At 31.9% G+C, this 144,179-nt stretch overlaps 2 protein-coding genes and 1 long non-coding RNA gene across 3 annotated transcripts; 2 read left to right on the forward strand and 1 right to left on the reverse strand.

The window, feature by feature from the left end:
* The first annotated feature begins 19,667 nt into the window (after window positions 1-19,667).
* On the forward strand, window positions 19,668-74,135 carry LOC145324429 (muscle calcium channel subunit alpha-1-like). The gene is made up of 57 exons (XM_080167018.1): window positions 19,668-19,682; window positions 20,263-20,369; window positions 23,074-23,158; window positions 24,348-24,443; window positions 24,995-25,134; window positions 25,362-25,468; window positions 26,116-26,268; window positions 26,816-26,895; window positions 27,606-27,666; window positions 28,330-28,385; window positions 28,837-28,925; window positions 29,601-29,712; window positions 30,572-30,637; window positions 32,533-32,596; window positions 33,540-33,642; window positions 34,172-34,248; window positions 34,573-34,640; window positions 35,141-35,215; window positions 35,664-35,742; window positions 35,994-36,066; window positions 36,351-36,482; window positions 38,331-38,397; window positions 39,002-39,067; window positions 39,394-39,559; window positions 40,545-40,656; window positions 41,199-41,304; window positions 41,639-41,776; window positions 42,220-42,310; window positions 45,003-45,147; window positions 45,583-45,706; window positions 48,988-49,069; window positions 53,437-53,554; window positions 53,872-53,931; window positions 54,296-54,426; window positions 56,300-56,379; window positions 56,633-56,826; window positions 57,415-57,549; window positions 58,125-58,203; window positions 58,573-58,662; window positions 59,154-59,221; window positions 59,484-59,534; window positions 59,827-59,988; window positions 62,309-62,387; window positions 62,767-62,862; window positions 63,103-63,260; window positions 63,932-64,005; window positions 64,449-64,512; window positions 66,106-66,172; window positions 66,532-66,630; window positions 67,518-67,654; window positions 68,078-68,128; window positions 68,474-68,537; window positions 69,010-69,068; window positions 70,093-70,196; window positions 70,489-70,599; window positions 71,405-71,486; window positions 72,535-74,135. The coding sequence occupies exons 1-57, from the start codon at window positions 19,668-19,670 to the stop codon at window positions 72,626-72,628; spliced, it is 5,442 nt and encodes a 1,813-aa protein (XP_080023144.1). The 3' UTR covers window positions 72,629-74,135.
* A 2,695-nt stretch (window positions 74,136-76,830) lies between these two features.
* LOC145324431 (uncharacterized) lies at window positions 76,831-90,540 on the reverse strand. Its single transcript, XR_013881277.1, has 7 exons — window positions 90,537-90,540; window positions 90,333-90,404; window positions 80,931-80,991; window positions 79,440-79,476; window positions 79,047-79,118; window positions 78,101-78,156; window positions 76,831-77,457 (listed from the first exon to the last, which is right to left on the reverse strand). It is a non-coding gene; the product is annotated as an uncharacterized LOC145324431 (long non-coding RNA).
* A 28,070-nt stretch (window positions 90,541-118,610) lies between these two features.
* On the forward strand, window positions 118,611-125,061 carry LOC145324432 (uncharacterized). Its single transcript, XM_080167019.1, has 5 exons — window positions 118,611-119,261; window positions 119,520-120,195; window positions 120,538-122,102; window positions 122,464-122,531; window positions 123,189-125,061. The coding sequence occupies exons 1-5, from the start codon at window positions 118,611-118,613 to the stop codon at window positions 125,059-125,061; spliced, it is 4,833 nt and encodes a 1,610-aa protein (XP_080023145.1).
* The last annotated feature ends 19,118 nt before the right edge of the window (window positions 125,062-144,179 follow it).

Raw genomic sequence — 144,179 nt, forward strand, 5'->3', positions numbered from 1 at the left:
TTTCAGAAATGTCATAGCTGCCATATTATTAACATGTTTTTTTTCTCAATGATTTGCTTTTTTGCTTTTCCTAATATATGTAGGACAAGGTAATACACATAGCTAGTCTAATAATGAAAATATGGAGAGGGAACAAAACACCTAATTTTAAAATGCCTAATTTTATAAAAGTCTAAAGTGACAAATAATTTTTTTTTCTATTTAAAACTAAAATCAAAAAGTGGGGGTGGTGGAGTAAACCCCTCTTCAAAATAAAAATCCCCCTAGATTTTTTTACTTTTTCTTCTTAACTCTAAAATACAAAATAAATGGGTTGATCAAACCCAATTCATTACCTCTTGGATCATCCCCTAGAGGCTAGGGGCGAAGCCATTAGTACATATATATTATCTATCAGCAACTCCCCCTAATTGCCTCTAGTGGCACTTTAGGTTGGGAGGAAGAGGGGTACATTTTTTTCTTGACAGTGTGGTGGTAACCTCCTAAATGAGTTATAAACCTCCCATGAACCTATGAAAAGTTATATGGGAAAGGAGAACCATATTAGCTCATTTTTAAAAGTCAGACTAAAAACGCTAAAGATATGGGGGTAAATGTGAAAAATATAAGAATAGCCAAAATTCTGCTATGGATGTTTTGTTTTATAGTTATTGATGCTCCATAATAATGGGAATGGTGAAGAGAAGTTTTAGCCTTTTATCTTAAATAGTAGCCGATAAAATTAAGTTTTCTCCACTTCTTCTCTTACAAAGAGATGGACAGATAGTCAGATGGACAATTGGAATTACAGAGTAGCTTTGCTACTAAAAACAAAAACTTATTTAAGACCCTTTTAGGTATATTAGTGAAAAAGTATGATAGTTTAGAATTAGGTATTTTTTAATTAGGCATTTAGATATTTTAGTTAGGCATTTTTAAATTAGGTGTTTTGTCTCCACTTTGAAAATGTGACTATAAAATTATTAATATATAGAAGAACATGATCTCTGTTTTTCTTTCCGTCAGGAAGGATTTCGCTAACTACAGAACATAAGTTTTAAAATTAGTTTAAACCGACCATAGTACTAAAAAAAGCTTTACTGTAAAAGGAAAATAATATCGGTTCATCAGTTATCGAGTTCCTACGCTACACACAGACAGATAAATATACAAGATATCATTATACTTGTAATTTGCTTCCATATCCCTACTAAATGTCATGGAAAGAAAAAATTTAAAAAACATTATTTAAAATCACCCTGTAAAATTTTATCATATTGCAATATTTGAAAAGAAAGTGTTTATCAGCAAATTTAAATTGACCTTACTTTCATGCAATTATTTATCAAATACATATGTAATATATGCATGTACATTTCTAGGGTTGACGGAATATATCAATATCTAAAACAATTTTTGAATTTTCATTTTAAACTGTTTTTTTAGACACGTTTTAATGAAATATAACAGTTTCTGTCAGGCGAGTCCCCTCAAATTTACCAAGTCAACCACAAATAATCCCGCCCCCAACTTATTTTCGTTTGTTTGTGTCAGGTTAGGTATGTTACATAGTGTAGCCCACATGATTAGGGCAACACATACACAGGTAATTCAGGGCTAGGGCTCCCCGACAGGTTTAAGCAAAAGGAAAAAACTACTTCGCCCATTATTTCCAATAAAGGGATGCTCAGCTGCACAATATTTACTTTTACGGTGGCTGCGGATTCTCGTATATTGGGCGGGCGGCTGTAACTAGCTTTAAATGTAACTGCATTTCCCAAAATCACTTTTAAAGAAACATTTATTTTTATTTGCAAGAATAGTTTTTTTTATGCAATATCTTAGTCAGATATTTGATTATTTTTTTTTAACAAACATACTCTCTTAATCCCTGGAAATATCAGGTGTATACATGCAATTAACACAAATCTGTCCTACTTAGGGTTACAGGGATAAGGCAATAGGAGTCAAACAATTTTGCTCCTATAATTTTTACAATTTTTGTCTAATATGTTTAATGTTTTCCTTTTTTATATGGTAAATTTTTACATGGCTGTAAATAATTTTTTTACTGGAGCCTATAACCCCTGGTGCTGTTGCATTGCTTTTAGTGTACTTTTATAAATTCCCTAAAAGATTTATTATTTAGAGTAATACAGAACTACTAAGTTTCTATATATTTGTGAAGTAAGTTATTTTTTTCCTAATGCTATACTAATCTAAGTAGACGTCTACTACTCCCTAAACAGAAATCTTTATAAAAAAGTAGAATGATATGTGTATATGTATACAAAAAAAATGTTGGGGATTAGGTTGACTCCCCATAGCCATTTTTAGAGCTAAACCCCTTTATGGCTAGAGCGAAGCCACTAGTAGTAATATAAAATCTATTTCAGTGGGGCTTCTCGAAACTGAATAATATCCGCTGGGTTAGAACCGGCTAGAACTGTACAATCGTGTATATCATCGTATTATAGACAATTTTCTATGAATAATATATTAATACAAGCTTAAAACATATAATTTTTCGTTTTAATACCTGCGTAAAACTGTCTATAATAGCGAGAAAATAACTATTATTTTATTATTGAATAGTGTTATTCCTAAAGTCATACAATTTAAATTTTAGAGAAGCTACTCTAAAACCTAAGTAATGAAGTGAAGGTCAAGCTAGGCCTACCATAATAATGCTGTGCATGTCTCAAGGTGTTTATACCAAAAGTTTGAGGGCTTAAATACTTCAAAACAAGTTAAAGTTTGATATTCTATTTGATGAATAAACAAGGATTATGATCCTAAAGCAGGAAAGCACCAAAACATCATGGAAGGATAAATGGACAAAGTGAGTTATACACCAGATAATCAGTGGTATTTTGTAACATATTCGAGTAAAACATTAGAGGGAGAAAGGGTTAAATAACTGTATTTCTCTATCGCAAGGAACTTGTGCCGACTTTTAATTGGAACTTTGAAAATCAACCAATAAGAATGGGAAAATTAACACAGCCATTTGGCAGAAACAATTTGCTAGCAGACGAAAAAGGTTATTGAAAAAAGGGCGAAGGTAGCTATCTGTAGTGTATATACATCTACACTATAGATCTATTTGTAGCATGACCGACAGTCAGACGGACAGATTAAGTTGTATGCTGAATCTAGGTTTTATAATATTTTGTTAGCATAACTATGACAAAAGTAATTTTTAGAAAACTATATCTATATCTATAGGTTTATCATTATTTTTTTGAAACTTTTAAGTAATTAATCCGTAGTAAATTAGAGGTAAAATTATGTGTATACATTCCTTTAAATGAATTAGGTCATGAGTAAATTTTTAGGAAGGGAGGGGACAACGGACTTTAAATTATACTTGTACCCAAAGATTTATAAACTAATTGATGTCCAAACTTCCTAACCAATAATTTTATCTATTGAAGGATATTTTATTAATTTTTATTGGGTATGCCAATCCATTGTCCTATCCCTTAATATCCCTGATATATTTTACACATACATACAACAACCTACTGCTGCTTGCTGTTGCACTTGATTTTCAAAATCTGTAATTAAAGGGCGAGCAAAAAAAATGTGGACATTTTTAAAATTCTAATGGCGCGGCTTGTCAAGTTTTAACTCAGTTGGGACATTTTACCACGTAGCTCCCTAACAATACGTAGCATAGGAACCGTTCTTATATTTCCAAAAAATAGAGTTCATTGCAGTTCTAACGCTATGCGTAGTATTTTTCTGATATTAACACAAGCCGCGCAATTTGAATTGTTTTTTTTGCTCACTCGTTAATACACTTTCTAAAGCAATGCTTTTCTGTAACTATGATCGATCTTTCCGTCCGTTCGTAACGACCAACTATAGTTGGTAATTAGAAAATATGAGAAGCATCTTAATAATATTAAAATTAACATGATGATTCTTGTGATAGTTAGGTGCAATTTGTAAATTAGATGAGTATTGCCAGAAAATTCGTAAGATTATTCAGAAACGTTGATTTTTAGAAATTATGAATTTGACATATATTTTTTGCATAATAAAATTATTTTTTTTTGGTATGGTGATTCCTGGTAAAATAAGGTACAAATATGTCAGTAGCGAAAAATATATGATAAAAACTCAAAATTTAAGCATCCTTATTCAATTATTTTGACAAATCTATTTATTAAAACTTAATTAATTTTAAATCTTTTCTCAATATTATATATTTATATAAATGTTAGTTTGTCCGTATTAAAAAGCCACCCTAAAAATGTAGGTCTTTATTTTGTTGTTCTATTACTGAATGTTAGCTGGTAACAAAATAAAAGTAAAAATAAAACATCTTTTTACAATTTAAAATCACAAAACCTATACCTTTACTTTTACAATTTTATCTAAAAATTTGTTTCGTTAAAAAATTATTAGGAATCAACAGCCGCGCATAAGCCGCCAAGCAAATTAACTTTTTATATTTAAAAACTTTGTTTAAGTATAAACCTGGCCCAAATATGACAATCCCTAATTTAAAAAAAAATTAAGCATCTATACGGGGTTAAATTTGAGGCTTAGTCGCGGCTGCCTATCCCTGATATTTATAATTAATTATATCTTATTGTCTTATGTAAATATGCTTTAAAATCTAAAAAAAAATGTAAAATCTTTTTGTTTAAAGTCCTCATTTATTAAACAAAATTAAAATGGGCAAATAAAAAGCATTTAATTTAAATACATTTTTTGTCCATTTTCCACATTAGGCCAATTACTTCCACATTGCTTTAATTCATGTTCTGTATATTTGTTAATCAAAACCTACCTATTGTCTCACGCGTGGACTAAAAATTCTAACCCCCCCCCCCCCCACCCTCCAAACGCACACATACCTCTCCCTGGCCTTTTTAGGTGCAAAGCTCCTCTACCTATTGGGTGTGTACTTTAGTTGACTCTTATCGGATAGCTTTGTCTGAAAGTCAAGGAATGTAAGGCATGAACGTCCAAGCTTTTTTATGGAGTTTAATGAGGGGTTCCATAGGTTTGAGGGGGTATTAAATGTTTTTTTTTAAATTTATAGTATGAACATAGCAACTATATAATCATCTCTTTACAGTATTTTCGATCAATTAAACTCGTTAAGCCGTTTTATATCATATGAACTTGTATTTTTTGTGCATGGTGATTCTTTTGCAATTAGGCAGATAGCTTGAAACGGACTATTTCTGTAAGTAGATTACATTTGTAAATATGTATAATGTATATTTACATTTTAACCCATCCTGTGTTTTGATAATTTTTCTTGGGTTTGTCTTGGAAATTTAGTTTGTTCTTTGAATAATATACTGTTAATTTTGTCTATTATCTTTTTCGATTTGTTGATCTTTGCGTTTATGGATATTTCCATGCTTGGTGAGTCTCTAAATATTTTCTCTCCCCTAGCCTCCATTCTAAAAGCTTCCCTCTGTGAAATTTTAAAAGATTACAATAGCCTCTTACATCCCCCTAAATTCTTTTCTTTCCTCTCCTTTCCTTATTACACCTGATAGTAAGGTGTACACCCACTCACACACAATTCTCCGCCCCTCTCTCCATTCTGTTGTTGTTTGACCGGCTCTCTCGTTGCGCACACCTCACTGCCCTTTTCCCCATCTCTTTTTTTCTTAACCTCCCCCCCTCCCCATTCCTCTCTCCACATGTACTTTCTCCCTAAAATTGAACTTGTCCTCTAACAACCACCCTCTCCTCCTCCGCCCCCCACATAGGACACATTCAGTGTTGAATCAAGGCTTTCCAGGATATAGGAGGCCGGTTTGCCCCCGCCCCCTTCCCCTGTCCAGGGGTTTCTACTTATAATTTCTTTAAAAAGACTTTCCCTAAGAAAAATTACCACGATCTTTCAATATCATAAAAATTGATAAAATCAAAAACACTTATAATTATTATTAATATATAAAAATTCTTTTAAAATCTATATAAGTAAAATTAAAATGTGTTTTAATCTTTCAATTATTTATTTTTTTAACTCATCCTTAATTAACACAATTTTATGAGGTTCGTTAAGTATCTACATAAATTTTTAGAGTACAGTCCTTTTTAGGTAAAGAATTCCTTATTAGCCACTCTTTCTCTCTCTCCTGTCCCTCTTTTTAATTCTTTTCTGTCCCCCATCCCCTTGTAATGCCCCAAAAAGCTCCCCTAATTCTATGAGCCTACTTTTATTCTAATGGAAAAATCTTTTAGTGACTTTCTTATCTCTACAAGGAGCATTTTCCAGCGCTCCCCTGTGTAACAAAAGTGATTCTATAGTTATACTATGAAGAGCTAAAAAAGGAGAAGAAAAAAAAGAAAGTCATTAGAAAAATAACAGATTTTTTATGTGATTGTTATTTATTTATATACTCGTTATAGTTACTATATGGTTGTTATAAAGTTGTTATAGTTATAAAGATTTGGCAGGTGGATGTGAATGGGATGGATAGCAGCTACAGGAACCGTTGAATCTGTTATAGTGTAGTTGGTAAGTACAATTCTAGGTCAATACAAAAGCATGCTTAGGTGTGTAAGTGTGTGTGTGTGTGTGTGTGTGAGGGAATACAATATGTGTTTGTGTATGTTTGCTTATTCAAATTAGAAATTTTGCCCCTGAAAACGAGGGAAATATTTTTCTATGAAAATATTTCAAGATCATATGGGTAGATAATTTTACATCCCCTGATTGATAGATAAATATTTTTCAAACAATAATAGAGGTTAAGGAAAGGGAAAAATTAAATAGGCTATATTTGGGCCCGAGGGTTAAGGTTCCGCGTAGGGGTAAGGCAAATGAATATATAGGAAATTAAATTATATGAAAATTAATGTTATGAAATATGATTATATGAAAAAAAATTATATGACTATACTGAATCATCTACATGCTCTGAGTGACTGAAATTTGAAAAAAAACACAAACCCCCAAAAGTTCTTTTAACAAGAAAGACCATCTATAAGACGGACACATAAAGTTATGACGTATGAAATATTTGAGGTCTGAACAAAAAAAGGGCCAAATTGTCCTGTGAATCAACACTGTAAAAATCTAGTACATAGGATAATTATATAATAGCCAGAATTATTAAAAAGCTGAAGGAAAAACGGTTCAAACTTTACATACTGTTAATTCTTATAGAGTTGCTAAGCTTTCTAAAATGTACCTAAATGTAAGAGGAATCATCATATTAACAACTGCATGTTGAATAGACAAGTGGTAATAATACCCGAACTTTTCACCAAAATATCTCCAGTAAAATATTTGTGCATTATTTCTTCTACAACTCGTTTTGTTGGCACTGAGGGGCCGAAGGCCAGGGTTTATAATTTTTATTTTAATATTCGTGGAAACTTGTCTGTTATATGATGTTTTCCTAAACCTGTAACATACAAACGGAAAGACATACCCTAATTAACGAATATATTTGCTATTAAGAAACTGAATCAAAACAGAGATTAGCCTGATTATTTGTTTTCTTTATTTTTATCTTGGCCAATATAATCTTAAATACACAAACATAACATGATTATTTTAACCTTATTCTTATAAGGATTATAAGATACACCTATAGCTTTCATGTACCTATTTTAGTTCGAGCAGTTACGCCTCTAGGGGCACTGAAGAGGGAAAGTGATTTGGACTAACCACCTAAAATTCATTTTTTTTTTAATTGGAAGAAGATTTTTTTTCTAAGACAATTTGAAAAAATAGCAGCTGCGCCCCTTGCAGATAGCTAAGGACTCTGTATTCAAATTGGTATTAGGCAAAACAAATAGCCTAAAACTATCCTAAGACTTATTTGAGGCTTCCCTTAAAAGAAGAACGAAATCAATTTAGTAGTTATTGAAATCTTAAGCTTTAGACAAAAAAAACCTGCTACTTTGAGCTCCACTACAAGCCTTATTTGTTCCGTGGTTGACGATATCTTTCAGTATAGACAGACGACAGACACCATGATACTTTAGTATGAGGATACAAAAAAGAAACTTGCAAATATGAAAGTGGAACAACCTATATTTGCATCTGACACATGGATGATAATTTCCTTTCTCTTTTACATATTTAGTTTTCTTATTCAGCTATTCCCTAACTGCTATCCTGCTTTATTTCCTTTCAAAACTTCTAAACCAATACTCCTTACGTAGTTTCTAGGTTAGGTAAGTAATGTTTATAATGGAAGTATGAGGCCTTTCCTGCAAATTTTTTTGCAAATAAATTCTAAATAAGTGGTATGGGGTGGTTTTTCCTTTATTTCTAACTAGCGGGTTCATTTGTAAAAAAAAAACGAAAAAAAGTTTTAGGGGTGGTTTTTTTCATGGGGGTTTACAAAAAGTAAAAGAAAAATTTGGGGGGGGGATATCCCACCATTGAGAATAAAGCCTGAAACCACCACAGGACCAATAGGTATATACCCTGAAGAGTAGAATCCAATCAGTTCAGTGGTCACTGAGATCTTAAGCTTCAGATAGACAGACAGACAGTTAGACAGACATCGTTCTTCATTGTATTATAGATATAGGGTGCCCTGTGTGATCTATACCTGCAGTGTCCAATACATTCGCAGATACCCTGTACCCTAAACAACATATGACCTAGGATAAGGGAATAATTAATGTCAGAAATAAATCCTTTCTTTTTCAATTTATTTCAAAATATGTGCTCGACAAGGCACTTTTAGGGAAAACGCCAAATTCTAATTTTTAAAAATTTACAGAAAAAAAATAATAATCTTAAGGGCTACAACTTTTTAAAGGGGGGGGGGGGATTACTTCTACAATTTTGCATTAAACATAGTCACTTGTTTATAGACATGATTGTATTTTCTCAAATTTAAACAAACTTAAACTACAGATATACTTATTCTTCTTGTCCAAAACAAAATATAACTTTAACTGAAGGACTATACTTTTAAAAGAAGCTCTTATTGCAGTGTAGTTTCTTCTAGATTGTTTCTAATTTTGTTAGGGGTATTAAAAATTAAAATATTTAAATTAAATATTACATGCACTTAGACTTCAACAAAGTCTTTGATTCTAAGAAGTATTTATTTTATGGTGTACTCTGACAAAAACCTTACAATAAAACCAATACCTACTAGATTTTTAAAATATCTCTTTTTGTAGAAAACTAGGTATGGAACATGTATATGTGAAGAAATTGTTTTGTAATCTAGTAAGGAAAATAGCTTTTATGAAAAAAAATAACTTTTCTATAATCATTTTTTTGTATTACATCATTGCATATAAGTTATAGGATGTCAGCTGTGTGTAGCGAAGGATCTCAATAACCGCTGAATCTATGTGTTTCCCTTACAGTGTATCTTTGTCCAGAGAAAGTTTAAAACCATTTTTGGAGAGGGTATCTATAACCTCTCAAGAGAAACGGCCATTAAACAATAATAACCCCTCCGATTTTCCGTTTAAGATCAAATTTTAAGTCAACGGTCGATATTCCTCCCCTTCACAGCTCAAGATAACCTAGAGGGCATTAGTGCCGTATCCTCTAGTTTAGGACAAAAATTAATTTGATAAAGTCAATGTTCAATGTTTATTAACATACTAGTAAATTCAAAAAGCCTTAAAACCAAGGCATAAATAAAAAAATAGAATAACCTAAAACCATCAGAGGACATATGTAAAGCTTTTTTAAGAAAAAGAAATCTCAATAAGTTGAGTAGTTATTTAAATCTTTAGCATCAAAAGCCTTTCTACTTTATATGCTAGGACTAGCAACTTCGCTCCTTGCCTCTAAGGGGCTACGCCCTATGAGGTAAGGGGAAGTCAACCCTAATATATAAAATTTGTATTTGATAATCCGAGCCGCAGGTTCTTGCGGCGGACATAAATAGAAGAAGAAAAAATTGGTAGGTAACTACCTAAAAAAAGATATCTATCTGAAGAAAGAAAAGGGGGATTTTTTTGTTTTTGGTGGGTTGGGGGAGTCCCACCCCCAAGAAAACAGCCTAAAACCACCATAGGACCATTATGTATATACCCTGAAGAGTAGAATCCAAACGGTTCAGTGTTTACCGAAGTCTTAAGGGTTGGACAGACGGATAGACATCAAGCTACTTTGTATTATAGATAGAAGGAAGTCATTATTCAGAAAGGAAAAAAATGAAAAGAAATAGAAACAATGAATAAATTCAAATATTCCCGTTTAACTTTAAAGGTATTTTGTCCATAGATTATATACATTGAAAACACAAACATTCACACACACACACACACACACACACATATACATACCACACACATAAATACCTATTACCTACACCTAGAATACATAATACTTACACACACACACACACACACACACATACCCACAAACGTGATGTCCACAAAATTAATTTTCATTCATTTTTAAAGAAAGAAAAATAAAAAATTCTGTTATAAAATGGTATTTGAATAATTTTAGAGATGTTATTTGATAGTTTTAATGACAATTAAAATTGACTTTAGCAAAGCTATGACCAAAATTGTAAATAACCTTTTTTACCTATTCAAATAATTTTTAAACCTCTAATCATCCCAGATTTGAAAATAGCGTAAATAGTTTTTAAGTTTAATAATAATTTTTTTAAGATGCTTATAGTTAATTGAAGTTTAATGGAATAATAATATTTAATAGCTACTGTTATTTTAAGAAATACTGATAATTTTATGCATGAATGAAAATATTAAGCGGATATTGTCAAAATGTTTTTTTTATCTCACAAAGAACTTTTTATTTTTTTCAGTATTTTCTTTCTTTTATCTATATATATATATAATTTAGTTGAATGAAATAATGTATAAATAATTGTCCACACTATTTTGTGACACATTTGTTATTGATACAAATTAATTTTTTTGTGGGCCACGCTCAAACAAACAAACACACCTATTTATAAATGCTCAATATGTACATGGAGGTAGGGAACATTGGATTATACATTATCTTATTCTGTATGTTCAAAACTATGGGGAATTTTATAATTTTGTATCTACATTGCAGTATCTATATGAAAACAGTAAAAGTGTCGAACTATGACGTCAGAAAAAATTAACAATTAACCAATGAGAGGCCGCTATATACTTTACCACAGTGAAAAATGGCTTTTTATTGGTTAATTGTTATTTTTTTCTGACGTCATAGTTCGACACTTTTACTGTTTTCTATCTATATCATTCCACCAATAACTTTTATCTATAAAAGGGGTAATTTTGTTTATCATGATAATTTAACGTCCATTGTCTTATCCCTTAAGATCCCTGGAATATAAAGGTCCACAAACAGTTGAAACTTCTTAAACAAGATTTTTTTCCAGATTAACAAAAATTCGGCATTTTGTATGGGACCGGAGTTAGAAGGAGACAACAATTCGCAACTGTTTCAAAGCGTAGCTTTTTGATAAATAGGGTAGGTCTGTCCGTCCGTAACGGTTGGACATTTTCGTTAATTAGGCATGTGAGTATTGTTCTTTTGATTTCAAACTTTGCATGATAACTCTTTTAACAGAAAGGTCCGATTTAGCAAGCGTAGCAACTCTATAATAATTACCTGAAAGTCCATTTAAAACCTGATTTTTTAACTTTTGTGAAAAAAACATTTTTATGATATAATCATCTTATTCATATGTTATTTTGGAGTAATGATGACGAGTACAACAAGGTACAACATATAATAAGTGATACATCTCTATTATCAAATCCTGAAAATAAAAGGAAATAATTTTACTACATCCTGTATTTACGCAATTTTGCCCCAAGAGGTATTTGAATTAAATTTAAATTCTGCTATTAGCGTCTCAGAGTAGCTTTTACCCAAATATTGCAAAAAAAATTGTATAGTTGTGTAAAGGAGTCTACTTCAAGGAATGTCTGATAAAAGTTTTAAAATTTGTTGTTATTCCGCAGTGCCTTAACATTGTTGAACTTGTTTAGTGCGGCTATTCTTTAAATTGGGTTTGTCTTCTAATCTTTACTAGGACGCTTAATATATACACATCTCAAGTATTCTCTTAAAAGTAGATATTCATAAGTACAGCAGTTAGCCAGATCTTTTGGGTATAGTCCCTTTCGTGGCAACGCCCCTTGATGGGCGGTTTGTCGTATTTTCAAAATGGCTTTTGATAGGTTAAGTTAGGTTATATTTGGTTAGGTGATTGCCCCACAGGGTTAGGCAATTGGCTAGAAATAGGAGAAAAGATACTGTGAAAATACAAAGAAACGCCTCTTAAGGGGTGTTGCCACGAAAGCGACTATAACCGATCTTTTTATACAAACAGACAGACACAGGATAATGCTTGACCTTACATTTAAAACCTTGATCATTTTTTTATGCTCATAGTCGATGTGCAAAAAACTTATCTAGTGTTTTTTACTACAGAAAAAACTACAAAATATATCAACAGACTTTTTTGCGGCAAATAAAAAAGATATTTGTACTCTATTTGGTTTTAAAAGTGGGGCTGTCTACACTTAGGGTGTGTATGTATGTATGTTTGTTTGTAAAGAAAACAATAAATGAGGTTTAGTGTAATGATAGGAAATCATTTTTGAACCGTTAAAGTTCTATTTTAATAAACAATGGAATTTTATTATTTGTATCTTACAACAAATTTTCATGTTCTCTAATTAAGTGAAACACGTAGCAGGCTAAACTAATGATTCCCCCCTTTCACTCATTCGACCCCATACGTTCCCCTCATACTGAATGAACGAACTTACCAATAAATGCTCCATAACTCAAACAAGGCCAAGAATTATTCCCTACTCCTCCTTTTTAAAAAACTAATGTTTTAATCTTTTATTTCAAACTTTATCAGTAGTCATCTGTATTTTATGGTGATACCTAAGATTCAAAATAATTTGTGACATTGTTCTATATAAATGTATGTTTAATATCTTTGATCATATTTGCTGTTATCTAATGTCTCATGCCTATATTTTTTAGACAAAATGAATTGAAAATGATTGCTAAAATCGAAATATATCTTCATGTCTTAGAATAGTGTAATTTTTTTAAAAATAGGTTGAAAAACATACTAACTTTAAAATACAATAAATAAGTTCCATGTAAGCAAGCTTATTTGATGATAATATTTCACCTGACATAATATCCACGTATACTCTACATTAGGATATATAAGTTGGAAGGAATTTTAATGTTAGAGGGAGATTTTAAATCTGCATCAAATTTTAAGGATTTTTTATAAAATTCGTTTTTTGTATAATTCTTTATCTAAAAGCGGAAATACAATCTAAGTTCATAAATTTTGACCAATAGGATAGGTGGATTTGAAACTACCTGCGCTCTAATTGGTTGAATGATGTGCGACACTTTAGCTTCTCCAATCAGAGCGCAGATAATTTTCAATCCACCAATCACAGATGTCAAAATTAATTAAGTTAAATTGTATTTCCGCTTTTATAAAAAAAAATCCTTAAAATTTGATGCAGATTTCAAATCTCCCTCTAACATTAAAATTCTTTTCAACTTATATATCTTACTCTAGCTACATGTCAATACGGTATGATGTTCAGATATTTGTTATTTTTTTCATTTATTGTGTTTCGTTATTATAAATCTTGTCATCCTTGTAAGTAAAAAAAGTTAATGATTTTATGCTGAGAAAAGTAAAATAATCAAAACACTTTTTGTCGATTTTCTGTTTATTTACATTTCTGTTAATTGATATTTGAATTAATACTTTTTTTCAAGAATTTCATTTATCGTGTCTTTAATGTTTTTAAAAATTGTTAGGGTTATAACATTTATAAAGAAACACCCTTAGACAGTTAGGGAGTTGAATCCATTTTTATAGAAGCAGAAATATGATCTATGATTATGGTTTGGACCCTCTAAAACTGTAATCTACCTTTCCACTTTCCCCTCTCTTGGTGAAGATATCTTCAACGCCGATACGATTTTTGAAATATAAGATTCCACTTTTGTCTCTCTTGTTGAAGATATCTTCACCAAGAGAGGCAAAAGTGGAATCTTAAATTTCAAAAATCGTATCGGCGTTGAAGATATCTTCACCAAGAGAGGGGAAAGTGGAATCTTACATTTCAAAAATCGTATCGGCGTTGAAGATATCTTCACCAAGAGAAGGGAAAGTAGAATCTTATATTTCAAAAATCGTATTGGCGTTGAAGATATCTTCACCAAGAGAGGGGAAAGTGGAAAGGTAGATTACAGTTTTAGAGGGTCCAAACCATAATCATAGATTATATTTCTGCTTCTATAAAAATGGATTCAACTCCCTAACTGTTAGAGATTGACATTTTCAAATCCTGCTTCCACTATTTTCCAACACTTAACTTTTACACCCCTTCTGGCAAAATCCTGTACACGCCACTGAATACAATAATTTAATTATGATATAGAAGAAATTCTTGTTAAATAACTTTTTTTGAATACATCAACTATGAAATTCAACATGATATTAAGATACCAAAGATTTTCTTAAATCTTGTATTTAAAAATGGTTTTATAATTAACTAGCTCAGGCTACGCCCCTTAGAACTTCTATGGGCACTTAAGGTAGGAGGAAAAGTCGACCTCATCCCATTTTGATTTTAGTTTCAAAAGAGTAAAAAAAAAATTTTTGGTGGGGAGGGGGGTAAAGACAATCTCCCCTAAATTAGTTTAAAACCTTCCCAGGACATATAAGAAGCCTCACTGTAAAGGAGACAATATCGGTTCAGCGGTTAGCGAGATCTTTCGGGACTTTTTATGTCTGTTTGACTTTTGTAAAACATTTAATCAATTATAATTTTTCCTAATATTAATCAAACAAAACATTCTTTAAAAGTTTGAACAAAAATTCATAATAAAATTTTGCAAATTTGGTTATTTTGGTCGAAAAAAAGAAGCGGATACAAAAATAAAATCGTGCAACAAACGGAGACAGCTCAAATGTAGAAAATATAGGCTTTTGATACTTCGAGACATTTTTGGATTTACAAAGCTATCATTAACAGAAATATTTTAATCTAACTATACAATATGCTATGCTCCTTGATTTTTGATATGCAATACAAATTGTCCAAAATACGAATGATCTAAAAGTAATTTTAAAAGCAAAGCTTTTCTATAATTAGGGTCGGTCCGTACGTCCGTCACACACGGATAACTTTTTTGTTAATTTAGGCATGTTAGAATTGTCCTGTAGATTTTAAACTTTGCATGGTGATTCCTTTAGTAGTTAGGTACGATTTAGAAAGCGTAGCAACTCTATAATCATTTTACGTCCATTTTAAACATGTTATTTTTTTACTTTTTTAACAACAAATTTTTATGTGATCTAATCATTCGATTGATCTGATTTTTGGCATGTTGATTCCTGGGACAACTAAGTACAATGTTATAAACGAAGCAACTCTATAATCAAGCCCTGAAAATGTAAGTATGTCCATAAACATTATCTTGTATCAAAAAGTTTTTAACAATTTTACTTACAATTTTGCTTCGACTCTTATACATTTATATTCTGATTATTCAGTTCTGACACTATATAAGTGTTAATGTCCGTTTGTCCTACCGTGCTTCGCTTTTATGGATGTTGTCATCCTTGTTTCTCTTCTTTCATGGGGACAATGTTTGAAATGTCGATACAATTAAATATTTTGTTAAAAGCCCAAGTAGAGAAAGCGCATAGTTTTGCTCAGAGTTTAGTCACCTACATATCTATACTAGTTTAGTGTGTGTGTCTGTGTGTGTGTGTAGGTGTATGTGTGTGTATGTTTGTGTGTGTGTATGTGTGTATCTGTGTGTGCGTGTATGTGTGTATTTTTAAGGCTATTCTAGTCTTATTCAGGGATCTAAAGGGATAAGACAATGGCCGATAAATTGATATATATCCCCAATGACGATAAACATAAGTAACCCTTGTTTATTAGACAATTAGTGGTTTAAACGTTTGTACACTCAACTTATTGAACCAACCAATTAAAATTCAAAAATACTCTCCAAGCCAGCAAATAATGATACGTTTTCATAAAACTTTGGGGACTTGTGTAACTAACAGCCCAATGTCCCCTCCTTCCATGAGTCTTGTTAGTAGCGAAGCTATTCTATAATCTATAAATATTCTTTCTGCATATGATTTTAATGTTGCAGTTATCTAGATTACCAATTTAAAAAGCTATGCGTTATATTTCATGTATTTTTACATTTTATTGATCAATAATTTCGTATGTTAATCACTGTCGTCGTCCTTGTAAAAGAGTCATCACAATTCTTTTTTAAAATCATTTTTTTAAAATCATGATTTCTTTGAAAAGATCGTTTGTCAATTTCCCTTCAAACGAAATTCGACTAATTAAAAATACTATTCTTAAAGTTAAAAGAATTTAATGCCAAGCTTTGGCTGATAAAAAAAGGTTTAACAGTGGGGTTTCTTGTGGTCTTCTTTCAAGTTCGAAAAATGATACTGATCATATTGTCAATGTGAAAGTTAACATCATATTTGAGACATTTTCTGCTTCTTGTCAATGTTTTCATACGTGTTTATTTCATACTGCACTAAAAAGACACTTTTTACATATGAAATTAAAATTTTACAGCATAAAAAGATGTATAAAACACCATTAGAAAGAAACAAGTATAATTAAGTCCATAAGTGGCGAAGTTAATCCTATGATATTAATAAAAAATATGAGGTTATGTTTTAGATTTTTAAAAAATAAAATTGAAATAAACAATGATGATAATATCCGTAAAAGCGTCAGAGAATTTTGTTTTGTAAGTCTAATCAAAATTGTACATATGCATATTTTTTAGTAATATAGAGTTGATACTATTACAGGAATCACCATCCAAAGTTTGAAATTGTTAGCACAATTCTAATATGCCTAAATTAACGAAAATATAGGACGGACATAGAATAAGGAGGAATAGAAGTGAAAACCATAAAAGTTTCTGGGAAATTAGAAGGAATCTTTGCCATGCGCAGTAAAGACAATAATGCTTAAGTACAAATCACAATGACTAGTTGGACAAAATTAGAAAAATTTGATTTATATCATAATCTATTATATACTGTTAAAATTATTCTGATCTTCATGATTTAACATTATGTATTTTAGTGTAACACGCTTGACTTAAGAACAATTTAAAATAATTCTCTGTTATCAGATGGTAATTATTTATCCATACACACAAGTATCTTATAGAGACTATCTACTTTGATACACACCTCATATTGAAGTGAAGACAGCAAAAGATGCTTGGTCGTTTAAGACAAAGATGAAAAGTCCTTAACATTTGTTGTTTTAATTTTGGTAAGTACGATTGACCACATTTGTAATTTTCAAGGATCAGTTAAATGGGTACTGCTCCTTCCTCCCCCCTCCCCCCCTACCACAAGTTAATGTATGGATGTAGTTGCTATCATGTATAAATCAGCTGTTTAAAAACATACATAAGAGCGCAACCTAGTTTTTTAATATAAATACCAAGACCAATATTTTTTGTAAATTTTCTTACATAATTAAATTTTTTAAGGCTTAAAATGCACATCAAATTCATTTTTAATACATTGTGAATAGGGATGAGAAAGCTGGAAGCTTGGCTACAAGGCTTTTAGTAAATTATTGCAAAAGGAATTTATTTTGAATATTTTTTCTGAATAATTACTGAAATCATGTTATTTACAAACAGCCTTATAGCCGTTTTTGTCTTTCAAATGTTCCAATTTTATTTCAGGCTAGCCAGGCAGAATCTTCTACCTGGATTCTATTCTATACTTTATCTTCTTTGAGGACGGACGGACGAACATATCCTAATTATAAAAATGTTACGCTTTTTAAAAAACAAGTATGGAGTAAAATAATAATTCCTATGTTTGTTTTTCCAAAAATTTTTAATGATTCATAATTCTGACAAATTAAACTAAAAATACATCTCTTGTAAATAACATGTTACATTTGTATACTTTTATATAGATTTTTTAAATCGAAGCTTTTCTATAATTAGGTCCGACCTTATTTTCTTTCGTAAGTAATTACTCTTTTTGTTCATCTAAGTATGTTAGGATTGTCCTATCAATTTCAAACTTGACGTGATGATTTCTGTAACAGTTAGTTACGATTTGAAAAACGTAGCAACTCTGTAATCGTTACCAAAAAGTTTGTACGTCCATTTAAAACACCTTAAATTCCGAGAGGTGTAGGTATATTCTGATTTTCTAAAGTTATGTTTATTTCAGGTGTAACCCCGCGATGGAGGGTGGGAGTGACCCCACTGTACCCCCCACTCAAGCAAATAATATCAACCACACTGACCCCAACGCACCACCAAGGGATGGCAATACTTTTAATATTGAAACAAGGATATAAATATAATGCAAATTATTAAGTTATGTATTTTATAATGATAGTTTCCAGTATGACTTCCACATCTCTGTATGAAAATCGGTTCTGATTCATGCTCAAAAGTCATAGTTTTATAGAAAATAACAACAAAACTGAAATAAATTTTGACACCCCCATGAAATTAGAATCGTGGGGTGGGATGTTGAGAGGTGCGAGCTATAAGTGGTGTATTTTTAGTGTTAGGGGGGAGGGTTAATACACAAACTAATAGATTTAACACTACCTTTAAATTTAAGGGATATTTGTAATTTTTACCCTCCTTGGCTGAATTATGGGAGTGTTACTTTGATTTGTTGGTATGCAAAATTTAAAACCAATAATTTTAAGCTTCTAAAGGGGTAATTTTGTCATAATTGGGATGTGTATCAATCTATCTCGATCGTATTATCCCTACCGATCCCTAGTATATAGTGTTATTAAACTTTTTAAAACTGTACAAGCAAATATATTTTAATAATAATAAATCAAGTAATAAATCAAGATTATGTGTAGAGCCATCTTTTAAAGAATTTAACTCTGATGTTCAGTGTCAGATTTTACTATTTTGTAATGATGTACATATGCTACAAAAATGCTTGGTCTAGTCTAGAAATAAGTGTTTTGCATAAGCATAGCCTTACCTAGATAGGAAAGAATATGTAATTGTAAGGCTAAGAAACCCTAAATTCTATTTAATCATGATAAATTATGGGATTTGACTTAATTTAAAGATTCGTATTATAATCTACTTTTCAAATTTTATCTGTTATAACCTATCCTAAGCTAAATATTGGTTATTTTAAGTAGATGCAATTCCATTGGTTAAACTCCTTATAAGTAACAGCTTATGTTTCCTGTAAAAATGTTTAAATTTCTAATTTAAACTCACAAGTATATATTGTTGAAGAAGTAAATTAATGCAAAGCCTGAGTAAAGTTATCAAAGCTAGCAGTTTATAATTTCTTTTCATAATATAAGTTGTTTGGGAAATGCTTTAAAGTATTTTTTTATAAAAACTTGATTTACTTGAATTTATTTTTGAAAATATTTAATTTCAGAACAGTTTCTTTTAATTCCATAGTTTTATATAATAAAATCCAATTAGAATAAACAAAATTTCCCTTCACTAGATTATGAAAATTAGTGGAAAAGTTTATACAACGCCTCTGTTGCTTAAAACAAATCATTGTTTCATAAATATAAACAATTTTTTTTAAGCCAGCGAATAAGAGCGTGTACGCATAAGATTGAGTACCAGTATAATTTACAGTCCAATGTTCCCTCCCTCCTTGCATTTTTTTTTATTTTGTTTAAAACCTAACTGCACAGGTTTAATGCATAAAAAGATTGTAATTTATTTGCTAAGCAATTTATTTTGCAAATTAGTGCACACATGTTTGCTTTATTTTGTATTAAACACAAGTTTTGATTACTTTTAATTTACGCTACTCAATAATTGTTTGTGTTGTCCTTGTCTGTCAATTTGTCATTCAGTCTGTCTATTTTTCTGTCTGTAATGCTATGTGTTAGTACTGCCTCTTCACTTCCTTTAACTTTCTCTTCACTTTTCTTGGCTTATCCTTTCTTTTTCTCTTTCTAATATTTTTTAATTTCTTTTTTTATTTCTCTTCCTCTGTCTTTCCTTTTTCCTTAATGTTTGCCCTTATGTTTAGCTTCTAGTTCCAAACACTTTTACTTCTATTGGACAAAATAGTTCTTGTTTAAATCTTGTTTACTATCTTAACTGGATCCTTTGAATTTATAAACCTTAATACTTGAACATAAATATATGTCTTGAATATTGGTATTTTCAGCTTTTGCAAGGCCATACCAGGTTAGAAAAACTACCAAACAATGCAACAAAAATTATCTAAATATGTGTTAAGGTGTCTTTTTTAAAATGCATATCTATCCATCTAAAACTAAAAGTATTGCCAAATTCTCAGTGGAGATGCGAGTAAACCTGGAGAAGCTGCGCCCCCCGCCGAGCCTAAGAAACAGGCGAGGCGGGTTGGCGTGAAACCACCTGTAGACAGGCAGGATATTCAAGAACTTGTCTTTATTATTATATTTTGGATGATGTAGCGGCAGTTCCGTACCTCAAAATTTGTATGACAAATCCCTGCGGGGTACCTAATAATTTCTAATTTATTTCAAAATAATTAGATTTTTTTTCTTTACTAGTCACTTTAAGGAAAACTCTTGATTATTAGAAGAGTTAAATTCACACCAAAGGTTTTTTCATTATGAATAATGACTGAAAATGTTATTATTTTACTTTATGTCAATTATTCTATATATTTAATTCACTTTTGCGACTGTTGGATTTTATGAGCTTAGCTTTTATGGATAGTGTCATGCTTGTTATTTATCTTACTTGAGTCTAAATTTTGACGTCGAAAAAATCTAAATAATAAATGATTTTTTTGTATTTTCTTAAATCGTACTCTACATTAAAATGTGATCTACAATTTAAAAAAAGGGTTTATTATATTAAAATATTTTAGTTTCATTTTAACTTTCTATATTTAACTTTAAAGAAAAAATTTGATTTTTTTAAAATCTGTAGAAAAAAATGAGTTAAAAGAATTTTTGCAAATAAAAATCATATTTTTGTATTTCATTATCAATGATGAAAACAGAAATGAAAATTTTCTATGAATTCGAAGCTTAACAACAAATTAGTTCAAATTATTATATCATTATTGATTATAAGTTTAAACTTGAATGAAATAGTAATCGATGCTTTTCAAGATACAATTAATAACCAGTCTTCTTGTCTGGTATTAAGTTAAAAATCAAATTAATATGACAATGCTAACATTGAGAATTGATATGGTACACGTCCTTGATCACTACAGGAATCTTCAAATATAGGTTTTCTTACCTAATACCTGTCTTAGTTCACTATCAGAGCTTTTTTACAGACAGACACATATTTAAATGTACTAAAAATGCTTTGCTTTCCAAAATCCGTGGAAAAAATAGGTTTGCTAAAACAGAATTGTACTCTGTAATAGTAGCCATAGTAGGAGAAAAGAAATAAAAGATAAAATCTTTTTTACAATTTGAAGCATAAAGGAAATATTCTTTCTGTGATTTGAATTCTAAATTTTAACAGATATTGGGACAAACATTTAGAAATATTATAAATTAACATTTTTTTCCATATTTGGATTCTTGTAAGAATTAGGTATAATCTAGTTTAGTTTAGCAATTCAATAATCATTACAAGAAAATTCCTGCGTGTATTCTCATGTTGCTCATTTAGCTTTTCTTAAATTTCATTTTGTTGTAAGCAAAACATCTTGATAATTATGTTTGAAACATAATTAAGTTCATTAGGTATCCTGAATTCAAGAAACATTTTTATATACCATTTTCTTTGGTATCAAAAACTTTGTTAACTTTTGTGCGCTTGGACATTGTTATCCTATTTTTGTTTATCAAAACTGTTCATGTTCCAAAATTTTAGGCGTGCTAGGCTAGAGCTCGCAAAGAATTTCAATAGAAATACATTTTATGTATTTGAATTTTAAAGAAATTTTGTATTTGTATAATATATAATACACATGGATATATATATTATCTGCCATAGAGCACAAATATTATAAAGTACTTTGTTTAGTGCTAGATGCTGCGCCCCTATCAATTAGGGGTTCTTTATTAGAAAGGGTGGAAAAGGTTTGAAAATTGCCTAAAACCTTCCCTGGACCTAGATTTCTTAAGATCAAGTTAAAAATATTATCTTGTTTTCCACGGATTTTGAGAAATATAACAATAGATAATAAGTTTGTATAACTGATTTAAGATTTAATAAAAGTCCCCAACCTTTATAGATCAACGAATGAGAGTTCTTAAAACTTTGGGGACTATATTATAATTTATAGTCTAATATAACCTTCCCCCACTAGATTTTACTCACTGCCAGTGCAGTGTTATAGAATTAGAGATATGCAGAATTTTAGGATTATCTTATTTTTCCATCTGTCTTCTATTTCAGCAGGAAACACATATTATTTGACAACAAAAAGTGTTTCGAGGAAAGATAACTTAAGGAGTTAACTTTTTCTGGAAATGTTTTAAATTTTGGACGTTTTAGGATAATTTTATGCTATTAAATACAGGGATAAGGAGAAAATTATGTATTTTAAATTAATTTAAACAGGAAAAGAGCAAAACTATTTTTCTGTTGTCAAATTTCTAGCTACTAGGGGATGATACTAACCCTAGATTGTAACTTTACAAACGAAAGGTAAAGCTAAATACTTATTTGAGTGCATAATGATAATTTCCAGTGTTCGTTGTTCTTAGCTTTCAAATTAAATGTATTTTATACCTGCACTCAAGAGAATCTTTGGGTACAGACAAAAAAAAACAGAAAGAGAGACATCCTGCCTCTTTTTTATGATATCAACTGGTATTTCATTGTTTCTAGGGCCTATTAATAACTAATCAGGACAAGCATATCATACTACAATATTTAATAATAGCCACTGCACCCCTAAAATCTATGGGCTGTGTGTTCGGAGGAGTGGGGAAGGACATAAAAATACCCTAAAACCATCCCAACACTAAAAAATCTAAAAAATAATTTCATCACTGGGCATATGTGAAGCTCCCCTGAAATTGTGAACTCAATCTGTTCAGTAGTAACTTTCACTTTTTCATACGGAAAAAGTAAGCTATCAAAATCCATGAAAACAATTTAATGAAGACAAGTTTTTTTTTATTTTGCAGAGATCCTTACTCATTACACTGCCTTTCTCTAAAAAATCCTCTTAGAAAAAAATTGATAGAAATAGTAGAATGGAAAGTATTCGAGGTAAGTTTCTTTTTCTTGCAAGAGAGGATACTCTATAAGTTATTTGCATTGGTCTGTTAGTCTGTGTATGTTCGGTTAGTTTTTCTACATTGTAGATATATATATTTTCAGTAGTAAAGCTTTTTGTCAACCTAATTATTATAAAAAAAAAACACAAATTGCCATAACCATTTTAGTTAATGACATCTAATTGATACAAACTATTCTGATTTCATACTTTATAAAGTTCCTATTAAACCTAAAGAAGGTGTATCAACTATTTTTTTTATAGCTAGCCGGTTCTTTTAGTAAGTAGTAGATGTAAAATTTTTCATAGAATTCAGATATGCAATCGGTTTTTTTGTAGACCTCTTATTTTCTAAGTAATTTAAGTTTAAAAAAAAAATTAAGTCGATTTTAAGGTACTAAAATGCAACAAAAAAAAGAAAGAAAATGGTCATTATGAACAAAAATAGTAAGATCTTTAATTTGACACCTTACTTTTTCAATTCTGTCAGGTAATTATTTTGTTGCATTTTAGTACCTTAAAATCGACTTAATTTTTTTTTTTAAACTTAAATTACTTAGAAAATAAGAGGTCTACAAAAAAAACGATTGCATATCTGAATTCTATGAAAAATTTTACATCTACTACTTACTAAAAGAACCGGCTAGCTATAAAAAAAAGTTGATACAACTTCTTTGCAAAATAATTGTTTCTTCCACACAAATTGACGGTCTAGCTCTGAAAACCAGGGATCGGAAAACGCGCGTAAGCCGCGTGTAAGCCTCAGTGTAATCTTCATTTTATCACTATAAAATTCAGCTGGATGTATAAAACTGCTCTTTAGCAGACAATCCTTCCTTCTGAAATTTCTTTTTATGCTCACAAGCAGGTTTAAAACTTAGGCTTATGCGCGGCTGAGGCGCGGCTTCCGATCCCTGCTGAAAACCACCCTCTTAATTTTTTTATTAATTGAGAATAAGGTTGGGGGATAGTTTTTTTCTATGCATAACCCCTACAGGGCCTATACTAGTGGTATACTAACTCTACAGGGCTACCAAGTTATCCATATAGCTTACCTAACCTTGCCAAGAGCAATAAACAAACAAACGAAAAGCTACCCAATCCCATTTTTTCAGTTTATTTCCAAATAAGATGGAGGGGAGTTATTAGAACATACCAAATAATTCTTATTCATTTTTTCAGGGTTTTATTTTGGTGGCCATCGTTGGTACCTGTTTATGTTTGGCTGTTTTCCAGCCAATGCCAAACGGCGATAGCACGTCTAGAAATGAATTTTTGGTAAGTAGTGTCTATATATTAATATTGATTATTTAAGTGCATACACTTTTTTATTTAAAGAAGTGGCGTGCTCATGACTTTTCAATGGGTGCTTAAACTTAAAAATGGAAGATTTTAGTTAGAAATAATTTTAACATGTCGACACAACTCCGCAAAAAAAGGTTTAGTGAAAAATGAAAAATAAGTTTTTCTCAAACTATTCCAAATAATTTGGCGATAAAAAGTTATAAAAAAAAATTCGGCGGGAGCGGTGGTTTGGCCGCCGATTCTTTACAGGTCCATATTGGACTCCATTAAAGCAACTACCATGCCAAATTTTACCGTTCTACTCCTGTTTTAGGTCTTAAAATACATACATCTACGGCAAAAAGCAAAAATATACCTCACTTTATACTCATCCAATTATAATAAACAAAATTACACCTTTAGCAGATCAAGATTTCATTAAAGTTCCCAAAGTTAACAATAAAAAGAGATAATGTTTATAAAACTTTGGGGACCATTACAATTAATCTCCAAATAGAAAATTAACCTGTTTATAAAAATTTCAGGAAGAAATAGAAGTAGTGTTTACAGTAACCTTTACCAGCGAGTGTTGCATGAAAATTCTTGCTTATGGATTTATAGAACATCAAAACGCGTACCTACGAAACTCGTGGAACATTCTAGATTTTACCATTGTCATGATTGGGTAAGCAATAAGCATAGCAATCATTATTCTTGCACAAATATCATAATAAAATTTGTTTAAGTGTTTATTACAATATATAAATTCAATGTTAATCAACGTACAACTTACATCTAAAAAAATGTAAAATGCCTTTTTGATTTAAAAAAAAAGTATTAATAAATGATGTATTAACTTGCTGTCCTATAAAACCATACGATAAATATACATAAAATTTTATATTTATTTAGTTTATTTTCTGCCGTGCTAGCCCAATTGCAGATTGAGGGCTTCGACGTTAAGGCTCTCAGAGCTTTTCGTGTCTTAAGACCTCTCAGACTGCTTTCTTCAATTCCAAGTAAGTAGTTTTTTTTTATGTTTTTAGGAGCCCAGATATTCTAATAGACTTAATACCCTAGATGGGTTGTCAGACGCAATAATCTGTTCAACTTAAACTTTAAATAGGAACATTAGCAGACTAAGAGTTTTTTTTTATAAACTGTGTTTTTTTAATGGAATAAAAGAATTTTCGTAATTTAACCCACTTACCATTAACAGAAATTAATAATCAATATTTTCTTCATTTGCTCGAGGCATTTGTATAAGGAAAAAACAATTAGCAGTTTTCAAATGTTATGGAAACACAGTCTTTGGGGTTTATTTTGTTGAACAAGGCTAAATGTTTCTTCCTTAAACAAAATGTCTCAAGTCAACGAAGATATTGGTTATTTATTTTACTGGTAAGTGAGTTAAATTTAGCCATACATTGGTTCCATTAAAAAAAACTCCGCTACATTTAGTCACATACGATCCATTCCATTAATACTAGCGACAAAGGTTTTGGACGATATAATCTACCAAAAGCAAGCTACATCATAAGAGATTCACTTATATTTAGCCGACTTATTGTGTACATATGAAATGAGAAAACACTGTTTTTTCTTAAAATATAATTTATTTTTTTAAAAACCTATTTTTAAAAATCTACAAAATTCTAATATTTAGGTTTACAGATTGTGTTGAACGCCATCTTGATGGCCATCATTCCATTGTTCAACATCATGTTGTTGGTCATGTTTGTCATTATCATCTACGCTATCATTGGCTTGGAGTTGTTCTCTGGAATCTTCCATAAAGCATGCTTCAATGCAATTACAGGTAATGTGACAATACATATCTAGTTTTCTTCTTGTTCCATTTTTTTGTATTTAACTGTTTTTCATAAAAATTCATATATATTGAATGTGTTCTATAAGACTTAGAGTCAAAGAAGTAATAGTTATTATCGCATCATATTATTGAGAGCTTTCCACGGATATTATAATGAAAAATCATAAGTTTAAAGCCAGGTTTGCTAACCCGATAGGGCCGAAGTTCAGGAATAAAAAAAACTTGTATTGTTATGATTTTCATGAAAAAATCGTGAAAAATTGTCTTTAATACGATGCTATACGTGAATTTTCAGTATGACTGAGAACTGGAAAAGGATTGACCTGCAAGTTATTTCTAAAAAACTTAACTTAGACTATTCAGTTTACATTCTTAAGAAATTATAAGACAATTGACAATAAAATGATATATACCCTTAAATTACTATAAACGAAATTACCACATCTATAAATTGAAATTATTGACGAGAAACTTAACTCCTAGGTTAGTCCAAAAATAATTTTATAAGATTTAGGCCAAAACTGTCTAATTTTAGATGAAATGCCATTGGATCCAACACCTTGTGGAGGTACTCTGGAATGTCCTAATGGCACCATCTGTAGAGAATATTGGGAGGTAAATTTTAAATCAATTGTAAATTCTAATTGTTGTATACATACTAGGGAAGTCTATATTTATTTCATTTCCTTTTAATTGCTGTAATATCAAAGTAAAATTTAATTTCAAACCTATCTACATAATATTTAGATCTAACAAAATATGGATAGAGAGAAATAATATTTTTAGATAAGGCTTCTTTTGTGTATCATAGTATATATTAAGAATTTTTGTTAGTCGAATAAAGTTTTCAAAGAACTATTTTTATTTTGTAACTCATAATGTAAACTTATGTATTGTATAATATTTTTAGAGAAGGCAACTCTTGTGTACCATAGTATATATTAAGAATTTTCGTTAGTCCAAAAAAGTTTTCAAAGTACTATTTTTATTTTGTAACTCATCATGTAAACTCATATATTGTATAATACTAGCGGCTTTGCCCCTAGCCTATAGGTATAATTACATTTTTGTTTTTTGGGGGGTTGGGCGTGTCCTATCATCCAAGAAAATAACCTAAAACAACCACAGGACCAGTAGGTATATTCCTTAAAGAGTAGAATCCGATCCGTTCAGTGGTTACCGAGATCTTAAGGGACAGACGGACGGACAGACGTACGGACAGACGGACGGACAGACATCATTCTACTTTGTATTATAGATTACACACGGTTTTCGCGAATAATACGATGCAATACATAAGTATCACAATAGAAATCTTATTTCAGGGACCTCAGTATGGAATTACAAATTTTGACAACATCGGTCAAGCTATGTTAACCGTGTTTCAGGAATTTATCTTTCAATTCAAAACATTACAATTTACTGTCCAGTTCATACAAAAAAAATTGAGAATCGAAACGGCCACATGAGAAAATATTTAGCTTCCATTCATATTTTTTTCCAATAAAAGTATTTTTTCCTTGAAATCCCATACAAGTGCTGCTTTACAATTCAAATCATGTTCGGTTTTTTTTCTCTTGTCAAGTACTTTGTAGCAGGCTTAAGAGAGCTTTTTTAGTTTAAAACTTTCGATCAGTGTTGTCAGGTTATTTTATATAGGTTATCAGTATAAAGACTTAAATCAATGAAATTATTTTAGAATAACTAATGAACATAGTTTCATTTGTCTCATCTTATGTAATGAAATGAAAAACGACTTTATTTTTAAAATGCTTTAAAAAGATCTTTAAGTTTTTATAATCAACAAATACTTAAAACATTTGAAATAGATTAGTTTTCTTGATTTAAAAAGATCATTTGAAACATTTTGATACTTTTGGCTTGGAAAGTAATGATAATCAAAATTTATTTTTCGCGTGATTTTAAATTTTTGGAGAAATTAGAAAGTATTTTTTTCTGACCTCAAAAAAGCATTTGATACTGTTGACTTGACACCCTTAACCAAGAAGGAAATGTGCATCTGAAATGAATGATATTATCTGATATATTAGTGCATCACTCTTGAGGGTTGGACAGATGTTCTCTACTGGGTGCATGACAGCCAGGTAAAAAGGAAAATGCGGGAAAATTTATGATGTTGGAAAATATATGAAATATGTTTGCTCAATCTTTATATTAATCATTTTTTATATCTGCAACTCAGTACATTTCTAGAAACTTAGATTATGCATTTTAAAAGTTTTTAGAAAACAAGAATTTTAAGTTCTTGTGAACTATTTAAATCATAAATTTCAACTTTTTTACTTTTTATTTTCTAGTAAAGCGTTCAGCCTCTAATCAAACATTTTAATACTTATGGGTCCAATAACACAAACATCTAATGTATAAATACCAAAAAAACAGTTGATTATTTGTTAGTAGTTCTAAACTTAAGCACATGTCCATGTTCAAAGGCATTCATCAGACTAATACATCAGTTTTTCATTCCATAGTTTTTAACCATCAACTTCCAGACGATTGATAGCGGCATTGTGCAAATATTTATCTTTTTTTTAGGGTAACTCGTGGCAGTTTATCTACTTTGTGACCATGGTTGTCTTAGGTTCTTTCTTTGTTATGAACTTGATTCTTGGTGTACTTTCCGGGTAAGAATGAATTAGGATATTTTAGTGTTTTCACACAAAGTGCCTGTCGTGCACAAATCCCCCCCCCCCTCCCATTTCAATTTCGCTTGAAAATACGGGGGGGGGGGGCATCATGCATTGTTCAACAAGTTATACTGTGTATAAGCGCTTTATATTTTAGTATAACAGATTCTCTATAATAATTAATTAAGGGTGCATATGACCACATGAGCAGAATTAAGAAAAATAAGCTTCCTTTCTTGTTTGTTTAAGTACTAAACTATTATCAATTTTAATACATAAAATGCCTAAGTATATTAATTTAAACATTTTATGTCAAAAATAAATGTTGCACTTCTTATAAACATTGACTCCTGTTCATTGTTATAAAATGCTACTTTACAGATTTTGATTGTTAGACAGTTGGTCAGTTATGAATTTACAAAATATTTTGTGAAGTTTATATCAAACAAACATGGGTTCATGTTTAGCAGTAAGAAAAGTGGAAATTTTGATAAATTAAAAATTATATACTAAACGAAAGGTTAGGTTATATGGTGCAATCCAAAAAATGTATTTAAAATCTAATGTATTTCTTCTTTATAACAACCTTTTCTAATAATAAAATATCTATTCTTGGTTTTAAATTATTACAAAGACTTTAAAATTGAATTTTATAATGTTTAAAATATTTAGAGAGTTCTCCAAAGAGAGAGAAAAGGCCCAGTCTAGAGGTGATTTCCAAAAATTAAAGATGAAACAACAAATGGACGAAGATTTACAAGGATACCTAGACTGGATATCTAAGGTAGAAAATAGATAGATAGATAGTTAAAGAATAGATAGATAGAATGAAAAACAACCAAATGATTTTATACTGGATATCTAAGGTTAAAAATGGATAGAGAGTTTAAAGAGTATATAAATAACAAGTATGACAACATCCATAAAAGCGAAGCACTAAAACGGTAGGACAAACATTAACACTTGTATAGTGTCAGAACTGAATAAGTAGCATATAAATGTATAAGAGTCAAAGCAAAATTGTATGTAAATTTGTTGAAAAACTGCTGGATACAGGATAATGTTTATGGACATACTTACATTTTTAGGACTTGTTTAAAATGGACATACGGACATTTTGGTAATGATTATAGAGTTGCTACGCTTTCTAAATCGTGCCTAACTACTAAAGGAATCACCATGCAAAGTTTGAAATCAATAGGACAATTCTAACATGCCTAAATTAACGAAAAAAGCTATCCGTTACGGACGTTCGGACGTACGGACGGACCGACCCTAATTATAGAAAAGCTTTGCTTTCAAAGATATACGAAAACTAAGATATCTAAGATAAAAATACACAGAGAGTTAATAGGATTAATAGTTAGCAAAAACATCAAAGGAAAATAAAGAAAATAGATTACTTTAGTTAAAGATATTTTAACGAACCTCGTAAAAGTGTCGAACTATGACGTCAGAAAAAAATAACAATTAACCAATGAGAAGCCAGTATTCACTGTAATTGACCAATGGTAAAATATATAGCGGTCTCTCATTGGTTAATTGTTAATTTTTTCTGACGTCATAGTCAGACACTTTTACGAGGTTCTATTTTAACAAATTATAGCTTTTTGATTATTTAAGTATAACATATTTATTATTAGGCTGAAGATTTAGAGGCTGTAATGGATCCTTCTAAAGCTTTACAAGTTGAAATGGGGAAAGCAAAGGTAAATTATATTTATTTTAACCATCAAACAGTATTAAACTTTAAATACATAAAAATAATAAAGAAATTATTCAGAATTCCTATTTGATTCAATAGTTTTGCAAACCTAAATTACTGTTTTTAGTATCCTTGTTGGGAGAATATTTACTTCAGGAGTTTTATAGTGTTGCTATAATTTTCATATGAATAACCATAAAAAAAACACAGTTCAATACCTTAAATTAATCTTACAACCAATTAAATCTATTGGATGACGTTGCTATTTAATCAATCGGGTATAGTCCCTTTTTTTGGCAACGCTCCTTAAGGGGAGTTTCTTCGTATTTTCACAGTAGCTTTTCTCCTATTTCTAACCCCTGCGGGGGGCTCTAACCCTGCGGGGCCAATAGCCTAACCCAGCGGGGCAATCACCTAACCCAATATAACCTAAAATAACCTATCAAAAGCCATTTTCGAACTACGACGAATCGCCCCTTAAGGGGCGTTGCCACTAAAGGGAATATACCCAATCAATCTTATTATTGACATATAACTTAACTTTATTTTTACATTTGGATCTACTGCAGTTCATGGTAAAATATTGCTGGTAACTAATGCTTCCTGGTTCCTGGCAATATTACAAGATTCCTGGAACCAGCAGCACGCAAATTCCCCTAAATCCTAGGTTCCTGTTAGCTGGCAATCTGCAAATTTTTCAAGTTACCAGCAATGACAGAAGATTACTGGCTTACAGGAGTTTTTACCCCATACCCTTTTTCACAATTTCTTAGGAGGTATACAGCAACAATTAATAAGGGACAGTAATTTCAATTATTTTATGTGCATTCCTAATAGAGGTGGGGGAAGGATTTAAGAGAGTGGGATCTTTACCTTTACCTTTAATTGTTTCTATCTTAATATCCACTTTCGCGCCAAAATTTGGGCGGTCCTCTTTATTTTTATAATATATTAAAAAGGGGGGGAGATACATTCGTAATTTTAATCATATTAATTAATAAATTAATTTTTTCTTTGTGAGGCTCTGAAATCAAACAGTAAAACCAACGATTTTGAACGCCTATATAATGCAAAACTTAATACTAGCCCCTGTAACCTAAAATAACCTAATTATAAAAAAGTGATAAGACCATGATAAGAAAAGCTTCACTCTTAATAATTCATTGGTAGATATTGATTTGAGTGAAACTATGAAGGTAATTAGATTATGGCAGGAGATTTTCATTTCAAATAAATGTTTCCTCCCCTTTTTAGACTTCCAAATCAACTAAAATATATAAAAAACCTTCCCAGGACCAATACCCTTAAAGTTTTTCCTGACTACTTTTATATTGTTACTTTTTACGCCTACGTATTATTAACTGTAGATAAAAATCAGAAATACGGAATATTTATCATATTTGTCTAGTCTCACCTTCCCCCCCCCCCCCCCCCATCTCTCTCTCTAATTCATTATTTACATTTGATCAGTTTTAGGTTTTTAATCTACTATGAATTGTTGTAGAACGGAGCAAAATTTATACCTTATCCTAACTCCCCCAATTAGTACAAAGAAACACCAGTACCCTCCAACCCCCCACCATATCAGACAAACATGCCAAAAAAGCCACTTCGAGTAGAGTGTTTCTTATCAACCTCTAATTGTGGGGTAAGTGTGATAAAAGGGAAATGGGAATTAAAAAGGGAAATATTGCTTTTTAACAGGAATATTTCAAACATGCCAGTGGCAAGGAATACGCATAAATTGCCAGCAACCAGGAAAGTTAAACATTGGTAGCTCCAGAAATATTTCTTGTTATGCTAGATCCAGGAATCCTTTAATATTGCCAGGAAACAGGAAGCATTCGTTACCAGCAATATTTTACCATGAACTGCAGTAGATCCTTATATTTTTTTTAGAGTGATCCAGTAGTTATGGGTCTATTGAAAAGTACCATGTTTCCTCTACAACAAGTTTTAGATGGTAAGTAGATTCAAGTTGAAAAAAGAATCAAAGCAGAATTTAGATGATTACAAAACTGCTGTTGTATGGGGTATAGCACATATTAAGCTATAAAAATTGGAAAGAATTTTAATGAATATAATAGATTTGAAATCTGCATAAAATATTAAGGATTTATTTATAAAATTCGTTTTTTACATAATTCATTATTTAAAAGCGCAAATCCAATTTAAGTTAATAAATTTTGACCAATAGGATAGGTGGATTGGAAACTACCTGCACTCTAATTGGTTGAATGATGTACGTCACTTAAGCTTCTCCAATCAGGGCGCAGATAGTTTTCAATTCACCAATCACAAATGTCAAAATTATTTAACTTAATTTGTATTTGCGCTTATAGATAAAGAATTATACAAAAAACGAATTTTATAAAAATTCCTTTAAATTTTATGCAGATTTCAAATCTATTATATTCATTAAAATTCTTTCCAATTTTTATAGCTTAGCACATATATAAAATCAATGCTTTTTTTCGTAAAAACAGAATTAATTCCGATTCATAGCATTATTATTGTTACTTACGCATGTGCTCAGCACGGCAAGTGTCCTACTTTGATCGGAAATAAATCAATTCAACACATCAGTTTGACTTTTAATATTTAGATAAAGTAATTAATAAAAGTAAATTTTTTAGAGAAGCTACTCTTTAATTTACTTTATCTGTCCATCCGTATTGCTGTAAATAAAATGTAAATTTTCTAAGATACCCTTGATAAGAGCTTTAAGTAAGTAACATACTTGGTTCGTTGGCCTGCCGTTCATGCTTTTATTTATCCCATAATCTTATTTTTATTATCACTGAATATCTACATACTCTATAACTTACTTTAGTCCATTTGTTGATCCATGACTTTTGAGCCTAGCTATTTATCTGATAGTTGTTATAGTGTAAATATGTTTTAAGTAAAAGCCACTGCAGCTGATGGTACTGGGGAGTTTGCACCCGACCAAGACTTCTCTGGGGCTCCTCAAACATTCTTCCAGAAACATTGGAAACGATTTGACAAGTAAGTTATCAAATTATTGGGATTTTAAATAAATAGTGCCATTATGCAACAAAAAAGTAAGTTGGAGGTTCCCAAAAAGGGTCTAGTCGAGGACAGTAACCCCCTCCCCCATATTTTTAATTAAATTGAATATAAGGGGGGGGGGGGTATTAATATTTTTTCGTTTTTTGTTTGTTTGGTTTTATTGGGCAATAGGTTCTGGTAACAGGATTATAGAACCACAGGTAAACGCCATGCAATCAGTTGGGTAAAAAAAAACTCCCACTCCTTTTTTTAAATATTTTTTTTAAATAAGAAGGTGTTTAGTCAATGTACTACTTTTGTAAAATCAAAAAATTAAACTTTATGTTCAAATAAAGTTACCTAACAATCTAGCTATATACCTGTCTGTATATATGACTATTGTGTTATCTCATCCGAATAGATAAATATATCCGTACCTTTCATTCTTATAAAACATATTTATATAATTTTTTTCAATAATGTATCAAAATTGTGTTTGACTTGATTATAAATGTTTCTATTTTAGATGGAATCGCAAGAATAAGAGAACAACAAGATATATTTGTAAATCTCAGTTTATGTTTTGGTTCATCATTACTCTTGGTAAGGATATATTTTTTTGAAATGAAGCTACTCTAAAACTAGGGTCCGTCTTTTTTTGGACGAAATCTAAATAAATGAGACACAGATTTTTTAATTTGAATAAACTGAAATAAATATGTAAAAAAAATGTATAGGTTGTATTAATGATTTTTCTTTATCAAAAATGGTTAATAACAAATGTAGAGGTTAGAGAGATATAAGAATAAAAAATTAGGCTTAAAATAAGAAATAAGCCAAACTAATGTTTATCTAATTGAAATTACTGATTCTCTTCCATATTATCTATTTATATTTATTAAATAATTCAAATCAACATTTTTTCAGTGTTTTTGAATACAATCGTACTGGCTACTGAACATCACAATCAACCTGAATGGCTTGATAATTTCCAGGTATGGTATATTTAACTTGTTTCCCTCAAAGTGCCTAGTCGAGCACTTACCCCCCTTCCCCCTCCTTATTTTTAAATAAATTAAAATTGAGGGACGGGGTGGGAGAATTTTTTCGATTGTTTGTCAAGTAAGGAAGGACCCTTCATGTACAACCCCTACGAAAAAAGACTTCCTCCATCCATTTTTTTTATACATCTAAAAAGTGAAAGATAAAGGGGGGTTGGGTATTCACTGCTCGATAATTAATTTAAGGGAAAACACCATATATATTGTATAAACCAATCTTATCGTATTTGGTCCAGTTGTCCCCAGATATTAAAATAAAAACATATAGGATTGATTCATGTTGTGTTATATCTAAAATGAAATGCTAACCAACACAAGAAAATTTTTCCCGACTGAAAAATGTTAATATCAAATGGCATAGCCCCTAAAACTAGGGGCGAATTTATTAAACCATATAATTTCATCAATTCATTTTTATACTGTTATTTCTTTAGGAATACACAAATCTGTTCTTTGTGTGTCTTTTCACTGGTGAAATGTTCATGAAGATGTATGCTTTAGGTTTATCTGTAAGTATCATTTATATATTATTTTCCTTACATTATAAAGTTATATAAAAAAAAGTATTTTATGCCGTTTTTTTACAGTTTACAGTAAAAATTAATAAAAGATTCAAACATTTAATTTATTTGTTTTTCTTCAAAGCTCCCATTGCTCGTTGAAAATTATATGGACAGACAGACGGACGAATTGAAATATGGGTTAAGTAGTTTATATATTTTTAAAGTTTAGGGATAACTTCACAAAAAATTTAGCCGCTATTCCTTAATGGCATCCGAGAAAATTTCATTACACTCATGAAACTAAGAAATAGTCAGCGGTCGCTAGCCGATTATAAAGCAGCGTGGCATTATACAAATATTTGGCTTTTAGTGGGGGTGGCTGCGGCTTAGTGTTGCTGATTCTTCAACCCATGTACGGCCGAGACCTGAAATAATTACCTTTTTCTATTTACAGGGCTACATGGTGTCTCTGTTTAACCGGTTTGACTTCTTCGTTGTGGTTTCTAGTATCTTAGAGTTTCTACTTGTATCTCAGGAAACATTGACATTACACACGTCATTAGTAGCGCAGCTACTCCATTTGTAGGTTGTATGTCCTTCCATTTAAAGTTTATTTCAAACTATCTTGCCTCCAATTTGAGAAATAACTTAAAGTTTCCTCAAAATAAACTGATTATAATATGGACTTAAAGATTTTCTCCGGCTATGAGTAAGATATTCTAAGATGGTCTTTTGTTTCTGATTTATGAACTCTTATTTTATCGTGTATGTTAATGTTGTAATTAGGATGTTATGCCACCCCTTGGTATGTCTGTGCTTAGGTGCATCAGATTGCTCAGAGGCTTCAAAGTCACAAAGTAAGTAAATTTTTGTCATGTTTATCTCAAAATTCTTCCAAGAGAATTGTAATTATTTACAAAAGTAGAAAGATAAAACCATTAAAAGTGAGGCGGGGGGGGGGGGGCAGTATTACTTATTTTATACTAATCCATCGCCTTGATTAAATCACTTGTAGACCCCCATTCATTTGGGATACTAGCCGTCAGATTGTTACAAGCAAACTTTATTTTTGCACCTGGTTGGCTCTATTAGGATTGCTACCGAAAGGTCAAAACTAAAATAAAAATACACATTTGTTTAGATATTGGTCTGCTATGGGTAACCTTGTCAAATCTCTGGTCAATTCCATCGCATCCATTGTCGCTCTGTTGGTTCTGCTCGTTCTGTTCATCTTTATCTTTGCCCTCCTGGGTATGCAGATCTTTGGTGGCAGGTATTATCATTGAATCTTAAAAATAGGTCCTAGGACAAACGCAGGAGTCCCAAACGTCGGAGTGGATAAACGCAGGCGTGGACTCTTAACCTAACCTAACCCGTTTTATACCATCTTATAGGTTTTTTAAGTGCCTAATCCCTGCGGGGGGCTTATTTGTACATGCATATCTTAACTTAACCTAATCAGTATAGAAATAATTAGTTAAATTAATATATTAACACTCCTGCGTTTGTCCACTCCGACGTTTAAACTCCTGCGTTTGTCCACTCCGACGTTTGGGACTCCTGCGTTTGTCCTGGAACCAAAATATGGCATAATTTACAAATTTACTGCTCCCCTAGCATAAGAAGATTTAAGGGTGGGGCCGAAATTTTAGCATACAAACCCATTGGCTGTACTATTGTAGAGGTGTGTAGTGAAATGAAATCCAACAGACACGAATTAAATGATAGAGTAGCTTCGGGTACCTAATTCAAATATAAAATATATCTTTTTAAGTATTTATTTAATCTAAGATTAAATAGCAGTTTTGATTAAATAGGTTATTATATTTAGGATTAAATACGAATACTTTATTAGCAAATATATATAGATTTAAATGATTCAAACTGTTGATCAATTATGCAGGAATGCTTCTGAAGTAATAGGATGTCTGTTTGTGTGTAGAAACACCAAAGTAGCAGGATGACTGTCAGTCTAATTAAACAGAAGTATTAATTAGTGGTATAACTTTGAAGGCGTTAAAGAGGTGGAATATTTGTCTGTAACTAAACTCGTTAAAGTAGTAGGATGACTTTCTGTAGCTGAATTGGCCTGAAGAAGGCTCGACTCCAAACCAGAATGTTCTGTATATGGACTCTCAATTACAACTGAATCTAATAAATCTAAAATAAGCCATTAATCATTAAATTCTGATAACTATAAGTGGGGTAAAATTGCTTTCAAAAACGTTCTCATAAAAAAAACACACTTTATTATTTAGAGTGTTTAAGAATGTTCCCTGAAAAGTACAAAGCAATCGAACCAACCATCTGCTTCAGACATAAAATATTAATGTCTTGAACAAAATTTTGATATGAGGAAAATAAGCAGAAATAATTTATTATAAAAAAGTTTAGATAAAAGTTTTATTCCATGTGATGTACTCAATGTCAGTATATTTTACCAGGTGTTAGTAAGGATAGGACAACTAAAAATAAAACATAGTGGAAATATAGCATACTAGATGTATATTTCAACTAATGGACATACTGACAAGGGCAACTTTTAGAGAAGCAACTAAACCAAACAAAACAGAAGAAAGGAAGGAAAAAGTGTTTAAAAGATTTAGCCATGTGACGTCATAAAAATAAGGGATTATCCATTTCTTTTTGTGGGTTTTCTTTCCCACATCTCCTCTCATCTTTTTAGACACTTTGTCCCCCTACAAAAGAGAAACCAAGAAATAAAAGATTCTAAGCTGGCTCTACTAAATTCCTGAAAATTAAAGCAAACTTTCGTTGTGAAAGTTATATTAGATGGTCCAGTTTCAGTATAACTTATATTTCACATGATTAACACCATATTTTAGCATTTTAATTTAAAACCTAAAGTTTTTTTTTCATTTAGGACATAAATTAGAAAGTTTTTTCCGATAGAGTTGTACTTTACAGGGAAGTTATATTTAGGCAATGTAGTGGTTTTATGCTACCTTTAAACTTTACCTTACCTAAGTTATACCTTTTAGAACAAAGTAGGCCGAAAGTAAATATTATATACATATATATATTGTTAATAGAAAATACTAGCCCATGAATTGGATATCAAAATTGAGTAACACTCCTTAGTAACTTGCATTTATTTCAGGTTTTTGAATGAGGAGTCCAGATCTACTTTTGACAATTTCTTCCAAGCTTGTTTCACTGTATTTCAGGTATATAAGATTATACCCAATTATGAGAATAGTCCCTTTCGTAACAACGCCCCATAAGGGGCGATTCGTCGTATTTTTTAAATGGCTTTTTATAGGTTATTTTAGGTTAGGTTAGGTTATATTGGGTTAGGTGATTGCCCCACAGGGTTAGGTAATTGGCCCCGCAGGGTTAGAGCCCCCCGCATGGGCTAGAAATAGGAGAAAGCTACTGTGAAAAATACGAAGAATCGCCCCATAAGGTGCGATGTTACGAAAGGGACTATACCCGAAATAATTATATTGGCGGTTTCCCTTGAAGTGCCTAGATGAGCACATATAACATCGCTTACTTCTTGAGGCTAGGTCAGGTTAGGTTATATTGGGTTAATGCCCCGCAAGCATTGGTCCTTTCCCCTTTTTTAAAGTAAGGGGGATACATCTGAGGGAAAGAACCCTTTAAAGGCCGTTTGTAATGGGGGTTAGGGGGATATTATAACAACCCGCACCATATTTGTTAAATCACAGAAAAATTATTGGCAAAATTGTTGAAATGAAAAAAAAGTACAATTTAATTTTTAATTTTAGGGTATTTTTCGGGTAACGAATCAATGAATTTTCTATTTAGATTCTGACTGGTGAGGATTGGAACGTTGTTATGTACGACGGTATCCAGGCTTATGGTGGTATCAAGGTATACAACAATTATAGAGCAGCTACTTTATCACAGTATTTGTCCGTATGTCCCTCTGCGGTTAAAAATCATATTATTTTTGATAATAAAGATAAAAATCTAGATCCCCAATTATAGTTAATTAAACACAGAGTTAATCCGAATGCTCACATAACGATATCATTTCCCCAAAGTTTATCCTGAAAATTAAAATAAATAACTAAACTTTCTATTCAAAATGTGTACACTTAAAAACCAATATTGTGGTCATATTGTACTTAATCTGAATTCCTATTGGTCCTATTCAGTGTTGATCAACAAGACTTCTAAATCTATTTAATGTTTAGGGTATGGGTTCCATCGCGTCCATCTACTTTTTGATCCTGTTCATCTGTGGTAACTTTATCCTTCTCAACGTCTTCTTGGCTATCGCTGTCGACAATCTGTCCACAGGAGATGAGGAGGAGGAGGGGGGAGGAGAAGAGGAGGCCCCAGCAGATGACGTCATCATAGGTAAGCCTTCCAACAATTTGCAAAAGCCCTATTACATTTTCCCGCATTTTCTCCCAAGAAGAAACAGCTTGGTAATAGGTTTCTAGAAAATCTAGCATTCCAACACATGGTACTAGACTTATTAAACAGAAAATTTGAAGTGATATCCCCAATTCTTAAAAGTTATTAATCTTGGTGATCAAATCAAAACATTTTATGACATCAAATAATTATAAATTGAACATAGAGGACACAACCCAATCTTTCCCGATTTTGTATAATTTTTGAGGAACACGATTCCAGTGACGTCATATTTTTCTTCTCGAAAAAGGGAAGGGGGGAAGAAAAAAAAAGATGGGAGAAAAGGGGGTTTTTCCCATCTCTTTTGAAGAGATTTTCTTCCCCCCTTCCCTTTTTCGGGAAAGAAAAATATGACGTCACTGGAATCGTGTTCCTCCAACATTATACAAAATCGGGAAAGATTGGGTTGTGTCACATAGAGGAAACCATAAAGAGTAATAAATAATCATGTACCTATTGTAGGTCCATAAGTGAAGACTACTAAGGTAATAAGCGTGGTTTTTGTATAGGTTCTGAGGGTGAATCTTTCAAGGCATTTTATGACACCAAATTTTTCATGGATAAAAAGTAGTAATCATTTTTTTTTACAGGGTCTGTTGGTGAGCCTATCAAGGCATTTAATGACACAAAGTTTATCATGGAGGAAAACGATAAAGAGTAAAATATGTGTATTTTTTACAGGCACTAATGGAAAGCCCATAAAAGTATTTGAATTGAACATTGAGGAAAACCATATACAGCAATAATCTTATACTTTTTTGTAGGCCCAGGCATTTTATGACACCAAATGGATCATGCAAAAAAACACGAGAAGAGCAATAATCATTTGTTTCTAGAGGCCTTGATGATAAACTTTGATGACATTTGCTAATTCTGTATTGAACATAGAGTTAAAATAAAGAGTAATAATCGTGTTTTTTTACAGGCCCTGATGGTGAGCCTATTAAGGCATTTGATGACACTAAGTTGAACATGGAGGAATATTTTGGAGAGGAATATGAGGATGAGGAATATCTTCCTTTCCAAGAGGAGGAAGAAGGAAAGAACAGTTTACATTACAATTTATTGTATTCCAAGACTTATTTACTTTTTTGTCCAAAATCTACTCTATACAATAATTTAATAGTACATTTAAATGAGTATGTATTCATTGTTTATTGAGAATTAAGATAAAACATATAAATCTCTTATAATCTTTATAATAATTGAAATTAAGCATGACAAAAGCAGACATTATTTAAAGTAAGTTTCTAAAGAAAACAGTTTCTGTCATAATTGGTTAACCTAAAAAGTAGTTTGATTGTTTTTGTTTTATAAGTTCTACTAGTGACTACGTCCCTAGCATCTAGGTTAAGGGAACAGTATAATATCCCAAAATTATCCTAAGACATTGGTTTAATTAAAGATAATTTTGCTTTAAAACCATCAAGGGACCCATGTAAATCTTTCCTAGTATGGAGAGCTTAATCGTTCAGTGGTTAGCGAGATCTTAACGGAAAAGCCAAAAACCTTGCTATTTTATACAACAGAATTTGCACTATTTTAAAATATAACTTAATTATAATGTACTGGTCACGCTAGGTGAATTCGAAGAGGCCATTAAGGTTAGAGAGATACCCGACCCGTCACCTGTCAACAAGGTCGAACCTATTCCAGAGGGCATCAGCTTTTTCCTCTTCTCCAAGGTAAAGTAAACTAATTTAGTTTAATAGTATTGCAATTAGCTTTGGTGTATAACAGGCGCAACTCAGAGCTTTGCAATTTTCATAACTAGAAGCTATCGAATGGTTGATTGTCTGTTAGATGTTACTTTCCGCATGTATAGTTAGAGGAATGATTATGTCTATTGTCAATAAATGTATTAAGTATAGATGTATAACCCAGACTATATCCTAGCCCCGGTCTTGAGGACCTCTTTCGTCTGCAAGCAAGTTGCGTTCTATCTTTTTTTATTTAGACCATCAATTTTCAAGATATTTTGCTTCAAACAAATAAATAGCTTACTACTTTACATTATAGGATAACAGCTTGCGTGTATTCTGTCACTGGTTGCAGGGCCACCCAATCATGGGTAATTTCATCCTTGTTTGTATCATTATCTCGTCTGCTCTGCTCGCCTGTGAGGACCCACTCAGATCTGGTTCAGAAATCAATGTGGTAAGGATTATATTTAGTAATTTGTAGCGAAGCTACTCTATATCTACGGACTGTACGTACTTCCGTTCTTCTTTTACATTAAACTTGCTAATTATTTTTTTTCTTCGTTGTAAAGGGTGTTGGAGGGGATATTGAAATATTAATTATACCGGTACCCAAAGTTTTATAAACACATTCTCTCATTCGTTGCATATAAAACTTTCAGAACTTTTATTAAATCTAAATTGGTTGGTATAAATTATCAGTGTCCAAACTTTCACACCAATATCTACAGAGTTGTAATTTTGTTTATTAATTGGGGTTGAGCATCAATTGTTCTCCCATTGTTATATCTTATAATATCTCAGTAACTAAATTGGTCCATCAGTTATTGATATCCTGCGGCAGAGACATAGAGAACGACACCTGTATTCTTTAAAATAAGATTAATTTGATTTATTTAGACTCTTGGCTACTTTGACTACTTCTTCACAACCATCTTCACCATTGAGTGTAGCCTGAAGCTCATCACCTATGGTTTCTTATTCCATCCAGGTAAATTAAGACTTCATGTTATTAGCGATGCTTTATTAATTTTTAGTTGTGGCTTCGCCCCTAGAGGCCTGTAGGAAGGCATGGAAGGGAGACTCAGCTTTTAATTAAAACCTTAAAATACCTACAAATTTTTAGGGGTTTATTTTTTCTTCCTCTTGGGGGGTAAATAGGTTATCCTATATCAACAAAGGCCATATGACAAGTTTTAGTATTCTTATAGTTATCGAGACCCTTTGGGACAAACAGACAGACACAGATTCTGTTGCTATTATACAAAAAATTGTCAATGATACACTTGTTGTGTGATTTGCATAATGCGTCATCCACACTTCAAAATTGAGTGTGTGGTTCATTTTGTTTTCAACAGCAAAGATAAAATCTCTTTTTTTTTCATCAAAACAACGTTTTCCTTGTTTTTTTTGTTTAGATAATGCCAAAAGAATCCCCAAAAAATTGTATATAATTATAAGTAAAAATAAGTCTTGCTATTAGTAAACAAACGCTTTGTTGAGTTCAAAGTATCTAAAATCAACTTTTCTAGATTCTGTTTCATTTTTATTAGTATTAGAGAAAAATCTTGTTATAAATTTCAAACATAGTATCTAATCTAATAGTTTTAATGTTAATTCAATTAAAAGTTTATTCCGTACTTATCTTGTTAACTTGTTAGGAATAGGTAAAAACACGTGAAAACTTGTGTTGGTGGTTAGTGTGAAATCATTCCCGCAAAAATACGTAAAATATGTGTTAAAATATTAAAATGATGTTTAAGGCAATTGTTAGATTACAAATAGTAGATTAATTAAATATTTAATTGACATTATAATATCAAAATGTTTAAAACATAATCATGAAAAATATATAAGTACTACTATTATATTATGAACCATAATGATGTATTTTATATTTTGTGATTAAAATTTTTGGTTATTGTACATAATAATCAGTGCTCGCCTCATTATTGAATGTTTATTCATTTGCCAATCGGCGTTTCGAATGATATGCTGCTATCTAACTATTTGTTGTTCCGTTTGAACTAGATATTGTGCGTAAGTGATAGCACACTAGCCGTAGATGTGGGTCTGTAAATCTGGTAAAATCTGGTTAATTTTGTGGCTAGACCACCTCACTGCACTGGTGGCACACAGGGATTTTAAGGGATAAGACAATGGAAATAAATTGGTAAACATATTCAAGGATGTTTTTAAAATCATTCCTTCTGTAGATTAAAATTGTTGGTTTTAAATGTTGGGCACTACTAGTTTGAAACCAAGCAATCACAATTCAATAAGTACCAACGTTTTTGAGCTAAAGAATAAGATATCTTACAAAAACTTTGGGTACTTTTGAATTTACACTCCAATGTCCCCTCCCTCCCTGAGTGGCAGGTGGCAGGGGGGGGGAGTGTTATTTTATTGGGCGATTTATCTTGGGACATTTACATACCTTCACTGGACCTTAAAAAAGCTTTCATGTAAAAAAAGAACCTGATTTGGGTTCAGCGGTTAGCAATATCCTTCGCTACACTGAAGCATCCTGTTACTTTTATAAAAGGATAGTAACATTTTATGGACACACTTAGGAGGTGATAGTTAGGAATAGTATTTCCCTTTTCCTCTTCACCCCTTCTTCCACAACATTTCAGGGATGGGACACTGGCCAAATAAGTTTTCTTCAAAAAAATATCTTATATAGGCTATTTTCCCGTATGTAGGTGAAGAAAAGAAGGATTGTAAATTTATTATTCTAGCATTGACCTATCCCTCCCTGTTCTTTACAAACTTTGAAAAGTTTTGTAGAGAAGAAAAAGTTTGAAAATCCATCAAAATGTTGGGCTAACATGTGTCGGATATTCTATTTTTTTCCTAGAACTGTTCTGAATATTGTAGGCTATTTTCATTCATTAATGTAAATTAAATTATTGGCTGCGACCCTATCATCTTATTTAGTAGAAAGGCTACTTTAAAAAAATAGCATATAATCATCCCAAGGTTTAAATTTGAAATAGATAGTAAACCATGCAGAGGACTAATAAGTATGTAAAACTTTGCTAAAATTGAGATTCTATGTGAAGCTCACCCAAAATTAAGGACTTTAATCGGTTAACGAGATTTTATTGTTAAGCACAAAAACTTCTTTAAAATAAATTCAAAAGAAATATATTAGTCAAATAATGTAGATTACAATCTCAACTTTCTCTTCAAGTCATTAATAATCATTTAGTATACTTTCTACTTAAACAAGGATGACAACATCCTTAAAAGCGAAGCTTCAGTAGCTTTTCTCCTATTTCATGCCCCTGCGGGGAGCTCTAACCCTGTGGGGCAATCAACTAACCCAATATAACCTAACCTAACCTAAAATAAACAATAAAAGGTCATTTTGAAAATACGACGAATCGCCCCTTATGGGGCGATGTTACGAAAGGGACAATTCCCAAATATTTGTCTAATGAATGAATGTTTTTATATTGGATTTAATAATACTTGGACCTTACACCAGATTATCATGTCCTCTAAAAAAGTGAAAATTGAAGTTAGTTTAAACAACGATCCACACTTTGCTGCATCCCCTCCCCTCCTACTGGATGAACAAATTGACCAATTAATGATGTCCATGTTAGCAACTTAAATTGACGACAATTTTTTCCTTATCGTAATATCCATTTATTTTTGATATCCATTGTTTTTAGGAGCTTTCTGTCGGTCACCGTTCAACTGTCTTGATATTGTGGTCGTCTCTGTCTCCTTGATTTCCATCTTTGGTGGCTCCGGCATTGGTTTCCTCAAGATTCTCAGGGTTCTCAGAGTGTTGAGACCTCTCAGAGCCATTAACAGGTTTGGTATATTTCCTATTTGTACTAAGAAGTATGATGTCCGTATGTCTATACCACAAGAACTAGTTTTTCGTCGATTTGGTTATACTTTATTTTCTAGTCTAACACTGCACTGGTTGAAAGCCATTTTTCTAGAGGTTAAACATAACACGTCCAAGCTTTTGCCTTCCAAACAAATCGTTATTTGGAGGGGGTGGGGTTGGAGGAGATGTGGTATGGAAACTTAACCTAAACTAATAAATACCCTTTTTAAATTAGGACCACTCCCAACTTCAACCCAGTTAAAAAGATTGGCACCTTTACATAAAACATACCAATTTGTATGAATAATGTAATGCTGTATTGGTCCTAATAGTTGGTTATTCTGTTGGAAAAATATCCCTTCTTGTAATATTTTTAGGAAAAGAAATTATATATGATTAATTTATAATTTTAGAGCCAAGGGTTTGAAGAAGGTCGTACAGTGTTTGATTGTTTCCGTGAAGACCATCGGTAACATTGTGATTGTCACCATCCTGCTAGAGTTTCTCTTTGCTGTCATTGGTGTACAGCTATTCAAGGTGAGAATAAATCTTTAATCCTAAGCTGGATCTTTAAATGTGTAGCCGTTGCCGTAGCCGTAGCCAGAGGTACGGCCACTAATCTAATTAAATTAAATTGGCTACGCGTGGCCACGGCTATATGCGATCTTTAAATCACAACCATTTTGAATTTTCAGTAAAAATATGGAGAAAAAAGCAATAATAATAATACATAAAAACTTCAAACATTTAAAAATCCATGTTTTATTGGCAGCACTGGCAGTGGCAACGGCCACAGATACGGCCACGACTACGGCCACGGCTACACATTTAAATATCCAGCTCTAGATAGTCAATCAGTCCGTCAGACAGTCCAATAAAGAAACAAATTTTTAGCAGACGAAGTTTCTTTTTGTCACTTTTGATTCAATCCAACCCATTTTTCCAACCCCTTATTCTAAGAAACTATTCATTGCTTCATATTAGATAGAAATAGTGAAACACTGCTATTTCATACTGAAATTTGAACACAAAATCCATAAAAATTAGTCAATCTGTCGATAAGATACATGTCAAATCTTTGACTGTATTCAATAAAACTTGTCTATCAGCCGTACTGCCAGTTTATATTCAATGCCATGTAGTCGACTTAATTATCTTATATTTTAAAACATGAAGGTTTTTGTCTGAAGCTAAAGATCTATGGTCCAAATTGGTTGTACTTTTCATGAAAGCTTTAATATATATTTCTGACATCAAACCCCCTCCTATACATAGATGGTCGTATAAAGTCATATTTGAAAGCTTTAGAAAAGCAAAATGAAATTTATCAGTTGTAAATTAAATATCAAGTCTTCATTTCTCTTTATATGAAAAAAAAAATTATATAATTTAATATGTAATACTTTTTTAAAAGTTTTTTTAGAAAAAGTTATTTCATATTTAAGAATATATTGAAGTACAATTGAATAAAACTTTTATGATATATAGTTTTCAAACTTTATGACGTTTTCCTCTCAAATATGTGTTTGTGTGTTTGTTTGTGTGTGTATTTATCCGGTTGTGTATGTTTTTTTGTGTGTGTGTATGTGTAGGTGTTTGCGTGTATGTTTGTATTAAAAAGAAACAATGTTGCATTGTACATATTTCCCAAAACAGGGCTCGACAGCCGTCAAATATAAACTCAGAATATTTATTTATCGCATCGTATTTTAGACAGCTTTCTTTGGATATTAAAATCAAAAATTATAAAATTAAAACAAGTTTTTTTTTAGACTCGAGGGGCCGAAGGCCCGGGATAGCAAAACTGGTATTGATTTTATTATATTTATTTTAATATTCGTGGAAAATTGTCTGTAATCCGATGCTATACATTCAGTCTGGCTGAGAACCGGTTCTATTCCAGCGGATTTTAATCGGTTTCGAAGGCATACTTGAATATATAAACCTCGTATGTGGATTCATAAAAAAAGAGCCATTTGTGGATTGTTAAAAATATTTGTGTTTTATGCTGCTACTGATTGTAATAAAAATGTTGAAATCAAATACTGGCTGCAAATTTTGATAAATGAATTGAGTCTCAAATGCATGTTGTTGATTTTAGGCGGTTGTGGCAGATAATTTTACAAAATCGCGAGGCCGATAAAAAAAACGCGGGTGCGGCTGCCGAGACTTATAAAAATACACTACTTGGGAAAGAACTACTTAGTACCTTTATTTCTGGACATTTAATCCCAGGAATTTTAAGGATGTAAAAAATGCCCCTATCATAGTGCATGCCAGCTTAAGTTGTATAGGTATATAGGCGGCTCAAAAGTATCATTTAAAATTGAAAACAAATAATTTTTATTGTTTCTTCTTTACTTTTTTAAAATCAAATGTATTTCAAATAATTATTTTATCATTTTTTAAATATGTTACATTACAAGCCATACAACTTTATTTTTAAGAGCCTTGATAGACTGAAAAGGTAGAGGAAAAGCCTTTAAAATATATACGGAATAAGATTTCTTTACAAGAGGTTGTTCTTTTGAAGTTATGGATGTTTTGTATTTCTTATATCTAAAGTATGTTAAGAAATTATTTTGTAATGTCTTTTTTAATCCGCCATTTGAATAGATCCGAGTGATAAGTTAAAATGTCACAGGAACAAAAAGCAAATTTTCAATAGCAACTATTCTCTTTTCTACAATATTTTGAGATAAATAAAAAGATATGATATTTTATCTTTTTGTTTTCTATATTTCTTAAGCCACATATAGGTATATACATCCACCAATGGATGTACAAACGGATTAAGTAAATTATAAAACTGAAGGTCAGTGTTTATAAATAAGGAAAGAAGAAAAATGGAATTTGTAGTGTGACCGATGGACAAACAGAACAATTAAATTGTATCCCGGATGCTTTTTGGAAATTTATTTAAAAGAAATCAACAATCTATCTTATCTAGCAGCCGAGAAAATAACATTTCCTCCATACCACTACGAAATTACGAACGTCAAAGTGATTGACACAGTAGCTTCGCTACTAAAAAGAAATAACCATCGGAATATTCTTTAGGTTTACTTTTAAAATTTGCTGTAAAATACCCAATATAAGTATTAAATTGATTGTCGTTTGTCCCTATTTTAGTAGAAAAATTTGCAAGTAAATTTCTTTTATTAAACAGAGAAAGCTAAAATATTGCATTGCGTTATAATTCTATTTTAATTTTTAAAGCCATAAAAGTAATTAAAGCTTAATTTCAACATCTAGTGTATGTTTATTTAAAGCGTAGTTGCTCTATAACAAGAATTTTGCGTATGTCAAAATTAGGCTGTTACTGATCTACTAAGTTATTTTTTTTAAAGTTAATTCAAGTTGGGCTTGGCAGCCAACAAGAAGAGAATTCGCATATTTAGCCAAGTCCTCTGTCATGAATGAAAATATTGAAATACATTGAGATAAAATATAAATAATATAAAATTACTCTACTTTTAAACATATTCAAGTTTGTTAATTGCGTAGCAACTCTAAAACTAATGACGGGCAGTACGTTACCCTCTCTAATCTTTTAAAGAAAATTAAGGAAATTTTGCTTTAAACCATCTTAATGAGTAATATTTATTACATTCGGTATTATAAGAGGTTCAAATATCGAAATATTATTTTTAACTACAAAAAAATTTCGGCGCGCTTCGCGCGCCATCTTACCCCCCCCCCAAAAAAAAAATAGCTTGGACGTCTATGGTCCCAGGAAGTTTTTTAATGTACTAAACATTTGTTTTTATTTGATCGTGTTCAACTTGGTACACGAATTTAAAATATTAATATTTTAGGGAAAATTCTTTTACTGTACCGACTTTTCCAAGACAACTGAAGCCGAGTGCCAGGGAGAATATTTTGAATATATTGACTCAGGTAAAAAATAGTTGGGAATAGTCCCTTTCGTAACATCGCCCCATAATGGGCGATTCGTCGTATTTTTACATGGCTTTTTTAAGGTTAGGTTAGGTTATATTGGGTTAGATGATTGCTTAACAGGGTTAGGTAATTGGCCCCGCAGGGTTAGAGCCCCCCGCAGGGGTTAGAAATAGGAGAAAAGCTACTGTGAAAAATACGAAGAATCGCCCCATTAGTTGCGATGTTACGAAAGGGACTATACCCAAATATTTTACTTTTATGATTGTATTTCCATGTGAACAAAATCTTATTGACAATCAAAAATGTAAAATATTTTTTTAATCTCAGATTTTAGGCCTTCTGATAAAAACTATAGATTTATTTCATTTCTATATAAGAGCTAAATGGTACTGACACAAGGGCAGACAGACTGAAATTCACAATCTAAATTTTTAAAAAGCCCCGCTTTGAAAGCTATGACTGAGAGAATGTAATTGAATCTTTCATTGTACAAATAAATGTATACAATTGTATAAATCAGTAATAACTTTGCCGTGATGGGGTGCACACGTACCTCTTCTGAGCTCTGTCTTGTGCTAGACTGAATTTTTTTAGTCTGTTTTTTATACAGTCAGCTTATAAAGAAATGGGCCGACAATTGTATAAGAACCTATTGGATTCTGAAGAATTTTAAGAAGAAAAAACCATCATGAAGATCAGAACAACTTACCATCCCAGTGAAAGCCAACCAGAAATTTGAAATATAACAAAAAAAAAAAAAAAAAAAAATCCGTTTACATGGACTTTTGTTTTGTTTGATAAACATGTGTATTTATTTACATCTCCCCTTTTCACCATCTTCGTCCTGTCTACCCCTCACCTTCCCTTTCTCTTCTCCCACATGGTCAGGCAAGTTGACCCCAAAGCCAATCTTCTCAAACATGTGTTTTCACCTCACCTCATCCTTCCACCCCCAAGCCATCCAACATCTACATATAGAATTACAAACGGAACCACAATAGGCATATCAGAGACAAAACAAATAAAATTTGGGGATATTTATTTGTTTCAGTTATTACTCCTGAATTGTCAGTATAATCCCTTGGTTGCTCGTGCCAGGCGTTGTCCATTTTATTATGAGCAGAGGCATTTTTAATTAAATGTTTGCGTCGTGCTGTAGACGAACTGTCTTATACTAAGGCATTTTCAAGTTAATTTTCCGCCAAGTATTAATACAGAAGAAATCAGTATCCTGTACAAACTGTAAATATCCTCAATAGCAAAGCCGACGGTTTTATTCATCATTCTTTCCAGGGAATCTTCATTATATCAATCTAAAGAACATATCTGAAAGAAGAATAGCATCAATATATTCAACTACAAATCTATATTATCTATTATCATGTTGATTATATCATTATTATAATCTTTATTATATATGCATTATAATATGTTAGTATGGAGAATAACATAGGCATATCATTATTTTCCAGTATTTAGCCAAAGAAATACTGAGACTGCCCTATTTATGGCAACATTGCGGCCCATAGTGCCCTATCTCACCTTTGATCCAAGGAGGATCAAGATGTCTTATGACAATATCTCATTTATAACGAATTTTATCTCTATCATATGTAGTTAGCTTATTATTAATATTATTCTCTGAAATGATAATGTTTTTTTAATTTATATGTATGATGTGTTCCTTTCAATTAAAATTATTTGTATTTTTATCATGTATGTTTTATTCCAAAAGATGAATAAATCATTTAAACACAACAATTGTATAAATTACTTCCAAGAAAAAGGAATGTATTTCTCAACCTCAGGGCTCTTAAGAGTCTATCCAATGAGAGATAAACTGATGATAAACAAAATAATCCAGTTTGTAATACAAAATAAAAGGTTGAAAGTTTGGACACTCTAGTTTAAAACCAACCAAATTGAAATCAATAAAAGTACTATACAAAAGGTTTTTGAGCCAGCGAATAAGAAAATTTGTGTACCAGTGTAATTTACAGTTGAAAATCCCTTCCCTTCCTGCTCAACCCACATCCTCTTTCTTAATGAGAACATAATCTTCACACAAACATAACAAGGATGACAACTTCTGTAAAAGCTCTAAAATAAACAAATTATTGATGGATATAATTACAAAAGCTTTTCCAATCAATATTTGAAAAAAAAAATAAACATGATGTTTAGAAATTGCTAAATAAACAGTATTTCAACCATACGTCAATTTTTTTCATGTCTAAAAATATAAAATTATCCTTCGCCTCATAAAGACTGAATTAAGGGCTAACTTTGCTTTGCTTCGGTGCATTCCCTCAAAGTGCATTGCGAGCACACCTTCTTATTTTTTAATAAATTGAAAATAAGCGGGGAGGGCAAATATTATTTTCCCTATCGCTATACAACCTTGGGGGGGGGGGGGGAGTCCTAACGCGGGCTATACCTGCGGTGCTTTAATTCTGTGAGTCTACTCTTTACCCAATATCACCAATATTTCTTGATTCACATTTTTTTATATAATTTTCTTATTTTAAAGCGTTTTGGCTTTCGTAAAGCATTTGATTTACTCTAAAAAGCCTTTATATTTATTTCAATGGAGGACAACTTTTTAATCTCCCCTGCCAACACAATAATTGCAAACATAGGATTTTTCTTTAGGTAGTTCAGCAAAGATAATTAAAAGTAAATTAGATTTAATACAGTAATGGTATGAACAATGATGTGATCGGTTTATGTTTATTATTCATTGGCGTTATACAGATTTGACCCTCCCCCCCCCCTCTTCGCTACTCCCCAAGCAAAAAGCAAAAAATACATGGAGCCAAAATTCTATGGACGGATCGACAAGTAAAGTCAAAAGAATAGTTTATAAAAACAAAGAAAAATATACATATTCAAGAAATAGTTAGTATTTTAAAATACAAAATCTCTGATGTTAAAAATATCAATAAAGTTTATGACTTTGCTTTGTTAAAAGTTTCATGATAAATAAGAATTCTATTACAAACTTGGATCATAGTCTTTTATTTATTATACATAAATTTATATTTCAGAAAATTACTTTTCTATGTTGGTGCAATGCTTAATAGTTTTTTTTAAAAGAGAAGATTTTCTACATTTAAGTCATAGAAGTATAACTTTGATTATAAACTTAATGCTAAATATAATACACTTTGCAATTGTTAGTAGAATAAGATGAAAATTTAACATTAAAAAAAAGAAAAAGGGATAAAGTGTCTCAAAAATCAGCCATGTGACTTCATAAAATGAGTGAGATGAGAAGAGAAGTGGGAAAAAAACCATAAAAAAAGAGATGGATAATCCCCCATTTTTATGAAGTCACATGGCCGATTTTTTTTGACACTTTGTCCACTTCCTTTTTTAATGCTAAATTTTCAGCTAATCCTATTAAAAATTGTAAAGTGTATTATCTTTAGCATTAAATGTAATTTCGTTCGTTGTAAGCCTTTTTCATTTTTGCAATTTTACTTATTACACTTCCAAATACGATTTGTTTTACTTTATATGTATTTCTAAGTTCTAATTTCTAACTTCTAATTTTGTACAGAGCTGGATCTTTAAATCATTTCAATGGTGCGCACCATTTAAATTATTTAAAGATCCAGCTCAGCTTTGCTGAAATAGTAATTGTCCGCCTTGGTTATCAAAAAGTAATTTAAGGAAAAAGTACTTTTATTGTTCTAAAGATTATTATGTTTTATAATCGAAACTATTATAAAAGTTTTTTTTTATTATTTATAAGTCAACTTAATTTTCTCTTGATAGATAATGTAAAGTTTTCCATTCAATTACAAAAATGTTATATTATAAAACGAATAACCTTTATTACAGTATGGCTTTGAATCCGATTATTATCCGGTGGATTAGAACCGGTTATGAGCCCTACTGAAAAAAAACATGCAGCGTATCACAGTCGATTTTCTACGAAAAATGAAATAAAAATAATAAAGAAAATTATAGTTTAGTTTGCCCAGGCTTTAGCCCCTTGGGGCTAACCAAACTGGAAATAATCTTAAAATTTTTAATTTTTACTTTTACTTTTACTTTTAATAACTATCATAAACTGTGATTGCTATTATTATATATCAACTTAGTTTTATAGTCTTCATATTTCTATCAGAATAACGTGCTTAGATAGATTTTTAGTCTGAAAAAGAAATAATTTTACAACTTTTGTGCCTTTTTAAATAGTTTTTTTCTATGCAGTAATTGGAAGTTAATTTTCTTAAGTAGTAAGAAGTATAGTATGTTTGCTTCTAGAGATAGATAATTATGACTAATTTTTTTTAAACTTGTTTTTAAAAAAATAAGGCATAAGTTTTCATGTTAACTAGTCTTGTTTTGTTTAGACATCAATAAGCCAGTTATAGAAGAAAGAATTTGGGAGAAGTCAAGTTTCCATTATGATAATGTTATCAAAGCTATGCTCACCCTCTTTGTTGTATCTACCTTTGAGGGTTGGCCCGGGTAAGTTTTTAATCTTTTGTAGCGTAGCTACTCAATAAATCACTTCTTCGCCCAATGCCTTCTTCATTTTATAAAAGCTGTGCTCACCCTCTTTGTCGTATTTTATGTCGTGCTATACTCTATCGCTATGAAGTTTTTGTTTGCTGCTATTAAAAATCTATGTTCAGTTTATGAATAACTTAAAATTTTAAAGTTTTAAATTCGTGTTTGGTATACTTCCCTTTAATACCCATTTTTGAATTTCTATGAATAGTTACTAAAATACATAAATATTATCTCAAATGTAAACCATCAGTATTAAAATATTTTTTGCTTAGAATTTTGTATGTGTCCATTGATTCCAACGCAGCTGATATCGGTCCAAAAGAAGATTTCAGGTGATATTTTTTTCATTTTTTTATCCGTGGGTAATGTATCCTTGCAGGATTCTGCTATACCTACCTATACTAAAAAATCTCTCAAAATTAAAGTAAAAGAATAGATGGGGCAGGGGTTTAATACTGTAGGTCCTCGTTTTGAGATCCCTGTGACGACTTTCAATTGGGTCTTTTAACAGTGTCTAAAATATTACCACACTTACAAAAAAAAACAGAAAGCAATTTTCTAGTAGACGAAAAATCCCCACCACTTGTACCAGATAGTTGTCTGGTTTTTATTATTTATTATCTCAAATTAAGAGGGAGCTATAAAAAAATATTGATTAGATAAAAATTTTAAATTAATCATTTTTTTGTATTTCAGACCCATCATTTTCCTGTTCTACTTTATCTACATTATTATCCTGGCCTTCTTCATGATCAACATCTTCGTTGGTTTCGTTATTGTCACCTTCCAGTCCGAGGGTGAAGCTGACTTCAAGAATTGTCCGCTAGGCGAGTCTCTCAAGCACATTATGTTTATTGCTTTTTAGAGTTTAAATTTTTTTACGACCAAGTTATCTTATTCGTGGGCTTTAAAAAAAAAGACGAGGCAGCTTATAGTGCATATAAAAAATTGTTTTATACAAAACAAATAACCAATGATAGGCAAGTAGACATTTACCATTGGTCAATTAAATTGTATACTGGCCTATCATTGGTCATTTGTATTGTATGACATCATTTTTTATGGGAACATAAGCTGCTTTAACTTAGGTTACTTTTATTTATTGTTGATTGGATTGTTCTGAACTAGTAATATCCAAACATTTCAACCAATATATCAATTCATCGAGCATTGTCTTAACCCTTAATATCTCTGAGTATTTTAGTCCATAAATTATGTAAAGAAATACAGAATACATGTGAAATATAGCTTATAATCTTGTACTCTGAAACAAAGGTTCAGAAATAAAATTTACTTAGAAATATCAATGAAAGACAAATTTATATACTTCCCCAATTTTATAAACAAAATTACCATTCCGTAGATCAAAGTTATTGGCTGAAAAGTTTGGACACTGCTAGTTTAAATTCATCAACCGAAATTCAATGAAAGAAACTCAACGCTTTTACTATCGAATACGGTAACATGGTTATAAAACTTTGGGTACCAGTGTAACTTGCAGTCCATAGTCCCCTCCCTCCCTGACATTTACTGGAATGAAAGTATCAAATAAAAGGTATATTTTGATTGCACGAATATGTCTGGAAGTTTTAACTGTGTATGGTATACCAATGCATCAACCCATCTCCTCCTATTTAATATATTTTTTAAATAACTCCAAATGTATATCAAATTGCTTTATCCATGAGAATAAAATATGGTGTAAAGTACATTTAAAATTTATTGGCACTATATATTTGTGCGAACAGTGTGCTATCAAGTCCTCATATTGTCATATTCGCCTAGTATCTGATAATCGTAATAGCAAAGCAATTATAGAGATGAATTCTTAGTAAGGGAAAACGGGCAGCTTGTGCTGTTATGATAATTTTGTGCTATGATGGTTTGACAATGTAGCCATTTTGCGGAAATATTTCCTCACCCCTGCAAATATTACTAGCAAATAAAGTACACGATATTGTATATTCTCTTTCTGTTGTTTTATGTAAGTTCATACCACACTGTTATATAAATAAAAAGAATTTTTCTATTGGCTCCGGCCCTAGAGGCCTCTTTTGTCCTTAAGGTGAAGTTGTGGGAGGAAGATGTCATGATTTTTCTTGGGAGGTAGTTGATACCCTACCCTATATCAGCTATAAACTTTCCCAGAACCTATGAGAAGATTCATTGTAAAGGTGAACCATATCGGTTCAGCCGTTAGACATACAGACAGACAGACAAACCCACAGAGATCAGGTTACTTTGATACAAAGATTTTCTTTCTATAATTATCAGGAAATAATTCTTCCTCCTTTAACTTTATAAATAGCTGGTTTTTTCCCAACCCTTTGGCTAAAGATGAACACGTACTTGTCTGTAAGTAATAGTTCCTTTTTCTATTTTCTTATTTGAATATGAACTTTAATATGAGCTTTAAACCTACATTTACGAGCTGCTATATAAAACAAAAACAAGCGTTGCGCCGTTATTACCTAGGTGCTTTGTTATTCCAAGAGTGAAAAGGACAGAAAGAAAGCTTAAAACCATACAAAGACATATTTAAAAATCAAATAGCCTAAAACTATTCAGGGTTCTATGTGAAGCTTCCCCAAAGTGAAGAACTCAATTGGTTCAGTGACTTCGAGATCATAGCGTACAAATTAACAAAAAAAAACCTTACCACTTTAAATATAATGTGCTTGAACTTGTATTTGCAAACAGATAAAAACCAGAGAAATTGTATAGAGTTTGCGCTCAATGCTAAACCTATCAAACTATACATTCCTAAAAATCCAATCCAGGTGTTGTTAGAGTAACAAACAATTATTTGTAAATTCGCAGATTTTTCTACAAAACAATTTTTTCATATATTTTATTTATATTTTTTGGTTGGGGATATTGTTTGCCCTCTCAGCATTTTTAGGGCCTATATCACCTATCCTTTCCCAAACCAAATAAAACCTTCGAATCATTCAGGTAGTCAGCACATTTTTCTAAAAAATATACACACATACAGTCAAACAAATTGTTACTCAACATCTATACCTATAACAGTACAAGCTGTGGTCCTTCTGTACCTCGCCGCTGTGTGAGAACACCGTCTTCCTGGCCATTATCCTGAACACCATCTCCTTGGCCATGAAGTTCTACCACCAGCCAGAGTGGTACACAGACTTTCTGGATGTACTCAACTTAATATTCACCTTCTTCTTTGTGGGCGAGTTTATTCTTAAATTTGGGGCTTTCAGGTAGTGTTCTAATTTGTGCCATATCGTTTTCTCTTTCTATCTATATATCCTTTTCTCTCTCTTTTTCTCTCTATTTATATCTTTTTTTCCATCTTACTATATATATCTCTCTCTCTCTCTTTTTCTCTATCTCTCTCTTTGAATATCATATCTTTAACTATTTTATCTATAAATCTCTATCTCTCCTCTATCAATCTATATATCTAACTAACTATATATCCTTTTCTTTATCTCTCCCTCACTCTCTCTCTCTCTCTCTCTCTCTCTCTCTCTCTCTCTCTCTCTCTCTCTCTCTCTCTCTCTCTCTCTCTCTTCTATCTACCCTTCTACCCTTCTCTCGCTTTCTATCTGTCTATTTCTATCTCCTTCTTTTTCTATCTGTCTGTCTATCTATCTCACTCTCTCTCTCTCTCACATACAATCTTCTTTTTTATCTATGTATCTGTCTGTCTACCTTTCTTTTCATCCACCTGTATTTATATATCTAGAATTAACTTTACCTATTTTTTCATTTATCTAACTAGCTATCTATGAATTATCATGTAACTAACATATGTGTGTATCTATCTATCCAATAATCTATTATAGGTTTAAGAACTATTTCTCGGATGCCTGGAACGGCTTTGATTTCTTTATTGTTGCTGGTTCCTTGGTTGATCTGGGTATTGCTCAGATTGCCCCTGACGCCGAGATGACCTCTATCAGTTTCCTCAGACTTTTCAGGTAAGCTTATTCAAACAAATATTTTCATCTATCTATCTATCTATCTCATCTTAAGATATTCAAGGTATCATTATGGTTTGTTAGCATATCAAATTGAGCTATAATAATTTTAATGCATATTAGTCGCAGCTGTCAAAATGACGACTAAAAGCTGACAATTTTAATTTTAGACAGTCCACAGAACAATGACTGAAGGTTATTCATTGGAGTAAAACACTAGAGGGTGAAAGGGTTAAATAATTGTACCTCCCCATCGCAACCACCTTGTGCAACCTTTCTATTAGGTCATTAAAAATCAACCAATGGTGTCGCTTATATTAACACAGTCAGGTAGCAGAAAATAATTTAGAAGCAGACGAAAGAGGACTTTGAAAAAGAAAGGAAGGTATGGTCTGTATATACATCTATACTATAGATCTATTGGTCATTCAATTAGAAAACACTATGACAGTGCGTAACTTTAAAATTATAGGATAAAATTACATCTGAAGCTAAACCTTATTTTTAACTAAACTCAATGGCGAAGCCCCTAATAAATTTGTAAACTAGTTCTAATGTTTTAATCATCTGTTCAGAGTTATGAGATTGGTCAAGTTGCTGAACAAAAATGAAAATATCAGAACTTTGCTTTGGACTTTCATGAAATCTTTCAAGGTATAAATAATTGGTTTATGAGAAACACTGTAAGTTAGTTTTAAGTAAATTTTTCCTACATTGAAAGTAAATAAAGTAAAGAGTAAACAATAAAAACAAGCTTTAATAGTTATTTATCGCATCGTATTATAGACAGCTTCCAGCGGATATTAAAAGGACCGGCCTAACAAAACTGTTATTGATTTTATGATTTTTATTTTAATATTTGTGGAGAATTATCTTTAATTCGATGCTATACATGATCTTTCAGTTTGGCTGAGAACCGGTTCTAATCCAGAGGATATGAATCGGTTTCAAAGCCATAAAGAAAAGATTTTTAAATAAATTTAAAAGACTTTGTACAAATAACAAAGAATTTGTCTATGCTAGGCTTTACCCTGGGTCATGCTGCTTATTGGTCTGATCTTCTTTATCTATGGAACTGTTGGCATGCAGATGATGGGCAGAATTGCTATCCAGGTATAAAATTTCATATCTCTAGCTATCTAGATAGATATTTTATATCTCTTGCTATCTATATATCTTTATATCTATGGAACTGTTGGCATGCAGATGATGGGCAGAATTGCTATCCAGGTATATAATTTTATATCTCTAGCTATCTAGATAGATATTCTATATCTCTTGCTATCTATATATCTTTATATCTATGGAACTGTTGGCATGTAAAGTTTGGGCAGAATTGCTATCCAGTTACATAATATTTTATATCTCTAGCTATCTAGATATATATCTTTATATCTATGGGACTGTAAAGTTTGGGCAGAATTGCTATCCAGTTACATAATTTTAAATATCTGGGTATCTAGATATATTTTTATATCTCTAGTTATATAGATATATAGCTATGAAATTATTGTCACTCATAGCCGAGAATTGAACCAGTCACCTTCCTTAACTGTTAATCATTTCAGGTTTATGTATTTTCAATAAATTTTATTTATTTGTAGGAAGATACAAATATCCACAGAAACAATAATTTCCAGTCCTTCCCAATGGCTATGCTTGTTCTATTCAGGTTAAATATACTTTCATCTTTCAATCTTGAAAATGTAATTTGAATCATATTGTCAATATAACTAAGATATAACTTTAACCCTATTGATCCTTTAAAGATTAGAGATTTCTAAAAAGAATCAATGCTTAAATTATATAATCTACCTACATAAAAATAATTTAATATTCATATTTAAATTATGTAGTCAAGAAAATATTTTTTTGCCTTGTTATCTATTTTTTTAAAATTCTTTATAACAATTTCTACTGAATAAATTGTTTAGATCCGCTACCGGTGAGGCTTGGCAGGAGATTATGTTGTCCTGTATCCCAAGGTATGTTTTAATACAGTTATTTTATTCTTTTATCTTATTTTCTTTATGAATCTTAATATTATTTACAGGATTTGCTTGGGGTGTTAAAAAATGTACAATAATAGCTCATTTTATATCTATTAATATTTTCCATACCTATGTAATGATTTTGTAATGCTAAAATATCCCTTTAAGAGTATGTGAAATTTTAAAGAAGTTTACAATAAAAAAAGCACATAACAGTTTTTTTCCCAACATAGTATTTTCATAGTCAAATACAATGCAACATACCAATTTATTTTATTCTTTTTAGCGAGGAGGCTATTTGTGACGCAGCCAGTGACGACGCGGGCAAACCTGGCGGATGCGGCAGCTACGTTGCCTATCCCTTTTTCATCTCTTTCTTCATCATGTGCGCTTTCCTGGTTCTCAACCTGTTCGTTGCTGTCATCATGGACAACTTTGATTATCTCACCAGGATTGTTAATCTTTTTGAATATATTGCGTTTGTCCTAGGACTTTTATAAGTGAATTTACAAATAGGTTCCCCGTAGGGGTTAGGCATTGAAAAAACTTATAAGATGTTTTAAAACTGGTTAGGCTAGTTTAATTGTCAACTCCGACGTTTGTCAGTGATTCATTTTTCCTAGGACCGATTTAAGTATAAAATTATTTGTCTGTCTGTTTACTAGTGTCAACCAGGACAAACGCAGGAGTCCCAAACGTCGGAGTGGACAAACGCAGGAGTGTTAAAATATTAATTTTATTAAGTATTTCTATACAGATTAGGTTAGGTTAAGATATGAATGAACAAATGAGCCCCCCGCAGGGGTTAGGCATTTAAAAAACCTACAAGATGGTCCAAAATAGGTTAGGTTAGGTTAAGTGTCCACTCCGACGTTTGGGACTTCTGTGTTTGTCGTAGGACCGTGTAAAATAAATTAAAATACAGGTTTTCAATATGGCTCCAAAAGCAATAATGCAAATTATATTATAATCATATGTATCTATATCTGAAGAAAACTGCTTAATCATTGACTTTTCATGTATGTAATTTTGTCAAATACTTTGCTAATATCATGATAAAAGGGGAACTTGTAACAGAGACAGAAATTGAATTAGTTTTGATTTATTTTCATCTTACTGTATGCAAAAAAAATGTATTGGACATTGCTTTAAAATTTATGCACACTTACATATTTAAGATCAGATTTAATTCAATTGCGGATATTTTTAAATGAGAAATTAGGTCAAGTTTCTGAAAGTCTACAGTATTTTATGCAAGGTTTAAGGTATTAGCAATGAGCATATTACAGGAAATAGGTTTTTTTCATGCTTATTTCTGATAATATAATATGGTTGTCCCAGCCACTTATAGATATAGAACATAAGAGGTTATTATGACAAGAAAAAAAATTGTTGTCAATATAGTTTGCTAACATCGAACATGTAAAATCGGTAATTTTGTTTAACCAGAAGGAGGGGAGGGGATGAAGTATCGTGGGTAAATAGAAGGTTTCGTTATTTTAGCCAGCTGCAAGTTTCACTGTATTATGTTACCTGAAAATCTGGTGTAAGATCCAAGTAATAATGTATCCATTCAACCACTTCAAAACTCTCAATTTTGTGCTATTATCATGTTGACTTAGGGCTTTAGATATAATTGATCATTGTGATAATATCATGACGTTATTGTGTCAGCTATGTTCTAGTTCTTGATTGCAGCTCTAACCTCCCAAAGACTCATAAGAACCTTACCTAAAAATCATAACCTAAGTTTTATTAGCCATTTTTAAGATATTTTTACTAGTAAATATAATTGAGAAGTTTGATTGATTTTGCCACTTAATCATCGCTTTATACCTGATATAATTGCATTTATTTATTTGCAAATTTTCCCTGCAAATTGTTTCAAATATTATCAGGATTGAAGATATTGGGTGTGCATTCACTTCCGCACTTATAACATATTGCCAAAACATCAGAACAGCATATTATTACGAAAACAACATAAATTGTCCTTTTGCTTAACTCTCATACTTCAACATACCTTAACTTTATTTGCTATTGTTTATTTCTGCGAATATGAAAAAACTTTGCATGTATGATAATAGACGGAATTGAATGGATACCAAAATGTTGCTGCTAAATTTCAATATTTTTACTTTTTTCAAGTATTTTTCAATTACGCATGTAGTTTTACATATAAAAGGTAACATATATAGGCTATTCATTAACAGGTAACAATATTATAATATTTTTAATGATGGAAAGGGAAGGATCTAACTTAGAACTTATTTTTGGAAGCATCTTATTGTGCCTATAAAATAAATTACGTCATTCAATACAAATGACTAATGATGTAACTTTGCAAAGTGTCTCAAAAATGTGACGTCATAGAAATGAGGAAATATCCGTATATTTTATTAGGAGTTTTCTTTCCCACTTATCTCATCTCCCTCATTTTAATGACGTCACATGGCTGATTTTGAGAAAGTGTGTAAAGTTACCAATGATGGCCAAGTTAACATTGTACCATTGGCCAATAAAAAAGTATACTGGCCTTACTAATTATGGTTTCTAACATAAACATTATTTTTGTTCTGACAAAGACGGATCCAACAGAAAGTGAATTGTTTAAGACAATTACAACTTTATAAGATATTTCTCTTTCTTTTAAAGTTTATATTCCTTAGGATAAACTTATAGACTCTTAAAAACTCCTGGCAAGATAGGTATACATAATGATATATATTTTTTGCGTGGTTTCACAACAAAAAAGGTTGACAACTTCACAGAGATTGGTCTATCCTTGGTCCTCACCACTTGTCTGAATTCGTCCACCTCTGGTCAGAATACGATCCGGACGCAAAGGTTTGTTATTGAGAAGGTTTGCTGTGCTACTCTATAATGCTGTCACTTCTTTGTCCGTACATCCATTGCGTCCCAATTCGTACATCTGTGGTTAGAATACGATCCGGACTCAAAGGTTTGTTATTGAGAAGGTTTGCTGTGCTATTATTTGATGTTCTTGCTACTCTTTTGGTTTATGCTTCAATTAGTGAATTTTAATAAAACAATACCTAATATTCGTTACTAAGACAGTTTTGGTTGGTAGGAAAGAAATAATTTCAAGAGAGTGATATACTCCCTTGCCTCTAACACATACACTTAAAAATAGCCTAAACCCATTATATTAGTAGTTATCATACTTTCCACCATCTATTAATTCATCATTTTAAAATTTTTCTAGGGTTTTATCAAGCATGTTGACGTAGTAACTCTGCTCAGAAAAATTTCTCCACCACTTGGTTTTGGTAAACTATGTCCACACAGAGTTGCATGCAAGGTAATGAAGGATTTTTAAAAGTTTGTATAAAGAACAAGCTTGTTCCTTTACTGTTTAGGTACACAAGTTTGATGACAAATGAACTTGATTCTTGTTATCAATATTTCATAATTATATGAATTCCTACAGTTCCGTTAACTTCATCGCTTCACTCGTTTCTCTTAAACTGTAACGGACAGAAAAACATACTGACGGTCACGGTAGAGTAGCTTCACTACTTTTAATTGCATTACATTTCAGCGTTTAGTAGCAATGAACATGCCCTTAAATTCCGACGGTTCAGTTAACTTCAACGCCACGCTGTTTGCTCTGGTCAGAACTTCACTCAACATCCTTACTGAAGGAAATATTGACGAAGCTAATGATGAATTAAGACACCAGATTCTCAAGATTTTCAGGTTTATATTGTAATTGCTCAAACAAGGATGACAGCAGCCATAAGTAGCAAAGCATACATATAACAGAAATATGAATGAACAAACAAGAGATTTACAGAGTGTACATATAGACCTGGAAAGTAAACATTCACGAAACCTTTTACATAAAATATGTATTGGCCTTTTGTAGCATTCTTGATTTCCCTATTCTATTTTTTACAAACCGACGGAAAGACGGACATTTCGAATTATAAAGTAGCCTCGCTACCAAAATGGAAATAGGCATACACCGCGTAATTCCAAGATTTTTAAACTAAAGTGTAGGGATTTATTTTGTTATGTAATGCCTCATACCAAATTAAGACAAAACTAATTGAAAATAATTGCAAAATCGTAATATATGTCTTGAATAGTGTATTTTATCATAAACTAGCGGCTACGCCCCTAGCATCTAGGAGCTCTGTATTCAAAGGGGCAGAAAGAGGCTAGAAAAATAGCTGAAACCCAAGACTTAAATCTGAATATCAAATAGCCTAAAACCATAAGAGGACCTATGTAAAGCTTACATAAAATAGATAACCCAATCAGTTCAGTGATTATTGAGATCTTAAGCTTCAGACAAAAACCCTTACTTCTTTATATAATAAGATAGGTTGGAAAAAAAAATTACTCAAAAAAAATTTTTTATCTAGACAAACAGATGTGAATGTGCTTGACCAATGTTGCCCACCACCCAAAGTCAACGCTTTTGGAGATGCTTGTGATTGTAAGTAATTTATTAGCATATTAAAGCTGTTCTGTAACTAGTCAATAGTTCTGATATTTTTTTACAAAGTACATCACTCTCTTCAGGATTATAACAATCATTTTGTTTTAGAATTTTGTAATTGTTTAATAATTTTTCATCGCTTTGTTTCAATTGCAGGGAAGCTTTGTAAGCTTTGGGTTATTTAGCATAGATATAGAGCAAGGACGTACAAGCTTTCTCTTTTTTTTTTGGGGGGGGGGGGAATTAGCGCGCTTATGGATTAGAACCGGTTCTAAGCCATAATTATGTATCGTATTCGTAGACAGTTTTCTACGAATATTAAAATCTCGGGGCTAACAAAACTAGTGTTTATCTAATAATTTTTAATTTAATATCTGAGGAAAGATGTCTATAATACGAAGCGATAAATAACTATTAACCAATTTTTTATATAATTTTAGTGGAAGATGATGTGACTGTTGGAAAATTTTATGCAACATTCCTTATTCAAGACTACTTCAGAAGGTTAACTTTTTATTTATTCATTTCTCTGAACAACCAGGGGTACAAGAATCCATATATTATTACCTGGATGATGCAACAGATTTTCATGTACTCTCTGATAAAGTGAAACCCGCAGCTGACAAATTATTCATCCCTTTATCCATGCCTTTTACCCCATCCCCTCCGCTCCTACTGGATGAACGATCTGACAAATCAATGAGGTCCATAACAGCAGGCTAAATTGTCAATATATACACGTATATTTTATATCCATTGTAAGAATGGATATGATTCTACAAAATGTTATTGATAATAATTACATAGTTAACAGGATGTCTGCCCATGGGCCTGTCTGTCTTTCCACTAAGATTTCGTAGGTGGCTGGACCATCACCAATCATAACAAATAAAATAACCCCATCTGAAGATCAAAATCATAGTCTGAAATGTCTGGACACAGTTACTTTAAACCAACCAATCAAGTCTTTACAAAACTATATTTTACAGTCTAAAATCCCCATTATTCATGTAATACAGGCTTGTGTCATTGAATTAAATTACCCGTACAAAAAATGAAAGACAGAATGACATACTAACCAGGTCCTTATCCCTGTGTATCTTTTATAACATATTTTTTTCCTAATATTCATTTCAAAGAAATGTTTTTCAAATTTCCTAGTTATGAAACATAGTTACAACAAGAATGTTCAAAATAGATTTGAAATACAATTTGTTTAACACAATTGTGTAAAACTATTTCTATTATGTCCGTTGGTCCTATATTTATTAATAAAGATATTATCCTAAGCTTCTGATTTTTCGAAATAATGATTACCTAAACAACAAGGTATAATAATGTAAGCAAGTCATCTCTATAATAAAGTCCTAAAAATGTAAGTATGTCATTAAACAGTATTTTAGCAATTTTGAAACAAAGGCAAATACATTTTTGTTTTGACTTAATCTGATTTAAGAGCTTCTCTTTTTGGGTGTTATCATCCTTGATTTAATTTAGATAAGATTAATAAGCTTTTAACGCGTATTTTATAAAGCAAAGCATTCCTCACTTTGTCTGTCCAAAATATTTTAAAAGAGTAAAACACTAGAGGGAGAAAGGGTTAAATAACTGTATCTCCCCATCGCAACCACCTTGTGCAATCCTTCTATTGGGTCATTGAAAATCAACCAATGGTGTCGCTTATATAAACACAGCCCTGTAGCAGAATATAATTTAGAAGGAGACGAAAGAGGTCTTTGAAAAAGAAAGGTTGGTAGTTGTCTGTATATACATCTACATATACTATGTATCTGTTGTCTGTCCATATCTGTTATGTTTAGATAATATGGACTTTTAATCAGAATAATCCGTCCAACTTAACAGGAAGTTTTAGCAGACGAAGATTTTTGTTTATATTTAGTCGCATATGACTCATTCCAATATTTAGAAAATTATATTTTGCTTTTATATATGGATAAAATGAAAAAAAAATGCCCTTTACTGCAAAAATGTATACACGTTCTAACCAATAATACTGCCAGATAATTTCTCCACAAAAGGTTCCTATTGGTCTAATTTACTTATAACGGATCTATAACTATTATATCTACTGTTTAGATTTAAGAAGAAGAAAGAGAACAAAGCTGCTACAGAACTTCCAACTGATAGATCTACTGTATTCCAGGTTTCATTTCATAACCTTGTATTAGAATTATTAGAGTGGCTACGCTAGCTTTGTGCCTCTAGGGACACTTAAGGAAAAGTTAGTAGGGAAGCCGTTCCTCAAATTTCATTTTAGTTTAAGAAAAAAAATAATATAACTAATTTTTTCTAAGGACGATTACACATTGGAGTGTGGAGGTACCCTCCTTAAAAATAGATATCAATCTTTCCTTGACTTAAATAAGGGAGAACCATATCAGTTAAGCAGTTAGTGAGATCCTTTGCTGCAAAGACAGACTGACAACTAATTAAGGGATTTATGATCTAAACTTCCTTAATTTATTTTTGTTTTTTTAATATTTTACCAAGATATTATTTTAGGCTGGTTTACGAACTCTGCACGAGGCTGGACCAGAGCTACAGAGGACTATATCTACAGATCTGGAGGTTATGATGGCACAGGAGGCCATGCAAGCTCAGGTACACATATCTATCTTGATATCTTTTTTCTATCTATCTATCCTACCCTCTTTATATCTATCTAATCCTGTGCTACAGAGGATAATATCTACAGATCTGGAGGTTTTGATGGCACAGGAGGCCATGCAAGCACAGGTATACACATATATATCTTACTATCTTCTATCTATCCTACCCTCTATCTATCTAATCCTGTGGTACAGAGGACTATATCTACAGATCTGGAGGTTATGATGGCACAGGAGGCCATGCAGGCTCAGGTACACACATATATATCTTGCTATCTTCTTTCTATCTATCTATCCATACCCTCTATGTATCTATCTAATCATGTGGTACAGAGTATTATATCTACAGATCTGGAGGTTATGATGGCACAGGAGGCCATGCAAGCTCAGGTACACATATATATCTTACCATCTTCTTTCTATCTATCTATCCTACCCTCTATATATCTATCTAATCCTGTGCTACAGAGGATAATATCTACAGATCTGGAGGTTATGATGGCACAGGAGGCCATGCAAGCTCAGGTACTCATATATATCTTACTATCTTCTTTCTATCTATCTATCCTACCCTCTTTATATCTATCTAATCCTGTGCTACAGAGGATAATATCTACAGATCTGGAGGTTATGATGGCTCAGGAGGCCATGCAAGCTCAGGTACACACATATATATCTTACTATCTTCTTTCTATCTATCTCTCTGGTCTTTAGCAACAGGTTAAATTCTTCCTAGCTCTTATATTGCTATCTTCCTTTATTTAATTTCTCTCAAAAATAATATTTTTGCTATCTAATCATCTATCAATTTAACATATTTGCATTAAATATTAAGAAATATTTAAAAAATTATTTGCTAAAAGCATTAATTACTACTAGGAGGAAGAGGATATGACCCATACCCGTCGTATGCACAACCCACTGTTTGGCAACATTGCAGAGGAGCTACGCAGACAGACAAGCCCAGTTAGTAGACATAAACGTCTACATTCGGACTTCCAAGAGCTGCCTATTGAGTAAGTACTAATGGCGTTGTTAATCTTTACTTAAGTATTAAGTAATCCTTTTTCGTCCTAGGAAAATTAAAAGCCATGTTATATGAATGATTTGTACTCGAATTTTCGTTTTGGTAGTATTACTATTCTGTATTATACCTTTTACTCCTATTTAAATTCATACGTCTGTAGTTTGCAGGGAAAATGAATGTGATAATAGACGAATATAATAGTTTTCCTATGTGTGAGATTCAGCTTTTAGTAGCTTACAATAATTTGGGGAGAATAAAGTATAGTAAATGTAAATTTAGATTATTTTTAAATACTTTTTATTGATCTATTTTCGGGGGTAAAACTTATTGAGGAATTTTTGAATAATTGTATGCAATATATACTTGAACTAATTCTATTTTATAATTTTCAATCAAAACAAATTATTTTTAGTCCTCGTACTGGTGCTCAAGAACAGCAAACTATACCACAGATTATTTCAAGGTAAATTATTTAGATTAAGAGAGTAAACTTATTTTGTTACGGTTATAATTCAGTTGAAGGAAAAAATGTAAACAAAGGAGTTTTAGTCCATTCTTATAAGTAAAGTTCAATCCTTTTTTTTGATGCATTTTCATGTTATTTAAATTTATGCCTAAAAACAATCTTAAATACCTTCTGGCTCAGTGATTCACCAAAAGGGTGTAACAACATTAAGGGTTGAAAAAAGTGAAGTCAGGCCTTTTTAATTTCAAAATAATGACTCATTTCCGCATGATACTGTTTAATTATAAAAAGCTTCTCTGATTAAAAGGTTTTAATGTAACTAATTATTATTATTGTTATTAGATATAGCCCCAGTGTAAAGCAGATAAAGGAAGCCTTCAATACCATTAATGAATATGCTTTCCAGGTAATTCATACAATTTAAAGCAATGTCTTTTAAGAAGTTTTTAATCTATTCTGAAATTATATGTATCTAAGTTTTAAATCATATGCATTGTAAATAGCGAATGAAAAGAATTGAGGAATGGGGGGTTTCGCAAAATTTGCAAGAGTAATATATAAGAAGGGGAAGGGTTTACAAATTTTGAGGCAAATGTAAAGCTCCCCAGAGCAGTTAAACATCAGTAGTCCATTTGTAAGCAATTCTCATAGAGATCTGTTAGGGTTTCCTAGGAGCCTTACAAATGTTAGGCTTAGGCTAGCCTTAGCCACTTTATGAGATTTGGCAGAAAAACTTAAGAGACAACAGACAATCAACATTTTTATTTCCTGTGCGTGATAATCTTTACTTAAGTAATCCTTTTTCGTCCTAGGAAAATTAAAAGCCATGTTATATGAATAATTTGTTATTTGAATAAATTCTTGCTTAATACTTATAGGATATTCCGGAACAAACTCATCATTCCCAGTTTAGCCGTCCTAGTCATATGAATAACAGGTAGATAAATAGATATATAGTTAGATAGTTAGATAATAGAAAGGTAGAGAGACAGACTGATAGACAGAAAACATAGTTAGACAGATATGTACATAGATACACAGACATGTAGACATAAAACATAAATAGACAGACATGTAGACATAAAACATAGATAGACAGACATATAGACAGAAAACATAGATAGACAGACATATAGACAGAAAACATAGATAGACAGACATATAGACAGAAAACATAATTAGACAGACATATAGACAGAAAACATAGATAGACAGACATATAGACAGAAAACATAGATAGACAGACATATAGACAGAAAACATAGATAGACAGACATATTGACAGAAAACATAGATAGACAGCCAGAAAACATAGATAGACAGACATGTAGACATAAAACATAGATATACAGACATATAGACAGAATACATAGATAGACAGACATATTGACAGAAAACATAGATAGACAGCCAGAAAACATAGATAGACAGACATGTAGACATAAAACATAGATAGACAGACATATAGACAGAAAACATAGATAGACAGACATATAGACAGAAAACATAGATAGACAGACATATAGACAGAAAACATAGATAGACAGACATATAGACAGAAAATATAGATAGACAGAGATACAGACAGAAAACATAGATAGACAGACATAAAGACAGAAAACATAGATAGACAGACATATAGACAAAAAACATAGATAGACAGACATATAGACAGAAAACATAGATAGACAGACATATAGACAGAAAACATAGATAGACAGAGATACAGACAGAAAACATAGATAGACAGACATATAGACAGAAAACATAGATAGACAGACATATAGACAGATAGGTTTTTAGACAAATAGATATGAGAAAAATAGATAGACAGACAAATCTGAGATCTAGACAAACAGACATACATTCAGTCAGAAAAACAAAAAGACAAATAAACAGTCAGGAAGGTATGGCTGTGGTATCCTCTACTCTACCTCTAAAACAAAAATGTAATTGTTTAGGTTGTCCCCTCCTACAACACTACCAGGCCTGTCCCCCCAGGGGTTGATGCCCCCCGGACAAAATAGATCCCCCAACAGGTCTCCAGGAGGTTTGACTCCAACAGGTACAATTCTTTCAGTTGAGTATAGCAATGAGTAAAATAAGATACATTTCATAGGGATATGTCAATAAGAAAAACTTTAAAATTTCATGAAACAATAACATACTGCGAGGATCCATGAAGGGGGGAGGGTATAAAAGGGTGTTTACAGCCAAAAAAAATGTATCCACCCCAAAAGCTTTTAAAAACAATACCCTTCTTCCATTTTTCTCTTTTTTCTTCAAAAGCTTGGACGTCCTTTTCGATTTTTCTGTAGTTTGGTGAATATGCTTATAGAACCATACAATTCATTAAGGTATGCCTGGATTGCCTGGTCTGGCACCTGCAGGCTCCAACCTTCAGGGAATGGGCCAGGGCATGAGCCCGCCAGGCAGGTCACGTGGTCTACCTGTCCTCAAGCCTCAAGGTAACAAAAACAAAAGATAATAATAGAAACAGAAATGTGCTTATTGTGTTATTGGTGAAGCTACTCTATAATTCATTTTGTTTGTCAATCTGTTTGTACGTCCATTTGCATCGCTGGAGGGTTAATGAGATTTACGCATCTGCTATTAAAGCTATGTTATTCTTTACCAAAAAGTTCACAACTGTTGGTAAATGCAATAAAAGACAAAAAAAATATTTTTCAAGTTTTCGTGATTTTATATTACTTTTACACCTTTTTACTCCTTAAAAGGACCACATAACATTTCCTTTATAAATCACTTTGTTCGTTTGTCAGACCATAATTTTTTGTTCTCCTTTTCTTATGAATATTATCATCCCTGTTTAATATAATGCTTGGTTGTAAACACAAGTGCAGGCTAAAATAATATAAGTACATTGAATTTTTATGGGAGAAATGTAAATTTATATTAAAATTTCATATACACTTTTTCTATAGAATATAACATTATGTACCTACATTAAGTAAAAAATGTTCAGAAAAAGTTTAATGTAAGAAAAACATCAAAGTCTAGAGTAAGATTAAACAAGGCTTGACTGTGTTTTTTTTCTACCAAGAATTGAACAGTTTTAGTAACAGTATTTTTTTTCCAGTATGAATTTGTAACTGATTTTTATCCGCCTAAAACGGATAATAAGTAAAAACCCTAACATTAATACCAGTTTTGTTGGCTCTGTCTTTTTGGCCCCCAGTGGTCAACTAAACTCAAATTAATCAAATACTTTTTTCATTTTATTATCCGCAGAAAATATTCTTGAATATTTAGGGCGGGAATCTGGAAGAGCCACCTCCCCCAGGTATCCAGACATGGATCTACCCAGCTATGATCCGGGTGTTCAACCTTCCAGGTAGGTTTCTCATTGTCAGGTATACTGGGAGAGGCAACTTCCTCCCCAGGTATCCAGACATGGAACTACCCAGCTATGATCCGGGTGTTCAACCTTCCAGGTAGGTTTCTCATTGTCAGGTATATTGGGAAAGGCAACTCCCCCCCAGGTACCCAGCTATGAAGCTATGATCTGGGTGTTCAACCTTTAGGTAAGTTTCTATTTGCCAGGTATGCTAGGTGAGACACCTCCCCTCAGATATCCAGACATGGATCTACCCAGCTATGATCCGGGTGTTCAACCTTCCAGGTAAGTTTCTCTTTGTCAGGTATACTGGGAGAGACAACTCCCTCCCCAGGTATCCAGACATGGATTTACCCAGCTATGATCTGGGTGTTCAACCTTTAGGTAAGTTTCTCTTTGCCAGGTATGCTAGGTGAGACACCTCTCCTCAGGTATCCAGACATGGATCTACCCAGCTATGATCCAGGTGTTCAACCTTCCAGGTAAGTTTATCTTTGCCAGGTGTGCTAAGTGAGACACCTCCCCTCAGATATCCAGACATGGATCTACCCAGCTATGATCCAGGTGTTCAACCTTCCAGGTAGGTTTCTCATTGCCAGGTATAATAGGTGAGAACCTCCCCTCAGGTATCCAGACATGGATCTCCCCAGCTATGATCCTAGTGTTTAACCTTACAGGTAGGTTTCTCATTGTCAGGTATATTGGGAGAGACAACTCCCTCCCCAGGTATCCAGACATGGATCTACCCAACTATGATCTGGGTGTTCAACTGTCCAGGTCAGTTCAGGGATGATAGGAGAGACAAATCGAAGATTTTAAATTTATCTGTGGTACTCTAACCTTACGGGGCTACCCTGTAGACAATATAACATATCCTAATCTAGCCTAAGACCACCAAACAAGTACTACAACCCCCCTCCCCTTTTTTTCAATTTTCTTTTTAAAACTGAGAAGGGTTTCTGTGCTTGACTAGACACTTTGAGTGAAACCGTCGCACTATTTTATGCTCAAAGAATCTGCAGTATAAAACTGATTATTATTTTAGAATCCAACCTGCCCAGCCCCAGCAACCTATGCGACCTCAACCTGGAGAACCCATGCGCCCCTCAAGATCTAAAGGACCTAAAAATCCTTACTAAGTCGAGATCCATCCATAACATATCTATAATAAAATATAGGCATAAATTTATTTTTGATGATCAGTAAGCCCGAACTTTAAAAGTGTCTGCTACAAGTCAGTGATTATTGATAAGTGATAAAATGTTTTTGTTTATGAATCGGGACTTTTTTTTACAAGTTTATTATATTTTCGTGTTTTGAAAAATATTTACAAAATATGATAGACTTGGGCAATATTATTTTTTTTCTACAATATACCTTTACCCCCTGTGTATAATAGCCCCTTACAATGACAAGTATTGGGTCGAAATTAGATTGACAGAGTATGTGATTTAAATTATTGTTATCCAGTTATTTTTTTAAGGATTAAACTTTAGCATCGTTGGATTGGTGTTTTTATGGGAATCTTGTAAGTTAGGTTTGAAAATCCATCTTAAAATTAAATGCTCTACTAAAGTCAAAATGATTGAGGTATGGTGTTTTTAAGTGTCTTTGATAAACCTTGATTTAAGAGATTTTTGCAAAATCAACCCTTCCTTTATCAATATTTCAAAAGTTTAACCTTTAAAACGTAGCTGAACTTATTAAAAATGACTATTCGATTTTATGTAAAGGTTTATTAAACTGTTATTGTTAATTTTTGAAAGATATGTGTATATGATTAAACCTTTATATTAAATCCCTAAACTAAGGGGCAGAGATCAAGATATCACTAAAATTTGCAGAAAAAAAATATGCCTTAAACCTTGAGACTTTTTATTCTGCTACTTTGTTGAAGTCCTAATTTCTGCCCCTACCTTTAAAATGCTTTACCCCGATTTTTTTTTGCAGCTTAGTAATAAAATTTCAGTGGTTCTACATCATTTTTCTACTTTTTCTTATCTCCTTATTATACATGAAATCAAAATAGATTTAGAATATTTAAAATAATTTGTTTTTATTCTGTGCATATTTATTAAAAGAAAAACCTTTTTTATAACCTAATTTACAAATGATTTATTGTATCTTGTATAATTTCTAAAATTCCTTAAGAATTTTTTTATTAAAAATCTTAAGAAAATAGACTATATTAAAACTTTGTAAGAAAAAAAGAAATTAAGGAAAATCTAATCTTCTTGAAACTTTTGTCTTCAAGATTTTAAACCTTTTCATCCCTTTTAATAATGTTTTAATTCCCAAGAACATTTTAAAAATTTTTCCACTTATTTCACAATTTTTAAGGATCTAAAATTTTAAATATTAATATAAAAATAAAGTGCCTTGATATAAGTAAACAATAAAATATAATACAATATTTTGACTTTCGAAGATTTATTGCAAACATGTTGCATATTTTTTAAAAATTAAATTAAAAATCTTTATTTTATTAGGTTTTCTGTAAGTTTATAAAACGATCATTAAACCAACGACCTTCTAATAATTTATTGATCGTTTGGATTTAAGAGTAAACAGTTGAGATAAAATTATGATTTTATTATTTTGTCCTCAAATATAATTATATAAGTATAAATAAATTATTTCACCATGTTCCATTTATATTTTTTATTTTAAAGATAAGAGAACAATAATATCCCCAAGTAGCGCAGAAATAACAAATAAATACCCACATATGAAAAAGGACCATTAAACATTATAATGTAACAATAATGAAAATTGTAAGTTTTGTAAAAATCTTTGAAGTAGCTTACTCGCTTATATTTAAGTGGAAGAAATGGATCTACTGCAGTTCACGGTAAAATATTGCTGGTAAGCAATATTTCCAAAAATCAATGAATTTTAAAGGCTTCTAGCTGCCAAACGGCTGAACGTACAGATCATGCCAGTACACTGTTTAAAGCGGCATAAGAAGGCCTACAAATAATCTGGAATAGCAATTAATCAATAATGCATAATTATCTCGCAGTGCAGAGAAATGTGCAAAAAAGACCTATTTTACGCGTTTTTTCTTCAGTGAAGCTTTCCCTGTGCATAATTGGATCTTGGTTATTCCAGATTATTTGTAGGCCTTTTTATGCCGCTTAAAATGGTGTGCATATATGATCTGTACGTTCAGCCTTTTGGCAGCTAGCAGCCTTTAAAATTCATAGATTTTTAGAAATATTGCTTACCAGCAATATTTTACCGTGAACTGCAGTAGATCCGAAGAAATTTATATTGGAAATGCTATACTCTACAATTCACTTTGCCTGTCAGTCAGCCCGTCCGACAGTCCGTCAAACTGTGGGGGAAATGTGATTTTCTCGGCTCCTATTTTAAATAGACTACATCCTTATACAATCTAAGAACATCTTGGGGAAGGTTGCGTAATTATATTATAACAAATTGCTACGGCAATTGTCAACAAAGTTAAAGATTAAAGTTTCTAGTTGTTGGAAAGCTTTACTGTACAATAAAATAAAAAAAAGAAATATATTGTATTTTAGACTTTTATTGACTAGTATAATTTTTTACATACAGTTTATTTAAATATTTTTTTTAATATGATAACATTTATTGCACGATTAAATAGATAAATATTAAGAGGTATAAACTTAACAAAATATAATACAATTAATATGATTTTAAAAATTAGAAAATGCATAAATTTTATTTGGTTAGGTATATTTTATGATGGAGATTCTATAACATAGGATTATATAGGATAAAAAGATTAAATTTTATATAATTCTTTTTTTTCTAATTAAATATGAGCATGATTTAAATTTTTTTGTTCAGAATTCAATTTAATACGCCTGTCAAAAAGATTTCTAATTTCGTACTTAAAATTTGTTTAACTTTTCTTTTAAAATATTTACAATTTAAATATCATTTTTTGAATGATTAAAATACAAATAGCAAATTAATTGCGGAAATGATAAAAATTGAGATTAAGCCTTGAAAAATTTGTAAATTTTTATACTGTATATTTTTTCTAAAGAACTGACATTACATTTAATAAACAAGGCTTTAAAGAAAATGTACTTTTTCTTTAATAAAACAGAAAATGAAAAATGTTCGATTACTAAATTGTTTGACTGATTTACTTTACTTTTTAAAATCATAGAAAAAAAAACAAAAAAATCGACCATTCTGAAAAAAAATCTTCGAAACATCTTGATTAAATTCTTAAAGAGAGAAATTGCCACTGATGACATTGAAAATAATGCAAAATTTTTCTGCAGTCTCGCTACAAGCATGATTCATGCATGACGTTTTAAATGTTGGTTCAATTGTGCTAAATAATTACTCATAATTGAAAAAAAGAAAATATATTTTAGTAATGATATAAGAAATATAAAAAGAAGAAATACCAATTTTATAAGATAAGTTTACTAACCATTAGGTAAATTAGGAATTCTAGCTTATCTAATTTGGAGATAGGTTTACCTATATTCATTTAATTCGATTCTCATAATAAAGATTTTGCTTAATGTTAATGTTGCCCTTAGAAGAATAAATTAATAAATAAAAAATTTAGCTTCATTATAAACACACCATGACGATTTAATATCCTCTTCGTTTAACGTCATGTTAGTTCTTTAGATGTTAATTAGTTCGAAAGTAATTCAATAAAAAAAACTGTATAAAACCATAATTTTATTTTGAAGTTTAAAAAGAACACTTCTTATACATCCTTTTAAATAAGAATATGTTATGACAATCAATGCACATCCCTCGGATTAGCAAATTCGGCCTTTTGTAGCATGAAATTATTAGGATGTATATTTTATAAGCCATTGTCCTTTCCCTTCATGGTATAAATAAACAAACCAAAAAAATCTAATATCATTATCCCTACACCATAATACAGATTTCTACATAAAAATATAATAGTTATTTCTCGCATCGTATTATAACGGCTTTCCGCGGATTTGAGAAGTGAGACAATTATGAGATTAAACTAGTTTTTTTAGCCCCGAGGTGCCGAAGGCACCGGCTAAAAAAACTGGTTTTAATCTTATGATTGTACATTTTTATATTTGTAGAAAGCTGGATATAATACGATGCTAGACATAGTTTTTTCGTATGGATGAGAACCGGTTCCTATCCACCGGATTCAAATGAATACGAGAAATAAATTTACTTAGATTTAAAAATTTGGCGATTTTCCTTAAAATACCTAGTCGATCACAGAACCCCCCGCCCCTTACTTAAATAAATTAAAGATAATTGAGGGGTAGTTTTTTTATCTGTTTGTTTATTACTTCAGGTTAGGCTAGGTGATATATAAATATATATATATAAAAAAATAACTCCCAACGCTTACTTTCAATTTATATCAAATATGAGGTGGGTTGGTTTCAGTCCACGAAAGGCACTTTGAGGGGAAGCACCATAAATTAAAATTAAAGAAGAAAACATATTTCAATCGATGTTAATGTTTTTTTGTGCCATTAGTTTTTATATACTTTATTGGGATATTTTGATGGGTGATAAAAGCAGATATACTTATACAAAAATTCAAAATTTTTAGCTCAATTAAAAAAGTATCTTTTCTCGAATTCATTCGAATCCGGTGGATAAGAACCGGTTCTCATCCATACGAAAAACTATGTCTAGCATCGTATTACATCCAGCTTTTTACGAAAATAAAAATGTACAATCATAAGATTAAAGCCAGTTTTTTTAGCCCGTGCCAAAAACTGATTTTCATCTTATAATTGTACATTCTATATACGCGGAAAGCTGTTTATAATACGATGCGAGAAATAACTATTCCTTTATCCAGTTCTAAATCCATACAAAAATGCAATAGTAACATGTGACTATAATCTAATAAACTTGGCAATTAAAATTTTTAATTTGTTTTGTTTGTCCAATTGTTTTGTTTATACTAATTGTTGTAGGTACGATGATTTGCACACTGAGTCTGAAATAAAAATTTAATTAACATTTTTTTGCAATTTAGGATTTTTTAGTAAGGATTGGCAGCCGCATCTTAGCTTTTAAGACGAGCGGTCACTTGAACAAAGTTAGACGTTTTCCCTCGAAGTCTTTAGTCAAGCATAGATTCCATCCCACCTAATTTTTCGTTTGTTTATATTTTAGATTAGGTTATATTGGGTACTGGTCAGCCCCACAGGGTTAGGCCCCTCGCATTGTTTTTGCATATATAACCCCCCTCCCCCCTCCCTACTTTCAATTTGTTTTACCATGGGGTGGTTTTGGTGGGAAAGCAACTTTAAAAATACATGCGGATAGAAAATGTCGGATATTTGAAAATTATTCTTCAAGTGGCTGCAGCTAGGTAAATGTATGTGGCTGACGAACCCTGATTTTTATTCATTTGTGTTTTCTGAGAATTTTTAATTTGATTGCTAAAACTCCATGCAAAATAAACATTTGCTATGTCGACATACATAAAACAAAGCAAAACTGTAGCAAAGTTGAGCTTTGAGCATCCAACACTATTCACAAATATAATTTTAATTTCAAAAGGGGGGTAAACATGCAAATTGGTTCTATATAGCTTTTTCTTACTTATTCTGTTACTAGTTAAGTAACTGTTTTACCTTAAGTTATATTAAGATCCCCAAACTTCTTGTAACCGAGACACCCATCGCAGAATCTAAAAACAAATGTAATATTAGAACCATTGTATTTTGGGAATCGATATATTATTACTTGAATATTGCTACAGATTTTCATGTACTCTGATAACGCAGCTGGATAAAATAACAGTACCCCCCATCCACCCCCTATATCCCAACCCCTCCACTGATGAATTTGGAATGAACTGACTAATTTAACAGATCCATATAAGCAAGCTAAATTGACTACCTTTTCCCCTATCAATATATCCACGCATATCCTATATCCAAATCCATTGCTTTTTTACAAAGGGTATTTGATGATAAAAAATTAGCAATAATGCAGAATTTTGATTGCAGAAAAAAAAACAGAGTTATACACAGACAGGACATTTACAGAATACTTTCACTATCGATATCAATACGAAAAGAGTATAATAAGGCCTTGACAATTACTTATCACATACTCACTCAATAAAGTAGGTATTGACATATCTTTATTTTAGAATAGCCACACAGAGATGGGTTTTTGAATCAAGAATGCCGCGTTTTTCCGATATTTTTTAGACCGGTCTTCTTCGTTCAATCAATCATTAATATGAAATTGGCTCGTAGAATTTAAACAGAGTATACCACTTAGGAATTCAAATTTATTTCAGCCATTTGTAGAATGTCTAATAAAGCTCTAAAAAGATGCATGAATTAATATACAGCAAATATGGATTTAAGATCACTTATTTTTCTTCTATAAAAGCCGTACCAACAAAAGTGAAATAGTTAAATAAATAGTTGTATACTCTGTTTAAATTCTACAGGGCATTTTCATAATAATGATTGATTGAACGAAGGCGACAGGTCTAAAAAATGTCGAAAAAACGCGGCATTCTTGATTCAAAAACCCATCTCTGCTTAGTATAAACATAATTACCCTGATAATATTCTGTTCAGATTCATCAGATCTGTAGGTTGACAGGAAAGGATCAGGGTAGGCAGGATAATCCTAAAATCGTTATTCATTGATTAAAGTAAAAGAATAGAAAGGACACGAGCTATATGTAACTTTCCCCATGGGATGGGGAGCCTGTGTTGACTTTAAATTCAATCTTTGAATATCAGCAAATAGCGTCGGAAATATGAATATAGCCAAGTGGCTACAAAAGAGCAGAAAGCAGTTTGACAATCAGACGAAAAAGGTCCTCAACACTTTAGCCAGGTAGTTGTCTGGGTTATACATATATACTTGTGCATTTATCACATAATTTTCAAAAAAAAATCCAGTTATGTTGGGCCCGAATAGCTAAAAAATCAAGGTGAAACTAACCTGAAGATAGGGATGTACTGTGTCTTTCTTGTTTGCACTAAAACAAAAAAAAATATGTTATAGCATAAAATATATTTTTAGTAGCGAAGCTACTTTATTAGTGTCTGTGTCCGTTCTTTTATCTTTTGATAATGATTTGGTTTGATGCTTTTTTCACTAGGTTTTATTATTAAATCTCCCCTATTTTTTCTCTTTTTTCCATTTGTAATTCCTCTTTTTTTCTTTCTGTTTTCCCTTTATTGTTTCTGTTAATGATTATTCTTATAATTTTCTTTACATTTATTACAGCGTCGCTACTATTAGTTTAATTATCTTAGTTTAAAAGAAAATTTGATCATAATTTTTTTAAAAAATATCAAAAGAAACAATTATTGGGGTAGTCTAATGTGCAAAAAGTGCATTGTTGAAAGTGCGCTTTTGTGCAACTTACCTATTTCATTATCATTTTTTAAAAGCGAAGCTTTTCTATAATTAGGGTCGGTCCGTCCGTACGTCCGTCCGTCCGTCCGTCCGTAACGGATAGCTTTTTTCGTTAATTTAGGCATGTTAGAATTGTCCTATCGATTTCAAATTTTGCATGGTGATTCCTTTAATAGTTAGGTACGATTTAGAAAGCGTAGCAACTCTATAATCATCACCAAAATGTCCGTACGTCCATTTTAAACATGTTGATTTTTTTACTTTTTTAACAACAAATTTTTATGTGATCTAATCATCCGATTGATCTGATTTTTGGTATATTGATTCCTGGGACAACAAAGTATAATGTAATAAGCGAAGCAACTCTATAATCAAGTTCTAGAAATGTAAGTATGTCCATAAACATTATCCTGAATCAAGCAGTTTTTCAACACATTTTACTTACAATTTTGCTTTGACTCTTATACATTTATATTATGATTATTCAGTTCTGACACTTTATAAGTGTTAATGTCCGTTTGTCCTACTGTTTAAGTGCTTCGCTTTTATGATGTTGTCATCCTTGTTTTATAAATTGCAAGTGTCCAAAAATATGTCTTATGTGTATAAATTCACTAAAGATATTTTTAAAAAACTGCATACTAATCTAAAATTTAGACAAGAAAAAGTTCTCTGGTGGCACTTTAAAGAGGAGGAGTTTAGTCGACCCCGCCCAAAGTAATTTTCCGTTTTAACGAGAAAAACGTATCAATTGATTGAGAGGTTTCAGGTACCCTACCATAAAAAAGATTTTTTTAAATACACAGACAGACAAGCAATCATCTTATTATTTTTTACAAGGAGTAGGTGTGTAGTAATGAAGTGGAAGTAAATAGAAAGATCATTAATGAAAGAAATGTATTGAAAAATCAACCATGTCAGTTATTAAAATCTTGGCAGGTGTGTCCAAACTACTTTATTAATACTTACAAAATTTGTGATCCGACTGTCCTTCTGTAATAGACATCGAGAGCGAACAGTGAAATGCCTAAAACAAGAACAAGTGCTTTACAGAACAATACAAATACTTACAAGACTTGTCCCCCGAGGTAGGTCTGGTTATAATAAACGTCCAGGGCGTACAGAACAATCTCTAAAATAAAATTATCACGTTGTCATCAGGATATACATACTTACTTTATTTACAGGGATAAAATGGAAAAATTTATTCTAAATCCTTTTTTTTTGTTGTTTATACTTTGGGTACTAGAACCAATGCAACTTTTCTTATTTTGACCTATTTTTAACACTTTGGGTACTGGCGCAAAATGATTATCTTTATTTACAGGGATAAAATGGAAAAATTTATTCTAAATCCTTTTTTGTTGTTGTTTATACTTTGGGTACTACAACCACTGCAACTTTTCTTATTTTGGCTCATATTCAACACTTTGGTGATAGCACAAAATACCGCAAAAATATTTATTCTTCCAACAGACTATGTTTACTGAAAATAATCAAATAAACAACACAAACACTTGTTGATGAAATATAATTAAATGTAAAAACGGACATTTATGTTCATAATAGCACAGAAACAACAAGCTTATGATAGATTAGACGTAGAGATAGTTGTACACAAACCATATAATTTTGATCATTTAGAACTTGTCATTTCAAGCGATTAAAGTTTTAAAGTTATTCAACTCATATTTTCAACTGACTTAGTCACTTATCAAACCTAAGAATTTTTAGCTGCATTTAAAGATAGTACTCATGTTGACTCTATATTTTGTACTTGAATTTCAACATGTAAGAGTACTGTTTCAATATTTCAATATGTAAATAACTTTCAATATATTGAGTTTTCTTCAAAGTTAAAAATAAAATGTATCAACAAGAATGCACAAACTGCCAAGATTAAATAAAAATGATGTATATTACTTTGCATATCCTTATAATAAAATAACAGGATCTACATTCTACATGTGTCTGTGTGTACCAAGGGATCTCACTCAACCCATATGGTTCTCCTTTATATAGCTTTTCATAGGACCTGGTAAGGTTCATAACTATTTTGGTGGAGAGTACTACCATCACCCAAGGAGAAAACACCTCTAAAAAAATAAAACCCCCCTCAAAAATTTTTAAAACCTTTTTCTTTAAAAAAAAACTGTAATTGAAAGAGGGGTTTTGACTCCCCCCCCCCCCCCAACCCAAGGGTCCATAGATGCCTATGCCTAGCAGTATAGATTATATGTATATAGTAAAATATTTGTAGCTAGATAATTTTGTGTAAAATTATGTTGTAAATTGAGGTAATAACAAAGTGATTGATCAATGAAAACGAAGAAACGAACATAAACCTTAATAGTTGACTTTCACGACCATGTCATCATATGAAATTACAAATATCACATGATGATATATACATGTGAAAAGCTTTATAGAATACCAATTGCATGTAAAGAAATCAGCAAATTTATCAGTCAGTCAGTGAGGGAAGAAGATACTTATAGAGATGCTATGCATATAAAAATATTAACCAAAGTACATGTTGAAGTTATGAAAGCAAACTTGTTATAAAAAATACCAGAAGTTTTGTAAAAGTTAGTTTAATAGCTTTTTCTTAGAATCAAAAAGTTTTAGATAATTATTGTTCTATAATCATAATGATATTATTATAGCTTTGCTTTTAATATCCTTATAAGAAAGTAACAGAATTTCTGTCTGTCTGTTTGTACCTAAATATTTCGCTAATCTCTGAACCGATCTGGTTCTCTTATACAATGTAGCTTCTCATATATCCTGGGAAGGTTTTTAAATATTTTGGGGAGTGTCCACCATCCTACCAAAAGAGATCGACCCTGACACTCTAAAATATTACCAGAGCCAAAATAAAGCTTCCTAGAATTCCTAGACCTAATAATCCAGCTGATTTACAGATTGTAAGCAACAAAATCACTGTATAATAATTGTAAGAGTCTTAACCGACTCAAAAGTTTTCTTTTATCAGTCTACTAAATATAAAGCTTTTCATTATATAAAGGTCTAGGTTCCCTCTTTAATAAAATAGATATAACTTTGAAACCGATGATTATCCGCTGGATTAGAACCGGTTCTCAGCCCTACTGAAAAATCTTGTATAGCATCGAATTACAGACAATTTTGCACGACTATTAAACTAAAAATCATAAAAGTCTAGATATCTAGCTATCTATGAAGGTAGGTAACAAAAATTTAAAAAACACCCATTTTTTCACAATTTTAAAAATTTATTTTTTCATCAATCTTACATCCAACCTATACATTTTATACACCAAAATGATCGTTTATTCATGTGAAAAGCGCACATAATGCTATTTTGGCCAAAACTCTAATATTACAGGGTGTCCAACAAAAAGTGTATTTTGGATATCTAGCGTAATACCTAAAATACCTGTCTGAAAAAAATCATTTTTTTTGGCTTAAATCCTGTGTTTTATCTGTGGGCATATGTGGTATATAATGGTTCAGAGGACCCGGGACAATAAGGTTGTCAAATTTCATTTTGGAACACCCTGTAAATGTGATTTTTGTGTCTGTAGAGCTAAAACTTGGTCCAAATTGGCTATTTTTTCAAATTACTCTAATATGTGTCTTAGTATGTTTGGCCATAGTATTTTCTGACCAGATCAATATTTTCCTATTTTTTGGACACCCTGTATTTTCAAAAAAAGAGAAAAAAAATTTGGGTTTTTTTAAATTTTTTTTCTATTTTTGAGTTACTTAAAACTGTCATATAGATACAGATTTTGACTAATAACAATAATATTTGCCTATTTTACAAATTTTTACACTTTTGGGACACCCTGTGCATGTTTTTGAAAAATGATGGTTTTTGCCCATTTTTGGGAGGAAGGAGTCGTTTTAAGGCCATAGACTATTTTTGTAGAACTTTTCAAGACACATCATATGTTATTTATGCAAAAACCGCAAAAACCGAACCGTTTTGCCGTTATTCACTGCCAAAGGCGGAATTTTTTATGTTTTTTGCCGTTCCCGAGAATTTGATGCGCATTTTAGGTAGGAAGACGTTGATTTTTCAAGATTACTCTTAAATACTTTTATTTAGGAAATTTAATTTTCTAAAATTCATATTAAGTCAAATTTTTTGTGCAGCTAACCGTTTTTCGTCGAGATGGATTTCAATTGTTAAAACAAGAAAATGTAGTGTATGTAATATAAATAATTGCTATAACATAAGTAATAAAAGAAACATAAATCATGTGCATTTGAAATTCCTTTTGACAAAAATCGGTTGAATATACAAAAATTTTTACTTCACATGAAATTTAGTAAATTAAAATGCCTAAATAAAAGTATTTCACAGTTATCTTGATAAATCAACGTCTTCTTACCACAAATGCCTATTAGAACCTCGGGAACGGCAAAAAACGTAAAAAATTCCGCCTTTGGCAGTGAATAACGGCAAAACGGTTCGGTTTTTGCGGTTTTTGCATAAATAACAAATGATGTGTATTTTGGTATTAAGGGTATTATGCTAGATATCCAAAATACACTTTTTGTTGGACACCCTGTAAAATTAGAGTTTTGGCCAAAATAGCACTATGTGCGCTTTTTACATGAATAAACGATCATTTTGGTGTATAAAATGTATAGCTTGGATGTAAGATTGATGAAAAAATTAATTTTTAAAATTGTGAAAAAATGGGTGTTTTTTAAATTTTTGTTACTTACCTTCATAGATAGCTAGATATCTAGACATCCAGGGACTCTGAAACTTTTTTTTGGCCATCCAGCATCCTTGAATCACCCAACGGACCAAAATATAGAGTATTAACAAAATCGGAGAGGTAGTGCAGAAAAGTGGTACATTTGGCAAATAATGCACCATTAGTATTTTTCTTAAAGACTCCTTACTGATCAGTTGACAACTCCTTCAACTTTTAGAGTAAGCCTCCCTTAAGTCTTTATATTAGCTATTCAATGATATAAGAAAATTATGTAAGAAAATTTTGCAAAAATAGTTTAAGCAATCCTTTTATTGTAAACCCATGATTAATGATGAAGAAAAGATAAATATTTCTAAAGTGAAAAGTCATACCCTTTAACTTTATTATTTTTTGATGCGAAGCAACTCAATAATATCTTTTTTCATCCATTCCTTTCCAGAAATTCTATGTTTTGTCGTCATTAACTTAGATTAAAATTTTGCGCCACAGTCTTTTTTGTCATTGCTGTGCTGACATGATTGATATTGTCCTAGTTTTTAGTAGCAAATTTACTCTATAGTTCACAGTGTGTCTATCCGTCCGTCATTCAGTTAGACAATCAGTGTGTGACGCTATGGGGGAAAGGTGATTTGTCTGCTATTTTTAGTTTCTATTTGTCCATCCAAGGTTATTTGTGCTTCAGCTGCTTATGGATGTTATCATCCTTGTTTTTTTGTATACTTTGTGTAGAATATTTTGAAAGGATAACACACAGAAGATAAATTGAAAAATTTCGGTAATATTTCTAAAATCTCTCGGGCGACACCATTTCAATATCCCCTCCCCCCTCAAAATTTATTTTAAAACAAATTAGGGATCTAAGGGGGACTACACAGCCTAATGTCCCCTCCCTCCCAGGCACTTATGTTATGTATGTAGGAGGGGTATGTTATGGGTGTTTTACAATTCTATTAAAAAGGTTTTTCCAAATTTCTTTTTATAGAACGTGGTTACAAAATGCATCATATGGTTAAAATTTTATATATGTAACAATATTTGTATTTTTTTAGTTTCTGTTACATCATTATTTATGTTTGTATTTTTTTAGCATTTAGAAATAAATGTCGAGTGAGTGACAAAACGTATTACCGATCAACCGACAATCTCATGTGAAACGTGTAATCAATAATGAGTAAGAAAGATGACAACTAAAATTAATTGTAAATGATTCAATAACTTTATTGAGACAAAGTTTTTGCCACTTTCATCATAATTTAATTATAAAGAAATCTTCTCAATAAGTTTATTTGTCTGTCAATCTCTGAAGTAAATTTTAAGCTTTACTTTCTGCTTTGTGAACGAAAATCAATACTTATATAAATGTTATATTTATCAACTTATAGACAATAGCTCTATAATGCAAAAACTTTCAGACTGTAATTCTTGGGCTTCTTATAGTCGAACCTTTACAATTTTGTTTTAAATCTAAAAAGAAATTTAACAAAACAAATTGCAAATGTGGGTTGAGATACTTTTCCCCAAATAGTAATAAACCTTACTTGAACCTATAAGAAGCTGCACTGTAAATAAGAACCCTGCAGTTCCAACGGAAAGCGAGATCTTAAACTACATAATTACAGAGCGATATCTTGTTACTTTGACATACAGATAAACAAAACTTATTTAAACTTCATACACAAACGTTATTACTACATTTCCTGTCAACAAAATTGTCCTTGTTTTACAACGTATTGTAAATAACCAATGACCGAATCGATTTGTTAATTTGTTTCCAACCAGAAACAAATTTGTTCAGCATTTGTACGTATTTCTTACAAAGTACTCACATTATTGTACATATTTAATAACAATGCTAAATGCAGACAATAGTAAGTTTTTTTGTTTGAAGCCTAGAACTCGGAAAATACTGGACCGAATTGGTTATACTGTTGGGGTTGGTTTTAGCCTATTTTTCTGACCACTTCCCCCCTCTCTCTGAGGCTAGGGCGAAGCACCTAGTAGAAATATAATTTAGTAGTAGTCCTAATATGATAAGAGCTTTGAGGCTATGGATGTTGTCATCCTTGTTTATTTAAGAATATTTCAAAATTGTTTCACAATAAAATCAATTCAATATTCACTTAATTAATCACAAAAATGAAATATTGTTGCAAAAAGTTATTTCTGAGAGTATAAATCATCATTTAGCTACGAGTTTTGTTTTGTTTTATTAGCCCCGAGGGTCTGCAGTCCAGGGTTAACAAAACTGTTATCAATATTATGATTTTTAATTTATTATTCGTGGAAAATTTATTTTAATACGAAGCTATACATGATTTTTCAGAATGGATGAGAACCGGTTCTAATTCAGCGGATATTAATCGGTTTTAAAGCCATACATACTGGAAACAAATTGATTAATTGGATTTGAAATACTATATAATGGTTTTTGGGTAAAATTATAGCATAAAATTGGCTGGCGAAAAACCTAACTATAAATATATATTTTTGCTTTAAAAAAGTTTTATAACAGTCGAACGTACTTTATTGTGTATTTTTGCAGTGTTAAGATGCACATATGGAATTTATTGAATATTGGTTGGTTTTAGCATCTGCTGGTTTCATTCTGCATTTGCGTATGGATGTGTGTTTGTTTGCTAACAAGATGTCCAACAATAAAGTTTGCAAATTTTAGTTGTTTACTAAACTACAACAAGAATAAATACATTTTCATTTGAAGAGCTGTTAAAAAATATTTTTCATTAGAACTAAACCATTTAAACCATGATATGTAACAAAAAACCATGTAAAAAGAAAAAAAGAGTATATTAAAAATATATACATGAAGCTTATGACATGATATTTACAGTAAAGGTAAACTGTAAGAAGTACACTTTTGTATGATAGATATTATTGACTATCAACAAATAAGTCAAAATTTTAAGATATTATATTCCTATGAAAGACAGCAATAATTGGATTTTTCTTTGAAATATGCAAGTCCACTTGATTAAGTTCCACTCCTATGTATATTTAAGAAATAGATTTTATTAGACACCAAAGTTTTGTGTTGCATGTACAAATTTTAGTGTGTAAATGTGTGTATGTGTGTGTTAGTGGGTGTGTATGTGGTTGGGTGTGTGTGTGTGTGAGTGTGTTGTTTATAATTTTCCTTGTGTTAATGGTATAAACTTTCAAACCTCAGAACCCACATGTTAATAGACATAATACAGAGTAGGGTGTCCCAATTTATATTTTTTTAGAAGCGAAGATGCTCTATATCCTACCATGTCTGTCTGTTCGTCCGTTCGTTCCCTGTATACCAAAATATAATCTGTCTGAACAATTACCATCTTGTATATAACTCACTTTGTCCGATTGTCCATCCATTTTTTTATTCTTTGTTACTAATGGTTGTTTTCATCCTTTTTAAAATCTTGAATCTTTAATGAGTTACTACCGGGCCGGCTAATACTTCAAGGATAAAGGTTTTGCATTTGCAATTTGAGTTTTGTTGTAGATTTTGGTTTTCTTTATTTAGTGACCCTTAACAAAGAGCCACAGCTAAAAAGAGCCATATTGGCTTAGCAGACACAAAAAATAATGTTATTTTTATAAGAAAAACGAAATTTTGAACCAAGCTACTGTGCAATGTACATAATGAGAATGCAACAAAACTTAATCTTATCTTATTAATGGAAATAGCTTATAGATTCTCAAACTTTGTGATATCAATTTTGCTTTTCAATGTCAAGCTAGAGATATTAACTATTGGGGAAATTTTCTCAAACTGAGAGTAAACCAAAAATAGAATTGTGGGAAAAAAGTATTTTGTCTTTTTATTTTAGTTTAGGTAAAGTAAAGGAAACAAGAGTCTCTCCGGGATAATATCCCGTAAGGATAAAGATGCACTGAGTAAGAGATGGGCGAATCGTCCGACTCATTAAGTATTTTTATGGAAGAGGGGGGAGGGGGTATTGACCCTAAAACCTCACCCCCTTAGGCGTCCTAGAAACATAAATATGGTAGAATTAATTAATAATTTGAACATTTAAAATTTGTATTATAAACAAACAAGTATAACATAAAATGATTGATCTACTTTAAAATAGATAAAAACAGTAATTTAGATTATAAATATTATATAAAAATGTTTTGAATAAATGATCATGTAATTGTAGATGTATTTTAAAAGCCAAAGCTTTTCAATAATTGAAGGTGTCTACGTACGTCACAACGTCACAAGGACATTTTAGACTTGTGTGACCAATGCAGAAACTCAATATAGTAGATCACATAGCAAAGGTACAATATAAGCGTAACCAAAAAGTATGTTTAAGTCACGCAGATATCTTTAAATTTAGACTTAATTTGACAAACACTTTTCAATGGATTGTTTCAGTACTGTGGATAATAATTGGTAACATAATATTTAGACACTACACTAGAATTAAACCATTGAGATATGTTTCTATTTTAGACCTAATTATTGATCCGGATTGCGATTGTCTAATTCGGTTAAGATTCTGTTAAAAATAAACTGTTTAAGACAATATTGTACTTAAAAAATCAAAGTGCTCCACTAATGACATTTGACACTTAAAATTAGTTGTATTGTTCAGGGCTCGGCAGCCGCGAGTCAGCAGCGTGTAAGCCTCTGTGAAGTCGTCATATTATAATTTAGCTGGCTGTCTAAACCTGTACATAAACATCCAAAAATTTAGCAGTCTACCGGGTTTAAAGTTAAGGCTCATCCGCGGCTGAGTGCCGAGCCCTATATTGTTATAAGTGTGAGAAGCCTATAATCATCTTGTAAGTATCAACAATTTATTTCCTCGCCTGCTGAGAACAGACGGAGACAAAAACGTGGTAATTTTTCTGGTGTACATTCATTTCCACCATTGGTATCATCAAATAATCAAAAGAGTAAACTATTATTACAACACCAATATTTCATTTACATTGGCCTTAATCTTCCTTTGAACCTCTTTATTTTTTTTGGCTATTGTGTCTTTTTCATGGGAAAAGGAGGAACATTGGACAGTAAATTGCGCTGGTACCCAAAGTTTTATTACTTCGTCATTTTTTTCGTTTGATAAAAGGCTATATATACTTCTATTGAATTTTGTTTGGTTGGTTCAAACCTTACAAACACTTTACACCTAAGTTACTGAAAGGGCAGATGTGTGAATCATCATTGGGAAGACCATCAATTTATTGTGCATTATCTTATCCTTAAACATCCTTGGTCTTTTGCAAATGTAAATTAATTTTCAGATAAGTCACGATGTGGAAGTGATGACACACCATGTTTCCTAATTTAGGATGCAAACTACTTCCTATACGCCCAGCTTGTTACCAAACAGGATCAAATTGGTTCAAAGCTTTGTAGTCAGATATATTTAATTCAATATTTAATATTAGTAAATTCTAAAGATAAATTTAAAGGCGATAAACCCTTTTATGAAATAGATTGAAAATAAATGGGGTTGGGTAGTTTTTCGTTTGTTTGTTTATTAATTTAGGTCAGGTTATATTGGTTAGTCCTGCAGGTTTATAGAACAGTAGGCATATACCTCGCAGGGTTAGAGTTGACCTGCAGTGGTTACATCTAAAGAGAAAAATTCCCTCCCCCATTATTTTTCCATTTATTTTATTATTGAGGGATTGCTGCGATCGCTAGGCTCTTTTAAGGAAAGCACAAAAATATCAATTTGAAACAGACTACATGCCATGATTCAATTATAGAGTATCTCCTAAATATTAAAATAAAGCTTACCTAAGACAATAATGGCAGCGATGGCCACTCCGCCAACCAAAAATATTGTGTTATTCGCAAAGAAATCAGTAACTAATCACAAACAATTATAATTTTATTTATCTTTCATTGATCTATCCCTCACCAAAATTGTTGTATTATTTGTCAGGGTGAAGGGAAGAACAATGTCAGCTTAATTGATTATTATATTCCATACTCTTAAACCCATAAAGCTAATACATACAAAATTTCAAGCATAAGACTTTGTCCTATCCGTTTTTTCTTTTGTTATTGGCAAAGAAATTAAATCAAATTAGATTTTAACAATTACAATTTGTACATTTTGATCCATCCAAAGAATTAGATTGTATCACGCACTCGCGACTACGCTCCTAGAGGCCCTTAGGGTCACTTGAGGAAAGGGGATGAATTTGCTGAATTTGAAATGGTAGCCAATCACTAAATTATTTTTGTGAAACAAATCCTTAAAAACATATTTTTCCTTATGCTCCAAAATCTCAAAAAATGTTATAAAATGTTATGGAAGTAACCCTTCTATGAGTTTTTAACAATTTTCTTTAAATTTATTGATTAATTTGTACTTAACAAAATTTGGTGATTTGATGATACCTCTAGCTTCTTCAATTTATGGACAAAATAAACAAAATGTCCTTTGAACACTGAAAAATCTCCTAAAGTCTATTAGAATTAATTTGTCCCTGGTGTAGCATTAATTGGGGAGGTAAACAAACGCGCGTCTTCCACAAAATCTAAAACAAAATAAAGATATTATGATATTGCAATAGTTATCTATCGCATCGTATTACAGACAACTTTCCGCGGATATTAAAATAAAAAATTGTATGATTAAAACCAGTTTTGTTAGCCCTGATGGGCCAATTGCCCAGGCCAACAAAACCCGAATTACTTTTATGATTTTCATTAATAATAGGCATAACAATTTTATTTCTTTGATAAAAAAAAATTATTTTTTTGGGTTGGCCATAGAAGATTTTAGAGATCCATATTTCTAGGATAGCTGGCATTGCAATGCTGTAAAATCTCTTAAAAATTATTGTTTTGTTGGCAGCACTGGCAGTGGCGACGGCTAAGGCTACGTTTACGGCCTCGGCTACGGCTAGGCCCCGGCTACACATTTAAAGATCCAGCTCTGCACTTTTTTCCAGTTATGTCAACATACCCACTTTAATTCACTAAGGGATCTAATCTAAGTAACTCTTTATGAATCCTACATTATAAAAATTTTCTATTTTTTAAACATTTTGTTGCTAGTTATCCTTGATTGTAAAAGAAAAGAAAAAAAGTTTAAAAGAGTATTGTTGTCTTTTAAAAAAGAAATCACATAACATTTAAATTTATCTCTTTCATTTTATGAACAACAATAAAAATACTTAAAATTAGGTTGTTGTGTCTATTTTCAGGGATAAAATAGATTAGACAACATAGAATAAAGTAGAAGAATGTTTGTTTGTGTTATGGTAGTTTATTTATGTAATTGAGAAGATTTGTAGAAAAGGTTAAGCCTTTTGAAAGGTTACTCCCTCCCCTAACGCTAACATATAAAAACAAATGATGAGGCTATGCATACTTTATTAACCCAGTAAATGTTCTTTATTAAGGTCCTAGACGACTTATTTAGTTAAGTTCCATGCCATCCTTATAATGGATTGGATGGGAATAGTCCCTTTCGTGGCAACGCACCTTAAGGGGCGATTCCTCGTAATTTTTAGATGGCTTTAGATAGGTTATTTTAGGTTAGGTGATTGCCCATCAGGGTTAGGCAATTGGCTCCGCAGTGTTAGAGTTCCTCGTAGGGGCTTTAAATGGGAGAAGAGCTATTGTGAAAAAAAATTAAGAATCGCCCCTTCAGGAGCGTTGCCACGAAAGGGACTATACCCGATTAGATCTTTAGAGCTTGACATCTCTCATAAATAAAAAGTGCAATCGTGAAATACCAAAGAAAGACAGACTGTAAAATAGTTTCCAGTATGGCCCCTCGGGGCTAACAGAACTGTTCTTAGTTCTATAATTTTTCATTCAGCTGTCTATATTACGATGCGATAAATAATAGTTATTTCTCGCATCGTATTATAAACGGCTTTCCGCGGATATAGAATGTACAATTATAAGATTAAAACTAGTTTTTTTAGCCCCGTGGTGCCGAAGGCACCGGCTAAAAAAACTAGTTTTAATCTTATGATCGTACATTTCTATATTCGTAGAAAACTGGATATAATACGATGCTAGACATAGTTTTTTCGTATGGATGAGAACCGGTTCCTATCCACCGGATTCGAATGAATACGAGAAAAATTATTAAAATACCAATTCATCTTTGTTAAGTCTTTTTTTTGCATTCTACTTTATTTTTTTTTTAAAGCAAGGGGGAGTTGTTTTATGAGACTTTAGGTTCTATGTTTTCCCATAATGTCCATTCCATCTTCTTTCTGACTGTTTGTGATAAAGAAAATATATTTTCTTTTGTTGGTTGTGTATCTAACAGTTAGGGAGTTGAATCCATTTTTATAGAAGCAGAAAGATATTCTATGATTATGGTTTGGACCCTCTAAAACTGTAATCTACCTTTCCACTTTCCCCTCTCTTGGTGAAGATATCTTCAACGCCGATACGATTTTTGAAATGTAAGATTCTACTTTCCCTTCTCTTGGTGAAGATATCTTCAACGCCGATACGATTTTTGAAATTTAAGATTCCACTTTCCCCTCTCTTGGTGAAGATATCTTCAACGCTGATACGATTTTTGAAATTTAAGATCCACTTTCCCCTCTCTTGGTAAAGATATCTTCAACAAGAGAGACAAAAGTGGAATCTTATATTTCAAAAATCGTATCGGCGTTGAAGATATCTTCACCAAGAGAGGGGAAAGTGGAAGGGTAGATTACAGTTTTAGAGGGTCCAAACCATAATCATAGATTATATTTCTGCTTCTATAAAAATGGATTCAACTCCCTAACTGTCTAAGGTCAATGAAATAAAATAGATATGACAACAACAATAAAAGGGGTTAGGTACATGTTTGGATTAATGTGTATTTATTCTTTTTTGATAATCATTTTTGACAAAAGAATTTGACAGAGAACTAAGAATCAAATGATTCTATGATCGTATTCATGAATTAGAGACGTTGCCCCTAGTTTCTAGGAGCTTGTGCCTCTGAGGAAGTTTATAATCTTCATAATCAATCAGTTTGATAGTTCTATGCTATTTTATGTTACAGTATACTTTAACTGGTATGAAATGGTTTTTTTATTTAACTATGATGATATAGCTATAGGATACAATTGACAAAGTGAAAATATAAAATAAATAAATGTTATTATTACTTTAGAACGTTATTAACAGAAATTTTATTTCAAAAAATATGATAAATTCTCCGCAGTGGCGTGTGAACTAAGGGGTGTAGGGTATACCCCGCCCCCTTAAATCAAGATACTACCATTTATTTTTCACCCTCCTCAAGGTTTTTCACCCCTCGAGTGAATTGCTGTGCACACAAATAGTTTACCTATATTTTAAATAGGTAAACTTATTTGCAAGATAGATACATCTATGTGTTAGTGATTAATCTCTCCCAAAACACAGCACTCCATCCATGTATGAACTGAATTGTGTGGAGTTACTAAAGAAAGAAGTATCAGCTTGTATAACAGATGTTTACTGTAGATATAAAAAGGCCCATATAACTTATAGCCCCACATGATAAAGTAACACTGCTTAGGAAGATGAAAATTATACATGTTTAGGACACTGAGAAATGGTTTTATGCTTTTCCAAAGAAAACTGGACTGTAAAGAATTATAATGTAGCACAAAGTTATATAATCAGGCTCACTTATTTGCTGACTTAAACTGTTTGGTAAATTAAAGCTGGATTGGCGCATTCTACTTAGCAGTGTCGAAACTTTGTAACCAATAATCTTAATCTACAGTAGGGTAAGTTTGTTTAACATGGAGATGTACGGAGCGGCGTACACAGGGTTATGGGATTTGTAAAACTTAATTCCATTGTCTTATTCCATAAGATCCCTGTTAAGCCAAAGTAAAATTATATTTTGTCAATATTTCTGACATTGAATATTATGAAGCAAATTTGATGAATTAATAGTTATTTCTCGCATCGTATTATAAACGGCTTTCCGCGGATATAGAATGTACAATTATAAGATTAAAACCAGTTTTTTAGCCCCTAGGTGCCGTAGGCACGGGCTAAAAAAAACTGGTTTTAATCTTATGATTATACATTTTTATATTCGTAGAAAGCTGGATATAATACGATGCTAGACATAGTTTTTTCGTATGGATGAGAACCGGTTCCTTTCCACCGGATTCGAATGAATACGAGAAATTAATTTTTTCTATCTACAGTTTTTAGTTTATATTAAAGAGATTATATCTGTGTTTGTAAAATGTACTATGATTTTACTTGAATCCAGTAAACAAAATCCTACAAAAATATTTGTTGTTTTTTCTACAAAATTGTTTTAAATTAAATTCAAAAGAAAACAACAGGATTACATAACATTTTCTATGTAAATATTCTAAACTAAATATAATTTGGTGAATTCCAAAAAGTATAATATTATTTTTTAATATAATGTTTGATAATTGATAAAGTTGTAGATTTTTTATCAATTAATGAAAGGTTTTTTTTGCTATTCATGACGCTAATTAATTCTAATATAAAAATAAAAGTCCTGAATGTGAAAGGTAATTTCTTGACTCTGCTTATGGGCATACTGGATTTTAATTTTTATATAAATACGATCTCTCATTGGTTGTCGCATAGACGTTGGAAACTTTTATTAAATCTTGATTGGTTGGCACAAACTAGTAGTGTACAAACATTTCCATGAATAATTATAATTAGAGTATCATGGGGGTGTACATTAATTTATCTTTCACTAGCGGCTACGCTCTCTCTATCAAATTGCTAGGATACTTTGCAATGCATGTCACGTAGGAGTCTCTATTCGAGGGAAAAATTTCGATTTATTGTGATTTCTCTTGGGAGAGTGGTGGTACCCTCCCCCAAAATAGTTATAAACCTTCCCGGGACCTATGAGAAACTACCCTGTTAAGGAGAACCCGATCGGTTCAGCGGTTAGCGAGATTCTTCGGTACAAACACACTGACACACAAATAGACATCCTGTTACTTTAGTATAAGGATTGTCTTATCCCTTAAGATCCCTGATTTATTTTTAAATCTAGCTTGGAGTTTTCAAAAGCTTTGCCAATATTGGCCGTGATTGTCCTTGTTTCCTTCCATATTGACTGTTTGACGTGAACAATGAATCAGGGAGTAAGGGAGGGGACAATGGATCGAATATTCAATTTTTAGGAGTCTCAGACTTTGGGGACTGGCTTAAAGGAATGTGCAAGAATTTCGCAGTTTCTGATTGAGTTTGGGGACTTGCGCATAGAATGCCGCTACTCGTTATGTATGTTTTGAATATTGCAGACGGGGAGAAGGGATAAGGGAAGTGGGGGGAAGGGAAATAAACACTCGTTGTGTTAGTTTGGAATGTAGCAGACGGGTAGAAGGGAGAAGGGAGGTGGGGGAAAGGGGCAAGGGAAATAAACAGAATAAAAAGGGGCAGTCATATTCTTGCTAGCAGCTGGCCGGGTCCAATAATCTTTTAATATAAAAATCACACCAAAAAACCTCAATATATTTCATCAAAAACAAGTTGTGATTTCACTTTACATGACGCTATGGAAATCTATTATTCAATTAACAATCCCTTTATAATTTCCTACAAATTTATTGAATTAAACTGGATTTCATGCCCTTTCTTTGATAACTCTTATATTGAATTAATTGCCTATTGTCCCCTCCCTTACTCCCTGATGTATATAGGAACCCAGGGATAGACCAATTAAAGATGAATTAGTTTTCGTCTCTAAATTTGCATAATAAATTCTGCATTTGGATACTGGGATCTAGTTGCGTAGGGGTGGTATTAATATAACTGCCATTGTCTTCTCCCTCCCTGTGGATTGCATGATAATATAGAAATTAAGGGAGGAAATTTTTCTTCCATTCATGAAAGACAAAAACTTTTTTTTTTATTAAAACTCTTTATTATAAAGAGTGGGTTCTCTAAAATAACGAATAGGAATGAGATCTCTGTCTTCTATTAAAGGTGGTAAGGTGGTTTAAAATGGTGATAAGGTTTTATATACAAATGGTTTTCATAGGTGTTATTTGAGATAGTTTTTTTCGTGTGTAATGTAAGCAGGGGCGTCCAAGCTTTTTACTTTGGGGGAGGTAAAATTTTTTTTAATGGGGGGGGTGATTTAAATAATGTAAAAAGGTACCTACCTAATAATGAAATACTATTAAATATTTAGGTGTAAAAATCCGCGCGAATTGCGCCAAAAATTTTTTGTTAGGAATTATTCTATTTTAAGGGGGGGTAAATACCCCCTCTTAAATGGTTGGGGGTGAAATGGGGGGGGAAGGGTAATCACCCCTTTACCCCCCCCCCCCCTTGGACGTCCTTGAATGTAAGGTTTGGTTATGTTATATTCAAGACGGGGGCTGGTAAGAATTTTTTGTTTGTTGAAACTTGTAGTTTACAAATTATTCAGAATGGGTAATTTTATCGTTGGGCATGTACTTTATATCTATTTATTATCCATTATCTAATCCCTTGAGATCCCTAAATTATCACTAACCTTCTGTAAAAGGATACTGTATTTCATTTAGATTATATCCAAGACTGTAGCTGACATTTATTAGAACAAATAATAAAGAAAGCAGTCTTCCTTTCCAACTACACATTTTTAATCTGAAATAAAAATAAAAATTAACATAAAAATAGTTATAAAAAATATTAGATTCTAATTTGAATCATTTAATCGTTGTGTAAAATGGATGCCTTTTCCTTTTTAAATCAGAGTAATTGACTGAACCCCATTCCTGAGGATAGGGGTTGGCTTCAGAAAATCGTTGTCAGAAGGAGGGGGCTCAATTGACCTCTCTGCTTTCTACTTTTACAGCAATAGCACAGTTTTTAACGTTAAAAAACGAGGATAAAGGAAAAAAACCTGTGAAAGTATAAGATGTGCATAATTTGATAATGCTTCCTTGGATTTTTTATATGAACTATTGTTAAAGTAATTTTGAAAATAATATTTTATTACTATTGTCAACTCTTAAAACATTTTAAATGTTCCAGAGGCTTTTAAGGGTGTAACCGCTGGTTGTTTTAAAAGGCGGAAGGAAAAAATAAATTTACAAGACAAAGAATCTTCTCAAATTAATTATTTAAATGACCACATATAATTATATCATTTAGAAGATTTTTAAACATTAAGATGATAGAGAAAAACAATAACGATAAAAAGCTAAAATGACGGTTGTTCTTCTTAAAGTACATAATCTAGTATACTATACTATGTATATACTAGTACTTATTTATTAAATTATTTGAAAATAAGGTGTAGGTAGTTTTTCGTTTGTTTGCTTGTTTATTACTTTAAGTCTGGTAAGGTTAGGTTATATTAGTTACTGGGTTGACTCACATGGTTAAATCACAGCATGAAAAGGCCCCGAAGAATTAGTGCCCGACAGAGGGGTTAGGAATAGGAAAAAAATACCCACCCCTTTACCTAGTTTCAATTTAAAGGTGAAACTGTGTTTGGAAGGCACATATAGGAGAAGCACCATTTATATAGTAGCTGCACTGCAAATGATTTAATTGCACGCTGTTGATAAAACAACACATAATGACGTCTCCTTGCCACAAGAAAACATTTACAATTTTCATATTTTTATAGTCTAATACTTAAAAATCATAAGTTAATGACAATTACTGCTTGCAAAATATAATTATAGAAGTATAGTGTAGCTTAATCAGGGAGGGAGGGGACATTGGACTGTTAATAACGCTAGTATTCAAAGTTTACAAACACGTTTTCTTGTAAAATGGCTTAAAAACTTTGGGTACATTTATTCAATTTTGAGTGACCAAACGCTTCAACCAATAGTTTTAATCTACAATAATTGGAAGTTTTGATCATCATCAACGTGATCGAACATTATTTCATCGTAAATTGTCTTATCCCTTAGTTTAAGGATAAAAATGTCATTGTTTCAATAATTTGACATTTGTTAACAATCTTTGAGTTTTCAAAATTTAATGATTGGACCAAGGAAGTCAATTGTTAAATGGCATATCCGACAATTCAAAAGAAATTACCGAGCACAGCGAAAAAATGCAAATTGCTCGGCAGCAATTTTTTAGTAGCGAAGCTACTCCAGATTACGGTTGTGTCCTTTAGTAATTATATTTAGTTCACTTCTATTTCACTGTCAAAAGGATTTTAATCAATCAGTTCATTTTTTTCTATTTTTTCTCTCTTTTATTGATATATCGGTACTTGCTTACATGTGGTAGACTGGAGCACCGAACCCCCCCCCCCCCCCCGCTTAGTTTTTACAAAAATCAAAAATAAGGGGGGGGTAGTTTTTTAATGTCTGGAAAACGGCAAGGAGGAAAAGTGCTCAGCAAGGCAAAGACTTAACCCCCCCCCCCCTTAATTTTGAAGAAAATCAAAAATAAGGGGGGGGGGTAGTTTTTTCACTGCACAACACGCCAGAAAGTTGAGTGAGGTAAATCAAGAAAATCCAGTATACCAGAGGGGAAACCTTATTACAGGGATATTCATGTTTTGGGGCATAATTTCCTTATTTATTGACTTTGGCCACTAAAAGGTTTTAATTTTGCGCAAAATTAAAACCTTTTACCCCCCCCCCCTCCTTATTTTTGATTTTCTTCAAAATTAAGGGGGGGGTTAAAAACTACCCCCCCCCTTATTTTTGATTTTTGTCAAAACTAAGCGGGGGGTTAAAAAACTACCCCCCCCCCCTTATTTTTGATTTTTGTCAAAACTAAGCGGGGGGGGGGGGGGTTTTCGGTGCTCCGGTCTTCACATGTAAGCAAGCACCGATATATCTTTAATTTTCTTCTTCTTCTTTCCTTTTTTTTCTCTTTTTCTTCCTTTCTTGCTTCTCACTTTCTTTCTATTTCTTTCTCTTTCTTTCTTTATTGATCTATCCTTCTTTATCTTTTTCATATTTGTCTTTTACTTATTTCTCTTAATGTGATTAGCTTGGGTAGTATTGAAATTTATCTTCCTTTTTTCTGGCATAAACAATTAGGCTTTAGGAAATATGACTGCCCTGTCTTGATTATAGGACAATACAACCACGACACAGTTGGTTGCATTGTATTATAGCGATGTAATTAGGTTACCAGTATAGTATCAAAACTGATCAATATTCATTGGATTAGAACCCGTTCTCAGTTATACTGAAAAATCATGTCTAGCATCGAATTACAGACATAGCTTGTTTTAATCATATATTTTTCTCATTTTAATGTCCGCGGTAAGCTGTAGATTGTATGGTAACAGTGCCCTTGACTGACTTTGTATCGACATGAATTTTTTTCATAAAATTAGTATGGTATTATTATATAAAAGTTAATTGACAAATAATCGAAATAATGTTATTTATAGAAATATAACTTAAAAACTTAGATTTTTATTTTGCTACTTACGTTAAAACAGCCAAAAAGTACTTCTGAATGAATTATCTAATGATATTATGAAATATTACATAATCATATAACAAATATGTATTAAAATCTGTATAATTTCTCAAGCATTATCTAAATGATATGTTCAAAAAGATATATTTAAACAAGTGCTATATACTAATTTCGCCCCTAGCATCCAGGGGATATGTATTAGAACCATAAAGGTTGTATAAAAAATAGCATAAAACCATCCCGTGGTCCAAATGAAGCTTCCCTAAAATAAAGAGCTCAATTGTTTATGTAGTTTGTGAGATCTTAACTGACAGACGAAAAACATACTACTTTATATGGATACAGTAAAATGTAGATACAGGGGTAAAAAAATAATAAACATACTATCCATTTTTTGTCATATTTTGTTATAACTTCTTTTCCTCAAGTGTTACTATTAAAGTATAATAAATAAATATCTTAATAAGAACAGTTTCCCACAACTAAATGATTAAATGTTGGAGTTTGAAGGACAATTTTTAATCATCATGAAGTGAGTGTGCATACACATCCGTTTATAAAACATTACATCAGCAAATGTATCATGAGGATGTTTCTCAAAATGACTACAGAGCTAAGAAGCCCCCTTCCCAACCTTATTTTTGAAATAAATGAAGTAACCATGTGACGTCATAAAAATGAGAGATTATTAATCTCTTTTTTAAGGGTTTTCTTTCCCACTTCTCCTCTCATCTCCTTCATTTTTATGACGTCACATAACTGATTTCTGAGGCTCTTTGTCCGGTTACATAAATGAAAAATAATAATTGGTATTTTCTCTTTAAGCCTAACCTTTATAGTGGGTCCTAACCCAGCGGGATAACCTGTATCCAATATAACCTAACTTAGTATAACCTGAAGTAAAAAACAAACTCACAAAAAACTATCCGAATTCCCATTAATTTTAAATAAATTTCAAAATTATTGATTGGTTTCCGTGCTTGACATTGCATTTGGGGGGGGGGGGGGGGGAATCGCTGGATATTCAGAATGTGTGTAACTGATTTAATTTTGACCAAATAAGGAGAAAAGATCTAGCATTTAGGTGGAAGTGATTATACACCTAGTTTAAACATGTTGCTACGTAACTTTTCAACATGGACTGGTTTTCTCAAGTTAAAGTTTTACAATAGACAAGAAGTATTAAAGATCTTATGGAATAGACAATGTACGGTAAATTTATGTACGTCTCTAATTGCTTCTTTAAATAATTGGTTGAAAAGTTTGAGCTTTTCTCGTTCAAAACAAAATCGGGATTATATAAAGGTGCCCTAAGTTTGTAAGCCAATGAAAATTATATCGTGTTTATAAAACTTTGAGTACCAGTATGATTTACATTCAATTATCCTCTCCCTCCCTAAAGATACTCTATTTAACATAATACATCAACTTTTAAAGTTACCTAAGGAATTATATCGTGTTTATAAAAACTTTGGGTACCAGTATAATTTACATTCAATTGTCCTCTCCCTCCCTGAAGATTCTCTACTAAACATAATACATCAACGTTTGGTGAGGTACACCGACAAACGTCCTACCGCGACAAACGTCCTACTACGACAAACGTCCTATGCGACAAACGTCCTAAGCGACAAACGTCCTACTGCGACATCTCTTAAGTAAAACGTCCTAAAAATTTAAAGGTCAAATTTTGTAATGCAAGGATGTATCGGGTTCGAAACCATACCATTTGATAGCCAACACAGACTTTGGGTAAACTGTTGGACAGATTTTTAAAATTTAGCCTATGGTTAAAGTTATTCAAAAAATAAATTTCAGTTAAAGATTATTTTCCTGTGTTAATTATCGCCATTTTGAATTTTATATTGATAAGTATTCTTACAATTAGAGGATTTTGTCCTTAAATTTGGAAGATTTTTTTTATTTCATAATTTTGAAAATTTTTAGGACGTTTTACTAAAGAGATGTCGCAGTAGGACGTTTGTCGCGGTAGGACGTTTGTCGTTTAGGAGGTTTGTCGTTTAGGACGTTTGTCGCATTAGGACGTTTGTCGTATTAGGACGTTTGTCGGTGTACCTTTGGTGACATCTAGAGTGGAGTAAATTGAAATACTCTTTCTAGAAGATAAGCTCCTCTATAACTTTTTTTAAATGGAAAATTAATTAATTAATTAATTAGAGTAAAACACTAGAGGGAGAAAGGGTTAAATAACTGTATCTCCCCATCGCAACCGCCTTGTGCAACCTTTCTATTGGGTCATTGAAAATCAACCAATGGTGTCGCCTATATTAACACAGCCAAGTAGCAGAAGATACTTTAGAAGCAGACGAAAGAGGTCTTTGAAAAAGGAAGGGAGGTAGATGTCTGTAGAAACATAATACATCCACATTATAGATCTGTTGTTAAGTTCAACGTAGAACTAATGTCCTTAAACTGTTTAATTAAATATGGATATTATTTCTTTTTATTAAACATTAAAGGGATTCTAAACTATAATTGCTTAAACGTACATACAAACATATCCTAAGCTTAAAGTAGTTGTTCTAATATAGAAATAGACACCCCATCTAAGATAAAAATATAAGGAAGTTATGCTACAATATATCCTGGGAAAAAAAGTTTAATCAAAAAAGTTGTTATTTTGATGTTCTGTAAAAGAACAAACAGAGATTTTGTTCGAACACACACTTCATACATTTTATACACATTTGATTTTATATTTTTAGAAAGATGATTTTATATGTATATCTTTTTTTAATATATCTTTAATCACTGCTTTATTTATTACTAATGTCTTCTCCCCTAGAAAAAAGAAAGACATTCTTCTTTATTATTTAGGGGGAGGGGGGGGATGATTATCATAGAGGCGATTTTTATCTCAGACGGGCAGAGGTCCCCTCCTCCCCCCCAAAGAATGGATTTAAAAAAAATTTTAATACCAAAATAAAAATATTATTTAACTAATTCCAAATTTAAAAAAAAACAATGAAATAATAAGCCTTGTTTAAGACACTACAAATTTATGATTGTCTGTTTAATTTGGCAAGGAAAACAATTAAAATGCTTGCTGATATGATTTACATCAGGTGGCCCCCTCTAATTTCATGCAAAGGATGTTCAATACAGCTTATATTTACTCAATTCATGCAAACATCTAGGATACGCATATTCCTAATTTTAGGGAAGCCTAATCAGTGCCACACCAAACATCTAATGTTAGTCATGCAATTTAAATTTTATAAATATTATGAAAAATTGTAAAGTACACCTGGTACTAAGCAGTAGCTTGGTGTACTATTGTATGTACTGCTTCGTAAGACGGGGCGTAATCTGTCACTGAATAAATGTTTTTATATTTTTTATTATATGTGTTTTTAATATGGCGTATTTCATTTTATATCATTTTCAATCTAATTTAATGCTATTTTAGGAAGGTTTGAGTTTTTTTTGTCTGTAGTTTATAATTTCAATAACTGCTGATCCGATTGATTTCTTCATTATAGGGAAGCTTCACATAGGCACTGGGTGGTTTTTATCCATTCGAATACATAGCCCATAGATGCTAGTGATGGAACCTCTAATAAAACATAATTTATAAGTTACCATTTGATTAGCCCCTAGCCTCTAGAAGAGGATTGTTGTAGGTCAGAAAAATAGCTTAAAACCACCCCAAGACATAAAGACTACAACTTATTCTGATCAGCAATTTCCATGATTTCTCTTTAGCTCCTAACTACTTTATATTACAGAAAGTATTTTTTTTGCTGGAGTTGTATCCCATTTTATCATTTCATACTTGATATGAGATCACTGTCCTGTGATTTAAACAATTGTTGTCTTTAAAAACAGCACTTTATCAGACATTAAAATTATAAGCTACGAAAATAGTTGATAACAATTACAAAAGAATCAATTACTGTTGCTTTACAATAAAAAGACATCTGGTCAAATTTTAGATTTAATCTAAAAGTAAACAAAAAAACAAGTGAGGAAAATACCCCGGAAATTATTAGCAAAATATTGATAAAAAGTAACCTCTAATTTTAAATTAAATAATTGTATTTTAATTTTAATGTCTGGAGTTTATTTATACCGTTTTATTTAGGAGGTATTTTATTACATATATCATTATTTGTATATAAGGAATTTTAGAAACAATAATTGATTTAATTTATGGGGGGAAGGGGGATTTAAGACCGAAGATTTTTTCCTCAAATATTTGTTGAAAGTAAAATGGTATGGCCAAATAATAATTATACAAATAACATTAGTATCTCATAAAATATAAAATAGCTGTGGTAAAAATTTAAACTTTTAAAATAGACTAAATCTCTTAAACATTGTGGAGTATACTCCAATAGCACCAATTTAATAAGGTATAATAATTAGAATTAAAGAGAAGCTGCACTTCAAAAATCAAATCTAAAATCAGAACATATAAAGAAACCTCTTAAAGTTTATGAACTGTTCTCCTTAGGCATCAGAAGTCATGTGGCAAAAAGATTAAATTTAATGCGCTCACAAGCTGCACTCTTAAAAAGCTTAATGGATTGTGTAAAACACTAAATTTAAAGATTCAAAATTGATGCGGCTTATGCTGAGGAGGTCAGTGGCTAACAGGTTCTTAATAGGGGCGGCTGCATTAAAATTTGTTGTCCGCAGCTAAGATTGAATAAGGGTGACTTAGACAAGGAATGGCTGAGGGTGGCTTTGGTTGCCAAGCCCTACAAAATTGTTTATGGAAAAGATTATCAATAAAAACTGTGATACCAAAAGATGACTGAAAATGTCTTGAGTTATTGTAGACTATTTTACTGAAATTTTAGTCTTCCCAGGAGGCTAGGGGCGAAGCAACTAGTACTAAAAATATTACCATTACATGATTTTTGTAGAAATAAACTTTATCTCAAATTTTACTTAATTCTAGATAGTAGGTTTTTAAATATATGTAAAGTTTTAGAACGATTAAACCATATCTATCATTACAATAAAAGATTATTCCAATGCATTTTTATTATTTATTGTTCTTTTTGTTTCATCTTGTTGTTACTATTATGGTACTTATGGAAATAATTGTCCGTAGTAATATAATTTTATAGTGGTAAACAAGTACAACTATCTCACACACTTTAAGATTTATTGTCAAGGTCATGCACTTTTTAATTCAAATCTTTTAAATGCCAATATAGACTTGCTCTAAATCTTAAATTATTTGTTCGCTTAATTTTAGGAGGGAGAATCAGTATTCATTATATAGTAACAGGATGTTTTTTCTTTCTGTGTGTAGCGAAAGATCTTGTATCCCATTCCAAGAGAAGTTGGCCCTGAGGAAAAAAATTACCTTCTCCTCTTTAAAAATTAACTCTAGGGGGGTAAATATATGATCAAGTGATATTCAATAACTTTAACAAGTTTAATTTAAAAGCCAGAAACTTAAAAGATCTTTATTGCTCATGCAGGAAGGGGACATTGGACAGTAAAGCAAACTAGTACCCTAAATCTTGAAGAACCTTAATCAAATCTTTATCTTTATTTTACAAAATTGAGAGTCCTAACTTTTTCAAAGTAATCTTAGTCTACAAAATACGAATTTTAAAAATTTATTGGGGTGCACATCAATTTATCGTCCATTGTCTTTTCCCTTAAGATCCCTGATACTTGCTTTACCATATTATTAATGTTGGAAAACTAACTAATCGCCTGCAATGCACATGATATAATATGAACATTGAACATATATATTACATATATAAACAGAGTAAGGCACAGAAATCGACCTTAAAATTTCATTAAGGACTAAAGTAGCGAAGCAAAAAAAATCGCAAATGGACAACCGAACCAAGTGATTGATAGTTAAAAAGTGGTGTTGAAAAGATGGAGGGGAAAGAGAAGGTTTATATAAATATTTTAATAAAGTTTCTTTCTTTTTATCCATCTTTTTCTCTTTCTTTCCCTTAAATTATCTTTCTTTCTTTCTCAATATGTAGCCTTTATGCTTAGCTTACAATTTTGAACAGCTTCATTGACATTAGACGTAATCGTTCTTGTTAAAACTTTTTAAGAGTAATCTCCTTTTCTGCACCCTGTATTGTATAATGAACACTCTAGCTATAAATATAAATAAGTATTACTTCATATCATAACTTGGGGCTAAAATTTCTCCCTTCTCTCATATCTCTTCGTGGTTACAACAGTGAATTATTATTTACGGAGGCGGGGGAAAAAATGATTGTATGGATTAAAAAGACTGTGCTTTTTAGATTTTTAATTAACAATTATATTTTCAAAGATATTATTTAATTTTATTTGAGGGTTTAAAAATAAAAAAAAACGCACTACTTTTTTTACCTCAAACACGACATTTTAACCAAACACTATACAAATCATTATTGGCATATTATTGGAAAAGCTACTTTAAGTTTATATCTTACATCAGTGTCTACGCCCCTTAAGGCTCTAGGGGAACTAATTTGAATTGGGGGGTTGCGGTTTATTTTTTGTACGAGATTTCTCTAGGGAGGGATGTGGTACCCTCCCCCAGTCTGTGATACCTGGAACTATAAGAAGCATCACTTTTAAGGATAACATTATTGATGCAACGGTTAGCCAGATCCTTTAATACACACATACAAACGGACAGACATCATGTTACTTAAATAGAATGATTTATCAATATTCTAGAAAAAAAATTTAATAAAATTTCATCAAAGAAGATGAGTTTTATAAATTTTGAGAAAAAGAGTCTTTTTAAAGTAAACAGCAGAAAACAATGCTCTATTTGAATTCACACCTTAATAATCTCCTAGAGGTAACCAAGGTCTGTGGTGTTTTTACATAACATATAACAATCAATGAAATTTTTATTTATATTTATGCCTCAATTTTTTGAATACGTTAAAATATATCAGGAATATTATTTCCTTTAAAGACTTCACTATTTAATTGTTATGTAAATGAAAAGTATATTTGCTATTAATAAATTAACTAATTTTCCATTCTTGTGTGAACACTCTGATTTATTATGAAAGCTTGGGGGCTATTTTCTTTATGCAATAAATTAATTTATTACTTAACCCAAATATTTTCATCTAGTATAAATAAGACAAAGCTATAATTTTCCTATTATCTATTCATTTTCTTAAAATTTGTTTACCTAATTTTTTCTTTTTCTGTCAAAATTAATGCTACACTTTTAAGATAATATAATAATATATTAGTATACTCAGGAAGAAGGGGGACATTGGGCTGGTTATTACACCAGTCCCCAAAGTTTTTGAATAATGTTTTCTTATTCGTTGGCTCGATTACTTTTATTGAATTTTGATTTGGTTTGTCCATCAAAAAGAGTTTCAACCACTAATTGTGATCTACTTAAGGGATTGTTATGTGTATAATCATTGGGGATGAACATTAATTTATCTGCCATAAGCTTATCCCTTTAAAACCCTGTGCATACTTATAAAAGGTGTACTTTACACCAAAACAATTATTTTCAAACCTATATTGTGATTTTAAAAATTATTTTTAGTTCTCAGAAAAATCATAAACCTTATTTCCAGATAAAATTAAAATGGTTTATAGGCATATTTGCACTTGTATATTATAATGCATATACTTGTAGTGTTTTATGGGCAATATGTTATGCTTTTATGGGTATTAGTAAAAACTTCACAGTTAAATGTTGCTGGAATATTAAAGTAAAAGAATTAAGGGCACAGTGCGTTTGAAGGTGCTTTGACTTTTGTGTCAGAACCTAAATTGGGACATAGTGCATTTCATTACCCTAGGTTAGGTAACTTCATTTCACTTTTCAACAAAATCTAAAATGCAGCAGTTTTTGAGAAAATTAGATTTGAAAATTTCAAGTTCAATTTTCATCCACTAGGAGTTACCGCATAATCATGACAAGAAAAGCAAATATTATTAATTTAAAATTTTGAACAAGTTTGCTTTTATTGAGTTCTTCATAAAACATCTCCTTAAGTGAATTGATTCATGGCCATTTTTATCAGTTGCTTTGCTAAGGTCACGGAAATTCAGCCTTAAATAAATCATATATAGAGAGGTTTCATGACAGACTTTATAAAATCAAAGTTGTTCAGAATATTAAATAATTAATATTTGCTTTTCTTGTCATGATTATGCGGTAAATCCTAGTGGATGAAAATTGAACTTGAAATTTTCAAATCTAATTTTCTCAAAAACGGCTGCATTTTAGATTTTGTAGAAAAGTGAAATGAAGTTACCTAACCTAGGGTAATGAAATGCACTATGTCCCAATTTAGGTTCTGACACAAAAGTCAGAGCACCTTCATACGCACTGTGAGGGGACATGAGCTATATGTAACTATACCCCAAGGGCGGCGACCCTTTTCCGATTTTGTATTGGGTCTTTGAAATCAGCTAATAGCATCGAAAATATAAACACAATTGAGTCCCTAAAAAGAACAGAAAGTAATTTGCTAGCAGACCAATATGGATTGTAATGTACATCTATACATTAGGAACTAATTAACTTTAGCAAATATTTTAAAGTAAACTCTACTAAATTAAAACTTATTCATATAGTATTCTTAAAATGGACATACTTACATTTTAGGACAGTATTACAATAATGCTTCGCTGAAAACATAATGTTCAATTGTTTGACGAATAAATATTTCAAAAACCAAGTTAATAGGATAATAATAATATATAATAAATTTGAAATTCTAAAAAAATATGATTATATTGGATATAATGACTTTTTTGGTAGTGATTATAGAGTAGTTATGCTTTATAAATCTGTTTAAGGGATAATACTTAATATTCAATATGATAAGCTAATGATTCAACTGCAATACAAGACCACAATTAGTGTAACTAATGATGTATGATGACAGATTAGTGCACATATTTATTTAAATCCATCAAAATAAAATCCTTTTAATTTTACCACTTTATTAAAATTGAAGTCCAGCTACACTACAATGGATAGATATGTTTGTCCGTGTAAACTAGTTAAACATTAAAATGATTTCCAGTATAACGTTGACAACTATTAATATTCACTGAATTAGAAGCAGCTCTTAGCCATACTGAAAAAAAGTATCTAATCATAGGCAATTTTCTACGAATAATGAAATAAAAATAATAATATTAATACTATTTTGCTATCTGTCTATACGATAACTATTAACTCGTATCGTAATTTTATATAAATACAATGTTGTTAGATTGTTGTTAATTATCTACCTATTTAATTATTCTTACTCATTTCTACAGTTCTGAACAGAAAAGAAATGTGTTTAAAAAGTGTATCTAATTAAATATTGAAAACAAAAACAAAAATATTTTCAAAATTATGATTAAATGACGTGATTTATTCTATTTAGAGAAACTTTTTACAGCCATAAGTTTATGACAACAAATTTTTCAGTTTTTCCTATTCTGTCGTTGCATTTTAAATTTGACTTCCTGGTTCAATGTTCAGCATTGAATCAAATAAACAAGGATGACAAATTTTTTCTCAGTGCAGGAAGTAATATCATGAAAAATATCACTGTTTAATTAATCTGAATGGGATTTCATCAATTACAAAATATACCCAGTAATTGGAAGGGTTATGTTAGGTAAGGTTGGTTTAGTTAACAGTTCTATAGTATAGATGTATATACAGACAACTACCTCCCTTCCTATTTCAACGACCCTTTTCGTCTGCTTCTATTTTCCGCTACTTGGCTGTGTTAATATAAGCGACACCATTGGTTGATTTCCAATGACCCAATAGAACGGTTGCACAAGGTTGATGCGATGGGGATATACAGTTATTTAACCCTTTAGGTCACCAAGTGCGGTTAGTGGGTAAGGAGTTCAAATTGACCTATTCAATAATATCTTTAATTTATTTCAAAACAATCAAAATCATAGGGTTGCTACGCTCTTTAAAAAAGGATTTATGACCCTAGCAAATAGTTCAGTAATTTGTTGTTATAAGAACTTAATTTGATGCTGCTGAGTGTGTGTATTGTCAGTAATAGCGAAACTATTCTATAATTAGGTGTTTTTAATAACAACATTAAAAGACTATAGTTTTCAACACTCATACTCTAAGCATTGAATAATATGTAGGTTAGTAAAATATTAGATTAGGTTTGCCCCTCGTGTTGGTTTAGACTTTGGAGAAGCCGCTTAAACTATGATTGAGCCCAACTAATAACATTTTAATTAAAGTCTATAACTAAGGTAAGAAGACATTTTCATCAAATACAAATTTTGATGTTCTATATTTTATTGTTGCGCTACTTTATTCACAAATATTCTTGTATATTAAGCTAAGTAGTAAATAATTTAATGTTAAATGGATGAGTGAGTTTAATTTTGCTAGAAAAGTATCATCTTCCTACAGCAAATTTTCTAGATTGTAGATTTATCAGATATATAAGTCTATACACTGTTAAAACAAGGATGACAACATCCATAAAAGCGAAGCTCTGAAACGGTAGGACAAACGGACATTAACACTTGTATAATGTCAGAACTGAATAATCAGAATGCGAATGTATAAGAGTCAAAGCAAAATTGTAAGTAATTTTTTTGAAAAACTGCTTGATACAGGATTATGATTATGGACATACTTACATTTTTAGGACTTGATTATAGAGTTGCTTCGCTTATAATATTGTACTTTGTTGTCCCCGGAATCAGTATATCAAAAATCAGACGAATCGGATAATTAGGTCACATACAAATTTGTTGTTAAAAATGTAAAAAAAATCAACATGTTTAAAATGGACGTACGGACATTCTGGTAATGATTATAGAGTTGCTACGCTTTCTAACTCGTACCTAACTATTACAAGAATCACCATGCAAAATTTGAAATCGATAGGACAATTCTAACATGCCTAAATTAACGAAAAAAGCTATTTAAAAAAGTAAAAAAATCAACATGTTTAAAATGGACGTACAGACATTTTGGTAATGATTATAGAGTTGCTACGCTTTCTAAATCGTACCTATCTACTAAAGGAATCACCATGCAAAATTTGAAATCGATAGGACAATTCTAACATGTCTAAATTAACGAAAAAAGCTATCCGTGACGGACGTACGGACCGACCCTAATTATAGAAAAGCTTCGCTTTTAATTATATTAGTTGGAAATAATAATCACCATATACTTACTGAAATAGTTTTTTATCGTATCTTTTTATAGAGAGCTTTCTGCGGAAAAATTATAAGATTAACAAAACTCATATTAATTTTACAATTTTGTTTGCAATTCTAAAATAAAAAGAATAATTAGGATTCAGTAAAAAAAAATGTATATTCTTATTATATTATCAATCATCAAGTTATTGGTATCAAAATATGAACACCTTCAAAGGTTTATTAGTAGCGAAGCTACTCTATAATTCACTTTGTCCGTCCGTCCGTCAGTCCGTCAGTCCGTAACGCTATGGGGGAAATGGGATTTACTCAGCTCCTATAAAAGATAGAATGCTGAAATTTTTTGACAACATTCCCATTATTAAGGAGCACAATTGACTATAAAACATCATTTGCGGTCGGACCGATTTTTAGCAGGTTTTAGGCTATTTTTATATTTTTCACATTTTTCTCCATATCTTCAGTGTTTATGGTCCGATTTTCAAAATTTTTTCAGTTACAGATATCAAAATTAAATTTCCTGTCGTTTAAAGAAACAATCATGAAGGCCAGACTGCCTTTTTAGCAGGTTTTAGGCTATTTTTATATTTTTCACATATTTCTCCATATCTTCAGTGTATGGTCCGATTTTCAAAATTTTTTCAGTTATAGATATCAAAATTAAATTTCCCGTCTTTTAAAGAAGACAACCATGACGGCCAGACTGTCTTTTCAGCAGGTTTTAGGCTGTTTTTTTTATATTTTTAACATTTTTCTCCATATCTTCAGTGTTTATAGTCCGATTTTCAAAATTTTTTCAGTTGTAGATATCAAAATTAAATTTCCCGTCTTTAAAGGAAATAACCATGACGGCCAGACTGCCTTTTTGGCAGGTTTTAGGCTATTTATAAATATATTTAACACTTTTTTCCATATCTTCAGTGTATATGGTCCGATTTTCCAAATTTTTAAAGTTTTTAAGGATTTAAAAATTAAATTTTTTGTCGTTTCAAGAAAACAACCATGGCGGCCAGACTGCCTTTTATCAGGTTTTTGGCTATTTTTATATGTTTTACATATTTCCCAAGATCTTTGTTTATTTGGATCCAATTTTCAAACTTTTATGGGATATCAGTATCAAAATAATTTTTCCCATTGTTATGAGCATCTTTTACTTTGACCATCGTCATCATACAAAATAAAACAAGGTTTCATATTTATCTTATCCAATAAATCTATTCTTGATTTTAGTAAAAACCTTTTAAATCTACCTGTACGTATTCCCATCTACGATTTTTTGTGCTTCGTTACTTATGGATGTTGTCATCCTTGTTATATTTTAATGTGTTGTTCTGTACCGTGCTTTTCAGTTATTTGTTTAAAACAACAACAATGTCATATTTGCAAAGAATTGATTTTTTTAAAAAGAGAGATAATACCGTCCATTAAAAAAAACCTGTCCAAGACATAAATAAAGATTCCTTGAGATAGAAACTGCCTTTAAGCCAAATAAAGGACAGCATAGAAGGATTGATTGGTCAATTATTGAAAATAGAGATATTATACAAAAATAAAATTAATTGACAAATCTAATTAAGAAAAATAGCTTATAGTTTGGATACAAAAATAGCTTCAACCAATAGGTAGCTATACCAATATGAATAGCCAAAATTACAAGTAGTTTATTATTTTCTGAAATTTTTTCTAAATTTATGCAAACAACAATATATAGAGACGGGAAAAGAAGACATAATTTTTCCCATATATCAATTTTTTAGTGAAAAAATTCATGAACTTACAACTTTAAATGTTTTAGTTAAGAATTGAACTTCTATACAATTATTACTAATTAGTATGTAAAATGTAGCTGAAGAGAAAAATGTCTAGAGTAGAAGGACCAACTCAACTATATCGGTTTCCTATACACTACACTAACAAACCAGGGTTCTTAAGGGATAAGACAACAGGCAATAAAACATAAACCCCTATAAAGAGTAATAAAATGACCCATTCTGTAGATTAGTTAAAATATTTTGACATTTCTAATTTTGAAGCAAAGTTCAATTAAAGTATCTAAAGTTTTCTAAGCCAACGAATACGATTACGTGGTTATAAAACTTTGGGTATAAGTATAATGTATTATCCAATACCCTCTCCCTCCCTTCTAACAAATATAAACACACACACACACACACACATAATGTAAACAAGTATGACACAATTAGTGAAAACGACGGTCACTTAAAATTTTATTTACAGAAATGGTATAGAAAGCGTTTTAAAATTGTAGGATTATTTGAGATATCTTTTTTAACAATGGAAATTTTAGGGTGAAGCCTCTTGAGACACTGGTTAAACTAAAAGATCAAAACGAAATAAGGATAAGACAATTAAGGATAAAATGATGTACACCTCCAACTATTACCAGCAAAATTACCCCTTCTGTAAATTAAAATTATTGGTGGAAAAGTTTGGACAATTAAAATTTAAAGTATACAATTAAATCCCCCCCCCCCACTCTCCAATTACTAGTAGTCCAAATTTACAATAATACTAATACTGACTAACGAACATTGATTAATAGCAGAAAAGCTTCGCTTCCTGCACACATAGATAAACCATTGACATGTTCAAGGAGAGACACAACAGTTTTTATCTTCATTATTTTTTAGAAGCGAAGCTACTCTGTATAATCAACTTTGTCCATCTGTCTGTGTGTCTGTCCATCTTTAAGGATACTTTAACTGACCGATGAGTATCTACTTTGTACCACAATTTGTCCGTCTTCCTCCCACAATTTAATTTTCCAGATGCATTATGAATGAAGATTTCACTGATAAATCTCTCTTGGGAGGGTGGAAGTACCCTACTCCAAAATAGTTATAAGCCTTCCCAGGACCTATGAGAAGCTACATTGTAAATAAGAACCATATCGGCTCAGCAGTTAGCGAGATCCTTCGGTACAGACAACCAAACCTTTCTACTTTATATAATACTAGCGGCTTCGCCCCAAGATGTTAAATAAAACCAATTTTTCGTATTTTAGATTTAAAAGAAAAATTTTTTTAAAAAGTTTTTTTGGGGGGAGGAGAACCCGATCGGTTCAGCGGTTAGCGAGATCCTTCGCTACAAACAAACAGACAGACAAACAAACAGACTAACAAACATCGTTCTACTTTGTATTATAGATAGCGGCTACGCCCCTAGAGGCCACTAGTGGCACTTTAAATGTATTTTTGTTATTCAAACGATATTATACATGTTAACAGATTTTGTCAGATTATTTCTATGTTGCGTTGAAGTCTCCAAAATTATTTTTAAAATTTTGATTTTTTTGTGATTTCTCTTGGAAGGGTGGTAGTTCCCTACTCCAAAAAGTTATAAGCCTTCCCAGGACCTATGAGAACCTACATTGTAAATAAAAAAGAACCATATCGGCTCAGCGATTGGCGAGATCCCTCGGTACAGACAACAAAACCTTACTACTTTATGTGATGTATAGTCCCTTTCTTCCTGACTTAAGAGCAATGCATGTATTTTATAGTTTAGCTTTTAGTTCTTGTGTCAACCGTTTCGGAGCAAGACATTGCTCTGCAACACGACACGAACATAAAAGTGAACAGTTGTCTTAATATTAATATTATTATTGTATGTTAATCTTGTCTTGAATTAATACACTTTATAAGAATATTTAGCTGTTTGTTCTTGCTATTACTACACGTCATTTTGGCGCAGTAGTGTAGTACGAATCTATAGCTCAGATTTTCTTTTAATTGTATTATTTCTTTGCTTTTGGTTTTTGTTCAGGATATTTGTAGTGACCAGGATGGACATTTCTGAATGGAGGAAGATGTCTCAGGTGGAGAAGGATGAGTACATGATTACTTTTTGGGGTACGGTCAAGAATGAGATTCATGCTATTGGGACTAAAATTGATAATGTGGCGGCGGAGCTGGGTGGGCATATAGCGCCACTGGAGACGAAAATTCAAGAGTTGACGGATAATGTTGATACTAATGTTGCTGCGGTTACTGGACTGGCTACTCGGATGGACGATTTAGAAGATCGTCTTAATAAGGTGGTGGAGCCTAGTGTTGATAATGATATCAAGACTGAGAATGTGACTGTTGTGGATGAGTTTATGACTGGCCAGCAGCGAATTCTTGAAAAGATTGCCCAGCAGAATAGTTTGAATGACCAGCAGAATGGTTCGACTACCCAGCAGAATGGGTCGAATAACCAGCAGAATACCCAGCAGAATGGGTCGAATAACCAGCAGAATGGTTTAAATAACTCTATGCCGTGGCAGAGGACGGCTGGTGGATCTGGAGGATTTGGAGGATCAGAAGAGAAGCCTAAATTGTTTGCTGGTGGTTCTCGGCCTATTTTTGGTGGTATGCAGGGAAATGAAGATAAGATCATAAAACTTTGGGAATTGTCTAGAGTTGATGCTGTGGATAATATCTACAATGGAGTTCTCATGTGGTGGCCAGCCCTTTCTGAGGTTGATGCGGAGGATTTTAATACGCTCAATTTCTTTGAAGCTGGACTGAGTGATTCGCAGGTTAGTTGGTGTAAATCTCTTGTTTATGTACCAGATAGATCTCTGTATGTTTCGCAGGGGGAGGAGAATGTGCATAGGTACAATGAAACGTGTGCTAAACTTGATGATCAGTTCAGAAAAAATGCGCCTGAATTTGCGGTTGACGATGATGTGATTTTCTTTGATGATTATTTCGAGAGATTTTGGATGACTACTAGACGTTATCATATGACTAATCATCAAGTGTGTAAGGAAATTTTGTTTGATAAATGTGTGGGTGTAAGAACCGCTTGTGGTTATACACTAAAACCTGCTGATATGGAGAATAGACAATTAACATTAAAGGGGTATTTGTGTAAGATGCGAGAGACATTTTTACCACCCGACATGAAAAATGTGTGTAAAGATGCGTATTTGAGTGTTAAGCAACATGAGAATGATAAGATTGATGCATTTTTTGATAAGATACTATCTTTCTGGAAACGTGCGTATCCGAAACCAACTGATGATATGTTCATGGATTTCTATTCTCAAGTGTGTAATGTGGTTTTATCTCCACTTTTGGCTAATCAGATGCGTCAATTTGCGTTGGATTTGGAGCGTGACGGACAAGTGCGAATGATAACGAAGTTTCGGACAGAGTTAATAGTTAAAGCACAATTGATTGTTAAAGGGCTACAATTTAATCAAATTTCAGGGTCAATGGCTAGAGGATGTACAACAAACCAGATGGCTTTGGCTAAAACGATGGTTGGTGGCGTTGGTTCCAAGTCAAATCCTGTAACTATTGATCAGGTTAGTGATGAAGATAATTTGTCATATGAAATAAATCAATGTGAAATTGATTTAGCTGATGAATTTGGTGGACCAGCTGAACTTATTCCTTTAATTGGCGCAATTCAAGGTGGTTTTATTTGTTATTATTGCAACAGAAAGGGTCACATGATGAGGGATTGTTTTGATATTAGAGATAAAAAGTTGCCTAATCCTAAAGGAAAATACTTTTTGCGGTGGGGAAACAAGCCTTTTGTTCCTTATAAGACGGGGCAAAAGAGTTTTAAAAAGAATGAAAATAGTATGGATAAAAAGAAATTGGTTGGTGAAATTGAAGGAGAGGTGAAAGAAGGGGAGGATACGAAGGAAGTGGCGCATGTCGATGGTTTAGGGGCAAGTGATTATGAAGACGATCTTGTAGTGGAAGTCGAGGCATGGAATAATGCTATTATAGATGACATTTTATGGTTTTAATGTTTTGTATGTATTATAATCATAAAACCTTATTCCATTTTCTACTTGTTACGCGGCATTGTTTTGATTTATGCGCATTGTAAATAAACAACAACAAAACAAAATTAATGATAAAGAGTGAACGAAGCAACTCTAATTTTGTGATAATTTATTTTGATGGTTTATTTTGAATTATGAAAAGATAACATATTGTTTATAAGCCTATATGAAATTATGAGATTATGTTATAATGGAAATCAAAATAATTAATTTAGTTTTTGATTATGTTTTGTTGAAATTAGGAAAATTCATTTTTGTTTCAGACTGTTGTGGAGTCTAACAGAGATAAGAATAATAAAAAGCGAAAATGAAAAACGAATTAGGAATACAATTTTGTAAAATTGCTATTGAAAAATATTAAATTGAATTTTAAATTGAATTAAATTTGATAAAAATGTGAAATTAGATATTTGAAAAGTTTTAAATTTTGATGAAATGTGGAAAATTGTTTTAAAAGTTGAGTCAGTTATTGTGATTTAAAGTATTCGATTTTAAAACAATTATATTGCGATTTAGTAATGTTGATTCAGCAAAATTTTTAATGAAGTTTAGAATTTCATGAAGCAAAATTGTTATAATGCATTAGATATAATCGTGGAGAAGTCTCTTTCTATGAAGGAAGGGAGGGGCTGTCTCTCGGAGCTGGTATGCGCAGATATGGTGGAGCTGTCTCTTTTGTTGGAGGAGAAAGGGGGAGTGAACATATTTGCAACGAAGATTGCACTACCTCTCAGAGTTGGTATGCGCAGATATGGGGGAGCTGTCTCTTTTGTTTGAGAAAAAGGGGAAGTGACCATATTTGCAAAGAAATTTGCACTATCTCTCAGAGCTGGTATGCGCAAAATGGGGTGGTGTATAGAGGTAGCTGCAATGATTATCGGGCGTGGAGCGCGCCATGCGCAGAAAGTTGAGCTGCGCAGAGAAGCAAAGCTGCGCAAGAAGGTGCTCTCAGGTATTGAGACATATAGTTAGTTGAATTTCGACTTTTAAACCTTTTATACATCTCAATTTTAATCTGACAATAATAGTTTTGTTAGGTAATATTTTATTGAATTACAAAAGAATTGAACTTATGGTATTTGGAAAGATTAATTTGCTTGGTGATTGATAATATTTGATCATGTCATATTTCTTAATACAACTTCTTTTATTGTGTTACAAGTTTATTTGTTCAGTGAAAACATTTATTTATGGCATCTAAAATAATTGTATTTTATTTTAGATTGGCTGAGAAGAGTGTTTGTGGTGATTGGGAGATACTGTCATCATTATTTATTTGATGGTGAGTTGTTAAGATTTTGTTTCATGTTGTTAACATTTGATTACCATTATATATATATATATTGCTGTTCGAAAAATAGTCTTGTAAAATTTGTTATATATATATATTAATATCGATATTAATTCTTATGTACAGTGATTTATCCATCAATTGGCATCTAAAAGTTTGTAATATTTTAGATTGGTCGGAGAGAAGTTTTACTGATTGTGGATTAACAAATAGTTTGGGATGTTTCTGTTGGCCGGAGAGAAGTTTTGTTGATTGTGGATTAAGAGATATTTTGGACGTTTCTGTTGGTGGATGAAATATTGTCGGTGAGTGAATTGTTTTATTCAGTTATTTTGTTATTTGTTGTGGACAGATAGATAGTTATTTGATAGACAATTGGATAGTTACAACCTCATAACTGCTGGTGTTAGTTAGATAGCTGTTTTATAAGTTTCATGAAGATTCTGAGATGGCGGCTGGAGCGGCTGAAGTCTATGTTCCAACGAAGATTGGTGGCATGGAAATCCTGACCTTAATTGATAGCGGCAATGCAAGAGGCTGCCTGATATCTCAAGTGTTGGCTAGAAAGCTTGATTGTGTGATTGAAGAAACGGATTCGAAAGCCACAGGCGTGCAGGGTTCCAGCATCAAGATTGATGGTGTTGTTCGGAATGTTGAATTTCAGATTGGAGGTCACAGTTTTCAAGAAGATTGCTTTGTTATTTCCGGCATGACTGTACCTATGAACCTAGGCAGTTATTGGCTGAACAAAAATAACGTGAAGACGATATTTGCCAAAGACGGCAACAGGATTGAGATGCATGGAATCAGTGTGAATTTAGTAGCTAAACGGAAAATTGTAGTGAAGAATTTGGTTCATACAGTTTTGGAGAAAATGGAGAAAGCAAGAACTAAGAAACCTGAGATTAATGTAGCTGAGTTACAAGACCAAAAATGGATTTGCTCATTGAAAAATCGAATAGAAATTCCTGCATTGAGTACAGTGGTGGTAGAAGTTTCAACTAAGGGAAATATGCCTGAAGGACAGTTGTGTTATATAGCGCCTAGACAAGGTTACTGTAGCCGAAACAACTTGTTGATAAACGAAGGAATTACTGAGGTGGGAAAGAACGGTAAAATTATGACTAAAATCACGAATTTTGAAACTGTTAAGAAATCTGTTCCTGCTGGTACTTTGGTTGGAAATTTGTTTTTGGCGGAGAAGATAGCAATGCTGCAAGAGAACAGAGTTAAAGAAGATGTGTCAACAACATTAAAGAAGATTCGTTTTATTAAGGATAAATTGAAGTTGGATAAAGTTCCGTTTTTAAAAGATAATGTTTCTTTGAAAGGAAGAATAGTTGGTTTGTTTTTAAAGAATTTCAAGGCGTTATCGATTGATCCTACGGATATTGGATCTTGTACTTTGGAGGAGTATGATATTCAGTTGGTTCCTGGAGCTCAACCTTTCAAAAATAGGATGATTAGACTCAATCCTCATCATGCAGAGAAACTAAAAGAACAGATTGATTTATGGTTGGAAACAGATGTGATAGAAGAATGTAATTCACCGTTTAATTCTGGAATTTTTGCTGTTAAGAAGAAGGTTGGAAATACTAACGAGGTGAAAGTCCGTTTTGTCCTGGACTACCGCTCGTTAAATGAGATAACTGAGAAGATCTGTTACCCTTTGCCTAATATTGGTGAGCTATTTGACAAACTTGGAGGAAAGAAGATTTTTACGTCTATTGACCTAACTTCAGCGTATAATTCAATGCACTTGAAGGAATCTGTCAGGAAATATACAGCATTTTGTTCTAATGGACGGCAATATTGCTTCAAGAGGCTTCCGTTCGGATTGACCAATGCTCCAAGTGCATTTGTGAAGTTGATGGATAGAGTAATGGATTTGAGTCCTGAATTAAGGGCATTTTGCCTAGTTTATTTGGACGATGTTCTTGTATATAGTATGAATGTGGAGGAACATCTGGAGCATTTGAATATTCTACTACGAACATTCTGTGAAGCAGGCCTCAAGATTAATCTTGGAAAATGTACATTGTTTGCAGAGGAAGTGAAATTTCTGGGCCATATTATAAATGCAGAAGGCATATTTATGGACCAAGCATATATTGAAAAGATTAAGAATTGGCCAGTACCTGAAACAGGTAAAGATATTCAAAGATTTACTGGTTTCATAAATTATTATGGTTCATATTTCAAGAATTTTTCTGATATCACGGCACCATTGAACAAATTCAGAAACAGTAGTAAAATAGAATGGGATGAAAAAAGTATGGAAGCTTTTACAAAGACTAGAGAATTGTTCTGTGAAGAAATAAGTAAATCGTTCCCGGATTGGAGGATGGAGGCTGAACCATTTGTGTTGGATACAGATTGGTCATCTACAGCTATGTCTGCGGTGTTAAGTCAAAAACAAAATGGACAAGAGAAGATGATATCGTGCTGGTCACGTGTTTGTTCAACTCATGAAGCCAATTATGCAGCGCATAAAGGAGAATTATGTGCATTAGTAAATGCTGTTGAAAGATTTGAATGTTATTTGAGACACAAGAAGTTTATCGTGAGAACTGATTCAGCTGCACTGAAACATCTATCTACTTGGAGGCAGAACGGATATTTTGTTGGTCTCACCATAAGGTGGATAAACTTTTTATCCACCTTCAGTTATGAGGTTGTACATAGGCAGGGCAAGATGCATACTAATGTTGATATATTGTCACGTACTGCATTAAAGGATAGTAAAGATAGGATATCTAAATTATCGACAGACGAACAAGGAGAGTTAATATTGGATACTGTATATCAATTGGAAGATCCTAAATTATGTCTTATTGCAGGAATTGGAGCAGAGACGGCCAGTCAAATATCATCCAGATTGAAGGCGAGAGAATTCAGTCGTAGCCTGGAGAAGGATCCTGTTTTAGTTGAGGTGAGGAAATTTATTGTAAATAATGTCAAACCTACGTCCAGAGAATTGTCTCAAATGCCTTATCGTGGTAAACAAATATTAAGATTTTTTGAACATTTGAGTTATAAAGATGGTTTAATTATCTTGACTTCACCTATGCGGCTCCAGAAAGAATTTCAATTTATTGAACGGGTAGTGGTACCTATTGGAATGTACAATAAAGTTTTCTTGTTAGCTCATGCAGATGTTACAGCGGGGCATAGGGGTTATTTGGAAACTTTGAGCAGGATTAATCGTCACTTCATTTTTCCCTATGTGTCTAAATATGTAGCGGCGGCAGTTGCAAATTGTGTCATTTGTTTGAATAGACGTAAAAAACCAAAACATAATCATAATATAGAATTTTCTCCTTTGGCTGGGGAAGCTATGGCAGAGTTGGCCATAGATGCTTTAGGTCCTTTGAATGAGTGTGAATATAATGGAGTCATTTGTAAGCACATTTTAATAGTAGTTGACAGTTGTACTAGATATGTGTGGTTGTTTGCTATTGAGGATGTTAAAGCTGAAACAATTATTGAATGTTTGAAGTTTAATTTATTTTCTGTTTGGGGACTATGTGAGAGAATCAGGACTGACAATGCACAAAGTTTCAAATCAAAAGTTTTTAGGGAAGTTTGTTTAAGGTTGGGAATTGAACAAATTTTTATCCCTCCAAGATCAGCAAATTCGAATTACAGTGAAAGATACAACCAATCGGTGTATTCGTTTCTTAAGACTGATTTACGTTTTCAAGATGGAGATTGGGCTTATAAACTTAAAGCTACACAATTTTGTATGAACACTTCTTTCAATCGGAGGTTAGGATGTTCCCCGTATTTTAAGATGTTTCTACGAAACCCTAAGCTTCCGCTTGACTCATTTGATCCGTTAACCCGCTCGAAAATTAAACATATGAATTTTTCAGAGTTATTGGAGTGCCTTGACAAAAATTGGAGAACTGGACAAGAGAGAACTGAGAAGTATTTACAGGTAGAAAATACAGAAAGGATAGGTCGGCCGATAGCTATAAATTCCTATTGTTATATTTTTTATGACGTCACAACGATTGGTGTAGCTCGTAAACTCTGCTCGCTATGGGTGGGTCCGTGTCTAGTGACAAAAGTAATTTCTGATAGTTTATTCGAGGTTCAACCCCTAGAAAAGTGTAGATTGAAAGACAAAGGGGTAAGAATTGTACCAAGAGATAAAATATATGTTATTGAGAGTACTTTAGACTTGACTCCAGATGAAAAGATTGACTTAGTGATTACAGATGAGTTTTTCTCTGTGGATAATACCTTGAAAGTAAACTATGACTTTCCCAATACTTTAAGAAATTTAACTTGTTCAGGCGTTTCTGAAGAGGAGAATAGTTGTGGCGCTAGTCCAGAGGTGGTTGGAAGGCGGAAGGATGGACAGGTAACACCAGATTTTTTGGAGAAATCTTTTTTGGGTGTTGGGTTGTCACAGCAAAGGTCAAATGTATCTCAGGATAATGAAAATTTAGATGATTTAGTTGAGGATCTTAGTGATACTTTGGAAAGTACTCATATTTCTGATAGTGTAGAGACGAATGATACGAATGATACGACTGACAAAACTAAGTTAGACTCTACATATTCTACTATTAGTAAGGATAGTGTTTTTCATGGAGATTATGCCTCTGATAATAGTTTAGTAGACAACAGTTTGGGTGTAGAGGATGTTAACATGGAATCTGCTAGAGAGTTAGAGTCTCGGATGAGTATTTTAGAGGACACTTTTCCAAAACTGCAAAGTAAAATTGTAAACTTGGAACAACGTAGGGGAAGTGTTAAACGAGGTAGAGATGTTGAGGAGGATGAATTAGATAGATCGTTAGATAATGCAAAATTGCAAAAAATGTCTGAGACTATTCCTGTTAAAGGTCGTCCTAAAGGTTCTACAAATGAAGTACAATTACAAAAATTGGAAGAGGATAGACAAAACAGAGAAAAAGACAGATTAGAACGTTATTCAGTAGCAGATGTAGTAACTAGGAACCTCGCAAAATTGATTAAAAAATAATATTTGTAATAATTTGTATAATATTTGCAGGAGAAGAGATTACCACGAAAACCGTCGGGAGCGTGATGACAAGAGAGGAAGCGGCGGTGGTGATAGACATGACCGGAATAGACGAGATGGAGATCGTGGTATGCGCAAGAGGTCGCCTGACGCTTGTAGTTCAAAGAGTGGACGTGCTGGACCAGTACCTGTGAAGAAATCCAAGGATGATAGAGGAGTCAGGTACTTGGATATTTTGTTATTTGTTGTTGTGATGCAGGCTTATTGTTTGATTATTGTTGGTGGTATGTATACGTCACAGGATCCACGGTTAGCAGCTTATGATTGTTCTCAAATAAGTAATGTTGAACTTAGATCAGCTGCCTGTTTGCATGATAGGATGGAACCGGTCAGATCTGTGGAATTATTGGGGTTAGCAGAAACCGATTTTATACTGTCGGAAGCCATTAGTTGTGAGGTTAGACTAAAATTGGAGTGCTGGTTTTGCGGCACCGCGAGTCATGTGCACGTACTAGACGTGCCACATGAAAAACAGGTAGAGTTGAGTATGGACGAATGTAGAAGGATTTTTCATTCTGGCAAGTATCAGCATGATGGTATTAGTTTTAAAGTAAACATAGACTTGCCAACTGTTCACAGTTTCACAGTTAATGGAACATTGTCACCTTTCTGGGATGTTGGTGGTGAAAATATTCAATGCAAGACACTGGGAATATACGCGCACAATATGTGGTTCAATTTAGGTTTTGCTGTTGGGACTTTGCATATTTTAGTAAAAAATACACCCGTTTTGATCAAGGGAAATGTTGTTATGGATTATGATAAAAAGACGATTGTGGCGAATTTTGAAGAAAATCATTTGTGGGCAACATCAACTTCTCCATATTTTCCGTATGTAGTACGAAAACCGGCCAGTAATTTTAAGGTAGTTTTTCAAGATACATTTAATTTAACTACGTGGAATGAACAACTTTTTGTTTCTAACTTGGAAAGGAATATTTTAGTTAAAATTATGGGAACAGAGAAACTTACTTTGCAGCATCTGGATTTCAACATTTTTGTAACAGAATTGGAGGGTATCAAGTTTTTAGAGGAACCGAAGGCGGCTGTTAGAAGTTATTTTGGGGATTTGTTAAAACAGGAAGCTAGATTTGATTTGAATGCTATGTTTTTGGCTAGTAGAGAAAGGAATGAGAGGATGATGGAACTTTTTAGTATTTCTAGATGTGCTCAAACAGAAGTTAGATCAAATGTACAGATGCATCATGGGTTCAGAATTATATACCTGGGAGAAATTGCTAAGTATGAAAAGTGTACAGCGGTTGAAATTCCAGTAAAGTTAGGTGTGGATTATGGATGTGCAGTAGGACATTTGATGGTGGATTATAAAGGTGAGACAGTTGGAATACAAGAATATAGTAGAATGATTGTTGCAGTAGAGGATATAAAATTGTTAAATTGTTCGCAAAGTCCGGTATTTTTGAAGTTGACAGCCAATTTGTTTCTTGGGAATCAGGGGCAGGGACTCAAACTTCTGCACATTGCCAATGAAAAATCTGAACATGTGGGACAAAAGATTTTTCTGAACGATGAAAAGGTGTTTATTGCTGATTTTAATAAGACTATTAAATATCAGGGGTTAGAGGATTTTGAGGATTTTAATGGACAAGCTTCTAAGTTGGATTTTGTTGATCATAAGTTGTCATTTTTTGAACAGGTTACAGGTCCTTGGTTTGGTTTAGAACATTTGTTCAAAGATATACTACCATTGTTTGCCAAGTTTGTTTTGATTGTGTTAATGTTGTTGGTAGGTATAATTCCTATGTTGGCATTGTTGTATTGTTGTTGTGCATGGTGTCATAAAAAAAGATTTACTGAGGAAGAATTTAATGCTAGATCTTAAATTCTTATGCTGAAATTTAATTATATTGTATTTTTGCAGGTTGGTTACGGCGGCAACAATGAATCAAAAGTTATTGAGCAACGAAGAAGATGGCCGCCACAAACAATCTGTCAATGAAGGAAATCAAGTCAAACCTGGTCTACCGGTATCTGCATTGGTTAGCAACTCTGCATCTCGGCTGGTGTTGGTAATGTCGCGCGTTGAGCTGCCCACGTTGAGTGTGGGCAGGGCGACGAGGAACATATTTTTGAGCAGTGAGGACATGCCACTGGCAGATTTAGCTCGTCTTATTGATAATGAACCAAGGTTTAAGTTGAATTTAGTAAACATGTTATCGGTGCAGTTAGAGATGGGGAGATGCATCAACTCCATAGACTGGCCTGTGGACAGGATCCCTATCTTTACCAGCCAGAATTCAAGACACCTCAACCTGATGGCGGCTGGTGAGCATTCTAAAGCTATAAACAGAAAGTTGTCATGGAACGAGACAACTAGTTTGAATAAGTTGAGTGCAACCATATTTCTCTCTAAGCTTGTTTGCGAAATTTTACCAAGTTTGGTGTTGCTTGCTAAGATTGAATACCTGGATGGAGATGAGAGAAAAAGCTGTCAAACGTTGGGCGAATTGTTACCCATAATCAAACATATGGGGGAACTTGAGGATTGGCATCAACTTTCAAAAATTGATGTCATACCTGCAGATGGTAAGATGAGCCTTCAGACGGTGTTGAGAACGGTGGGTAATAGCGTTGATCTGAGGTTGAAGACGCAGGTTGTGTCAGCTATCCGGCTCCTGGCACATTGGAAAGATGTCGTGAATAAAGTAAGCTTTATTCTGAAGCAAATGCCATCCACAACTTTGTTCGAGTTACAGAAAGATTGGCTTGATGGAAAGTCTGAACAGGATTTGAGTGCTAAAGTGTTTATTGACTCTATTCAAGTGAATGAATACATGAACTTATCAGTCTACATTCCACGCATTGTAAATGTGAATTCGGTGAGTTTAATCACCAGTGGAGAGATGCCAGCTGAGATACGTTATGTTAGATTGGATGGTCAAAGAGAAATAATTGATAACCTGGTGAGTGCCACATATGCAGGTAGTCTGGTGAATGATAAAGTAGACGCAAGAGTTTTGACCTGGGAAATGCAGATGCGCTGCAAGCGTCTCCGTCCGACTCTAGCCAAGCAGATATTGTTATGTGATCCAGATACCACTTTAGAGAATGTAGTAAAGGAAATTAGATTGGAGTTGGATGGAAAAGTTTATACAAGTTTGTTGACAACCAATATTGAGTGGAAGTTTAATCCTGAACACAAAGTAAATGAGTGGTTCGAAGGTGATTTCAAATTGGTTACTCGGTTTGGGGATCCTGTTTGTGTTCAGATGGATCAGCCCTTAAATCCGAACATTCCTGTTTGTCTGGACCTTGAATTGTCAAATCAGCAATGGCGTGTTGATGAACAAGTGAGGGAGGAAATGAGGATGGAACACACGCCTGGAATATTGATGATGCTTGATAAATTTGGAGAGGAGGTTAGTCGTAAGCATCAAAAGATTTTGGATAATCAGGAGGAGGTTGATAACGTTGCAACCTCGATTTCGGTTGCGGTTACTAGTGGATTTGAAAGATGTTTTCATATGCTTGGTGATACTGAGGCAAGGATGTCTCAAGACGGCTTGTGTGATGAGACCGCAAAACTTGAAGTGAATGATGATGAAGCTATCATGCCCATGGATATTGAAGAATCTGGCAAGAAGAGCAGAACGTCTGGAAAAAGAAAGTAATAATTATAGTTTATGTGTATTAATTCATATTTTATTTTATTTTATGTATTTAATATTTGTTGAGGCAGTAGTAGTCTCAAAAAAGTTTCATATTAATGCTCTATAATACCATGCTTAAATCTGATGGTTATATGTTAACCAATGTTATTTTTATATCATGCATTTATGATAACTATGTAATTAATGCATTAGGTGTTAATCAATGCATTTTTTAATGTTTATATGTTAATCAATGTTTTTTTCTTAAAAAATATTAAAAAGAAAAAAAACACATAAAGAAAAAAGGAATATAAAAAAAACACAAAAGAGTTCTAAGGAACCAAAATAAATATAAAAAATGTATACGAAGTGTTTAAAGATCTGGAATAAAAATATAAATATAAAAAAACAAAAAAAAAATATGGCAGGTGCCATACCAGATCAATTATAATCTATTTAATAAGCGTTCAACGCTACTTATAATATATATATGATAATTAACATGTAAAAACCTATTGTTATATTTAATCTGAAATATTACAGTTTGAAAACCAGGTTCATGTTAAAGCCAGGGAGAAATGTGATGTATAGTCCCTTTCTTCCTGACTTAAGAGCAATGCATGTATTTTATAGTTTAGCTTTTAGTTCTTGTGTCAACCGTTTCGGAGCAAGACATTGCTCTGCAACACGACACGAACATAAAAGTGAACAGTTGTCTTAATATTAATATTATTATTGTATGTTAATCTTGTCTTGAATTAATACACTTTATAAGAATATTTAGCTGTTTGTTCTTGCTATTACTACACGTCATTTATATAATACTTTGTATTATAGAAGGACTATGTACTATGGTACAGCCGTTAGTTTGCCTTTTTGATGTTTGATTAAACTTCTTTTTCGCTACTCAAGGCAGTTGTTATACTTGTTTTATCTTTTTTTATTTATTTTTTTATTTATTTTTTATCTAAAACGACTCTTGCTTTTACTCTCCCCCTACCCTTTATCCCTTCCTCACATCCCTCATGATTTCAAGTAGGATCCATCCGTTTTAGAGCTCTTAAGTAACATTTAAAAAAAGTCAAGTACTTGGGCTATGATATGATAGAATAATTTAAAATAAAGAGCATTATTATATTTTGACGAAATTAAGATAAATATGTATACATATATTGTAGTTAAATGTATTAATTTGTGGATTAACAGTGGCGTCTCTGTGGTTTTAGTCTAAATCCATTAGACTAAATAATCAAATAAGATAATATCTCTAGATATTCTTACTTTGCAAATTTTTGTACTTGTTACAATCAAGACCTTTTCTATAACTTAGAACTGTACGTCACTACTCTAATACGACGTCTCTAACGCCGTGCATATTTTCTATACAGCAAAAAATAAACAATATTGAGAATAATAGAATTTTGTTTGAAAATTTTAAAACAAAACTTAAAATATGTCTTTGTAAGGTTTCAGTCCATATCTCACTTATTTCAGACATCTATATGTAGTAGCAGGCAAAAAATTATACTTTTACATAGAGTAGCTTTTTTATAAAATGGTTCCATTTGATTACTCTAAAATTAATCACTCAATTAGTGGAAACCACACAAATTTGAAAGGTTAGGTTAGAATTTCTAAACTCCAACACGTCAAATATATCTTTATTACACAATATAGTTTTATTATCCTATAATAAACTTGTTTAATTTAATTGTTCTTCAAGATTTATTAGAATTTTTATTTAGTTTTGTACTCTAAAGTAAATTATATAGAATAGCAATGGATGTAGAATATTTGTGTATATTATGACAGAGGAAAAATTGTCGTCTATTGAGGTTGCTAACATGGACATCTTTTGTTGGTCAGTTGTTTCATCCAGTAAGAGGGGAGGGAATGGATTAGATTAGATTAGCGCAGCTATCTTTCTACGTCCACCTGATTCACATGCCAAAAGTAAGTACAGCTGTTTAACTTGAATGAGGTTTGTAATTTAAATTTCAACAACAAAAACTTTGAGAGTGTTAGACAGAAGCATGCTGAAGAGTGCTATAACCACCTCTTGACCCCTACGGGGGTTGTGTAATCCCACTAGGTTTCCATCAACCACAACAACCTTATCAAGACAAAACCCTATGCACGCAACTGGTCTATGAGGTAAATCAGGAAGAAATATTCATGTATAGCAAAAAATATTCAAATTTCATCCTTTGAGCAGAAATTAAGGTTTTAATTCTGGCACAAACTTTTGCAAAGTTGGACAACATTTTGCCAACAGTTTGCAATTATTTTCAGGTTTAGAATACCATTACAATAGAATTACCAGATTTTTCAAGACTTTAGGTATTGAAAGTTCATGGATTTTTTGGTTGTTTTTGGCTATTTTCATTCTCACCTCTTAGAAATACAGAGAGCCTAGCTGCTTTTGAAGTAGCTACTATTATTATTATATTTTTATAAGATTGAATGTTGCGCTGCGCTACTTGAGGACAAAATTGTTCTAGAACCATAATTTGCTCGAAAAAATGTCATTTGATATCCCTTTATTTTTTTATAAATGTAAGTCGGCAAAACATTTTTTCAGCATTTATATGCAATTATGCAAACTTTGCCCCACTTTTATTTGTGCCTTGCTAATATGAAGAGGGATTTGAGACCTATAGCAAAACTGTTTGGCTTCTAAATATTTCAGAAGAATAAAAATTTCAATAAATGGTTGTGCATGCATCCCCAATGATGATAAACAAAATTACTCCTTCTGTAAATTAAAATTATTGAAAAGTTTGGACACTACTTATGTTGAACTATAATATTAAATTATATAAAAGTGCCCAAAGCTTTTGAGTTTACTTGGTTATAAAACTTTGGGTACCAGTATAATTTACAGTCCAATGTCCCCTTGCTTCCAGATGAATTTATATAGAAACATTGTAATATAAATATATATATGGTGCATTATTTGCCAAATGTACCACTTTTCTGCACTACCTCTCCGATTTTGTTAATTTTGGTCCGTTGGGTCATTCAAGGATGCTGGATGGCCAAAAAAAAGTTTCAGAGTCCCTGGATGTCTAGATATCTAGCTATCTATGAAGGTAGGTAACAAAAATGTAAAAAACACCCATTTTTTCCCAATTTTAAAAATTAATTTTTTCATCAATCTTACATCCAATCTATACATTTTGTACACCAAAATGATCGTTTATTCATGTAAAAAGCGCACATAATGCTATTTTGGCCAAAACTCTAATTTTACAGGGTGTCCAACAAAAAGTGTATTTTGGATATCTAGCGCAATACCCAAAATACCTGTCCAAAAAAAATCATTTTTTTTGGCTTAAATCCTGTGTTTTATCTGTGTGCATATGTGGTATATAACGGTTCAGACCACCCGGGACTATAAGGTTGTCAAATTTCACTTTGGGACACCCTGTAAATGTGATTTTTGCGTCTGTAGAGCTAAAACTTGGTCCAAATTGGCTATTTTTTTCAAATTACTCTAATATGTGTCTTAGTATGTTTGGCCATAGTGTTTTCTGACCAGATCAATATTTTCATATTTTTTGGACACCCTCTATTTTCAAAAAAAGAGAAAAAAAATTTTTGTTTTTTTTTTAATTTTTTTTCTATTTTTAAGTTACTTAAAACTGTCATATAGATACAGATTTTGACTAATAACAATAATATTTGCCTATTTTACAAATTTTTACACTTTTGGGACACCCTGTGCATGTTTTTGAAAAATGATGGTTTTTGCCCATTTTTGGGGGGAAGGAGTCGTTTTAGGGCCATAGACTATTTCTTCATTTTTGTAGATCTTTTCAAGACACATCATTAGTTATTTAGGTAATTAAATTTACTAAATTTCATATTAAGTAAAATTTTTTGTGCAGCTAACCGTTTTTCGTCGAGATGGATTTCAATTGTTAAAGCAAGAAAATGAAGTGAATATAACATAAATAATTGCTATAACATAAGTGATAAAAGAAACATAAATCATGTGCATTTGAAATTCCTTTTGACAAAAATCGGTTGGATATACAAAAAAATTTACTTCACATGAAATTTAGTAAATTAAAATGCCTAAATAAAATTATTTCACACGTATCTTGATAAATCAACGTCTTCTTACCACAAATGCCCATTAGAACCTCGGGAACGGCAAAAAACGTAAAAAATTCTGCCTTTGGCGGTGAATAACGGCAAAACGGTTCGGTTTTTGCGGTTTTTGCATATATAACTAATGATGTGTCTTGAAAAGTTCTACAAATATAAGGAAATAGTCTATGGCCCTAAAACGACTCCTTCCCCCCAAAAATGGGCAAAAACCATCATTTTTCAAAAACATGCACAGGGTGTCCCAAAAGTGTAAAAATTTGTAAAATAGGCAAATTTTATTGTTATTAGTCAAAATCTGTATCTATATGACAGTTTTAAGTAACTTAAAAATAGAAAAAAAAATTTAAAAAAAACAAAAATTTTTTTTCTCTTTTTTTGAAAATACAGGGTGTCCAAAAAATATGAAAATATTGATCTGGTCAGAAAACACTATGGCCAAACATACTAAGACACATATTAGAGTAATTTGAAAAAAATAGCCAATTTGGACCAAGTTTTAGCTCTACAGACGCAAAAATCACATTTACAGGGTGTCCCAAAGTGAAATTTGACAACCTTATAGTCCCGGGTGGTCCGAACCGTTATATACCACATATGCACACAGATAAAACACAGGATTTAAGCCAAAAAAAATGATTTTTTTCGGACAGGTATTTTGGGTATTACGCTAGATATCCAAAATACACTTTTTGTTGGACACCCTGTAAAATTAGAGTTTTGGCCAAAATAGCATTATGTGCGCTTTTTACATGAATAAACGATCATTTTGGTGTATAAAATGTATAGATTGGATGTAAGATTGATGAAAAAATTAATTTTTAAAATTGTGAAAAAATGGGTGTTTTTTACATTTTTGTTACCTACCTTCATAGATAGCTAGATATCTAGACATCCAGGAACTCTGAAACTTTTTTTTGGCCATCCAGCATCCTTGAATGACCCAACGGACCAAAATATAGAGTATTAACAAAATCGGAGAGGTAGTGCAGAAAAGTGGTACATTTGGCAAATAATGCACCATATATATAATATCTAAAGGAAAATTATTGCAAAAGTAGAAGCAGAATCTAGGTTGTATGCAAATTAAGGTTATTTTTTCAAGTTTAAATGTGTATATGCATTGTTTTATGTGTCCTCATTTCTTTAAATGGTTAAAACATAAAGAATACAACATCAATAAAACAAATTAAATCAATCTTACCAACGAACATTTTCTAAATTAAATAATAAAAATGAATCTCGGGTTAAATATGCTTTAAAAACTTTTAGGTCCTTTATTTGAGTTTTAATAGTCATGTCATTGTACCCAATTTTCCAAGAAATCACATTTAAGGGACCTTATCTATTCAGGAATCACCGTTTTAAAAATCAAATCACTTGAGTGATTTTAATATGTCGAAATATCAACAAAGAAATGACATATGTATAAATAGACTTTCTACTAAATTGCTACGCTTACCATAGTATGCTCTATCTTTATTTGAATCTTGAATCAGACAATGATCAAAGTCGACTGGACGATTCTAACAATCCTAAATTTACGATTTTAGCATCAAGTATACGGAAATATCTTGCTTATAGAGTAACATTGCTACTAGGGAAACAAAATTGCTATTAAAACACAATACCAACCAATAATTACATTTTTTTCACTAGAATATATGAAATATAACAACTGTAAGTTTTTAGATAACAAATATCAAAATTATTGACGCGTTTCCCACGTAGTCTTTAAACTACTGATATCCAACAATAGTATACGAAAATTGCGTACGATGTGACGCACACACACACACACACACACACTGACGCACAAATGAATATAATGTTAATACTACTAAACATATCTTTAATTTTTCTAAATAGACAAATTATTTTGACCAATCAAAGTAAAATCATTTTTAGTATAGCTTCCAAATCGATTAACATCCGCTATATTAGAACTTGTTCTAAGCCACACTAAAAAATCATGTAAAGCACAGTATTACAGACAAGTTTTCACAAATATCCGCAGAAAGATGCCTGTAATACGATGCGATAAATAACTATTATGATAATTACTTTTAAGACATCAAGTCTTAAATGTATTTAAATATGCCTCTAGGTGCTTTTGGACAAGTCTTTAAGTACCAACTTGGTTTTTGTATTGTGACACTGATATAATTAGCATGATTACGTTTTTAACGTAAGTATGTCTGTCTTAAGAATTATAAATGTAATATTTTGAATACTGATATAATTTGATGATAATTAAGTTTAGGCAAAATTTTCATTTTTGATTATTTGATTTTCATGTTTTTGGTTTAATTTTGCTTGTTCTATTATATTTTAACTCTAAAAATGTATTTATCCTAGGGGATAAATGTGTGTGTGTGTGTTTGTGTGTGTGTGTGTGTGTGTGTGTGTAAAGGGGAAGAAAACAAAGGAGGAACGACGGCCGTATGGACGGACGGACGGAGCGAATTAATATAACACCAGATGGTAAAAATTATTCTAGCGTGGTTCGATTTATTATTTTAGATTTCTCTATAAAAAATACAAAAGCTAATTTTGAAAACAGAAGACACTTTAAGATTTAACTTGTCTGTCCATCTTAAATGTTTTTTCTTAAGATAAATTCAAAACAAGAATTAAAACATCCATAAACACCAAATCACAAAAAAAAATCATGATGGAAAAAGTGACAAAGTGAATTATAAAGCAGAATATCCGTTTTCATAAAAAGAATAAGAGAGATAAAATGCGTTGAACAAATATCACGAAACGTTTATAAAACATAAGTTTTTATGTCCGTTGAAGCATAAATGAAAAACCGAAGGACCAAGTAAATTATATAATTGATGTAAATGGAGTCTTAACCAGCAATTTATATCAAATAGCAGCCTAGAAAATCACATTTCTCCTGTAGCGTTACGGACGGCCGTATTTACGTACGGACAATCAACTTTAATTGTTCAAAGTTACATCAAAAGTAAAAACTGTGAACCAGTCTAACCTGTCTTTAAGGTTTGATTATACCATCTCAAGCATATAAATTAAAATGAATGATAATTTCTGTTAACAGGAGGTTATAGAATAGAGTATCATTTTACCATGTTAAAAATGCTAAAGTATCTTTATGGCATACGTTTGCCTGACATTTTTGTTAATTTGTGTAAAGGCTGTCTATTATCTTATTACCTACAGGCCTCTAGGGGCACTTGAGGGGGGGAGGGGATGACTTCTTCAATTTTATTTCAGATTTGAAAAGAAAAACTGAAAAAATTTTTGGGGGGAGAAAGGGAGTCGACCATACACCCATTTTTAATTTTAAATTCAAAAAAGGAAAAATAAAAAATGGGGAAGGTGATTTTTTCTAGGGGCGATTTCTCTTGGGATGATGGTGGTAACCCTCCCATAAAATAGTTATTAACCTTACCAGCACCTTCTAAAGAACCATATCGATTCAGTGCATGGTTCTACAGAGATATTTAGTAACAGACAGATAGGCAAACAAAGATCCTTTTACTTAATTACAAGTATTATGGTAGAAAAAAAAGTTCGAAAAATTGAAAAGCCTTCCTCTTAAATCGTTTGGTACATTGAAAAGTTGGACTTATGATAAAGGCTGTTCATCTAATATGTATGTCTAGTCTATTTCATGAAAATCTTTTAACATTGTGATTATCTAGTGGGAGAATTTCACTCAAAAATCAGCCATGTGACGTCATAAAAATGAGGGAGATGAGAGGAGAAGTGGGTAAGAAAAACCCTTAAACAGAGATGAATAATCCCTCATTTCATTACGTCACATTTTTGAGACACTTAAACCCACTACGTTATTATCTGTCCAGATAAACTTTCCCTTTATTTTATACTGTCACATTTTTGTGAATAATTTTAAAAGCTTTTCTCGTATTCATTCGAATCCGGTGGATAGGAACCGGTTCTCATCCTTACGAAAAAAACTATGTCTAGCAACGTATTATAAATCGCTTTCTACGAATATAAAAATGTACAATCATAAGATTAAAACCAGTTTTTTTAACATTTTTAACAAAAAAAAATATGTGATCTAATTATCCGATTGTTCTGATTTTTGGTTTACTGATTCTTGGGACAACAAAGTACAATGTTATAAGCAAAGCAACTCTATAATCAAATCTTAAAAATGTCCATAAACATTATCCTGTATCAAGAAGTTTTTCAAGAAATTTACTCACAATTTTGTTTTGACCCTTATTCATTTATATTCTGATTATTCAGTTCTGACTGTTAATGTCAGTTTGTCCTACCGTTTCAGATCTTCGCTTTTATGGATGTTGTCATCCTTGTTTTTAAAAAGCTGCTTATATATAGATTTTTCAAGAGTAAATAAACATCAATTGGACATTGGATGATAAGTCACTCCTCCCTCCAGTATGAAGTATTTTTACAAAGTTTGGGGGAAGATTCATTATTAGTCCTTTGTTTACCTGGGAAAGGCACAGGGGGAGACATTAATCCTCTTATATAAAGATCTCAATCTTCGCATAGATATTTTTCTAGCCCTTCTTTATCCCTTCTAGTACATTAGGGGCATAGCCACTAGTATACATATACAATTAAAAAAAGTTTTTGCTACATTGTGAAAATTTTTCTCTCATCAACTCCTTTGAATAGCTAGCTACCAGGGGGGAGGGGAAAATGGACGTTTTCTCATTGGTTGGCGTAAAAACTTCAGGTACTATTTGAGTTATTTATACATAACTAGTAGCGTCCAAACTTTTTAACCAATAATTTGAATCTACAGAAAGGGATAATTTGTTGAACATTGGATATGAATATCAATTTATCATCCATGGTCTTATCCCTTAAGATCCCTGTCTGGCTACCCTTATCATCATCATAAGAATCTATTTAGGGGACATGTGGCTAGAAATGATCTTACCCTAATAGACATAGAATAGAGCTAGTATTCATTTAATGCATGTTTCGCTTTAATCGTTTATAATGGTTTTAAATGGTTTCGCGTTAAGGAATAGTTGACATATCTTTGTAGCAAAAAGCACATTAAATGTATAATTATTGTCCTTAAAAGTTTCTTTAAAGTCCCTACTTCCCCCCCCCCCCTCTTATTTTTAAAGATAATTGGGGATAGTCTTCTTATATGCCTTTTCCCTGCAACACCTGCAAAAAAACACCTTCCCCTCTCATCAATTTATTTCAAAATAAGGGGGGAATGTGTGTTGGACTAGGCACTTCAAGGGAAACCATCCTCTAATTTGTCTAATATTCTACTACGCACCTACGATAACAGAAGAGTGGAATCATAAACAACTCTATTCAACAGATTAAAATGGATTTATCCTTAAAATCCTATTCACAAAGTAGTAGGATGCAGATGTGTATATTACGTTCATAGGATATCTTAAACAATCTTCTGATAAACTTATATTTGTCCCAGGCAGGTTTTAAGCTGAATCCATCCCCTCCCTTTTAGAGAATTTAAATTTCTGAAATTTTACACTTTCCCCCTCTTCCAAAAATATGATAACATCATAAGCAGTTAAAAAGGATGCATTTTTCTCTCAATATTAATATATGTAGATTTTAGGCTACATTGTACTGTACATCGCGTAAACTAATTTTGTATGAAGGACAGACAGACAGGTGAAGAAGTAGTTGCGCTACTATACTTCAACAAAGTATCATATGTTCAATGTTTACAATATATATAACAAGAATAGGTTTATTCGAAGAATAAGATTTTCTTTGAAGTTGCAATTGAGACAAGAAGGAATGGAGCACTTGACTATAAATTACACTATTACTCAAAGTTTTATAAGTTATATTATTCGCTGGCTTTAACTTTGGATGCTTTTGTTGGATTTCGACTGGTTGGTTCCAAACTAATAGTTAAAAAACTTTTCATTCAATAATTTTGATAGGTAATTTTGTTCATCATTATTGGAGATTTAAATTAATTAATTGTCCATTGCCTTAGATTAAGACAAAACAGATTTATTGCAAGGTGTTGTTCGATCGTGAACATTAAAAGTATCATTTGCGTCATGTTTCATGCTATTTTTAAAGCCCTTAATTTACTCATTTAGAAATAATAAAGGAGGTTAGCCCTGTCAAAACTGATGACATTCTATTGATATGTAATGAGAAAGGTTTATGTCGACTATATAGCTTCAACAAAGAGGGTCATGGATGAGATAATATCGACATCAATTCTTTAAAAAATCCTATTTTTAATAATATTTTTGAACACTATATCGCCATAATGATAAGAGGTAATAGCTAATATTTCATCGACAAATCGACAGTCTATAATGATATCATAATTACACACTTCAGTAGCAGGTCCTGACCTGTTATAGATACTTAATTTAGCATATTTGTATACGACTACGTATTATATTCAGACATTGTTATTTACAGATTAGCTGCAGAAATATGAAACATAATGGGATAAAGAAAATTTAGATCGTGACATAAGAAGAGACCACCTAGTCATCATTTAAAACAGGGACCGTCCGCCGCAGCCGCTTAATTTTTATTAATCTGCAAACTAGCTGCAGATTTCAGCCGCTAAAATGATAGTAGTTTGAAAATTAGCCGCAACTACATAATTATATACTTTCCAGTACAGTATATAATTTTACAAAATACTGTTCAAATAACCTTGCCTTATATTTTCAAGTATAGTACATATACTAGCGGTTGCGATCCTAGCATCTAGGAGCTCTGTATTCGAAGAAGTAAGGAATGTAGGAAAATAGCCTAAAACCAAACTTAGATATAAAACTTGAATAGCCTAAAGCCATCCAAGGACCTAGTAGAAGCTTCTACAAAATGGAGAACTCAATCGGTTCAGTAGTTATTGAAATCATAAGCTACAGACAATAAACCTTACTACTTTATAGAAAGAATACTGTTCAAATAACATTACCTAATTTAGCAGGGATCTTAGGGGATAAGACAATGGATCATGAATTGATGTACATCCCCAATGATGATAAACAAAATTTCACCTTTTGTAGAGTAAACGTTTTGGTAAAATAGTTTGTTTGAGCCAGCCAATCAAGAATTTAATAAAAGTACTTAAGTTTATATCTAACGAATTATAGAAAGGAATTCTAAAAACGTTGGATACCATTATAATTTATATTCCTATGTCCCCTACCTCTCAAAGTAAGACTATTGCCGAGCCCTGGTTTAGAAACATGATCTATTCGCTATATATCAGGCAAACCTGCCCAATAGTTATATTGGATCATTAGTAGAGTAGCTAGGTTTTAGATTTTTCAAGAATTTAGATATACATAATTAACAATTAAATTTTCAGTTAGGTAGATATGATTGAACCAAGCTTAGAAAAAGTAAAAAAAAATCATATAATATGATTTTGTCAGACAAATGGTCGTACGAACACTAGTTATAGAGTAGCTGCGCCTTATGAAAGCTCATGTTTTCTTTTTAAATCAACATTAAACTTTTATTAATATTTGTACTTAAGACCAATTGTGGGTTTAGGTTTTCGTCAATAATAATTTTATTACTTTTATTTCTGTTGATTTGAGCAAATCATAGAAAAAGGGATAGAGTATGAAACAATATCCTCATGCAGAATAAGTTTTTACTATAACTGTTTTTTAAAAACGTTGCTTTTCTATATTCAGAGTTCGTTCGTCCAAATTGAATGATTTTAAAGGCTGTTGGTTTTATGTCAGCTGTGTCCACTTTTTATTAAAACTATTTAGTTGACAATGAAGAAAAAGAATTGTATATCTATAAAATGTGTATAGGTCGGTTGTCTGTCAGGTATTAGATTACCTGTTACTTTAACTCTAACATATTTATGAACCACAAAAAACCTCCATCATTTTCAATGTTTAAGAAAAAAACTTATTTCTGGCCCATGCAAGAGACTCAAAACATGCGGGCTGCTTCTAACCTTTACTAAACCTCCCCTAACCTAGAATAAGCATCCAAAAGACAAAGACCAAACTGCATAACTTTTGTGTCACTTTTGATTCCTGTGACGTCATAAAATGAGGAAGATGATAGGAGAAGTGGGAAAGGAAACCCCTAAAAAAGAGATGGAGAATATGACATCAAAAGTGGTGCAAAAGTTATGCAGTTTGGTCTTCGTCATCCAAAACAATGGGTAATTCTCTTCTAATGAAAAGACAGAGGATTTTGTGTTACTTTACAACCAAAAAATCGCATGTTGACATATCCCTCTGATTCCTGTAAATATTTGGCCCTGAAAACATTTGGTTTCAGGGCCAATGCCATCCTTTATTATCTTATGGGGTGTTTCTCAGGGATCTTAAGGGATAAGACAATGAACAAGAAATCAATATATATCCCTAATGATGATAAACAATAGCACCCCTTCTTTAAAATAGTGGTTTAAGTAGTGGTTTAAAATTTTGAAATCTTCCAATTTGATTCAACCAATCGAAATTAAATAATAGGTTTTCAGCCTTCGAATACGATAAAGTGGTGATAAAACTTTATGTACCATTCCAATGTCCCCTGCCTCCCTGATCTGATGTCATCCTTGAATATGTTATGGGGAATCTTTGTTTATTATTCCTGTTGTTATAAGCAAAGCTTTTTTTCGGTCCTAGGAAAAACGCAGGAGTGGGCACTTAACCTGACCTTACTTATTTTAGACCAACTTATAGGTTTTTTTAATGCCTAACCCCTGCGGGGGGCTTATTTGTACACTCGTATCTTAACCTAACCTAATCTGTATAGAAATACTTAATTAAATTGATATTTTAACACTCCTGCGATTGTCCACTCCGACGTTTGGGACTAATGTGTTTGACCTGGAAACTTTTTTTCATTTTGGAAACTTCCCCCTTGATTTTTATATAAATTGATAAATTGAAAATAAGTTAGGCTTGTGCTCGCTAGGAACTTTGAGGGAAAGCATCGTACCAAGACAAGATCAGTTGCATATGTTCAATTCTTTTTACAATAAATTTGGACAAGAGATATTCAAATGATGATTAGGCTTAATCCAATACTACGATAGGACAATTTAAAAAAAACTATTAATATGCTGTTTCATAATTATTGAGTGCATTGTTACTTTAAAATTCATTTTCATTGTACCTTTGTTTGATTTGTTTATCTATGCTTCTATGAAAGTTTTTATACTTGTTTATTTTTATTTTCAACTACAATTCTATTTACAATTTTAACAATTCAATCATAGTATCATCTTTGTTGATTACTATATGACAAGGATAACAACATCCATTAAAGTGAAGCTAAATAAATCAGAAGGCAAGACATATGATCATTCATTAACAAATATAAAGCCTAAACATGCCACATTAAAGATCTATCCGTTACGGACGGAAAGACGGACCAACCCTAAATGTAGTAAAGTTTAGTTTTAAAGGAATATTACAAGAAAAGATATGTTAAAATAAGTCAAAGCATCAACAAGCTCTAGCATTTTAAAGTTATAAAAAAAGGAAAAGCATTAAGATGTTTGTCTGTCCGTTAAGGTTTGGTGTTGGTGTGTCACTGAATTGTCATTTTAAACTGTAGGCATACAATGGTTAGTTATAAAATGTTAAACAAAATTGTGACAGTCTTGTTATAAGTTTCCAATGAATGTATTAAAATTTTGCACTAAAAAAGAACAAGGATGACAATAGCCTAAAACCACCCGGAACCCGAATAGTATTACATAAATGCACATATCTAATTAAATCTATTGCTTTCAATAATTTTTTTTGAGCCAACGAATAAGATAACGAGACCATAAAACTTTAATAAAAGTTTAATTAACAGCCCAATGTCCCTAAAAACCTACTAGAAAGTTAGTGAAGTTGAAAATCTATTTAAACAACTTCTGAAAAAAGCTATATTTTTAAAATTTGCTGATACATAAACGACCAGCGCTGTACATACATAGACGAACATACAGAAAGGCCGCATATGGAAAATGTTCGCTTTTTGAAAACTGCATAAGAAATAAGAAATGCAATAGACTTGTTTTAAAAGTTTAGGAAAGTTTATTTCTACAAAATTACATAAAAATAAATATAAAATAAAAGTCTACTAATATTCAAATTGTTAATTTTAAATATCGGATCTAATGCAGTGGACGGTAAACTGTTCCTGGTAACGATTATCTCCAAAAAAATCTGTTAACCTTTAAAGCTTCAAGCTGCCAAACAGCTGAACGTAGACGTCAAGCCTGCACACCGTGTTCAGCGGCCTATAGATAATCTGGAATATTCAAGAACCAATAATACACAGTAAAAGCTTCACTGATGAAGCTTCTTCGTGCATTTATGTGCACTGCGAGATAACTGTGCATTATTGAGTAATGACTATTCCATATACTTTGTAGGCCTTCGTTTGTCGGTTAAAATTTTCTTCGAGCATATTTTATGTGTTTAACCGTTTATATCCTTTTTGGTAATCTTGGTTCTTAGTTATTAAGCTATAATCTATTTTTAAAAGTTAAGCATCATTGTATAAACTCCACAATAAAAACTTTAGATAGCCTGATATCTAGTTGCCGAATGTGTACGCAGTTTCCTGAGTGTTTCCTCATCCTAGCTCAATATTTACTACTAGCTAAAAAAGCTTCAAACTTCAAAAAAAAAAATCAAAATTTAAAAAATTCAAATTTATAATGTATATTGTATAAATCGTTTACACATTCAAATTTTGATTTTTTTAAGGGAAGTTTGAAGATTTGTAGCTAGTAGTAAATATTGAGCGAGGATGAGGAAACACCCAGGAAACTGCGTACACATTCGGCAACTAGATATCAGGCTATCAAACTTTATTATTAAGAATTGCTACAGTGTCAACTGAACAACTTGCAATGCAAACATTCAACAAAAAACAATGGATGTAGAATATACGTGGATATTATGACATGGTTAAAATTGTCATCAATTTAGGTTGTTAACATTAACATCCAGTATTGATCAGTTCGTTCATCCAGTAGAAGGGGGAAGGGATAGGGTAAGGGTTGAATGGGGTGATCGTTTTTTTAGGCAAGCTACAAATTTCACTGTATTAGAGTACATGATAGCCTGGTGTAAAATCCAAGCAATTAAAAAATCCATTGAGAAAACTTGAAATAAACTCGGGGATCTTAAGGGATTGACGCCCAAATGATATATATGATGAAAATCTTCTGTAGATTTAGACTATTAGTTGATGAAACCAACAAATCGGAATGCAATAAAAGTACCCAAAGTTTTGAGTCAACTAAGAAGAAAAATAGGGAAAGCTGTTTTTCCACTAACCGACTAACCCTTCCATCCAGATACTTAATTGATATAAACCAAGCCAAAGCCAATACAAGATTAACATTTTGTCATATGCCTATGTCAAAGGTTTGGTGATTTAAATTCATAATTATTTATATCAGCTTATTTCTGAAATCAGGATTTATTTTCCTGTCTGTATTTATTATTTCCGTCCCTAGCATCTAAGTGCCCTGTATTCAATGAGATAGGGAGGTAGCAATAAACCAGCCAAAAACCATTCTGAAACTTTATAAAATGCCTTAAAATAACATTATGTAAAGCTTACATGGAGAACCCGGTTTCAGACAAAAAAAACCTTACGACTTTATATGATAGAATGTCAAGTAAGATATCCTAAAGAGCTGAACCGATCATTCCAATAGCACTTTTTGGGAAGTTTAGTTTTGTTCCAGGGTAGAATTAAGAAATTCCCTAGCTGCAGGTGCTAATGTAACAGTCACATTTCTCTTTTGTCTATGAATAAAGAACTAGGGGCGAGACTACAAGAGAAGAAAAAAAAACATTCTTCTTTAGAAAAAAGTAAGAAAGATTTTTTTTCTTCTGTTTTACATGCAATATATTCATTCAGGATTAATTAATGATTTTCTTATAGAATATGTAACAGTACAATAGAAACAAGGCAAGGCATGATTATTCCAGTATGTCTTCAAAACCGATTATCCGCTGGATTAGAACCGGTTTCCAGCCATACTGAATAATCAAATGTAACATCGTATTACAGACCCATTTTCACGAAGTTTGCTCTTATTGTCTTACGGGGCTCTTTTAAACTTTACTTAACCTAACCTTAAAACTACTATATCTGTATCTATCTCAGAATGGAAATAATTGATATATTAATAATTATATGATGATGTAACCGGATTTTCACGTAATCTGATAAAGAGATGCAAGAAGCTGAATAAAATAACGGGCGTTATCCTCTTAGAAATTTTTTTTTTCAATTTTGAAAATTTGAGTACCCCCCCCCCCCCCGGACAACGACGAACAACTATTTTAGGTTAGGTTTTAGGCTAGGGAGCCGAGCGCTGCGGCTAGGCAGGCTAGGGAGCTCACACAGAGGGTACTCAAATTTTCAAAATTGAAAAAAAAATTCTAAGAGGATAATACCAAATAACGATACTCAGCATTCATCCCCTTTACCCCATTACCTCCCCTCTGGATGAACGAACAGACCAATAAATGAAGGTCATATTATAAATTTTCCCCTGTCAATAATATATTCACACATATGTATATGCTGTATCCAGTATGAAAATATACTTTGACAGTATTTTACAGTATGTCTGTGTTGTTCTTTATATTCTGTCAGGGAAATCAGGGATATAAAAGGATAAGACAATGTCCTATAAATTGATGTACATCCCCAATGATGATACTCAAAATTATCCATGCTGTAGATTAAAATACACTAGAATTATTGAACCAACCAATCAAAAGTCTCCTAAGTTGGTAAGCCAACGTTATTATAAAACTTTGGGGACTAGTGTAATAAACAGCCTAATGTCCCCTTACTCCCTGGAGAAAAGTCATTGTCGGGTTAATTAATTTACAACCATTCTTTTTATAAAAATTGAACCAGCTACTAAATGCAGAATATCAGAAAAAATGCTTTAATGGAGAAATCCCTTAATCCCTGGTATTATGTGAAACATATTCAATTATCGTATTGTATTGTGACATTGGATATAGAATATACCTGGATATTATGACAGGGGTAGAATTGTCGTCAATTTAGGTTGCTAACATGGACATCATTTATTGGTTAGTTTTTTCAAGTAGGAGGGAGGAGATTGGGTAAATGTGGTGGATGGAGGGGAAAATCGCTTATTTAGCTAGCTACAAGTTACACTTTATTAGAGTACATGATAATCTGGTGTAAGATCCAAGTAATAATAAATCCATTATTGTGACTTGTAGTATGGAATTTTTATCATAGATTA

Source organism: Acartia tonsa, chromosome 7, assembly GCF_053477335.1.
Source record: "Acartia tonsa isolate MP-2025a chromosome 7, ASM5347733v1, whole genome shotgun sequence".
Classification (NCBI taxonomy): domain Eukaryota; kingdom Metazoa; phylum Arthropoda; class Copepoda; order Calanoida; family Acartiidae; genus Acartia; species Acartia tonsa.

Bases quoted from the DNA above. Each gene is read 5' to 3' on its own strand.
- LOC145324429 (XM_080167018.1), top strand. The intron at 56,380-56,632 runs GTGTTGTTAGAG...TACCTATAACAG, and splicing joins TTCCTAAAAATCCAATCCAG to TACAAGCTGTGGTCCTTCTG. The intron at 70,600-71,404 runs GTAACAAAAACA...TTGAATATTTAG, and splicing joins ACCTGTCCTCAAGCCTCAAG to GGCGGGAATCTGGAAGAGCC.
- LOC145324432 (XM_080167019.1), top strand. From the start codon at position 118,611: ATGGCGGCTGGAGCGGCTGAAGTCTATGTTCCAACGAAGATTGGTGGC. The intron at 119,262-119,519 runs GTGGGAAAGAAC...TTGTTTTTAAAG, and splicing joins TAAACGAAGGAATTACTGAG to AATTTCAAGGCGTTATCGAT. The intron at 120,196-120,537 runs GTACATTGTTTG...TGTTGGATACAG, and splicing joins CAAGATTAATCTTGGAAAAT to ATTGGTCATCTACAGCTATG.